Here is a 144179-nt window from a genome sequence, read left to right as displayed (position 1 = left end):
TGTTTAAAAGATTGTCTGATAGTTTCAGGCCGGAATATAACTGGCATCTTGTATTTTATGAGACATTTTTCAAGGTAATTCCTACTCTCAACATTGTCAATAATATTTTAAAGGCCAATATCTCAATTTCCAATTTTATAATACCATAACATACGAACTCAATATTGAACTTGTCCGATTTCATTGGAGAAAACGTGTTGTGAAGCAAAATATCTCTATATTTAAGATATGTTAAAACCTCAAAATTGATAACCTGCCCAAAAGTATCTCCTTTCGACATGGCACATATATCGTGAACACGTATTAACGAACAGCTGACAACTATAAACTGTCCCGCGTACGCACCCATTTAATATATTCACCACAGAGGGCGACATTGTCGATTTCTTAGGGCGAACACTGTCCTTTTGCATCAGTCGCTACTTGAGTTCGGCAAATACTCCACTGAATATAAAAGGACGGTTTATGTAGTAATCCGATATACGGCGAATATCACGAAGAATAGCCACAGAGCCTTTCATGACTCCTAGCGAGGGATAAATAACCAGATACATAGCTTTTTATAGCTCCAATTGAGGGCGGAATAGCCATCTTTACAGCCTTGCATGGCTCATTGCGAGGGACGAATAATTATATGCATAGCCTTTTATAGCTCACATTGAGGGCGGAATAGCCATCTTTACAACATTGCATGGTTCATAGCGAGGGACGAATAGCCCTTTTAGAGCGTATATGGCTCATAACGCATAGCCCTCTTAAGGTCCTTGTATGGCTCCTAGTGAGGAGCAAACAACCTTCTCTATAGCCTTACATGGTCCTAGGGAGGGACGAACAGCCATCTTTAGAACCTGGTATAGCTACTAGGATATGACAAAAAGCAATCTTTAGAGCGTTGTATGGCTCCTAGTGGGGACGAATAGCCCCCTTTAGATCCTTGTATGGCTCGTGGCGAGGGACGAATAGCCACATTTAGAGCCTTGTATGGCTGCTCGAGAGGGACGAATAGCCCTCTTTAGATCCTTGTATGGCTCGTGGCGAGGGACGAATAGACATCTTTAGAGCCTTGTATGGCTGCTAGAGGGACGAATAGACATCTTTAGATCCTTGTATGGCTCGTGGCGAGGGACGAATAGCCACATTTAGAGCCTTGTACGGCTGCTATATAGGGAGGGACGAATAGCCCTCTTTAGATCCTTGTATGGCTCGTGGCGAGGGACGAATAGCCACATTTAGAGCCTTGTATGGCTGCTAGCGAGGGACGAATAGACATCTTTAGAGCCTTGTATGGCTGCTAGCGAGGGACGAATAGACATCTTTAGAGCCTTGTATGGATCCTAGGAAAGGACGAATAGCCATTTTAGACCCTTGTATGGCTACTAGCGAGGAACCATAGCGTGGGTTATAAAGGATAATGCCACTCAAGTGGTTCTGAAGTACATACCGTATTCAAACATCTAACAATCACAGCATTTTATATTCTCTATTTCTCGTGGCGAGGGACGAATAGCCACATTTAGAGCCTTGTATGGCTGCTAGCGAGGGACGAATAGACATCTTTAGAGCCTTGTATGGCTGCTAGCGAGGGACGAATAGACATCTTTAGAGCCTTGTATGGATCCTAGGAAAGGACGAATAGCCATTTTAGACCCTTGTATGGCTACTAGCGAGGAACCATAGCGTGGGTAATAAAGGATAATGCCACTCAAGTGGTTCTGAAGTACATATACCGTATTCAAACATCTAACAATCACAGCATTTTTATATTCTCTATAACCGTGTTTATTTTTTTAATATTGAATACAATTTGAATTTGGTAAGCTCTTGGTTACATCAAATATCAACGTTTCCAAATGACACCTTCTTTTGCTCTACGTCCCAGCTCTGCCATGTATTCCCAGCAAACACAAAACGTTTTAAAAACGTTTTAAATAAGTTATATTTTGGCTTTTGGTTTAGGTAAAACGTTTTAATAACATTAAAATGTCGGGTTATATAAAGGTCATGATAACGTTTTAAAACGTTTTGGATGAAAACACACTACAACAATATTTTTAAATGTTTTCAAAAAATGTTATTGTAAACTATTTTTGCAAACATTTTTGCCAAATATTGTGTCAATACTTAGATAACATTATGTTAAAATATTTGAACCCAGCAAACACAGAAATGTTCTTAAAATGTTTTTCAAAACCTTTTAATAACATTTAAATGTCAGGTTATATAAAGATCATGAAAACGTTTTTAAAACGTTATTGAAAATATTTTGGGCAAACATTTTTCGCAAAATATTTTTTCAACCCCAAAATAACATTTTGTTTAGAATGTTTTGTATCAAGTTTTCAAGAATGTTTTTGGAATGTTATTAAAACGTTTTTATACCCTTTATATAACCCGACATTTAAACGTTTTCTGTAAAACATTTTTGTTTGCTGAGCAGTAGATTATCAAAAATGTTTTTAAGGTTATGAAAACGTTTTATACTCTTAATATACCCTTTATATAACCCGACATTTAAACGTTTTCTGACAACCTTTTATAACCTTTTGCGAATGATGTCGAAAACGTTTTGTGTTTGCTGGGTTATTATATAGCCTATATTTTACATCCCAGTATTTCAAATCGTAATCCATATGTCAGGCCTACCCCTTTTAGACAAGTTATGCGTACAATAAGGGCGTAAACCGGCTCAGGGAAAGTAGCTGTCACCTGGGTATTGATGTCATTGTTGCCTGGAAAAATCTGTAGAAAGGAAAATTCGTTGTAATTATCGTCGCATAAATTGTTGAAATCGGTTTTGTTTGTTTGTTTGTTTTATTTCTTCTTTTGCCCGGGTTACTCATTCAGTGGATGTTTTAAGGTATCCTCTGTTCTTCCATGAGGCCCAGGGGTATAATGTCTGATAATTAACATGGTGATGGTGCTTCGTTTTAATAATCATGAATCGTCGCATTATTTAAGATGTTGGTTATCGTTCGTTTGAAACGAAAAATAGATCAACATTACTCGAAGTTGGATAAAATATCTAAACATCCACAACTTGTTTTGCCATTTGTCCCAATATGAATTATGTACTATGTACTATAAATATATGTACTATACTTACTATCTCAGTTCCATTTTGATTCATAACGGTGTCATTAGTACTCAAGAATGTTGACACTTTAAATGACGTTACCCAATTGTAACTAATCCCAACACCGCCATCACCTTGAGTTATCACACCCGACACATAAGTCTGGTTACCTGTAATACCAAATTAATGACTTTGAAAGGGCCATACAAACTCCGAGCATTCGACGTAGAATATTCGATGTAACATGCCTTTGTTATTTCTATTTCCAGTAATGTTTGACTTCTAACTAATGTTTGATGACGTTAACTCAATTATGTTATGTCTGGTGAATATATATGATAAATCTTACGTCATTGAATATTCTACGCGTTATGTGCCGGTCAATATTCTGCCACCCAATGACCACCTTTAAAAAAAAAAGCGTACACCCAATGTCATTATAATGATGGACGGCCACGCCCAAGGACGCTTTCATTTTGCAATACGACATGGAAAGTGATTACGTCTATATAAAGTCTGCACAAAAAGTAACTCAGCTGTTATAAAAACGCCTATAGCTTCAGAACTAATAATTTTTTCCACAATATTTCTACATATAAAGAAGGACGATTTATTTACTCGCATTTTGATACCCCATTTGTCAAATATCGTTCAATATTAACAACACAGTAGTGCTTTTAAAGAAAAGTACCCGAATTTAAAAGTTGCAGTTTACAGCGATCAATGGTTATTACGCAAGCATTGTGGCACCTAAAACCCTCCATTCATCTTCGCGCTGACTTCAAATCAATACAAATAGCTGCAACTTTCAATTTGGGTTATGTTCTTTAAAAACACTGCTGTGTTATTAATATTGAACAAAATTGGACAAATGGGGTATCAAAATGCGCGTAAATAAATTGTCCTTCTTTCTATGTAGAAATATTGTGGAAACAATTATTAGTTCTGAAGCTATAGGCGTATTTATAACAGCTGAGTTACTTTTTGTGCAGACTTTGGAATCAACACAAGAATCTCCTAGTTGTTCCTTGATTTAAAGGAAAATTGTATTACGTTTATCTAACCTTACCTGGTCTAGGGCTGTTATGCTTATTGGAATTAGTTCCTTTTCTACTGTTTGCCATCCAAATAAAATGAACGAAACTTGTTTATAACTTCATGGATTTGAAAGGCGCAGATTCTTATCGATCGGATGATCAGGACGCAGTAATAGAGGCGCGCAAAGATGGTCCCAGACCAAGTAATAATGTTGGAAACTCTACAGGTACCATACTACGATGGCTAAAGATAAGATTTACCTATGTTAGCTTGAATCCATGTAGGAATATACAGAGAAGATAAGAGAAAGTTAAAACTATCTGCTGACCAAGTACCATCACCATTCAGCCTTGCGTTCGTAGCTGGTCGTATTGACGTCATTGCTGTAATATCTTCATCTCGTATCTCACCACTTTCCATGCCCAGATATTCAGAGCAATCTAGAAAGAGAAACAAAAACACTCAAAAAGCCCAAAACACATGTGGATCAAGTGAGAATGCCTTGCCTCAGTAAATGTATTATAACTTGAACCCTGAAATGGTTTCAATACAGAACTAATCTGAGTATCATAGGCACAAATACATTGTTGCTAAAAATGAATATAAGTGATAATGACTTGTATACTTTTTGTAAGATAAATCCAGAAACAATCAAGCATCTCTTTGTGGATTGCCCTATTTCTAGACATTTTTGGGAAAATCTCAAAGACTGGATAAAAGACAAGATCAGTATAGATCTATGACCCCTCAATTAATTCTTTTTGGATCGAAATGTCGTTATTCTAACACTGATTTTGAATATTGCAAAACTTTATTTGTATAGACTAAAGATGACAGAGAAACGACCAAACTTAGATGATTTTTTAATGGAACTTAAATGTTATTATAATGTTTTGAAATACCAAGCAGTATGTAGCTTACAGCTACAAAAGTTTAATAGTAAGTGGCAATCCTGGCAACTGTTAATGGTATGATATAATTTTTATTCCTGTATATTTTATCCATAGTCAACTCGCGTTACTCTTAATTGTTTTTTACTCAATTTGAGTACAAAATAATCAGCATTGGGTTCTATTCGCTCATTCTGTTGCTTTTTTCCCTTTTTGTTGGTTGTTTTCAATCCTCTTATAACTCTTTTCAATCCTCTTATATCTCTCTTGAAAATATTAATAAATAAAATGCACGTTAATGTATTTTAAGGTCACTGATTAAGTGACAGTACTATGCATTAAGAAACTTTTAATAAAGACAGCTGTCTACAAAAAAGAGGAAAAATAACTTGAACCCTTGCCCCCACCCATGATGTTTTTCATCCGGCATACGAAAACGGTTGTGATTACACCCGAATGACTTAAAGGAACACCCGGCGGTATGAAATCGCGTCTGTACTAAAAAAAAACCAGTGTGAGCTAAAATGCAACAACAGATATACAGGCCTATTTAAATAATTTCCTATGAATATACAAAAGTGATCATAATAAATTAAAACTAGAGTTTTGCATTCACGTGCGCCATCAATTTTGTACCTGTGATTAACATTTCTAGGCAAAAATTTGCAGTAAACATGGCAGACTCCTCCCATTTTTGGCAATTTTTGTTCATACATTGGCCGACCCCTAAATGTACCAACAGATTTATTTTTGCCGACGTGCACTCAAGAAGTTAATGGGGATTTAAAAAAAATTCAATGCACTTTATGTAGCAACGCCAACCCTTACGAAAATGCAATCACCAAAAAAAGCTTGCGCAACCTTGCAGCAAGCATGTACACGCTTGCTGCAAGCTTGCGCAAGTAACAGCGAAGCATGCACATACATACAGATTGGGGCTTCTACAGATATCCGCCAGCAAAGAAAACCATATTTGCGTGTATTCAGTAGATGCTGCATGTCAAAATTGTTCAGTACTTTGTTTCTTAACCATGCGCAATTAGTCCTCACAAAATGTCAAATATTGACCCCGATTTCTTTTTCACCAAGGCCCGTCGTGTACCGACGGCCTAAGATGTACCGACGATCCATGTTGAGCCGGGGCACTGTCCTAGCACCCCCACCCCACACACACACACACCCACCGACAAATACACCACTGGGTATGAGGTTAAAATTGTGGATATCTTAATATCAAAAGAGGATCGAAAGTCATAGTGATCGGACCTGTTTTCATCATAATAAAATCCTAGTTGTATACTTACTTAGACAGAATACGGAGGAATGTATGTCACAATACTCGAAACGTACTTCTTCATTAGTAGTGTAACACCACGCTCCTCCTGGTCCATCATCGGGGTATGGGTTTCTGCAATAATTATGATCTCCCAAGCTTTCCGGATAATTTTCAAGTGTGTAGTACGTGTGCACGTGTGGTACCTGTTCTGTCCACTTCTGGCATACATTTCCTGATCTAGTGATAGCTACTCTACCACGATAGTCTCCGCCATTGGCGTCAGAGTAGCATTCATTATCTCCATCTGAAGTGAAACGGATACATATTAGAGAGGTCACGATTTCCAAACGTACGTATCATACGTCCGTACGTCTATTGAAAATCTCGTTACAGGAGAGTGATTTTGAAATCGCAACCTCTCTAGTATTATGGTACTCATCCATTATTCTTACCGTTTTGTTAATTTTGTTCTGATTTCGTCATTATTAATGGTTCTAAACATAAATAAATCTTGGTGTTTAACACAGCTGTTGCAAATTTCGTTGGGTTGGTTGGTAATGTTGGGTGGTAATACGCGCAAGTGATCGCAATGCGCGCAACAAAAGACGTGAAGTTGTAAACAAAACAAGATTCGTTCATATTAGAATAAGGTGAATTAAGGGTAACTTATATTTTGCTATTATGCTAAGTAATGTTTTAATAGCTCACTAAGAATTGCACCAGCATCCACTACTCAAAATGTTGAACCTGTTTGTCGCCAATACATGGTAGAGGATAGTAAACACAACAATTCCTGTTGGTTTATTCTCTGATTAGTTTTCATTCATTATTTTTACCATTTAGCTGGTTTATTTTTCGATTTCGTATTATTTGAATATTATTAAACGTTCTAAACATAAATAAATTATGTCTATGGAGATGAAGATGAGAGTAGCCTGGATAGGGCGCTATAACCTATTTTAGGCCATTTTAGGCACTTGAAAGCTGGTACAAAAAACCTCATACAATGTAACACAATTTGCATCGGATGTTACTTTAGAAAGTACGATTTCTGAAAAGGGAGCTATAGCCAAAACAGGTTGACTATCGAAGAATCATCTGGCACCAATGCGTGACAGTGAGTCCCAATCCTCCTAGCTATACTTACTACCACAGAATCGTGTAGAACCTATGTCACAATATTCCCAACGCAATTCCTCATCAATAGTGTAACACCAAGTGCCTTTTGGTTCGTTATCAGGATTTCTGCAGTAATTATGATCTTCTAGCCCAATTCCTGGGTAATTATCTGGCGTTACTTCGTGCTGATGTGGTACTTGTTCAGTCCAGTTTTGACATGTTTTGCTTGTTTTAGTGACAGCTACTGTACCACGGTAATCTGCGCCTAAGGCGTCTGAATAGCATTCAATATCTGAAAGTCATATTAGTTCATATCGATGTTTTAACCGTTTTGGTATCAGTCGGGTTTTTTAATCTGTCTTTTGTTACTTATCGGTATTGATTTTCAATTCATGTGAAAAAGACATAAATAAATAAAATAAAATTTGCAACAAAATTCGTCACTCGCATCACATATCGTATGTCACGAAATAAAGTTTATAAAGTTCCAGAGAAAATAGATGTTGAAATTCTTTCGGAATATATTTGTGACATGTATGTTGCTTTGTATGTGTATATCGTTGTCACCATAACGTTAAGAAAAGACTTCAAATCATGAAATGATTTTCAAATCAAACTATATCACATTTTTCATCTTAAATATAGCATCAAAGTCAACGATGTACATGTGAAACACGTTGTTTCCATATTTGATCCCGATTTTTCGTGAGAGTACGGCGATCGCGTTAGAGACACAACATTATGTGAAATTCGCATTAGAGATACGACAGTATGTGAACAACCTGGTCTCCCAAATAAACTGCCGTATATAGTCAGTTTACAAATTATCTTAAACTAATCATATACGGCATTTTCAGATATTTTAAAAGTGAAAACGCCCTCTGTTGTTATGAATGAAATTTAGTGCGTTTATCCTACGTTTTTGAAGATATTTTGACACCATATAACAACTAGTAATTTGATAAGTAAAATGGCTTTTTTAGGTATAGGTATGGTTAGGGCGGTGTCGGCGGTAAAAAAACCAATAGCGCTCAAAGACAATATGGTTCAAGATTGCACCGCAGTGCTACAAAGAAACAATTAGTGCTCAAAAACAATAGCCAACAAACTTAAACTTTAAATTAGCCCCCGAAAGAGCGCAGGGTCTGAAAATTAAAGGGAATTTGGCGTGTTGTTGATAACTTAAGGTTACGCATTGGTTTCTTGCCGTGCAGTCTAATAAACCATATACAGTGAGCCAAAGAATTAAGGTACCAGTTATGGTCACACCTGTATATCCTAAATAAAGACAAATATGTCAAAATTAAAACAAGCAGTCAATACCTGTATTATTGAGCTCGGATTTAAGACCTTATTTGTTGAAATTGGTTGAGAATTAAAGAAACGGTGATCTAAAACCTAATGAAGAAACGAAATCAAAAGTTGCACTTTGGTGTTCTAATCAATGAAAGCACGACGCTAGTTTTAACGTGTTAATCAATGGAAGCGCAGCGCTAGTTTTCTTGTTCACGAACACTTTGTGTACAAATTAATAGGGCATTTAATACAGCAAACTGCAACTTTTAAATTGGTATCTTCCTTGGGTTTTGGGATAGCCGTGACTTTATTTCTTGAACAATTTCAACGAATGAGGTCTTAAATTCGACCTAAAAGATACGGCCATTGGCTGCTGGTTCCAATTATGACATATCTGTCTTTGTTTAGGCTATACAAGGGGTGAACATAACTGGTACCTTAATTTTTTGGCTTACTGTATATATTCTGATCATATTACGATCATTTGTAAACTGACTATATATGGCAGTTTAGTTGGGAGACCAGCTTGGATGTGGGTGATTTTGTCCTAGTTTTGTGAATATGACGCAGATACGACAGTATGTGAAACGCAATATTGTAAATATCCACCATATTACATATTGATATTAATATCTTATATCTGACTAATTAGACCATATTTATTTTTGTAATTTGGTGTATTTGTAGTACATTACACTACAAATACATGCCAAATATAACCAGAAATCAAAACAAAAATGAGAGATACGACAGTATGTGATACGAGCAAGATGAATATAGTTGAACTTGTAAGATAGTTCAGTTCATATAGTTCAGTTAAGTGATGCTTATTGGGAAAGTTCTATATATGTAAATTAAGCGCTCAATAATATACCGGGTATTGTCACCATTTTTCAGCAGAGAGAAATATGTGACACGATCTGGTCCATGGGGGCCAAAGGCGGCAAATTTGAAAGTGAGATAAAGGTAAAAATATGGAGTAAAAACAATAAAATACATTTAAAAAAATACACATCAAAAAACTTCATAACTTGAGAACCAAGTATGCTAGACCTTTGGTGTTTTCAGTAAATGATACACCTTTGTTTCCAATGGACATTTTATTGTGAAATGTCATTGTACAAGGAATACATTAAAAAATTCCACATAGCCCCTGAATGAAAAGTATTTAATTATCTTTGTAATCACTCAAAAAGCATTTGGTGTGAATTTTACATCCGAACTAGAGGCTATTAATTTTTTACGAGCCTTTTTATTTTACATGTAAAGCATATGGGGGTGACGATTAGAAATGGACGGCAATATTAAAAACCCTCATTTTGGGCCATTTTCGACACTAAAATGCCCATAAAAAAGAATAGCCTCTAGTTCGGATGTAAAATTCACACACAATGCTACCTGAGTGAGTACAAACATAATTAAATACATTTCATTCGGGGGCTATATCAAAAACAAAAAATGTCCTATACCCTAATGGTTATGGAACAAAGGTGGATAGCCTATTGCATGTACAATGTAATAATTACAGTAACTTAATTTTCAAAAATGCCTCCTTTGGCCCCATGGACCAGATCATGTCACATATTATTTTCAAAAAATATACCGCTGCAGTTAAATCCATCCCCGATGAATCCTGTATTACATGTACAATCGTAACTACCAGGGTTGTTGCTACAAGTTGCGTTAGAGTCACAGGGACCACTCAGGCATTCATCAACGTCTAAAGAAAGGAATTAGAAACAGTATTATCAATTTTTTTGGTTCATCAGGTGTGTCTAGGGCTACAGTGGTCATCGAAAATCTAGTTAGAACTTTCATATTTTTATCAAAATTTATGGAATGCCTTCAAAAGATTTTCAACATGGGTCTGACAAAACCAAACTTTGTTAATGGGTCTGACAAAGCCAAACTTTGTTAATGACCTGTTGATTAGGAATCAATAAAAACAATTATATTAAACAGATATTAACTATTACAAAATGTCTTACTTCTAATGCTATTATAAAATGTAGGATTCTTTTTGAAAGCTTGTCCTATTTATTTATTTATTTATTTATTTATTTATTTATTTATTTATTTATTTATTTATTTATTTATTTATTTATTTATTTATTTATTTATTTATTTATTTATTTATTTATTTATTTATTTATTTATTTATTTATTTACATAACTGGCTAAAATACATCAAAAATACACATACGACAGAGCATGTCATAAAATAAAAATTATAAAAGATTGTCCCGGTAGGCTAGCCAGGAGGAGCCAGGAGCGTGAACACTATCACCCGAGGGGTGTGACCCCTCCAACCCACCGAGACAAGTGAACTCAAAACATAAGTATTAAATATTGCACATTTAGAATAATTAACATAGGCCTATTACACATTACACATATTTCATCAACAATAACATAAAATTTAGGAGTCCAGCTCCAACTCTTGCATAGTCATTTCAATAAAATGTGTTTTAAGGTGGCTTTTGAATGGCCTCATATTTGTATGCAAAATACCTTTACTTTGCTCCGGATGCACTATCTAATACTTGTAAGTGGATATCCCCACGCTTGTTCATAATAAAAGTTACCAAGCCGGAAACACTTGCCGTAAATTAATCACATTAATATCATATCGGAAACAAGTAAGTAATACTGATAAAAATGGGTTAACGAAAAAGTAATCCAAAGTTCTTAAGGCCCAGTTTCTTAATCGTGTTTTTTTCCCTATATTTTAAACTTAAATACAGGTTTGACATAAAGTATGGAATATTTCTTCTCGAAGTGCCAAGACTAGTCTGGAAGGGGTCTGCATAAACCGTACGGGCTAAATATTAATCGGGAGATGGTGGAAAGCAATTGTTTGATAGAAAATGTACTTTCCAGCAGTTTACATTAGGATGCTCATAATGCGGAGCATTTGCCTAAAAATTGTTCTGTTATTTTCAAATTAATTAGGGTTTGAGGTGACATTTCCTTAATTTCGTCAGCAAATGGCATTCGTCAGAGCTGAAATGCACTTGCAATGTATCAATTTTTGCAATTGGGAGGAGTTTAAATATGGCTCTTAAAAGTGGTACGTACTCAGAGAGTTTAAATGCTTCCACTGGGGTCAAATGTTAAAAAAACAACTGTGTGGATTATTGGTTGTCCAATGAACTCATACTCTTTATTTATGTACAATAGGTTTATAACACTTGGCCCCCAGGGGCCATTCAAACTTTCTGAGTACGTACCACTTTTAAGAGCCATTCTTCAAAAGCTCCTCCCATATACAAAATTGGTACATTACAAGTGCATTTCAGTTCTGATCAACACTTATTGGTATTTAGGTTCAGTACATATCACCTCAAACTTCAATAAATATGATAAGGGACCGTTCACAAACACTTGTTAGGGGGGCCTGATGCAAAAAGGGGGGCCCCGAAAAATTTTGAGCCTCCTAAGGGGGGCCTGAAAAAAATGACCACAAATGTTCCTGGAAAAAGTTTATATGCTTTTCTATGGGGTTGACCCATAATTTTCATGTCAAAAAGGGGGGGCTGAAATTTTTGAGGTCTGTAAAGGGAGGGGGCCCGAAAAATGTTCGCGATGAAATTATTTTGCATCAGCCCCCCCCCCCCCTACAAGTGTTTGTGAATGGTCCCTAATATCAGAACAATGTTCAGAAATTCAGAAATTTTACCTACCACAAAACTCAACTCCGCCATTTTAGGCTAATTCACAACCTTATGAGCACCATAATGTAAACTCACGGAACGCATATTGTCTATCAAAAATTATTTGACACCATCTCCCGACACACGTACGCCAATAAATATTTAAAAGTGTGGGTTGTCCAGACCCCTTTCTGATTCGTCTTGGCATTTCGTGAATACACATTTCATACTTAATGTCAAGTCTGCACTCTATTAATAAAGTTTACCGGTACACGTAAATCCATCTCTCCTGAATCCTGCATTGCAGTTACAGTCATGGCCACCAACCACTGGTATATCGACGTCCACTGGTTCAAATGGTCGGCTAGGTGTGTCTTTATTCAATCCTGATACAATTCTGACACGTGTACATTTACAGGGATCTTTAGGAGTTATGACCCATCGCCAAGCGTGGTTTTGATATTTGCCTCGACCAACTTCACAAGTTTGACGTGCTTGAATTTGAATCATGTATTCTAAAATGGATTTTGAAAAGTATATATTTTTAATTTCAATATGAGCGGCGTCGAAAATAGAATCATTGTGAAATGGAAAGCAAATAAGCATAAGAAGAATGATAAGTACAATAATACAGTCATGAGTGACGAAAATTAAATCGAATTTATACACCTCGAATTATCGATATCATTACACTTTTTAAAAAAACCTGTAGCAAAAACTTGACGTGAAGCGAATTATTTATAAATACTTTTTGCTTGAGCATAACTATATACAGATATACATGTACTTCATTTTGCACAATGTGACTTACTTCCTACAAGACTATGCGTTTTCAAAAGGTATGTTTTCCATTTGGAAAAAGGAACCGCGAACAATGGGCTATTCTAGTTGAAATCCATAAACCAAACATTAAAGACATGACCTTAAAATTTCACACAGGAAGTGCGAGCGTGGGGTTACCTGAATGGGTGACTCCATTTTACAATCTCTGTGTGGCAGATTAAAGTCATGTCTTCATTAGGGGTGTATGGGTTTCAACTGGAACAGCTCAATGAAAATACCGCTGCAATTAGAGTTCGTTTCCAAAGCAACGAGAAATCGCTGTTTGTTTTCCATGTGAGCTAATCAGACAGTTTCATTAGGCAGAGGCACCGTATTTAGCGTTAGCTTTGGATATTTAATTATCGGGTGGAAACTAAAGAAAATATTTAAATGTTCAAAGCTAACGTTAAATACGGCGCCTCCGCCTGATGATTGAATTAAAACGCAAGTTCTGATTGTTATTACAATTACACAACGGGTCCTCAACGAAAGCCATATGCGCACCACTTAGAAATGGCGATGGATATAAACAAGCTTAATCTGTTCACGTTGTGTCGGGGATATTTTTGACCTCCTTTCCAAAGAAAATAACAGCAAAGTTAGATCGCTGCTTCCGAGACTCTACAAGCTTGTTTTAAAAATAGGATTTGTGACCCTAAATATTCTTTTAATTTCCTAAATAAGGCTCGGTATTCTTTTTTACAGTAAAACCTTCTTTTTTCAAGATTAGGACCGGTCGGTTGAGGACAATCAAACAACTTTTAATAGCCTAATTGTAGGTCGTTATATGCACATGCTCTTGTGTTTTATTCGGGACTTTTAATTTCAGTATTGTCGCATTTGGCTGAGTAGACCAGATCGTGTCATTTTAATCACCACTATCTCTTTCTTTGTTTATATATCTCAATTTTCTCTCCTTTCCTTTCTTACAAGCCGACGACGGATGTCGGCTTGTTCTGTCTTCTTCCAATTCTTCTTCTTCTTCTTCTTAGTCTAGCCGAGCGGCGGCTAGACTCTTGAATCCCAGTAGTTTCTTTCTTCTTCTTCTTCTTGCACAGCCGCCATCGGCGCTGTGCATTCTTTTTACCGCGTTCTTCTTTGCACATCCGCCATCGGCGATGTGCATTCTTTTACCGCGTTCTTGCACATCCGCCATCGGCGATGTGCATTCTTTTTTACAGCGTTCTTGCACAGCCGCCATCGGCGATGTGCATTCTTTTTACCGCGTTCTTGCACATCCGCCACCGGCGATGTGCAGTCTTTTTTCCGCCTTCTTCTTGCACATCCGCCATCGGCGATGTGCATTCTTTTTACCGCGTTCTTCTTCTTGCACATCCGCCATCGGCGATGTGCATTCTTTTTACCGCGTTCTTCTTCTTTCTTCTGTCAACACTTGCAGACCCCCCTCTTGAAATTTACAAATTGCTCTAGCTCCGACATACTTTCATGGATTTCAACCAAACTTAGACACACTCATCACTGGCACTTGCTACAAATGTCACATGATCAATTTCCGGTCAATGGTCATCCACTTCCGGTCAATGGTCAAAAAGGTGATTTTCACTAAAAATGCTTCTTCTTCCAAATATTACATAGCATCGTGACATCACTTGCACACATGCATCATATATAGCCAGTGTCTAAAAGTTATACCACAAAATTGGAATCAAAGGTCATTAAGGGGTCACTTCCGGTAAAAGTCTGAAAAATTTGTAAAAAATATTCAAAAAATCACTGTCTTGTAATCAGTTAGATTTCAAGACCTAGCCGTAGTAACGGCTAGAAAGAAACGTATAGCCTGGTAACTCTAAAAAGTTTTGGGCCAAAACCACTAATTGCTCACTTATTGATGCCTCTGGCCAGCATAATTTTTACAAGCCGACGTCAAACGTCGGCTTGTGCTGTCTTCTTCCAATTCTTCTTACAAGCCGACGACGGATGTCGGCTTGTTCTGTCTTCTTCCAATTGCACAGCCGCCATCGGCGCTGTGCATTCTTTTTACCGCGTTCTTCTTCTGAATCTTCTGTCAACATTATGATCAGCCATCGTAGCCACATGCTTTCAGGCATGTTGACCATACTTGGTCAGTAGAACCGTTTGGTGGTGCCACAGATGTCACATGATCAACTTCCGGTCAAATGTCATCCACTTCCGGTCAATGGCCAACATTTGGATTTTCACTAAAAATGCTTCTCCTCCCACATATTACATAGCATCGTGACGTCACTTACACACATGCATCATCTATATCCAGTGTCTAAAAGTTGTTCACAGAATTGGGATCAAAGGTCATTAAGGGGTCACTTCCGGTAAAAGTCTGAAAAATTTGTAAAAAATATTCAAAAAATCACTGTCTTTACCAATTACATAGCAGAGAGTCGCCATTAGCACACATGCATCGCACTTCCGGTCAATGGCCAAAACTTGGATTTTCACTAAAAATGCTTCTCCTCCCACATATTACATAGCATCGTGACGTCACTTACACACATGCATCATCTATATCCAGTGTCTAAAAGTTGTTCACAGAATTGGGATCAAAGGTCATTAAGGGTCACTTCCGGTAAAAGTCTGAAAAATTTGTAAAAAATATTCAAAAAATCACTGTCTTTACAAATTACATAGCAGAGAGTCGCCATTAGCACACATGCATCGCTACTAGCTAGGGTCTTCAGGATGCCTACAGTTTTGGGGTCAAAGGTCATTAAGGGGCTACTTCCGGTCAACAACCAACATTATCAAAAAAGTTTAAAATTTTTTATCTCAAAATGTAAACAGACCAGAGTAATATAATCATCATACATGAATTAGTGTTACTTGATGTATGCATGGTATTTTTATTTTGGGGGTCAAAGGTCATTAAGGGGTCACTTCCTGTTTTTAGCTAAATAACTTTAAGAATTTTTATCTCGACAACTAAACAAAATAGAAATTTTTAATTAAAATTGGAACAATGCATTTTGTCGTTGTACATGTGGGTTTTTTTTCATTGAGGTCAAAGGTCATTAAGGGGGTCAAAAGGTCAATCATAAATTTAAAAAAATTCTTGCACAGCCGCCATCGGCGCTGTGCATTCTTTTTACCGCGTTCTTCTTGCACATCCGCCATCGGCGATGTGCATTCTTTTTACCGCGTTCTTCTTCTTTCTTTCTTTGCACATCCGCCATCGGCGATGTGCATTCTTTTTACCGCGTTCTTGCACATCCGCCATCGGCGATGTGCATTCTTTTTACCGCGTTCTTCTTTAAGTTAGGCGTGCAGCCTAACTTATTTTTTTCTTGCTGTTTGTTTGTTTCTTTCTTTCTTTCTTTCTTTCTCACAATTGACTACTAGTGCTACATCCGTGATCGGATGTGGACCAAACGCATAGCCAAGCCGTATTGGGTAAGTGGCTACAAAAGTCTTAAAATGTTTTAATATCGGAGGTCATCCAGGGGTCACGGGGGTCAAAATGGTCATTTTTGCCTCATATGTGCCGCACCCCCATTATAATTAGGGGCAAAACATGGAGACATCTAGTCTAGTGTTTTGATAAACAAGCAATGGTTCTGCTGTCTGTGCTTCAAAACGTGTAAGACTTCGTCTGGATTCGTCTATTGCCAGGTGGTGAGTGCCGTGCATTCTCTAAATTCAGTATATTTCCATCGTCAACCGTGTGGAAAATGTCATACGGCCGGGCGGTTTCACAAGTTGCCGGCTCTATCATACCAGTCGCTGCCTGGCTATTGCAGGTGCAATCCATACATCAAAACGTGTACATTTTGGCTATTCCAACTGCAATACACCCTTCATGCAAGACATGACTGGAATCGTCCACACAGGGAGTGAATATTACAAGCGGAGTCACCCATTGAGGTAGGCCCATTCGAAATTCACACGCCCTGTGTGGGAGATTAAGATAATGTCTTCCGTAGAGGTTGTATGAATTTCAACTGGAACAGCCCAGTTGGGGTGTATGAAACCCCAAGTGGGCGATTCACACGAAACAAACTGAGGTATGTTCAGATGCCAATTTTGTTACATATCTTGAGTGTAACTTGTGATGTGATGCCTGTATGCTAGATATAAACAGCTACATCATTTCCACTGATGGCTATAGGGTGTGTGTGTGTGGGGGGGGGGTGTGTGTGTGGGGGGGTGATATCTTGGCTAAAACTGCATCACGCCTTCCCATGATGCATTTATGAAAATCAATAATCCCACTATATAGTTTCTACAGATGACGCAATAATGGTGAATAAGGGGGTGAGGGGTAAGTAAATGTTGAAATATGACCGCATTAAACCACAAAGGTCATGTGAGGTCAAAGGTCAGGTCAAATTACAAGTTGCTCCGATTGGGCTGTAACTCGGGGAAAATGATCCCTGACACTTAGGGAGTATAAAACCGCAAAGGTCAAGTGAGGTCAAAGGTCAGGTCAAATTTGAAGTTGCTCCAATTAGGCTGTAAGTCAGGGTAATGATCCCTGACACTTTGGGAGTATAAAACCACAAAGGTCATGTGAGGTCAAAGGTCAGGTCAAATTTAAAGTTGCTCCAATTGGGCTGTAAGTCGGGGGAAATGATCCCTGACACCTGGGGAGTATAAAACCACAAAGGTCAAGTGAGGTCAAAGGTCAGGTCAAATTTGAAGTTGCTCCAATTAGGCTGTAAGTCGGGGAAAATGATCCCTGACACTTTGGGAGTATAAAACCGCAAAGGTCAAGTGAGGTCAAAGGTCAGGTCAAATTTGAAGTTGCTCCAATTAGGCTGTAAGTCGGGGAAAATGATCCCTGACACTTTGGGAGTATAAAACCACAAAGGTCAAGTGAGGTCAAAGGTCAGGTCAATTTTGAAGTTGCTCCAATTAGGCTGTAAGTCGGGGAAAATGATCCCTGACACTTTGGGAGTATATAACCGCAAAGGTCAAGTGAGGTCAAAGGTCAGGTCAAATTTGAAGTTGCTCCAATTAGGCTGTAAGTCGGGGAAAATGATCCCTGACACTTTGGGAGTATAAAACCGCAAAGGTCAAGTGAGGTCAAAGGTCAGGTCAAATTTGAAGTTGCTCCAATTAGGCTGTAAGTCGGGGAAAATGATCCCTGACACTTTGGGAGTATAAAACCACAAAGGTCATGTGAGGTCAAAGGTTAGGTCAAATTTGACGTTGCTCCAATGAGGCTGTAAGTCGGGGAAAATGATCCCTGACACTTTGGGAGTATAAAACCACAAAGGTCAAGTGAGGTCAAAGGTCAGGTCGATTTTGAAGTTGCTCCAATTAGGCTGTAAGTCGGGGAAAATGATCCCTGACACTTTGGGAGTATAAAACCACAAAGGTCAAGTGAGGTCAAAGGTCAGGTCAAATTTGAAGTTGCTCCAATTAGGCTGTAAGTCGGGGAAAATGATCCCTGACACTTGGGGAGTATAAAACCACAAAGGTCAAGTGAGGTCAAAGGTCAGGTCAAATTTGAAGTTGCTCCAATTAGGCTGTAAGTCGGGGAAAATGATCCCTGACACTTTGGGAGTATAAAACCACAAAGGTCAAGTGAGGTCAAAGGTCAGGTCAATTTTGAAGTTGCTCCAATTAGGCTGTAAGTCGGGGAAAATGATCCCTGACACTTTGGGAGTATAAAACCGCAAAGGTCAAGTGAGGTCAAAGGTCAGGTCAAATTTGAAGTTGCTCCAATTAGGCTGTAAGTCGGGGAACATGATCCCTGACACTTTGGGAGTATAAAACCACAAAGGTCATGTGAGGTCAAAGGTCAGGTCAAATTTGACGTTGCTCCAATGAGGCTGTAAGTCGGGGAAAATGATCCCTGACACTTTGGGAGTATAAAACCACAAAGGTCAAGTGAGGTCAAAGGTCAGGTCAATTTTGAAGTTGCTCCAATTAGGCTGTAAGTCGGGGAAAATGATCCCTGACACTTTGGGAGTATAAAACCGCAAAGGTCAAGTGAGGTCAAAGGTCAGGTCAAATTTGAAGTTGCTCCAATTAGGCTGTAAGTCGGGGAACATGATCCCTGACACTTTGGGAGTATAAAACCACAAAGGTCATGTGTGAGGTCAAAGGTCAGGTCAAATTTGACGTTGCTCCAATGAGGCTGTAAGTCGGGGAAAATGATCCCTGACACTTTGGGAGTATAAAACCACAAAGGTCAAGTGAGGTCAAAGGTCAGGTCAATTTTGAAGTTGCTCCAATTAGGCTGTAAGTCGGGGAAAATGATCCCTGACACTTTGGGAGTATAAAACCACAAAGGTCAAGTGAGGTCAAAGGTCAGGTCAAATTTGAAGTTGCTCCAATTAGGCTGTAAGTCGGGGAAAATGATCCCTGACACTTTGGGAGTATAAAACCACAAAGGTCATGTGAGGTCAAATGTCAGGTCAAATTACAAGTTGCTCCGATTGGGCTGTAACTCGGGGAAAATGATCCCTGACACTTGGGGAGTATAAAACCACAAAGTCAAGTGAGGTCAAAGGTCAAGTCAAATTTGAAGTTGCTCCAATTAGGCTGTAAGTCGGGGGAAATGATCCCTGACGCTTGGGGAGTATAAAACCACAACGGTCATGTGAGGTCAAAGGTCAGGGCAAATTTGAAGTTGCTCCAATTGGGCTGTAGGTCGGGGGAAATGATCCCTGGGAAGTATTAAACCGCAAAGGTCATTCGAGGTCAAAGGTCAGGTCAAATTTAAAGTTGCTCTGATTGGGCTGCAATTCGGGGAAAATGATCCCTGACACTTGAGTATGAAACCGCAAAGGTCAGGTGAGGTCAAAGGTCAGGTCAAATTTAAAGTTGCTCCGATCAGGCTGCAACTTGCGGCAAATGATCCCTAACACTTGGGGAGTGTAAAACCGAAAAGGTCATCCGAGGTCAAATTTAACGTTGCTCAGAATATGAAACCGAAAAGGTCAACCGAAGACAAAGGTCGGGTCAAATTTAATGTTGCACAGTATTGCTGCGTGATGATGTCATCACAGTCATACGCCTAACTTACCTCGTGCCCTTGCAGAGGGCACAGTTGCTCTAGTTCTTTCTTTCTTTCTTCTGTCAACACTATGATCAGCCATCGTAGCCACATGCTTTCAGGCATGTTGACCATACTTGGTCAGTATAACCGTTTGGTGGTGCCACAGATGTCACATGATCAACTTCCGGTCAAATGTCATCCACTTCCGGTCAATGGCCAAAACTTGGATTTTCACTAAAAATGCTACTCCTCCCACATATTACATAGCACCGTGACGTCACTTACACACATGCATCATCTATAGCCAGTGTCTAAAAGTTATACCACAAAATTGGAATCAAAGGTCATTAAGGGGTCACTTCCGGTAAAAGTCTGAAAAATTTGTAAAAAAATTCAAAAAATCACTGTCTTTACAAATTACATAGCAGAAAGTCGCCATTAGCACACATGCATCGCTATTATCTAGGGTCTTTAGGATGCCTACAGTTTTGGGGTCAAAGGTCATTAAGGGGTTACTTCCGGTCAAAAACCAAAATTATCAAAAAGTTTAAATTTTTTTTATCTCAAAATGTAAACAAACCAGAGTAATATACCCATCATACATGAATTAGTGTTACATGGTGTATGCATGGTATTTTTTATTTTGGGGGTCAAAGGTCATTAAGGGTAACTTTCTGTTTTAGCTAAATAACTTCAAGAATTTTTATCTCAACAACTAAACATAGTAGAATTTTTTAATTAAAAGTGGAACAATACATTTTGTCGTTGTATATAAGGTTTTATTTTCATTGAGGTCAAAGGTCATTAAAGGGGTCAAAAGGTCAATCATAAATTTAAAAAATCATAATCCATGTATAAGTTCCGATAAAGCTGAAAATTCACCAGGAATATTCCTTATGACATCCTAAGCACTATGTAATATTTTTGCGGGGTCAAAGGTAATTAAGGGATCACTTCCGGTTCTCACAGATTCGGAGCCATAACTCATTTGTCACTGCTGGCTGTGCATCCTCGCGGTCGCAGGCGAACGCAATCAGATCTCGTTTACATTATTGATTTTATTTAGGGTCAAAGGTTATGAGGCGTCACTTCCGGTGTTAAACAAAATACCTTCTAAAATACCTGGCGGTTGTGCATGCTCGCGGTCGCAGGCGACCGCAACCATATCTAGTTCTTTCTTTCTTTCTTCTGTCAACACTATGATCAGCCATCGTAGCCACATGCTTTCAGGCATGTTGACCATACTTGGTCAGTATAACCGTTTGGTGGTGCCACAGATGTCACATGATCAACTTCCGGTCAAATGTCATCCACTTCCGGTCAATGGCCAAAACTTGGATTTTCACTAAAAATGCTACTCCTCCCACATATTACATAGCACCGTGACGTCACTTACACACATGCATCATCTATAGCCAGTGTCTAAAAGTTATACCACAAAACTGGAATCAAAGGTCATTAAGGGGTCACTTCCGGTAAAAGTCTGAAAAATTTGTAAAAAATATTCAAAAAATCACTGTCTTTACAAATTACATAGCAGAGAGTCGCCATTAGCACACATGCATCGCTATTATCTAGGGTCTTTAGGATGCCTACAGTTTTGGGGTCAAAGGTCATTAAGGGGTTACTTCCGGTCAAAAACCAAAATTATCAAAAAGTTTACATTTTTTTTATCTCAAAATGTAAACAAACCAGAGTAATATACCCATCATACATGAATTAGTGTTACATGGTGTATGCATGGTATTTTTTATTTTGGGGGTCAAAGGTCATTAAGGGGTAACTTCCTGTTTTAGCTAAATAACTTCAAGAATTTTTATCTCAACAACTAAACATAGTAGAATTTTTTAATTAAAAGTGGAACAATACATTTTGTCGTTGTATATAAGGTTTTATTTTCATTGAGGTCAAAGGTCATTAAAGGGGTCAAAAGGTCAATCATAAATTTAAAAAAATCATAATCCATGTATAAGTTCCGATAAAGCTGAAAATTCACCAGGAATATTCCTTATGACATCCTAAGCACTATGTAATATTTTTGCGGGGTCAAAGGTAATTAAGGGATCACTTCCGGTTCTCACAGATTCGGAGTCATAACTCATTTGTCACTGCTGGCTGTGCCTCGCGGTCGCAGGCGAACGCAATCAGATCTCGTTTACATTATTGATTTTTATTTAGGGTCAAAGGTTATGAGGGGTCACTTCCGGTGTTAAACAAAATACCTTCTAAAATACCTGGCGGTTGTGCATGCTCGCGGTCGCAGGCGACCGCAGCCAGATCTTGTTCTTACCTAGCCGGGACACCGGCTAGGTCTTGTGATGCTATCGGATCTTTCTTCTTCTGGCAACACGTGCGTGACTTGCCACGTTTCGCCCTAGTTCTGTTATGCTTTGACCGATTTTGACCATACTTAGTCACAAACACCACTGACCATGTCCCCACATGTGATATGACATTGAACTCCATTTGACCTTTGACCTGCTCACAATGGCAAAAATGTGATTTTTACTCTAAAATGCTTCTTCTTCCACAAATAACATGTGATGGTGACATGCTTAGGTCATGTGACTTGACTTTGGTCGGTGTCTATAGGGTGTTCACAGATAAGGGGTCAAAGGTCATTAAGGGGGTCATTTCCGGTCTGAAAGCTAAAAATCTTCAAAAAATCACTGTTTTTACAAATTACATAGCAGAGTGTTGTCATTAGCACACATGCATTGCTACTAACCAGGGTCTTTGGGTGTCTACAGTTTTGGGATCTAAGGTCATTAAGGGGTCGCTTCCGGTCAAAAACCAAAAATCATCAAATATGTTCATTTTTTTTTTAATCTCAAAACATAACCAGACCAGAGTGACATAAACTTCACATATGCATTAGTGTTACCCGATGTATGCACGGTATTTTTATTTTTTGGTCAAAGGTCATTTAGACGTCATTTCCGGTTTTAAGCTAAATAACTTCAAGAATTTTTATCTCCATAACTAAGCATAGTAGATTTTTTAAATTTAAACTGTAACAATGCATTTTCTCGGTGTATATGAGGTTTTTTTTATATTGGGGTCAAAGGTCATTAAGGAGGTCAAAACGTCAAATTTGCAAAAAAATGTTTAAAATTACGGAAAAGTAGCTGTATCTCAGCCTATGGAAGACGGATAAACAGTGATGCACCATTAACAGTGTGAGATGTCCATAATAACCAATCAAAGGTCAAACTTTAAGTTAAGACTGGCATTTCCGGCCCGGCTAGGTCCAGATCTGTAACCAGATCTAGTTCGTTCTTTCTTTCTTCTGTCAACACTATGATCAGCCATCGTAGCCACATGCTTTCAGGCATGTTGACCATACTTGGTCAGTATAACCGTTTGGTGGTGCCACAGATGTCACATGATCAACTTCCGGTCAAATGTCATCCACTTCCGGTCAATGGCCAAAACTTGGATTTTCACTAAAATGCTACTCCTCCCACATATTACATAGCACCGTGACGTCACTTACACACATGCATCATCTATAGCCCGTGTCTAAAAGTTATACCACAAAATTGGAATCAAAGGTCATTAAGGGGTCACTTCCGGTAAAAGTCTGAAAAATTTGTAAAAATATTCAAAAAATCACTGTCTTTACAAATTACATAGCAGAGAGTCGCCATTAGCACACATGCATCGCTATTATCTAGGGTCTTTAGGATGCCTACAGTTTTGGGGTCAAAGGTCATTAAGGGGTTACTTCCGGTCAAAAACCAAAATTATCAAAAAAGTTTAAATTTTTTTTATCTCAAAATGTAAACAAACCAGAGTAATATACCCATCATACATGAATTAGTGTTACATGGTGTATGCATGGTATTTTTTTATTTTGGGGGTCAAAGGTCATTAAGGGGTAACTTCCTGTTTTAGCTAAATAACTTCAAGAATTTTTATCTCAACAACTAAACATAGTAGAATTTTTTAATTAAAAGTGGAACAATGCATTTTGTCGTTGTATATAAGGTTTTATTTTCATTGAGGTCAAAGGTCATTAAAAGGGTCAAAAGGTCAATCATAAATTTAAAAAAATCATAATCCATGTATAAGTTCCGATAAAGCTGAAAATTCACCAGGAATATTCCTTATGACATCCTAAGCACTATGTAATATTTTTGCGGGGTCAAAGGTAATTAAGGGATCACTTCCGGTTCTCACAGATTCGGAGCCATAACTCATTTGTCACTGCTGGCTGTGCATCCTCGCGGTCGCAGGCGAACGCAATCAGATCTCGTTTACATTATTGATTTTTATTTAGGGTCAAAGGTTATGAGGCGTCACTTCCGGTGTTAAACAAAATACCTTCTAAAATACCTGGCGGTTGTGCATGCTCGCGGTCGCAGGCGGCCGCAACCATATCTAGTTCTTCTTTCTTTCTTTCTTCTGTCAACACTATGATCAGCCATCGTAGCCACATGCTTTCAGGCATGTTGACCATACTTGGTCAGTATAACCGTTTGGTGGTGCCACAGATGTCACATGATCAACTTCTGATCAAATGTCATCCACTTCCGGTCAGTGGCCAAAACCGTGATTTTCACTAAAAATGCTACTCCTTCCACATATTACATAGCACCATGACGGCACTTGCACACATGCATCACCTATAGCCAGTGTCTAAAAGTTATACCACAAAATTGGAATCAAAGGTCATTAAGGGGTCACTTCCGGTAAAAGTCTGAAAAATTTGTTTAAAATATTCAAAAAATCACTGTCTTTACAAATTACATAGCAGAGAGTCGCCATTAGCACACATGCATCGCTACTAGGTAGGGTCTTTAGGATGCCTACAGTTTTGGGGTCAAAGGTCATTAAGGGGTTACTTCCGGTCAAAAATCAAAATTATCAAAAAAGTTTTAAAAAATTTTTATCTCAAAATGTAAACAAACCAGAGTAATATACCCATCATACATGAATTAGTGTTACATGATGTATGCATGGTATTTTTTATTTTGGGGGTCAAAGGTCATTAAGGGGTAACTTCCTGTTTTAGCTAAATAACTTCAAGAATTTTTATCTCAACAACTAAACATAGTAGAATTTTTAAATTAAAAGTGGAACAATGCATTTTGTCGTTGTATATAAGGTTTTATTTTCATTGAGGTCAAAGGTCATTAAAGGGGTCAAAAGGTCAATCATAAAATTAAAAAAATCATAATCCATGTATAAGTTCCGATAAAGCTGAAAATTCACCAGGAATATTCCTTATGACATCCTAAGCACTATGTAATATTTTTGCGGGGTCAAAGGTAATTAAGGGATCACTTCCGGTTCTCACAGATTCGGAGTCATAACTCATTTGTCACTGCTGGCTGTGCATCCTCGCGGTCGCAGGCGAACGCAATCAGATCTCGTTTACATTATTGATTTTTATTTAGGGTCAAAGGTTATGAGGGGTCACTTCCGGTGTTAAACAAAATACCTTCTAAAATACCTGGCGGTTGTGCATGCTCGCGGTCGCAGGCGACCGCAACCAGATCTAGTTCTTCTTGCACAGCCGCCATCGGCGCTGTGCATTGTTTTTACCGCGTTCTTCTTCTTCTGTCAACATTTTGCAGACCCCCCCTCTTGAAATTTACAAATTGCTCTAGCTCCGACATACTTTCATGGATTTCAACCGAACTTAGACACACTTATCACTGGCACTTGCTACAAATGTCACATGATCAATTTCCGGTCAAAGATCATCCACTTCCGGTCAATGACCAAAAACGTGATTTTCACTAAAAATGCTTCTTCTTCCACATATTACATAGCACGTTGACGTCACTTACACACATGCATCATCTATATCCAGTGTCTAAAAGTTATACCACAGAATTGGGATCAAAGGTCATTAAGGGTCACTTCCGGTAAAAGTCTGACAGATTTGTAAAAATATTCAAAAATCACTGTCTTTACAAATTACATAGCAGAGAGTCGCCATTAGCACACATGCATTGCTACTAGCTAGGGTCTTTAGGATGCCTACAGTTTTGGGGTCAAAGGTCATTAAGGGGTTACTTTCGGTCAAAAACCAAAATTATCAAAAATGTTTAAAAAATTTTTATCTCAAAATGTAAACAGACCAGAGTAATATAATCATCATACATGAATCAGTGTTACTTGATGTATGCATGGTATTTTTATTTTGGGGGTCAAAGGTCATTAAGGGGTCACTTCCTGTTTTTAGCTAAATAACTTTAAGAATTTTTATCTCGACAACTAAACATAGTAGAATTTTTTAATTAAAATTGGAACAATGCATTTTGTCGGTGTACATAAGGTTTTTTTTTCATTGAAGTCAAAAGTCATTAAGGGGGTCAAAAGGTCAATCATAAATTTTTTTTAAATCAAAATCCACGTATAAGTTCCGATTAAGCTGAAATTCACCAGGAATATTCCTTATGACATCCTAAGCACTATGTTATATTTTTGCGGGGTCAAAGGTAATTAAAGGATCACTTCCGGTTCTCACAGATTAAGGGGTCATTTTTATTTTGCATCAGCCCCCCTAAAATACCAGGCGGTTGTGCATGCTCGCGGTCGCAGGCGACCGCAACCATATCTAGTTCTTCTTTCTTTCTTTCTTCTGTCAACATCATAATCAGCCATCGTAGCCACATGCTTTCAGGCATGTTGACCATACTTGGTCAGTATAACCGTTTGGTGGTGCCACAGATGTCACATGATCAACTTCCGGTCAAATGTCATCCACTTCCGGTCAATGGCCAAAACTTGGATTTTCACTAAAAATGCTACTCCTCCCACATATTACATAGCACCGTGACGTCACTTACACACATGCATCATCTATAGCCAGTGTCTAAAAGTTATACCACAAAATTGGGATCAAAAGGTCATTAAGGGGTCACTTCCGGTAAAGTCTGAAAAATTTGTAAAAATATTCAAAAAATCACTGTCTTTACAAATTACATAGCAGAGAGTCGCCATTAGCACACATGCATCGTTACTAGCCAGGGTCTTTAGGATGTCTACAGTTTTGGGGTCAAAGGTCATTAAGGGGTTACTTCCGGTCAAAAACCAAAATTATCAAAAATGTTTTAAAAATTTTTATCTCAAAATGTAAACAGACCAGAGTAATATAATCATCATACATGAATCAGTGTTACTTGATGTATGCATGGTATTTTTATTTTGGGGGTCAAAGGTCATTAAGGGGTCACTTCCTGTTTTTAGCTAAATAACTTTAAGAATTTTTATCTCGACAACTAAACATAGTAGAATTTTTTAATTAAAATTGGAACAATGCATTTTGTCGGTGTACATAAGGTTTTTTTTTCATTGAAGTCAAAAGTCATTAAGGGGGTCCAAAGGTCAATCATAAATTTTTTTTAAATCAAAATCCACGTATAAGTTCCGATTAAGCTGAAATTCACCAGGAATATTCCTTATGACATTCTAAGCACTATGTTATATTTTTGCGGGGTCAAAGGTAATTAAAGGATCACTTCCGGTTCTCACAGATTAAGGGGTCATTTTTATTTTGCATCAGCCCCCCTAAAATACCTGGCGGTTGTGCATGCTCGCGGTCGCAGGCGGCCGCAACCATATCTAGTTCTTAAGTTAGGCGTGCAGCCTAACTTATTTCTTTCTTGTGCTTTCTTTCTTTCTTTCTTTCTTTCTTTCTTCTTTCTCACAATTTGCTTCTTCTGCCACATCCTTGATCGGATTTCGACCAAACTCGGTCATAAGCAGTATTGGGTAGCTGGCTACAAAAGTTATGTGTTGTTTAACGTCAGAGGTCATCCAAGGGGTCACAGGGGTCAAAAAGGTCATTTTAACCGAAAATGCTCCGATTGAGCTGAAATTTAAATGCAATGATCCTTATGACATTCTAAACATGTTTCAAATATTTTAAAATTTATTTAATATCATTAAGGGGCCCATAAAGGGGTCAAAGGTCAAGTTTATCAAAATGCTCCAATTTAGCTGAAATTTAAATGCAATGATCCTTATGACATTTGAAACATTTAAAAAATATTTTAAAATGTAAAGTAATAAAGGTCTCATAAAGGGGTCAAAGTTAAAGTTTTAAAAATGCTCCAATTGAGCTGAAATTTCAATGCAATGGTCCTTATGACATTCTTAACATTTTAAAAACATTTTAAAATTCATTTAAGGTCATTAAGGGGTCAAAGGTCAAAGGTGTTTCCAAAATGCTCCAATTGAGCTGAAATTTGAATGCAATGATCCTTATGACATTCTTAACATGTTGAAAATATTTTAAAATTCATTTAAGGTCATTAAGGGGCAATAAAGGGGTCAAAGGTCAAGTTTTCAAAATGCTTCAATTGAGCTGAAATTTAAATGCAATAGGGGTCAAAGGTCAAGTTTTCAAAATGCTTCAATTGAGCTGAAATTTAAATGCAAGGTAGGCCTTATAACGGCAATTAATGAAACAGTCTTATTAAAATTAATACTATCCAGTACAGTGGTGCTGCTTGATCAGATCGTCGCAATCATCCGCCTAACTTACCTCGTGCCCTTGCAAAGGGCACAGTTGCTCTAGTTCTTTCTTTCTTTCTTCTGTCAACACTATGATCAGCCATCGTAGCCACATGCTTTCAGGCATGTTGACCATACTTAGTCAGTATAACCGTTTGGTGGTGCCACAGATGTCACATGATCAACTTCCGGTCAAATGTCATCCACTTCCGGTCAATGGCCAAAACTTGGATTTTCACTAAAAATGCTACTCCTCCCACATATTACATAGCACCGTGACGTCACTTACACACATGCATCATCTATAGCCACTGTCTAAAAGTTATACCACAAAATTGGAATCAAAGGTCATTAAGGGGTCACTTCCGGTAAAAGTCTGAAAAATTTGTAAAAATATTCAAAAATCACTGTCTTTACAAATTACATAGCAGAGAGTCGCCATTAGCACACATGCATCGCTACTAGCCAGGGTCTTTAGGATGTCTACAGTTTTGGGGTCAAAGGTCATTAAGGGGTTACTTCCGGTCAAAAACAAAAATTATCAAAAATGTTTTAAAAAATTTTATCTCAAAATGTAAACAGACCAGAGTAATATAATCATCATACATGAATCAGTGTTACTTGATGTATGCATGGTATTTTTATTTTGGGGTCAAAGGTCATTAAGGGGTCACTTCCTGTTTTTAGCTAAATAACTTTAAGAATTTTTATCTCGACAACTAAACATAGTAGAATTTTTTAAATAAAATTGGAACAATGCATTTTGTCGGTGTACATAAGGTTTTTTTTTTCATTGAAGTCAAAAGTCATTAAGGGGGTCAAAAGGTCAATCATAAATTTTTTTTAAATCAAAATCCACGTATAAGTTCCGATTAAGCTGAAATTCACCAGGAATATTCCTTATGACATCCTAAGCACTATGTTATATTTTTGCGGGGTCAAAGGTAATTAAAGGATCACTTCCGGTTCTCACAGATTAAGGGGTCATTTTTATTTTGCATCAGCCCCCCTAAAATACCTGGCGGTTGTGCATGCTCGCGGTCGCAGGCGACCGCAACCATATCTAGTTGCACATCCGCCATCGGCGATGTGCATTGTTTTTACCGCGTTCTTCTTCTTGCACATCCGCCATCGGCGATGTGCATTCTTTTTACCGCGTTCTTCTTCTTCTTAAGTTAGGCGGGCAGCCTAACTTATTTCTTTCTTGCCATTTCTTTCTTTCCTCTTTCTTCTTTCTTCTTTCTTCTTTCTTCTTTCTCACAATTTGCTACTACTGCCACATGCTTGATCGTTTCGACCAAACTCAGTCACAAGCAGTATTGGGTAGCTGGCTACAAAAGTTATGGGTTGTTTAACGTCAGAGGTCATCCAAGAGGTCACAGGGGTTAAAAAGGTCATTTTAACCGAAAATGCTCTGATTGAGCTGAAATTTAAATGCAATGATCCTTATGACATTCTAAACATGTTTAAAACATTTTAGAATTCATTGAAGGTCATTAAGGGGTCATAAAGCGGGTCAAAGGTCAAGTTTTTCAAAATGCTCCGATTGAGCTGAAATTTAAATGCAATGATCCTTATGACATTCTAAACATGTTGAAAACATTTTAAAATGCATTTAAGGTCATTTAAGGGGCAATATAGGGGTCAAAGGTCAAGTTTTCAAAATGCTTCAATTGAGCTGAAATTTAAATGCAATGATCCTTGTGACATTCTTAACATGTTTTAAATATTTTAAAATTCATTTAAGGTCATTAAGGGGTCATACAGCGGTCAAAGGTCAAGTTTTCAAAATGCAAGCTTTCCACGATCAAGATATATTAAAACCGCAATTAATGAAACAGTTTATTAAAATTAATACTATCCAGCACAAAGTATTGCTGCTTGATCAGATCGTTCAGAGATATTCTCATCTTCTCTGGATCGTCACGGTCATCCGCCTAACTTACCTCGTGCCCTTGCAAAGGGCACAGTTGCTCTAGTTACCTAGCCGGGACACCGGCTAGGTCTTGTGATGCTATCGGATCTTTCTTTCTGCTTCTTTCTTCTGGCAACAAATTTCAAAATGCTTCTTCTCCTACATGTTACATCCTACAATGACATCACTTGCACATATGCATCGGCTATATCCAGTGTCTATAGGATATTCACAAATTTGGGGTCAAAGGTCATTAAGGGGTTATTTCCGGTATAAAACCAAATATCTTCAAAATGCTTCTTCTCCTACATGTTACATCCTACAATGACGTCACTTGCACATATGCATTGGCTATATCCAGTGCCTATAATTTATTCACAGAATTTGGGTCAAAGGTCATTAAGGGGTCATTTCCGGTCTGAAAGCTAAAAATATTCAAAAATCACTGTTTTTACAAATTACATAGCAGAGTGTTGTCATTAGCACACATGCATTGCTACTAGCCAGGGTCTTTGGGGTGTCTACAGTTTTGGGGTCAAAAGGTCATTAAGGGGTCGCTTCCGGTCAAAAACCAAAAATCATCAAATATGTTCATTTTTTTTTATCTCAAAACGTAACCGGACCAGAGTGACATAAACTTCATATATGCATTAGTGTTACCCGATGCATGCACGGTATTTTTATTTTTTTGGTCAAAGGTCATTTAGACGTCATTTCCGGTTTTAAGCTAAGTAACTTCAAGAATTTTTATCTCCATAACTAAGCATAGTAGATTTTTTTAATTTAAACTGTAACAATGCATTTTCTCGGTGTATATAAGGTTTTTTTTTATATTGGGGTCAAACGTCATTAAGGAGGTTAAAACGTCAAATTTGCAAAAAATGTTTAAAATTACGGAAAAGTAGCTGTATCTCAGCCTATGGAAGACGGATAAAGCCCCTACATGCTACAGTGATGCACCATTAATGGTGTGAGATGTCCATAATAGCCGGTCAAAGGTCAAACTTTAAGTTAAGACTGGCATTTCCGGCCCCAGCTAGGTCCAGATCTGTAACCAGATCTAGTTCTTCTTTCTTTCTTCTGTCAACACTATGATCAGCCATCGTAGCCACATGCTTTCAGGCATGTTGACCATACTTGGTCAGTATAACCGTTTGGTGGTGCCACAGATGTCACATGATCAACTTCCGGTCAAATGTCATCCACTTCCGGTCAATGGCCAAAACTTGGATTTTCACTAAAAATGCTACTCCTCCCACATATTACATAGCACCGTGACGTCACTTACAGACATGCATCATCTATAGCCACTGTCTAAAAGTTATACCACAAAATTGGAATCAAAGGTCATTAAGGGGTCACTTCCGGTAAAAGTCTGAAAAATTTGTAAAAAATATTCAAAAAATCACTGTCTTTACAAATTACATAGCAGAGAGTCGCCATTAGCACACATGCATCGCTACTAGCCAGGGTCTTTAGGATGTCTACAGTTTTGGGGTCAAAAGGTCATTAAGGGGTTACTTCCGGTCAAAAACCAAAATTATCAAAAATGTTTAAAAAATTTTATCTCAAAATGTAAACAGACCAGAGTAATATAATCATCATACATGAATCAGTGTTACTTGATGTATGCATGGTATTTTTATTTTGGGGGTCAAAGGTCATTAAGGGGTCACTTCCTGTTTTTAGCTAAATAACTTTAAGAATTTTTATCTCGACAACTAAACATAGTAGAATTTTTTAATTAAAATTGGAATAATGCATTTTGTCGGTGTACATAAGGTTTTTTTTTTTTTTTTTCATTGAAGTCAAAAGTCATTAAGGGGGTCAAAAGGTCAATCATAAATTTTTTTTAAATCAAAATCCACGTATAAGTTCCGATTAAGCTGAAATTCACCAGGAATATTCCTTATGACATCCTAAGCACTATGTTATATTTTTGCGGGGTCAAAGGTAATTAAAGGATCACTTCCGGTTCTCACAGATTAAGGGGTCATTTTTATTTTGCATCAGCCCCCCCTAAAATACCTGGCGGTTGTGCATGCTCGCGGTCGCAGGCGACCGCAACCATATCTAGTTCTTTCTTTCTTTCTTCTGTCAACACTATGATCAGCCATCGTAGCCACATGCTTTCAGGCATGTTGACCATACTTGGTCAGTAGAACCGTTTGGTGGTGCCACAGATGTCACATGATCAACTTCCGGTCAAATGTCATCCACTTCCGGTCAATGGCCAAAACTTGGATTTTCACTAAAATGCTACTCCTCCACATATTACATAGCACCGTGACGTCACTTACACACATGCATCATCTATAGCCAGTGTCTAAAAGTTATACCACAAAATTGGAATCAAAGGTCATTAAGGGGTCACTTCCGGTAAAAGTCTGAAAAATTTGTAAAAAATATTCAAAAAATCACTGTCTTTACAAATTACATAGCAGAGAGTCGCCATTAGCACACATGCATCGCTATTATCTAGGGTCTTTAGGATGTCTACAGTTTTGGGGTCAAATGTCATTAAGGGGTTACTTCCGGTCAAAAACCAAAATTATCAAAAAAGTTTAAATTTTTTTTATCTCAAAATGTAAACAAACCAGAGTAATATACCCATCATACATGAATTAGTGTTACATGGTGTATGCATGGTATTTTTTATTTTGGGGGTCAAAGGTCATTAAGGGGTAACTTCCTGTTTTAGCTAAATAACTTCAAGAAGTTTTTATCTCAACAACTAAACATAGTAGAATTTTTTAATTAAAAGAGGAACAATGCATTTTGTCGTTGTATATAAGGTTTTATTTTCATTGAGGTCAAAGGTCATTAAAGGGGTCAAAAGGTCAATCATAAATTTAAAAAAATCATAATCCATGTATAAGTTCCGATAAAGCTGAAAATTCACCAGGAATATTCCTTATGACATCCTAAGCACTATGTAATATTTTTGCGGGGTCAAAGGTAATTAAGGGATCACTTCCGGTTCTCACAGATTCGGAGTCATAACTCATTTGTCACTGCTGGCTGTGCATCCTCGCGGTCGCAGGCGAACGCAATCAGATCTCGTTTACATTATTGATTTTTATTTAGGGTCAAAGGTTATGAGGGGTCACTTCCGGTGTTAAACAAAATACCTTCTAAAATACCTGGCGGTTGTGCATGCTCGCGGTCGCAGGCGACCGCAACCATATCTAGTTCTTACCTAGCCGGGACACCGGCTAGGTCTTGAAATGCTACCGGATCTTTCTTTCTTCTGGCAACAAATTTCAAAATGCTTCTTCCCTTACATGTTACATCCTACAATGATGTCACTTGCACATATGCATCGTCTATATCCAGTGTCTATAGGGTGTTCACAGATTTGGGGTCCAAGGTCAGTAAGGGGTCATTTCCGGTATAAAACCAAATATCTTCAAAATGCTTCTTCTTCCACAAATTACATGTGATGGTGACATGCTTAGATCATGTGACTTGACTTTGGTCGGTGTCTATAGGGTGTTCACAGATAAGGGGTCAAAGGTCATTAAGGGGTCATTTCCGGTTTTAAGCTAAATAACTTCAAGAATTTTTATCTCCATAATTAAGCATAGTAGATTTTTTTAATTTAAACTGTAACAATGCATTTTCTCGGTGTATATCTAGTTGCACATCCGCCATCGGCGATGTGCATTCTTTTTACCGCGTTCTTCTTTCTTTCTTCTTCTTCTGTCAACACTTGCAGACCCCCCCTCTTGAAATTTACAAATTGCTCTAGCTCCGACATACTTTCATGGATTTCAACCAAACTTAGACACACTCATCACTGGCACTTGCTACAAATGTCAGATGATCAATTTCCGGTCAATGGTCATCCACTTCCGGTCAATGGTCAAAAACGTGATTTTCACTAAAAATGCTTCTTCTTCCAAATATTACATAGCATCGTGACATCACTTGCACACATGCATCATATATAGCCAGTGTCTAAAAGTTATACCACAAAATTGGAATCAAAAGGTCATTAAGGGGTCACTTCCGGTAAAAGTCTGAAAAATTTGTAAAAATATTCAAAAAATCACTGTCTTTACAAATTACATAGCAGAGAGTCGCCATTAGCACACATGCATCGCTACTAGCTAGGGTCTTTAGGATGCCTACAGTTTTGGGGTCAAAGGTCATTAAGGGGTTACTTCCGGTCAAAAACCAAAATTATCAAAAATGTTTAAAAAAATTTTATCTCAAAGTGTAAACAGACCAGAGTAATATAATCATCATACATGAATCAGTGTTACCTGATGTATGCATGGTATTTTTATTTTGGGGGTCAAAGGTCATTAAGGGGTCACTTCCTGTTTTTAGCTAAATAACTTCAAGAATTTTTATCTCAACAACTAAACATAGTAGAATTTTTAATTAAAATTGGAACAATGCATTTTGTCGGTGTACATAAGGTTTTTTTTTCATTGAAGTCAAAGGTCATTAAGGGGGTCAAAAGGTCAATCATAAATTTAAAAAAAATCAAAATCCATGTATAAGTTCCGATTACCCGCATATTTTACATTATTGATTTTTATTTAGGGTCAAAGGTTATGAGGCGTCACTTCCGGTGTTAAACAAAATACCTTCTAAAATACCTGGCGGTTGTGCATGCTCGCGGTCGCAGGCGACCGCAACCATATCTAGTTCTTCTTCTTTCTTTCTTTCTTTCTTCTGTCAACACTATGATCAGCCATCGTAGCCACATGCTTTCAGGCATGTTGACCATACTTGGTCAGTATAACCGTTTGGTGGTGCCACAGATGTCACATGATCAACTTCCGGTCAAATGTCATCCACTTCCGGTCAATGGCCAAAACTTGGATTTTCACTAAAAATGCTACTCCTCCCACATATTACATAGCACCGTGACGTCACTTACACACATGCATCATCTATAGCCAGTGTCTAAAAGTTATACCACAAAATTGGAATCAAAGGTAATTAAGGGGTTACTTCCGGTAAAAGTCTGAAAAATTTGTAAAAAATATTCAAAAAATCACTGTCTTTACAAATTACATAGCAGAGAGTCGCCATTAGCACACATGCATCGCTATTATCTAGGGTCTTTAGGATGCCTACAGTTTTGGGGTCAAAGGTCATTAAGGGGTTACTTCCGGTCAAAAACCAAAATTATCAAAAAGTTTACATTTTTTTATCTCAAAATGTAAACAAACCAGAGTAATATACCCATCATACATGAATTAGTGTTACATGGTGTATGCATGGTATTTTTTATTTTGGGGGTCAAAGGTCATTAAGGGGTAACTTCCTGTTTTAGCTAAATAACTTCAAGAATTTTTATCTCAACAACTAAACATAGTAGAATTTTTTTAATTAAAAGTGGAACAATGCATTTTGTCGTTGTATATAAGGTTTTATTTTCATTGAGGTCAAAGGTCATTAAAGGGGTCAAAAGGTCAATCATAAATTTAAAAAATCATAATCCATGTATAAGTTCCGATAAAGCTGAAAATTCACCAGGAATATTCCTTATGACATCCTAAGCACTATGTAATATTTTGCGGGGTCAAAGGTAATTAAGGGATCACTTCCGGTTCTCACAGATTCGAGTCATAACTCATTTGTCACTGCTGGCTGTGCATCCTCGCGGTCGCAGGCGAACGCAATCAGATCTCGTTTACATTATTGATTTTTATTTAGGGTCAAAGGTTATGAGGGTCACTTCCGGTGTTAAACAAAATACCTTCTAAAATACCTGGCGGTTGTGCATGCTCGCGGTCGCAGGCGACCGCAGCCAGATCTTGTTCTTCTTTCTTTCTTTCTTCTTCTTCTTCTGTCAACACTATGATCAGCCATCGTAGCCACATGCTTTCAGGCATGTTGACCATACTTGGTCAGTATAACCGTTTGGTGGTGCCACAGATGTCACATGATCAACTTCCGGTCAAATGTCATCCACTTCCGGTCAATGGCCAAAACTTGGATTTTCACTAAAATGCTACTCCTCCCACATATTACATAGCACCGTGACGTCACTTACACACATGCATCATCTATAGCCAGTGTCTAAAAGTTATACCACAAAATTGGAATCAAAGGTCATTAAGGGGTCACTTCCGGTAAAAGTCTGAAAAATGTGTAAAAAATATTCAAAAAATCACTGTCTTTACAAATTACATAGCAGAGAGTCGCCATTAGCACACATGCATCGCTATTATCTAGGGTCTTTAGGATGCCTACAGTTTTGGGGTCAAAGGTCATTAAGGGGTTACTTCCGGTCAAAAACCAAAATTATCAAAAAAGTTTAAATTTTTTTTATCTCAAAATGTAAACAAACCAGAGTAATATACCCATCATACATGAATTAGTGTTACATGGTATATGCATGGTATTTTTTATTTTGGGGGTCAAAGGTCATTAAGGGGTAACTTCCTGTTTTAGCTAAATAACTTCAAGAATTTTTATCTCAACAACTAAACATAGTAGAATTTTTTAATTAAAAGTGGACCAATGCATTTTGTCGTTGTATATAAGGTTTTATTTTCATTGAGGTCAAAGGTCATTAAAGGGGTCAAAAGGTCAATCATAAATTTAAAAAATCATAATCCATGTATAAGTTCCGATAAAGCTGAAAATTCACCAGGAATATTCCTTATGACATCCTAAGCACTATGTAATATTTTTGCGGGGTCAAAGGTAATTAAGGGATCACTTCCGGTTCTCACAGATTCGGAGTCATAACTCATTTGTCACTGCTGGCTGTGCATCCTCGCGGTCGCAGGCGAACGCAATCAGATCTCGTTTACATTATTGATTTTTATTTAGGGTCAAAGGTTATGAGGGGTCACTTCCGGTGTTAAACAAAATACCTTCTAAAATACCTGGCGGTTGTGCATGCTCGCGGTCGCAGGCGACCGCAACGCAATCAGATCTCGTTCTTCTTCTGTCAACACTATGATCAGCCATCGTAGCCACATGCTTTCAGGCATGTTGACCATACTTGGTCAGTATAACCGTTTGGTGGTGCCACAGATGTCACATGATCAACTTCCGGTCAAATGTCATCCACTTCCGGTCAATGGCCAAAACTTGGATTTTCACTAAAAATGCTACTCCTCCCACATATTACATAGCACCGTGACGTCACTTACACACATGCATCATCTATAGCCAGTGTCTAAAAGTTATACCACAAAATTGGAATCAAAGGTCATTAAGGGGTCACTTCCGGTAAAGTCTGAAAAATTTGTAAAAATATTCAAAAATCACTGTCTTTACAAATTACATAGCAGAGAGTCGCCATTAGCACACATGCATCGCTATTATCTAGGGTCTTTAGGATGCCTACAGTTTTGGGGTCAAAGGTCATTAAGAAGTTACTTCCGGTCAAAAACCAAAATTATCAAAAAAGTTTAAATTTTTTTTATCTCAAAATGTAAACAAACCAGAGTAATATACCCATCATACATGAATTAGTGTTACATGGTGTATGCATGGTATTTTTTATTTTGGGGGTCAAAGGTCATTAAGGGGTAACTTCCTGTTTTAGCTAAATAACTTCAAGAATTTTTATCTGAACAACTAAACATAGTAGAATTTTTTAATTAAAAGTGGAACAATGCATTTTGTCGTTGTATATAAGGTTTTATTTTCATTGAGGTCAAAGGTCATTAAAGGGGTCAAAAGGTCAATCATAAATTTAAAAAATCATAATCCATGTATAAGTTCCGATAAAGCTGAAAATTCACCAGGAATATTCCTTATGACATCCTAAGCACTATGTAATATTTTTGCGGGGTCAAAGGTAATTAAGGGATCACTTCCGGTTCTCACAGATTCGGTCATAACTCATTTGTCACTGCTGGCTGTGCATCCTCGCGGTCGCAGGCGAACGCAATCAGATCTCGTTTACATTATTGATTTTTATTTAGGGTCAAAGGTTATGAGGGGTCACTTCCGGTGTTAAACAAAATACCTTCTAAAATACCTGGCGGTTGTGCATGCTCGCGGTCGCAGGCGACCGCAGTTATATCTAGTTCTTCTTTCTTCTTCTGTCAACATCATGTTAATCAGCCATCGTAGCCACATGCGTTCAGCCATGTTGATCAAAGTTGGTCACTAGGACCATTGAGTGGTGCCACAAATGTCACATGATCATTTCCGGTCAAAGGTTATTCACTTCCGGTCAGTGGCCAAAAACGTGATTTTCACTAAAATGCTTCTTCCACATTTTACATAGCACCATGACGTCACTTGCACACATGCATTGCCTATCACCAGTGTCTAAAAGTCCTTCACAGAATTGGGATCAAAGGTCATTAAGGGGTCACTTCCGGTAAAAGTATGAAAGATTTGTAAAAATATTCAAAAAATCACTGTCTTTACAAATTACATAGCAGAGAGTCGCCATTAGCACATATGCATCGCTACTAGCCAGGGTCTTTAGGATGCCTACAGTTTTGGGGTCAAAAGTCATTAAGGGGTAACTACCAATAAAAAACCAAAATTATCAAAAATTAAAAAAAAAAAATTTATCTCAAAATGTAAACAGACCAGAGCAATATAACCATCATACATGAATTGGTATTACCTGATGTATGCACGGTATTTTTATTTTGGGGGTCAAAGGTCATTAAGGGTTCACTTCCTGTTTTTAGCTAAATAACTTTAAGAATTTTTATCTCGACAACTAAACAAAGTAGAATTTTTAATTAAAATTGGAACAATGCATTTTGTCGGTGTACATAAGGTTTTTTTTTTTTTTTTTCAAACATCATTAAGGGGGTCAAAAGGTCAATCATAAATTTTAAAAAAAATCAAAATCCATTTATAAATTCCGATTAAGCTGGAATTCACCAGGAATATTCCTTATGACATCCTGAGCAGTATGTAATATTTTGCGGGGTCAAAGGTTATTAAGGGATCACTTCCGGTTATCAACAAAACCGCCTGGTGGCTGTGCTCGCGGTCGCAGGTGACCGCAACCAATCAGATCTCGTTCTTCTTTCTGTCAACATTTAACATAATTTGCTCTAGCTCCTTTATTATTTGACCGATTATGACCAAACTTGGGCACAAGCTCCACTACCCCAGCCTTTACATTTGACATGACCCATTTGGGGTCAAACGTCATGCATGAGTAATTTTGGCTAAAAATGTGATTTTTACCAAAAATGCTTCTTCTCCTACAGATTACATGGTACAGTAATGAGATTTATACATTGACCTTGGCTATAGCCGGGGCCTATGGGGTCCTCACAGATTTGGGGTCAAAGGTCATTAAGGGGGTATTTCCGGCACATAACCAAATACCTTCAAAATGCTTCTTTTCCTACAGATTCTATGGTACAGAGATGCGACTGACACATATGCATTGACATTAGTTGGTGTCTATGGGGTCCTCACAGATTTTGAGTTCAAGGTCAAACAGGGGACAAAAATGGTTGATTACTGAAAATCACTTTAAAATTCAATATTTTCTGCATATTACGTGCTGTGATCATCAGAATAATGCCAAAAGGGCTCTAGCATTATGTTCATATACGATTGTAATCAGATTTGGCTTAAACATGGAGGAGGGTCTGTTTTGGGGTCAAAAGGGTAAAATTCTAAAGTTTGTCCAATTTAAATGAAAACTAGATATATTGCATCCTTAGTAAGGCTGCGAAGTCTAGCCGTGACCTTGAAATGACATCTGATGACCTTGAAATGACCTTCACCACATTTTGCATCATATCCACATAACATATACTAATTTTCATTCAAATTGAATAAACTTTGTAATTTGACCCCTTTTGACCTTTAGTTGACCTCTGGTGACCTTGAAATGACCTCCAATATATTTTGAATCATATCAAGATCACATATACTAATTTTCATCTAAATTGGACAAATATTATAATTTGACCCCTTTTGACCTTTCGTTGACCTCTGGTGACCTTGAAATGACCTCCAATATATTTTGAATCATATCAAGATCACATATACTAATTTTCATTTAAATTGGACAAACTTTAGAATTTTACCCCTTTTGACCCCAAAACAGACCCCTCCTCCATGTTTAATCCAAATCTGATTACAATCGTACATGAACATAATGCTAGAGCCCTTTTGGCATTATTCTGATGATCACAGCACGTAATATGCAGAAAATATTGAATTTTAAAGTGATTTTCAGTAATCAACCATTTTTGTCCCTGTTTGACCTTGAACTCAAAATCTGTGAGGACCCCATAGACACCAACTAATGTCAATGCATATGTGTCAGTCGCATCTCTGTACCATAGAATCTGTAGGAAAAGAAGCATTTTGAAGGTATTTGGTTATGTGCCGGAAATACCCCTTAATGACCTTTGACCCCAAATCTGTGAGGACCCCATAGGCCCCGGCTATAGCCAAGGTAAATGTCCAAATTTCGATACTCTACCATGTAATCTGTAGGAGAAGAAGCATTTTTGGTAAAAATCACATTTTTAGCCAAAATTACTCATGCGTGACGTTTGACCCCAAATGGGTCATGTCATATGTAAAGGCTGGGGTAGTTGAGCTTGTGCGCAAGTTTGGTCATAATCGGTCAAATAATGAAGGAGCTAGAGCAAATTATATCAAATGTTGACAGAAAGAAGAAGAAGAAGAAGAAGAAGAAGAAGAAGAAGAAATAAACTACTGGGATTCAAGAGTCTAGCCGCCGCTCGGCTAGACTAATTAGTATATGTGATCTTGATATGATTCAAAATATATTGGAGGTCATTTCAAGGTCACCAGAGGTCAACGAAAGGTCAAAAGGGGTCAAATTCTAATATTTGTCCAATTTAGATGAAAATTAGTATATGTGATCTTGATATGATTCAAAATATATTGGAGGTCATTTCAAGGTCACCAGAAGTCAACTAAAGGTCAAAGGGGTCAAATTACAAAGTTTATTCAATTTGAATGAAAATTAGTATATGTTATGTGGATATGATGCAAAATGTGGTGAAGGTCATTTCAAGGTCATCAGATGTCATTTCAAGGTCACGGCTAGACTTCGCAGCCTTACTAAGGATGCAATATATCTAGTTACAAGCCGACGACGAATGTCGGCTTGTTCTGTCTTCTTCTAATTCTTTCTTCTTTCTTCTGGCAACCAATCAAAATGCTCTAGCTCCGCCAGGCATTGACAGATTTCAACCATATTTGACCCAAATGTCCACTGGGTTAGGCAAAACCTTCCGTTTGACTTTGACCTGACTGTGACCTTTGACCTTGACCTTATGACCAAAAATGTTAATTTCACAAAAAAATGCTACTCCTTCCACAAATTACATGCAATGATCATGTGACTCATGCATATGAATCAACATGTAGCAGTGCTTAAAACCTATCAAAAAGAATTGAGGTCAAAGGTCATTAAGGGGTCATTTCCGGTAAAAGTCTGAAAAATTTGTAAAAATATTCAAAAATCACTGTCTTTGCAAATTATATAGCAGAGAGTCGCCATTAACACACATGCATCGCTACTAGCCAGGGTCTTTAGGATACCTACAGTTTTGGGGTCAAAGGTCATTAAGGGGTTACTTCCGGTCAAAAACTAAAATTATCAAAAATGTTCAAAAAAAATTATCTCTTAATGTAAACAGACCAGAGTAATATAACCATCATACATGAATCAGTGCTACCTGATGTATGCATGGTATTTTTATTTTGGGGGTCAAAGGTCATTAAGGGGTCACTTCCTGTTTTTAGCTAAATAACTTTAAGAATTTTTATCTCAAGAACTAAACATGTTAGAATTTTTTAATTAAAATTGGAACAATGCATTTTTACAGTGTACGTAAGGTTTTTTTTTCATTGAAGTCAAAGGTCATTAAGGGGGTCAAAAGGTCAATCAAAATTTTTTTTTTAAATCAAAATCCATGTATAAGTTCCGATTAAGCTGAAATTCACCAGGAATCTTTCTTATGACATCCTAAGCACAATGCAAGAGCAGTTGACCCCATCCGTGACCCAAGGGTCAAGTTATAGGGGGCAAAGGTCATATTTCGAAATTGGTCCAATCGAGCTCAAATTCAACAGGAATTATTCTTACGACATTCTAAACATGTTAAAAATATAATAATATTTATGACCCCAAAGGTCAACCTTTAGGGGTCAAAGGTCAACAGCGGCGGCTTGTACTCAGAGTCTGTTGACTCTAGTTCTTTCTTTCTTTCTGGCAACTCGTGACATTTTGCGTGACTTGCCACGTTTCGCCCTAGCTTTCTTATGCTTTGACAGATTTCAACCATAGTTGAGCCAAATGACCACTGGACTAGGCCAAACCTTACATTTGACTTTGACCTGACTGTGACCTTTGACCTTGACCTTATGGCCAAAAATGTTGATTTCACAAAAATGCTACTCCTTCCACAAATTACATGCAATGATCATGTGACTCATGCATATGAATCAACATGTGGCAGTGCTTAAAACTTCCTAAAAAGAATTGAGGTCAAAGGTCATTAAGGGGTCATTTCCGGTCAAAATCGGAAAAATTGTAAAAAATATTCAAAAAATCACTGTCTGTACAAATTACATAGCAGAGAGTCGCCATTAACACACATGCATTGCTATTAGCCAGGGTCTTTAGGATGCCTACAGTTTCGGGGTCAAAGGTCATTAAGGGGTTACTTCCGGTCAAAAACCAAAATTATCAAAAATTTTCAAAACATTTTTATCTCAAAATGTAAACAGACCAGAATAATATAACCAACATACATGAATGAGTGTTCCCTGATGTATGCATGGTATTTTTATTTTGGGGGTCAAAAGGTCATTAAGGGGTCACTTCCTGTTTTTAGCTGAATAACTTAAAGAATTTTTATCTCAAGAACTGAACATGTTAGAATTTTTTAATTAAAATTGGAACAATGCATTTTGTCGGTGTACATAAGTTGTTTTTTTTCATTGAGGTCAAAGGTCATTAAGGGGGTCAAAAGGTCAATCAAAAATTTAAAAAAATCAAAATCCATGTTTAAGTTCCGATTAAGCTGAAATTCACCAGGAATATTTCTTATGACATCCTAAGCACAATGCAAGAGCAGTTGACCCCATCCGTAACCCAGGGGTCAAGTTATAGGGTCAAATTGCGGCTTGTATTCAGCGTCTGTTGACTCTAGTTTCTTTCTTTCTTTCTTTCTGTCATACAATTTAGTTTCGTATTTCCGTATTATTGGCTTTCTTTACTCAATTAAACTATGAATAGAGCAGAGATTTACCAATGGTGCGATCGTGTACATCGCAATCGCGTTGATACACGCACAAACAAGTGTGTCAACAGCCGTTGCCGCTGCACTTGCAAAACCACACACAATGTTTAACGTTCAGGGCTGCGGCATGGCGCACCATCCAATGACAAGACTTAATTGTATCCATTTGTGTGCAATGCGCATGCGTCACACGCCGCTCAGCGGCAAGTCGCATGTTAGTATGACTATGAACCAACGTTTGTTACGAACGAACTGAAGGACAGAGCTATTCCATGAGCTGGTTTCGCCGTTAAAAATAGCATTATGAATAGCCTTGTTCAAGACCTTCTAAGATTTCCTCCCTGCTTGAACTATTTTCGGGCTCAGGGGGGGCCGGCCAAGATTGGCTCAATTTTGACGTTGTCATTGGTTTTACACGTAAACACAAAAATGTCTCAAATTATTCCAAAACTGTACGTATGTTATTAAGCACTATTTTATCAGTCTAAATCCGTTGAGGTTCGCCAGTGAACCTCATTGTAAGTAATGTTTTTTGATTTTGTATGAATAACGCACGATATGTTACGATATATACTGAAAATTTCCCTACGTGTATCAATGAGTCTACGTGGTGTAGTGGTTACGGATCTCGCCGCCCCCGCCAAGGGTCCCGAGATCGATTCCCATCCCCGGCGATGATTAAAAAAATTTTCTTCTTCTTTTTCTTTGAATTTAAAATTATTTATTTTCATGTGAAAATGTATATTTTGCACTGGGAAATATATTTTGTGCATTTTTTTTCTGTAATGGGGCCACCCGGCCAATAGAGCTAAGAACGGATCTTGGCTCCGGGAAAAAATAATTGCGTCCATCGTGCAGGCAGTGTTGCCGTCATATTGTCTGTTTTGTTTACGCTTTTGGCTGTTGCCACATTGAATAATGTAGTCCACCATCGTCTGTTCGGGCTTGCGAAGTCAGTGAGCAGGTGAGGGCCACAGATTACGGCTATTAATGACCGTGCGTATGCTGAAAAATCGAACTTGGGCTTGGTCTGAAATGAGATGCCGGGTTCTTAAATTACGAAGCAAATTATGATTGTTATTACACAAAGGGGCCCTCGATGACGAATCACATCTTTTCCCGTTCGATATAAGCACAAAGAAGCAACAAAAATCTACCTGGATCAGATCGTGTCCCAAAGTGGTATTATTTATCCAACTTGAAAGTATGCTTAGAATAAAGCCAATGGCCTTATTTATACTAAAACGGAAGGTCATAATGCAGGGATGCAAATTGTGTGGGAGCGGGGAGCACCGCTCCTAGGAAATGAGAGTCAAAATTGAGGAAATATTGCCATGGGAAGAAAAAAGAAAGAGAAGAAAAAGAAGGGAGAGAGAAGAAAAGAAAAAAGAAGAGGAAGAGGGAAAAGAGGAAAGAAAAAGAAGAGTGAGGTGCAAGATAATAGGGGAGGGCTGTGAGGAAGTGAAGCTACTGAATGGAAGAGAGAAAATCTTTAAAGACACTGGTTGTGCAAAATTTAGAGGAATTCACATTATTGTTCAAGAAATAAGAGCAAAAAAGAGGAAGGTGTTGGTGTTAGAATATGGAAATAGGATATGAGGAAATTATTTTACAACACATCACCATAAGAGGTATTCAATGTAATTTTTTTTAGGAAAAAAAAAGTTGGACGAAGACAGGTGGAAACAGGGCTCATATCTGAGGAAATTTAGAGAGAGGCAGCAATGAGGATTTTATGGGAACAAACGTCATGAAGGAATTCAGTGTATTAATACTAATGCCACTGAGAAGAGGAAAAACTGGAAAATATTGAGGAAATTTAAAAAGAAAAACCATAAAGCACTAAATAAGTTGTGCTCCTCTGACAAAAAATGAAAGAGGAAAGGGGGTAAAGGAAAAAAGGGGAAAAGAGCCTCTGTCAGACCAAAAGTGATCCCAAACTAGTGTAAAATACCAAATTTTTGCGCGCTACGCGCGCACATTGTCACGATAAAGCCTTTTTTAGAAGCTTGAAGACCTAACATATACAGTCGCTCTAAAAATACATGCTATGTTAACATTCTCATCTTTTAAAGTGCGTAATAAAGATATTTTATGCATGGAATGATTGAGGAAATCTTGAGCCTAAAAACCTTGCTCCTGAGGAAGAAATCACAATTTGCACCCCTGTCATAATGAACCAAATATGAATAATAATAAAGACACAGTACGATTAATATGATGCTTCATTTATTAAAATTCTACTCAGCACTAATTAAACTACTAATATTGTATTCATATTATTTATTAATTGTAGCTCGTTATTACCAAGGTTATAGGTTTTATTATTAAAACTTACAAAAACCTAATAACATAAAATCATGCTTTTTTTAAAGCTGAATGTATTCTACTATAGTTTTTGCTTTGTTTTATATATATATATATATCACTAGGATCCAAATTTTGAGGTCGCTAGATAGTGCGAATTATTATTATTATTGTAATTATTATCTTTATCATCATCATTATTATTATTTAGAATTGATTAATTGGTTTCATACGTAGTGGTAATAAAATGAAAATTATTAAATTAAACTTAAAAAGGGTCCTGGAAGCTATCCAGATCAAGAAGCAAAGACATTCATTGAACGGAGACACAGGATTGGACTCCGGTGACGTCATCACGTGTGATGTCAGCTGATCAAATACCAAAAAATTGGGTCCCAAGTCGCTTCGAAAGAGATGGGCACTCCGGTGATAATACGTATTTGAAGTTTATTATTTCATTTAATTTCAAATGGTTTTGACCATGCATTTTAACACGTTGAATTTGTTACATAACGATTATGCAATGCATGATAACAGCGCAAAGTCTGTAGACAGTTAAATTTTGAAAGTAAGAATTTTGAAAGCGTATCTTTAATTTGTAACGGCATCATGGAATCCGGTACCTTAATATGTATCTTACCTGGAAGAACACAGAGTAGTTTTATCAGCAGTACAACTGATAACCACATGATCAGAAAGCTGAAAATACAAAAATAAAATAAAAAATACTTATAAATTATTTCTTTAGAAATTGTCAAGTAATATACAGACAAAAATACCCTGGTAAAAGTGCTTAGCACACGACACTCATTCTAAGTGTTTGCTTCTATGCAAAGGCTTGGCAAAAGATGTCTCATATAGGGTTATTCATACAAAAAACACTACGTTTAAGCAATTTGTTGGCAACTGTTTCGTGACAACGACTGCAACTTGATTGTTATGCCTCGTACAGCGTGTCCCAAAAAAGAGGCCCCTCATTGCGCCCTCTTTTTCGCCTATTTCTGAACAGTTGAACAAATATTATATAAGAAACCTTTAATTGTTAGCTTTAATAAACCAAAACCAACATTTCAATCGGCTCACAACTTTTGAAGATATGCCTTTTTAAAGACAAGTACCCGTTTTTCACTCTGTCCACGGATAGCAAACAGAGTGGTTGGGATGGGTCATGCTGTGGAGTGGCCTGCAAGATCACCAGACCTCACACCACTTGATTTCTTCATTTCTGGCAAAATCCAAGATCTTTGCAAACGTATTACTGCTATATTCGCAAGTATCCGGCGCACATGGTGGGTACGCAACGCAATTGATGCAATGAGGACTAGGGCTGAAACTTGTACTCGTCAAGGAGGGCAGAGCAGCACAGTAAATTCACTTCAAAAGAACCAAAGACAAACAAAACAGCTCTTTCCAGGGCTACCTTTTATTTCAAAAAGAGAAATGACTTATGTGGTCAATAAAAAGAAAGCAAGAAACAATAAAGTAAAATAGCACAAAATAAACGAGCAAAACATAAGTAATTGCAAGTATAGCAAAAGAAGTCCCATCCCACATCAATTTCGCCCATTCCCTAAAATAAAGTTGTTATTTTATAAAGTTATCATCGAGAAATGTTTTATATAATATTCATGCATGGTATATGCACTTTTCAATCTTTGAAGTAGCCAAACCTCCTCCGTGGACAGAGTGAAAAAAGGATACATTTCTTTAAAAGGACATATCTTCAAAAGTTATAAGCCGATTGAAATAATTGTTTCGGTTTATTAAAGCTAACGGGTAAAGGCTTCTTTACATACATATCATAAATTTTTTGAAAAAGAAATACAAATCTGTTTTTATGGAAATATTGCAATTGAAGTCATATAGTGCCTTGTTTTGATTCGCTGACATTTTTAAATTTTGGCTTGGATATTGAAACAACTAAAACATTTTGACCGAAAAAAATCCCGCTCTCAGTGTAACATAAATTTTTAAATACATAATGTAATATAGACGACAATGATTAATTTACTTACCATATAATTCATACTTCATGACAACACTTAAGTATCTTCCTGCATTAAAGCAGATCTTGGTTCTAAATTAAAAGCTATATACTACGTAGAGCTACACTTAATTACAACGCCTACGGATGCGTGAATCATGTTTATGACCAAAATTGTTAATCAGGGAAAATGTCATAGCATCAGCCATCACTTAGTAATGATAGTGAAATTACATTGTAAACACAGCCAAATTAAAAAAATCGCCACTAGTTCCATCCCCATGTAATCAGAGTGTGATGAGTTTATGGCAAAATAATTTATATAATAGTTTTCTATACACTTTCCTTCGAAGGTTGATACGCCAAAATTATAATATAAATTATTTTGCCATAAACTCATCAGACTCTGATTAAATGGGGATGGAACTAGTGGCGACTTTTTAATTTGGCTGTGTTTAGTTGCTTTATGTGCATCGCATTGTTACTTAAAGCACTAGAGCACCAATGATGCACAACTTATTAAGTCCCAGCGTTTATTTATATTATGATAAGGAACATATTATCACTATTAAACCTCAGTGGCGTAGCGACGGGGGGCAGGGGCACGTCCCATGGGCGCCACCTGGGGGCGCCGAAATGACCAATTCAGCATCGATTCTGCGCTCCATCCAAGTGATCAAAGTCTAAATTAAAGACCGAAATACACTGAACTCTAATATAACCAAAATTACTCAGTGGTAATTGTGCAAATTTACGCACGCTCCGCGCGTGGTTGTTTTTAAGAATGGAAGAGGGACACCATTATGTATCCTTGGCCCCGGGCGGTAAAACCACTAGCAACGCCACTGGGTAAATCTTCGAACAAGACACGGCTCCTAGTGGACGTTCTTTTGGCATAGTGCAGTTACGTCCACAGCAAATTCACCGTGACCTTTCCAGCCATAAACCCGCTTATTGAAGATTAAACCGATATATGCAGTACTAAACCATTATATAGTAATCTATTGTCCAATGCAAATGTATTACCACCTGATAATATTAATCCAATGAGCGACCGAATTGTCCGCTACGGACGACTAATCCAATCGATAATGATGCTATTGACATGTACGAGCGGAGCTCCACTGACCGAGTTTTGGGGTATTTTTCACTGGTTTGCAGCTGTTTGCTGTCATTTACTCATCAAGGCGGACCACCGTTATTATAAGGACTATGCCAATTATTTAAAGATTGACATGTAGAGAATAAGCCATACTTGATTGACAGAAAGTACTAAATTTGTACCTATGACGGTTTTATGACACCAATCTTCAAAATACGATCAAGCTATGGCTGCCCGGTGAAGCAAAATGTGCATTGGAATAACACGGCGAGTTTGGATAGATGGTAGGATTTCTTTTTAATAAAAATGTATGTTCCCCCGTTATTAAAGCTTGTACCGGGTTGAAGATTCAGATATTTGGAAAAGAATAAGTAATTGAAACATAGAGCAAGTACTAAAATCATAGCTTTTATACTTTTTGATATATGATGCTAACTAGTTCATCCCCTATAGCTACAACACTGCGCTACCAGTGGGGTTCAATTGCCTATTGTGAGTGCCCCTGTGTTGTGTATGCACATCATGCAGTTATTGTTAACTACATGTATGCACATGTAGTTAACAATAACTGCATGATGGCATACCACACTCCAACAGACTTTCTGACTGCGGATGGATACACTTGGTCAAATTGTGGCAAACTCTGCCACTTGTGTACAAATTAAATGGGTATAGAGATTGTTCTCAAATATTAATGAAGTTAGACAAACATACGGGATATAATGAACTTTTGACATGACGCCATGATTACATGATTTTATTAGTCGTTTTATATACCACCTATACCGTATGTCATAATACTAATATTTGTAATTATATACATGTATATATAACTAATCTTTTGCACATTCAGGAAGCACTGCCACACTCTGTTGGTATGTGTCATACCACACTCCAACAGACTTTCTGACTGCGGATGGACACACTTGGTCAGATTGCGGCAAACTCTGGACATTATAAATATAATTCCCCAGAGGTGACATAAAACACAATGAGGGGTTGCGATGTTCCCCACGTATTGCGCTTTACAGCCGTTAGTTCGTGCCCGGTTTCGTACAGCATTCGTACGCATGTACATACAGCATAAAGATGTACGAGGAGTGGTCAATAATATCCCGCAACTATTATTTATATCTGCTCATGCATGACTTAGATGACTGTTACTTACGATCAATAAAGTGTGTACCTTTGTCTTTCAAAACACAAAACAATTAGTATTGAGTACCTTAATTACGTAATCTCATTTGCATAAAGTCATTGCTATATGTACACTGAAAATTATCAACATTTATACTAAGTCTTATGATAAAATTAGACAAACATTTGGAAATTCAAATTTCTTATTCAATCCAGAGCCTCTCTATGGTGTGCTACTTTGATTACAAAAACATGACCTTTTGAACACAAAAGTATCATTAAGAAAGAAATGTTTGTGATTTCTCCACTGGGACCTCCCTTTTTAATAATCAGTAGATACCCAATCGAACCAGGTACTATTTGTTAAATCTTTTATTATGTAAAGAACAATGGGTATTAAAACGTACTCAAAATTGGTGATATTCAACATGATCTTTAATAAAAAATGGTACATAAAAAGACTCCATACTTTTATTCTCGAGATATTTGGAATTATGTAACAATACCTAAATTTGGCGCGATATTTTCTTGACCACTTTTCACCATAAATCAGGCAGTGTCCATACGCTATTGTGTTTATGCTAATGCCATTATATAATCAAGTATTCAACATCGCTAATACATATTTGTTTTGAAAGTAACAGTCATCGAAGTCATGCATGAGCGGAGATATACCATAGTCGCGGGAACTTATTATTGACCAGCCCTCGTATATTCAATCAACGCTTGTGCGGAAGCGTTCAAGGAACTTTGCAATACGAGTATGTGGTCATTGGAGGGCGATGCCTACTTTGATTAAAACTGCATTTGATGTTAACTAAACATTGCTAATATGCCGTTTACATATCAATTGTATTTCAGTGATTCCTGAATATTATGTTTGCAAGAACACGATAACATAATATTTCGGTTAATTAAGGAAAACCGTGACTACGTACATATACAACTATAAAACGTGGTTCCTAAAGGCCCGGTCACACTATGACGGACGATAACCAAAGAAAGGTGACGAACGTGAAAATCACAAAATGTTGACGGCAAAGCGACGACAAAAGAGGAAAAACAAGATTCGCTGACGAGTGGGAACGACCTTCAGCGACAACACGACGGCAAGGGACGAAAGGCTGCTGCATGAAACGGAGACTAGCGACCAAAACCGGACGTTGTCTGGGCGGCGAGTGACGATGTCTCGACGGAGCCTGACAACAAGCAACGAGGTCAGACGGCTGGCAGCGGATTTGCTTGCGGCAAGGAACGGCAGCTGACGGTGGATTGCGGCGATGATGATGCGGGCACGGTGGCGAAGCGGTACATGCTCTGCCTCGCATTCGGAGTGTTGCGAGTACGAGCCCCGGCGGTGCCATCGTGTTGTGCACTTGGGCAAGGCGCTTTACCTCACTTGCCTCTCTCTACCCAGGGGTGAATTGAGGGAGCTGTTAGGAATATTGTCCATTAAAGGTATGAGCATGCCTTAGGCATTGTATGGCAGCTGACATGTTCTAATGACAGCGGAATAAATGTAAAGCGCTTTGATACATGTGAAAGGTGCTGTATAAATATCAACATTTATTTATTTTATTTTATGACGTGACTCAGCGGCCGACATCAAAGCATGCGGGTTGTATAGTCCACTTTGGTGTTCCCACAACGTTCTGGTCATCCACTCAAAAATATCAATATCAATAATAATCAAAAATATCAACATCAATATCAATAATAATCAAAAATATTACACATATCAATAATAATTTTAAAAAATTAACATAAATATCAGTAATAGGTCCTGTGTCATATACTGGGGTACCCAAAAAGGTGGTTTTGTTACATTTTGATGTGCAGCTTGGATTTCAAACACTGTCTCTTGAGCATTCCTTCACTTAGAAGATTCTATCAGGTCTTAAATTGAGGCTAATTTATTCTATATTACTCATGTTTTTAACCTGTTTTAAAATAATTTTTAATATTTTCTTATGACGTTTGGCATGAAATGTGCCAAGGGTGGTTGAGGATTAGGAGGAGGAGGATTAGGAGGAGGAGGATTAGGAGGAGGGATTCGTATCGTAAATTTGATCTAAAAATTTGAATCTAGTAAAAAATGTCTAAATGAACTCCCAGACATCTATACCAAGTAAATAAATACAGAAGGTCATTTAGAAGACTAATACTTGCTCAGAATGATTGTAAATGTGGAAAAAAAGAGGTGGGGTTAAATCCCACGTACTTTGTGTTTTTGCCCGCACTCTCTCATTTTTTAACCGATTTCCATAAAAACGGTGTCAAAATGCTCAGGAGGATGAACCACTTCAAATGAGACATGTAGGTAAAATGTTTGAAACATTTCGGTTTTTTTACTATGTAACACAAAGGTACCCCCAAGTTCTGACACAGGACCAATAATCAAAAATAGTTAAATCAATATCAATAATAATCAAAACTATTCTTATCAATAACAATCAAAAATATTAACATAAATATCAATTATTATAATCAAAGATATTAATATCAAAAAATATTACACATATCAATAATAATAAAAAAATTTATATAAATATCAATAATAATCAAAATCAATATCAATAACAATCCAAACTATTATATCAATATCAATAATAATCAAATATATTAACATCAATATATCAATAATGATCAAAAATATTATCATCAATATCAATAATAATCAAAATATTAATATCAGTATCAATAATAATCAAAAATATTAACATCAATAATAATAACATATCAATATCAATAATAATCAAAATATTATATTTTGATTATTATTGATATTCTTCTATATGAACTTCAAAATTGCATCGTGCCGGACAGTCTTTTGAAATCGAACTGACGACAAAAGTTTAAAATCGTGGACCATCGTTTAAAAATCGTAACCCATCGCAGACCACCGTTTCCATGGCGCAGGTACTCGCAAACGACCCGCTATCAACAGTCAACATCCGTCACCCTCCGCACAAAATTCGCAAGTCACTGTCGCACCAAGATCGTTACAATTTCGTCATTTGCCGCAATGTGTCGTCAGGGTTCGAGATGTGACGTCACTTGCCGTTGTTTTTTCGTCAATGGTCGTTGACAACGACTACCAATGAAATTGTGACGACCTCAAAACGACTAAAGACGGCTTCACACGGTATGGAAACGTCAAAGAAATTAGGGTTGCGGTCTCCAACGAAATCTGAACTGAATCACAACTACTTCTTTTGCCGTCATAAAATTTTCAACATGTTGAAAATTTGCCGACGAACGCGACGAATAATTTCGGCCGTCTGCGGTCGCTAACGGATTCGTCAGCGACAACTAACGGCAACACACGATGAGTTACGGTAAATTCAAAATTGCAATTCGCAGCTTAACGTCGCTTGCCGTTCACCCCTATTCGTCATAGTGTGACCGGGCCTTAAAGGTCCGGTCACACTATGACGGCAGATAACTTTCAACGAAAGGTGACGAACGTGAAAATCACAAAATGTTGACGACAAAGCGACGGCAAAAGAGGAAAAACAAGATTCGCTGACGAGTGGGAACGACCTTCAGCGACAACACGACAACAAGGGACGAAAGGCTGCGGCAGGAAACGGAAACTAGCGACCAAAACCGCACGTTTTCTGGGCGGCGAGTGACGATGTCTCGACGGAACCCGACAACAACCAACAAGGTCAGACGGCTGGCAGCGGATTTGCTTGCGGCAAGGAACGGCAGCTGACGGTGGATTGCGGCGATGATGACGTGATTCTGTGGCCGACATCAAAACCTGTGTGTGCGGGTCGTATAGTTCACTTTGGCGTTCCCACTCTTCACAATGTTCTGGTCATCCACTCAAAAATATCAATATCAATAATAATCAAAAATATTAACATCAATATCAATAATAATCAAATATATTAACATCAATATATCAATAATGATCAAAAATATTATCATCAATATCAATAATAATCAAAATATTAATATCAGTATCAATAATAATCAAAAATATTAACATCAATAATAATAACATATCAATATCAATAATAATCAAAAATATTATATTTTTGATTATTATTGATATTTCTTTCTATATGAACTTCAAAATTGCATCGTGCCGGACAGTCTTTTGAAATCGAACTGACGACAAAAAGTTTAAAATCGTGGACCATCGTTTAAAAATCGTAACCCATCGCAGACCACCGTTTCCATGGCGCAGGTACTCGCAAACGACCCGCTATCAACAGTCAACATCCGTCACCCTCCGCACAAAATTCGCAAGTCACTGTCGCACCAAGATCGTTACAATTTCGTCATTTGCCGCAATGTGTCGTCAGGGTTCGAGATGTGACGTCACTTGCCGTTGTTTTTTTCGTCAATGGTCGTTGACAACGACTACCAACGAAATTGTGACGACCTCAAAACGACTAAAGACGGCTTCACACGGTATGGAAACGTCAAAGAAGTTAGGGTTGCGGTCTCCAACGAAATCTGAACTGAATCACAACTACTTCTTTTGCCGTCATAAAATTTTCAACATGTTGAAAATTTGCCGACGAACGCGACGAATAATTTCGGCCGTCTGCGGTCGCTAACGGATTCGTCAGCGACAACTAACGGCAACACACGATGAGTTACGGTAAATTCAAAATTGCAATTCGCAGCTTAACGTCGCTTGCCGTTCACCCCTATTCGTCATAGTGTGACCGGGCCTTAAAGGTCCGGTCACACTATGACGGCAGATAACCAACGAAAGGTGACGAACGTGAAAATCACAAAATGTTGACGACAAAGCGACGGCAAAAAGAGGAAAAACAAGATTCGCTGACGAGTGGGAACGACCTTCAGCGACAACACGACGGCAAGGGACGAAAGGCTGCGGCAGGAAACGGAAACTAGCGACCAAAACCGCACGTTTTCTGGGCGGCGAGTGACGATGTCTCGACGGAACCCGACAACAACCAACAAGGTCAGACGGCTGGCAGCGGATTTGCTTGCGGCAAGGAACGGCAGCTGACGGTGGATTGCGGCGATGATGACGTGATTCTGTGGCCGACATCAAAACCTGTGTGTGCGGGTCGTATAGTTCACTTTGGCGTTCCCACTCTTCACAATGTTCTGGTCATCCACTCAAAAATATCAATATCAATAATAATCAAAAATATTAACATCAATATCAATAATAATCAAAAATATTAATATCAGTATCAATAATAATCAAAAATATTAACATCAATATCAATATCAATATCAACATCAATAATAGTCAAAAATATTAATATTTTTGATTATTATTGATATTCCTTTAAATTCATAACGGCCCGCTCACACTATGACGAATAGGGGTTGCGTCCGTCGGCAAATTTTCAACATGTTGAAAATGTTGTGACTGCAAAAGAAGTAGTTGTGATTCCGTTCAGATTTCGTTGGAGACCGCAACCCTCATTTCTTTGAAGTTTTCATACCGTGCGAGGCCGTCTTTAGTCGTTTTGAGGTCGTCACAATTTCGTTGGTAGTCGTTGTCAACGACCATTGATGAAAAAACAACGGCAATTGACGTCACATCTCGAACCCTGACGACACATTGTGGCGGGCATTATGGCAAGTAATGAAATTGTAACGATCTTGGTGCGACAATGACTTGCGAATTTTGTCCGGCGGGTGACGGATATTGACTGTTGATGGCGGGTCGTTTGCGAGTACCTGGGGCATTGAAACAGTGGTCTGCGATGGGTTACGATTTTTAAACGATGGTCCACGATTTTAAACTTTTTGTGCGATTTTTGACATTTTTTGACGTCAGTTCGATTTCATTAGACTGTCCGGCACGATGCAATTTTGAAGTTCATATAAAAAGAAATATCAATAATAATTTTGATTACTATTGATATTGATATTGATTTTAATATTTTTGATTATTATTGATATTGATATTTAATTATTATTGATATTAATGATAATATTTTTTAACATTGATTATATTGATGTCAATATTTTTTATTATTGTTGATATAATAGTTTGGATTATTATTGATATTGATTTTAATATTTTGATTATTATTGATATGTGTAATATTTTGAATTATTATTGATATTGATATTTATCTTTGATTATAATAATTGATATTGATGTTAATATTTTTGATTATTATTGATATAGATATTAATAGTTTGGATTATTATTGATATGAATATTTATAGTTTTGATTATTATTGATATTTATATTAATTTTGGATTATTATTGATATGTGTAATATTGTGGATTATTATTGATATTGATATTTATCTTTGATTATAATAATTGATATTGATGTTAATATTTTTTATTATTATTGATATGTGTAATATTTGTGATTATTATTAACATTGATGTAATATTTTTGATTATTATTGATATAGATATTAATAGTTTGGATTATTATTGATATTGATTTTAATATTTTTGATTAATATTGATATTGATGTTAATATTTTTGATTATTGTTGATATTAAAATTTTTGAGTGGAAGACCAGAACGTTGTGAAGAGTGGGAACGCCAAAGTGGACTACACGACCCGCACACACACACACAGGGTTTGATGTCGGCCGCAGAGTCACGTCATCGTCGCCGCAATCCACCGTCAGCTGCCGTTCCTTACCGCCAGTAAATCCGCTGCCAGCCGTCTGACCTCGTTGCTTGTTGTCGGGCTCCGTCGAGACATCGTCATTCGCCGCTCAGACAACGTCCGATTTTGGTCGCTAGTCTCTGTTTCCTGACGCAGCCTTTCGTCCCTTGCCGTCGTGTTGTCGCTGAAGGTCATTGCCACTCGTCATAGAATCTTGCTTTTCCTGTTTTGCCGTCGCTTTGCCGCCAACATTTTGTGATTTTCACGTTCGTCACCTTTCGCTGGTTATCTGCCGTCATAGTGTGAGCGGGCCATAATCCCCATCCGTTAATATTGGTTATTTTATGCACCATGTCCAAATTCATGTTCCATTAATGGTATCTAACAACTAAAGAACTATAATTATGTTCTACTTTATTATATTCGGCAACATAACCTTTGTCCCATTTGTGTACGATCCATGTATTTTGATGGATGTCATACTCCATCATATACTGGACGGACTAGAGTTGGGGTTGGAAACAAATGCTTGAAGTACAGTGAATCCATTAACTTTTGGCAACAAAATAAGTAATGAAGTCATTGGCACTGCGCAACATAGATAAATAAAAAATTGCCATATTGAAGGTAAACTGGTGAAATATGGTGCAAAAGTGAAATAAATTCGGCACTTTGCCAAAAATTGGCACATTTAAGGCTAAATTGGCCAAATATGAGGTTAGATTGGTCATAAACCCACATGCAGGCGTCAACATTGGGGGAGGGGAGGCATGATTTTATGGACCATCCCTCTATCAAAATATTGGGGGTTCCCTCTCCCCTTCCGATCTACGCCTATGCTTATTGCCAACTTTTATGGCAAAAGGTAGTCATGGTAGTATGGCTTAAAGCTACCGCGCGCAATCGCTTTGCTGTTTTAACAAAAAAAAGATGGAAAATTTTATTGCTATTATTACTTTCTTTTACCTTTACTTAAACATTACTAAAAGAGGTTTTAAGAGAATTTAAAAGCTAAACATATGGTTGCCATAATGCCATTTAACAAAAAGTATGTAAACTGGCCTCAAAAAGAAACTTATAATTTTTCACAAGGTCATATCCTAAATTCCTGTCCATAAAAATGAACAAAAATTGCACACAGGATTACTTCAATACTCTACTCTAAACACTGGTCAGTAATCAAACAGTTGTTCAACTGACACAACAGCAAAATGCACTGACATGGAACAGCTTCCTAGACCACATTCACAACCCAATAATTGGGACCTAACACAAGAAATCCGTGAGTAAATGGAATAGTGTGGAACAAGACCGGTTTCTTAAAGAAAGTGTGTGAAAAGCAAAAGCAGCCCTGTTCCACACTATTCCACTATCTCTTTTGAAATAATCACCTGTGTAAGGAACTTGTATACGCATTCTCACAAATTTCCTTTGCTGGGTTCCAATTATTCGCCTGTGAATGTGGTCCCGGAAGCTGTTCCGTGTCAGTGTAGTCTACTGTTGTGTCAGTTGGACAACTGCTTGGTTACTAACATGTGTTTAGAGAGAGTATTGAAGTAATCCTGTGTGTAATTTTTGTTAATTTTTATGGACAGGATTTTAAGATATGACCTTGTGAAAAATTATCAGTTCCTTTTTGAGGCCAGTTTATTTATATGCATGTACAATACTACAACAAAGCAAGCAAAACCCTCCTATATCCTTAGTGCTGAGTTGTTTGTTTGTGTGTTGGGTTCGTGGGCGTGATTGTATGCACTTTGAATGACGGGTGACAATGCGCATATAAATGAGACTTCCCAGTGGGCAGTGTCAGATTTGATGGAGAAGGAGAGCACCTTTAAAAAAATCGTGATTTATGAATTGGAATTTATATCAAAAGCTCACGACTGTGTCAAAAATAGATAGAGTAATCGAGCAAAAACAATTGTTTGGGACATTATTATGAGTCGGAAAGATTTAAGGCCAAAACACCTTTTCCCAGTTGTCACACGAATGCACAACAACTGCGCACTGTTGGTATAACTTAGCAACATTTTAATCCTTATTGAAAAGTGGAGTATGATTGGACAATATTCTTGCACATTATAAAAATGAATGCAATACACTCAATTACAATCAATACAATTCAGTGTTGATTTTAAAGTTCTTTGTTCCGGACATCTCTCTGAAATAATGTCCAGTTCTAACTTTTATAATCCTTTGGCAATACATTCATAAAAACAATACTAAAACACAAAACAGATGCAAACACATTGCTGCCTTAAATTCATAGATCACAGCTCACTTCATGATTATCAAACATCTGAGCAGAAAACATGTTTACATTGTGTTAATAGCTCATTCATTCACCTTCCACATCTATAGAGATTTTCCATAACATGATACAATACAATGATCACATTGAACCATATAGTGAGGCACAGTACCTAAAAAGATAATAATAACACAAAACTGGGCATGTAGATTCTTTGAGTCACTATGATTAATTTCAGAATAGGTGACAAAATATGGAGTTTTGATACCCATGTAAAACAGGGGTCGATGGTCGATCGGAGAGTATAGTTTGACCAATCTGCGATGATTTGTTTTTTGAACTGTAAGGAAAAAAAGTATAAAAGTCAAGTTTTCTCCAGAGATGTTAAATTTGCTCTAAAATAAAGTCTCAAATGTTTCCTTTTATCATAACAATTCAAATACAAATAGGTTTCACATTATATACCGGAATTCTGTTTGGCAAGATATTCAGGTCAAAGACATCGATGCCTACTCACCATTATGGTCAGATCTTATAAAGGTTCTTTATTATATATATATAACGTTGGGTATTTACATCGATATAGAAATTTATACTTGTGTTTATATTTGTCAAGAACAAGAGATTGATCTTGATTATTGGTTTTGGCAATGTCTTGAACCACGAATCTAGAATCATACACATCTAAGGACACAGATGAAATATACACGTTACACAAATTTATACTTAAATCAGTCTTATTCATCTATAATCTCAAAATAAACAATACACACAAAAATAAAGATCACTGTTATGTAACATTCTTTTGCTTTTGTTACTATAAATATTAAACCGGTTTCTTGAAATGATTATGAATGTTTCAATCTTAATCATCTGTGCACAGAGAGAATTTGGAATACTAGAAAGTATTTTATGACAAAACATGTACATGTACTAGTTTAGATTTTCACAATCTCACAGTTTGTGGATACAGTGTTTTCCTTGTCACACGTTGTCGTCGGATGTAGAATTCAGATGTTGGCTTAATTCAGATGCCACAAGTTCATATGCGTGTCTTGATGTAGACCAGTTAGATCGTCACAGACATCATACTCTCACTGAGAAGAACCATTCAAAGTGCCACACTTTTACGGCTGTATAATAAAAGTACAAATATGAACATTCAAAAATACCAATTTATCTAGTATTATTTTAATTGAAAGCTCAATTAATTAGGAATTGCAAGATGCTTCATTAAACAACAAAGTAGTATTTGCTTCATCAAATCCACAGTTCATATCCACAATTAAGAAGAAGTCTATTTAGATAACCAAGATTACTGATCATGCTGAGTAACCAGAAGAATATTGATCGAGTGATTGAGATCATGAGATCATCTCAAATCCATATTAACAATGGGCAATGTTAATTTTCATTACCATATTTCTATTTTAGCAGAAGATTTTTATAATGCCAAAACATATTTAAAATATCACAATTATCGAAATACAACTGTATTCATCTTATGATTAGCATGGATGAGCACAATGTTTGCTTGAATACCTAATCATACATTACTATCAATTTCTAAACAAATTGGAGGAATTAATTTACTAATTTCTGTCTTGCTTTAACTTGCATAAAACCTTTACATAGACAGATGTTAAACCTTTACTACACTTTAATCCTCCACATAATAAATGTGGGTATTTTACACTATTATTTCCTTTACAAATTATTATGAAATAAAATTAACACTTACACGAAATATTTCAATTTGACATCCAAAACAACTACCCAGTAGTTAGGAGGAAAGCTCTGCTTTCATGACACAAACGTCAGCTTATAAAGATGATAACAACTCCAGCACCACTATCCTGGCAAAGTATTTGGCTACAACAAGTTACACTGGCGAGGCAGCGCAGCAGTTGAGAAAGTTCTGTTTTAACTTTCATAAAGAAATGCAAACATGCAGCCCTGTCTATACTATTCCTGCACATGGATTTAGCGCATTAACATGGAGTACAACAAGTTAGGTGTCAACCCTCCTCTGTCTTGTATTTGAATGACCAGACCAGATATCTCCCACTCCTGAACAAGGGACCAACTCATTTGCATAACAATCTGAACCCTATGTGTAGAAGCTAAGAAAATCTGCCTATCAATAAGAAGAATCATGATGCATGACTACTTGTCATAAACAACCAGCTCACTTTAAGGTGAGAAAAACATAAATCCTATTGGCCTAAAGTTATCCAAGAGGGAAAATCCATATACCATCATGACAATATTTAGTTAATAAAAACTATTAGACGCCAGCAATTTATTTATTTATTTATTTATTTATTTATTTATTTATTTATTTATTTATTTATTTATTTATTTATTTATTTATTTATTTATTTATTTATTTATTTATTTATTTATTTATTTATTTATTTATTTATTTATTTATTTATTTATTTATTTATTTATTTATTTATTTACAACATGTTTACCCAGGGTAGCCTGATTCAGCCGAAGCTGGTCTAACACGGGGTACTCAAAAATGCATTAAAAAGTTATAAAACATTGCAGAGAATATATATACAATTAACAATAATTATAATAATTATTATAACTCATAGCCATTATTAAAAGAGCATCCATTCATATAAAAAAATATTTTAATAAAACACAACACGTATATCATAAGTCAGTATAAATCTCAAGATAATATATTTGTACAATTTACAATAATTATTAAAACCATAAGCCATTATTAAATGAACATTGATATAATTCCTCGACCAACAACTTGTTTTATACCGGTAGAAATTAGTTGGCAACATGCTTTCAAAACGTATACCTGACTAACAATTTTTCTAGCAGCCAGTTCGCCCGGTCACTTTTACTTCACATAACGTTAGAATTCGATTTTGACCTCCACTCTCATGCTGGATAGTGATGTATCTACCAGTAATGGGCGACGAGCAGGGATACGATTTCCCTCCTGGATAAGTGGCATCTGACGCCGACACACCATTACAAAAACTGCCAACATCTCGTGTGTTGTGATTAGGCAGCGTTGCACTGATGTAAATCTCTGCACCAGCCAGTCGATCACCTGAAAGAAATAGGAAAGCCATAGATTCAGTTTGTTCAGTGAAGACCTCAGGACTAGAATACTTTGATAACATGATTAAACAAGATCGGTGGAGTAAACGCAGTGAACAATGTTCTTTATATCTGATCCAGAAAATGTACTTACTTGTGTACGTTTCAGCAAACACTGTTGAATTTGTCTACGAGGAGTGACTGCATCTACTGACCACCGACGCTAGAGGGATTTCGAGCGTGATTTTTTTGGGTTGCCAGTTGGTTTTCCTTCTGGGGATTTTCTTGATTCCTGTTGCAGAAACTCATCGAAAATGCGAGATAGCTGATACTGTCCTTCGTCTCTGTTCATAGTTGTAGGCCCCCTCTTTCTTATTTCTATAGGTTCTTTGATCCAGCGTTTGTATCTAAACGGTTCCAAAAAGTAAGTCCATACATAATGCGGTACTTTATGGTCAAACATTTGTCCTTCACCAGAAAATACAGCAATCTATGAAACTAGAGGCCAAAAAAGTTGCATTTTTTTACATAGGAATTTCAAGTAGGCCTATTCAAATCTATGTATGACTGGTAATTGAGGCATTGGTCTGTGTGCGTTGGTTTGCGGTAGACCATAAGTTTGACAGTACCGTCTTCCTTCCTTACAATCAATGTATCAAGAAAAGGTAGAGAACCTTGCGCTCCTTGCTCCAAAGTAAACTTGATGGAGCCAGACTTATCGACCAGATTGATGTGGTCAGTCAACTGCTGAAAGATGTCTTTGTCTTTTGATCTAGGAAGCTGTAGATATAAGAAAGAGGGCGTACAACTATGAACAGAGACGGTATCAGCTATCTCACATTTTTGATGAGTTTCTGCAACATGGATCAAGAAAATCCCCAGAAGGAATTTAAACCAACTGGCAACCCAAAACATCACACTGGAAACCCTCTGGCGTTGGTTGTCAGTAGATCCAGTCACTCCTCATCAAGTGTTGACAAAGGCAAAAGTGTTTGCTGATATGCATTTTCTGGATCAGATACAACGAACACTGACTTTGATCATACAGTCATACCATACATAAAACTATAAACACTGTAACACAGTAACATTTTATGAGCATCATGGTATGCTCCAGAAGCATTCTAGGATCAAAGTTGCAGCAGGCATTATAGGACTTAGCAGTATATGATTTTCATTCAAAGTGATTGGACATGTAGAATAAATTGGTTTCACGAAGAGTACTTGTCCTTGGATTGTAAACGTTCCATGGAGAGTCAAGTTTTTTGTAAGCGTAAATTTAAGATTCGTGTCAAAATGGCTCAGCAGGACGAGAGTTAAGTTTGCATACTTTGCTCTAAGACCCAGGAGTGTTCTATCTCAAACAAACTCATTGATTTTGTTTAGTTGCAAGCAAATATGCACTACAAGTTCAAACTATAACAATATTATATTTTTTACTTACTGCAGCAGTCTATACGGTTGAAGATAATCACAGAAGCTATGCATGTGTTTGTAAGTAATGTTAGCTCCCACCATGGATATGGTTCGTAGGCTGAAAATGCAATGAACACGAAGACTCAACGAGTTTATTCTCAACTGTAACTATCATTGGTAATACCCATGGGTAATACCCATTGGGTATGTTTATAACAGAGAGTGTGCGATAGAAGAGAAAAGGACTAAAGAAAGTGGAAAGACAATGCTAGTATAGGAGAGGGGGAGAGTGTTGGGGAGAGAGGATAGAGTAGTATGATAGCCCTTTTCGTGGTATGAATATTGAATATAAATGAGGTCAGAGGTCACTTCCTTTTTGCGTGGCTATATTTCCATATTCATGAGGTGGGCACATGTATATTACTGAGCAAGTTTGAAATATTTTTTTCGTAATGCCGTGAAGTTTAAAATATTTGTTCGTGTTTGAAAGCAGTAGCACATATTGTACACGTAATACAGGGTGAGTCAAAAAAAGTGCAATAGAGCAAAGAATCGATATGTAAGAACCAAGTTTAACTTTCTCATTATTGAAAGTTTTTATAAATGCCACACTCAATAGTCACCTTCTGTGAAAAAATTAAGTGACTCGCTTCTACCGTTTAATTTTTATGAGTCATTTTACTTTGATACCCAATTTCATTATTTGTCCACGAGATAACATGGATTTTAAATGGGAGTACACAATGCACGATAAATGCACCAGCTCTGAAAGTGACTTTAACTTAAATAAGGTTGATTTTTGCGTTATTTTCATTTCTTTTTTTCTGTTCAAACAAACTTTCTAACATTACTTTTAGTCCGTCATACCTCACTCGACTCCAACTCCAGTTGTTTTTAATCCAATATGTCCAACTTACTGGATGTTTTGTAATTCACTCCACTCCAATTTGCGCGCATTTCATTTCGACATTTGGAAAACCCGCCTACAAATTTATATGGTTTTGATAGAGAATAAACATCTTTAAAATAAAGGGAAAATGAAAATAACAACAAATACTGCTTCTTCTCCTTAAACAAGACCAAGGGCAATGACACTTTGGGTGCTCAATGCCAATGAGGTTAACAAACTGGCAGTAGTTCCAAATCTACATTACACAGAGTGGGCTGACATTCAAATTTTAGGTGTCTCTTGGACAAACATTAAAATTGGGTATCGCTATAAAATGTGTCATAAAAACAAAACGGTAAATGCTAATTCCTTGAATTTTTCACACAAGATCACTAATGAATATGTTATTTATAAAATGTTTTAAAACCGAAAAGGTTCAACTCGGTTCTTAAGTAAAAATGAATTATTTTCTCTATTGCACTTTTTTTGATTCACCCCGTATTGGCGCGGTAGATGCCGTGCTGGGATGGACATTCTGTATTACAGCATACGTATGGTCACGGTGTATCCCGTTGTCAAAGTACCACGTACTTTAGTACAAATTTTTGCCTCCCATTTTCAAGACAACTTCACTGTTGATCAGTCTGTTTATGACCCCCAATGATGTGATTGACAAGTGTGCTGACCATCCTGGTATGTTATTACTATCAACCATGAGTACGGACGGTGCAGAGGTGCTTTATATTCTTTCCAAACTTGATATTTCGAAGTCTCCAGGCCCTGACGGCATCAGTTCTAGACTGCTGAAATTATCTGCTCCTGTAATTGGTAACATTCTTGCTGGAATATTCAATCTTTCTGTGAGCTCGGGAAATTTTCCCGAGGACTGGAAAAAGGCGAATGTTGTGCCTATTTACAAAAATGGTTCCAAGGATGATTTTAGAAACTACCGGCTCTATCTCTGTGCTCTACAGTTGGAAAAGTTATGGAGAGGATTGTTGACAATAGACTGCAGTCGCACCTAATACTGCATGGTCTTGTCGCAGAAGGTCAGCACGGTTTCTGTCCAGGAAGATCGTGTGCTACTCAGCTTGTCACCATGTACCATGACTGGGCGTCTATTCTGGACGAACGCTCTCCTCCGAGAATTGATGCTGTGTTCCTTGATTGGTCCAAAGCCTTTGACAAGGTCAGCCATAGTCTTCTTCTGTCTAAGCTTCATGGATATGGTATATGTGGTCAAATGCTTAAATGGTTCACCTCATACCTCTATAATAGAATCCAAAGGGTGCAATACCTTGGTAAATTCTCCGATTGGATTCGTGTTAAGTCTGGGGTCCCACAGGGCTCCATTCTTGGCCCTCTACTTTTCAATGTCCATGTTCTTGATCTTCCCTGTTTTGTTTCATCGTCTCTTCCGCAGTATGCCGACGACACAGTCCTTTATAGACCCATTACATCTCCCCAGGATGAAGATATTCTTCAAGATGACTTAGATGCAATCAGGACGTGGAGTACCATTAATAGACTTCCCCTCAATGCTGCAAAATGTGTGGTAATGCATATTACCAGATCCCGTCGTCCTATTTCAGTTAGATGTCAGATGGGTGATATCCCTCTTGAAACCGTTTCTACGCACAAGCACCTCGGCGTTGTCTTGTCTTCAAACCTTGAATGGGGTCCCCATGTTGACACTATCACTAGTAAGGCCCAACGTTTGCTTGGCTTCATCCAAAGAACGGTTGGATATAATGATCCGGATACCATGAAAAAGCTTTTCTTTGCTCTGGTGAGACCTATCCTGGAGTACTGTGCTCCAGTTTGGGCTCCTAACAGAGAGGGTCACAAAATAATAGACGGGGGAATACCGTATACGGTTTGACCCCCAAAAATTGCAACAAAAGGTTTTTAACTGATTTTGAACTAACATTTATGAACTAACCGTACACAAATAAGCAGCGTGGGTTCATTGGACAACCAGAAATCCTCGTAGATGTTTTTGTACCGTTTTAAATATTTAACCCCAGTGGGTGTTATTCAAACTTTCTGAGTAAGCACCACTTTGAAGAGCCATATTTTAAGCTCCTCTCATTTGCAAAAAAAATGGTTCATTGCAAGTGCATTTCAGCTCTGTCATATGCCAATTGCTGACGAAGTTTAGGAAATATCACATCAAACCCCGATAAAATTGATAAAAACAGAACAATGTTGCATAAAGTCCGAAATTATGTCCTTCCCAAAGATCAAATTTAGCCTTCTTAGGCAAATGCACTACATTATGGCACCAAAATGTAAACTCATGGAAAGCATGTTTTCTATCAAACAATTATTTTACACCATCTCGCGACACACCTCAATTAATATTTAGCCCGTTTGGTTATGCAGACCCCTTCCAGTCTAGTCTTGGCATTTCGTGAAAAAATATTCCATACTTAATGTCAAGTCTGTATTATTATATATAAATGCGAAACAAACTTGTCCAAATTTTGCAAGCAAACCGATAACGTGACCTGGTTTAGATTTATGACTGGTGATTGGAGTGAGGATTTTCTTTTGGTGCTGTGTTTAGTGCAGTGATATTGTAAATCAGTACAATTTCAAGTAACTGTATACTGATAAGCAATTAAAATTTGACTCTCAAGAATTCAACCACAGTTACAAATCATGTCAGTGGACTCACTTGTCTGTGTGCAACTAAAAGCCGAATGCCAATCCGCATCAGTATTGCTATCAATAGCTTTAATAGCATCGCCGTTCTGTGAACTGCTTTGCATAGCAGTGGCCCCAGTTAAATCAATAGGTGTATCTGTTGGATTTAAGGATAGACAAGATATTGTTGGTCAAAGCAGTCAAAATAAGAAAAGTAAAAAGAGAGAAAGAAAGAAAGAAAGAAAGAAAGAAAGAAAGAAAGAAAGAAAGAAAGAAAGAAAGAAAGAAAGAAAGAAAGAAAGAAAGAAAGAAAGAAAGAAAGAAAGAAAAAGAAAGAAAGAAAGAACGAAAGAAAGAAAGACAAAAAAAAAAAAGAAAAAAGAAAACAAAAAAGCAAGGAAAAAAACAAACAAGAAAAGAAAGAAAGAAAGAAAGAAAAAAGAAAGAAAAAAAAAGAAAGAAAGAAAGAAAGAAAGAAAGAAGAAAGAAAGAAAGAAAGAAAGAAAGAAAGAAAGAAAGAAAGAAAGAAAGAAAGAAAGAAAGAAAAAGAAAGAAAGAAAGAAAGAAAGAAAGAAAGAAAGAAAGAAAGAAAGAAAGAAAGAAAGAAAGAAAGAAAGAAAGAAAGAAAGAAAGAAAGAAAGAAAGAAAGAAAGAAAGAAAGAATGTGGAGTTTTCTATTTCATAGACATACAAGTCATCATTCCATCACTGGCTAACTTGTTCTACAACCAGAGGCAATCTACACTATATTGGTAGTTATTAGCTGCTGGATATCAGGGCTGATCTTCCGTAAAGCTTCTAGGACCGGACTTAAATCATTCCTGGTGTAAACTATCCAATTGCGAAAACTACAAGAAAACCTGGAAAACAACCGAAGGCAAATGGGTGGCAGTCTATGGCTGACTCTGTGGTGGACCAGCGGGAATTCGGCACACCACCACGAACTGCTGATTCTTGTCCCTAGTCAGGGAACCTCTATTATTATCGGGAATTGCCTGTCACACATGATCGCACACAAGGTCGTAGGCAATTGGTGGGACCTCATCTGCCCAGAACATATTGACCCAGGTTAGCATACCGCCATATCCTTCCCGACATGCTTAGTAGCCAAGTCCGTAGAAGAGTGGATCCACACACTATGTACACAAATATACATTTGGCCACATTTTATTATACGATTAATACGAATTTATTAAAGATGGTAACAAATATTCTCTAGCAAATCGGTTATACGGTGGAACTGGTAGGCATATTATAAATTCGGGATATTAAATATCTTCCTGACCAGCCAGATCTGCGCATGGTCAAAGACGAGGATAGACGAGTATCAGACCGACGCAAACTGGCTTAGTCTTCACATCAGCCAGTTTGGTTCCGCCCCTCCACAGGGAGCGTGACCTGTGTAGGAGACTCGGTCGGACCTTGTGGGACCTCATCTCTCCCCATCGATTGAAAAAAAATAGAACACCTGTAGAAAAGTTCTACCCAATTTCCACCATTATCATGATTATTATGTTTTGTTGAATCCAAGTGTGTAAAAATATTGATCCAAAACATAATAATGATAAAATTGATGCTTTAGGCTAATATTTATTGGTCTCGCTATGAGTTGTAAAATATTGGACTCGACTACGTCTCGTCCAATATTTTAAAACTCATAGCTCGACCAATAAATATGGGCTCAATCGATGCAATTTTATATCAAGGTTAGACTAGTTCACGCAACTTGCGTCAGAGTTTTACAAAATTATATGGTTGTGAGTCATGGGTTATCTCTAAGGATAAGGAAAATAAAGAGCTCGGAATCAACTCATTTGGCACATCCTGCTACCGTATTCTGCTGAACATCAATAGAGTAGACAGATTACCAAATACTACCATCTAGAATCTGACATAGATCATACTGCAGTTACTGTTCATTTTCCTATACACAATACACAGTGCTCTCACAATTGACGTGTGACCTCTACACTGTTCAAACAGTGTATGTTAGAGGTATAGGGCATTGCCTAGTTAACGTCACTGTGTAAAAAAATAACCGGCCAATATATTTTGTACTCTCTAAAATTCTAGAAAATGTAGTTTTGTAACATGTCCTAAATTTTTAGCTAATTTAGATGTTTGGAAATATTCGCACTTTGGTGTTTTAGTAAGGAAGGGCACGGCACGGCATACAAAATTCCCTGTGTAAATCGAATGCAACTTTTAGTGACTATCACTCACTTGTGGACCGCTCTCTTCCGAAGGGCATTAAAGTTAAACCACTTGACGGATATAATAATGTATACATTACATGTAGGCTAAAAACTGAGAAGGTGTGGCATCTGCAAATGTTCGTACCTCCCTGATATTTAAATGACAGATAACAGCAAAAACAACACCCACTTCTGTCCATAACTTTGGTCAGTGGAGCGAGTCAGGTGATTATTGATTGGCAAGTGCCATATTTGGGCATAAGTGCAGTCTATGGAGCATGGGCTAGACTTTATCGATTGATTTTGCTGTATTAATTTCCTGTTAACCAGGTTTAAGTACTGCAAAAGGTCTTGCCTGACGATGAGCCTGTTAAAGAGTATGCATTGTATGTCCCAACTCATGACAAGAGGAAACACGGGCGGCATCGACTTTTGTTTTGGAAATACATTCAGTGTCTTTTGGGGGATATGGACAGCATGCTGAGTAAAGATCAACTATTAGCAATGGCTCAAGACCGATGCAGCTGGAGGAACCTTGAGGTCATCTGTTCCGCAAACGAAGGATGATAATGAGCTAACAAAATTGATTATGATATAATAGTAATCGGTAGACTTCCTCTTTCGAGGCAAAAACTCGTAGTAAACATGGCAAAACCTGCCAAATGCCTGGCCAAAATTGTTTTAAAAAAATCCAACCCTTTAAGGGCTCGGTCACCCACCTTTGCACAGTATTTTTGTGGGACATAGGAGCACATCGCACACATCAAATTGCATTGAGGAATGTCCTCCTGATACAAAATAATATTGATTTCTTTGCAATTCGCGATATAATACAAATTTTATGGCAAATTCTTAAATTGATATTTTTGACATTTAACAGTCCTCGAAGCAAACTTTATAGATTTAAGGATATGTATGTATCTAATGATAACAAGCTGGGAGGAAAAAAACGATCATCATATGAACATTTTAATCTTAATTCCTAATGAAGATATAACAATGTTTCATAAAATTGAAGAAAAGGAGTGCAAAAATAGTCTTTTTCTTTAATACCTTCAGTTTCTCCTGATTGCGCTTCCGTTGTTTGTGAAATAGTTGCGTTTGTTGTTGTGAATAAATCAGTTGGCTGTGTACCTACAAAGGGAAATAAGAAAACAACAGTAGCACTTATAAATAATATGTTGAAGGCGTAAGTGCACGCGTGCACACATGCAGTGAAGGCATTTCCTAATGTCTTGAGGCTGCGTATTTATTTTCGATCCTTGTATACATACAATATTGTGTCTAACATTGTCATAAGGGTACTACCTCTTTTGCGATTTTGAGCCCTAAAATGGGATGGATTAGTATCAAATTTGGCCTAGAAATAATCGTCTTTTCAAACAAAAATATGTTTTACATTAGGGCCTATTCATAAATGTCTTATCTTTGAAAATGCTAAATATTGGTAAAATAACTTGTCCACGGCCAATACACTCATATATAGCACCATTGGCCTGTTTGACAAATATTACTGAGAACTGCCAAGGGGGTGATACTAAATTCACGGTTGTTCTATGAAGCACGCAAACCGAATGACAATTCCCGCTGGTTTGCTAGCTAGAAAATGAGGCCAGTTATCGATCCGTGATGAATAATTCATATTCGACCCCTTGATCATGTTAATTAAGGTTGGTAAATGACAACGCCGTTAGTTTTGCGAACTTTTCCTGTTCAATGAGAGTATAGAGCGCCCTCAATACATCAGGGCGCAAATTGGGCGCAAACGATCCGGTTTATGAAAATGGCGGACGGGTATTTCCCATCAGGCACCACTGATATGTTTTTCAAAAAAAGTCTACTAATTTGATATGGGAATGAATTTTTGCAACAAATATGTTGAAATTAGGACTTGTTGTCAATAATACGAAGGAAATGCTTGACAGATACAAGGTATGAAATCATCAAGTATATTTGAAGTCACAAAACCCTTTGACACCTCACCTGACCTTCCATCATGGCGCCGTATTCGTCTGATAGTCACATGTTCACATATCACGTGATACGGGAAATCACATGGCAACATTTTAAGATTTAAGGCTTGTTAACATAGTTAACTTGTCATTAGTATTCTCGATTATTTATCTTTGTTAATTAACACATCTTTTAAATGCTGATAAATCGGGGTTTGCTACACATGATCCGTTATAACTCAATGTTAATATGAATCTAATTCTGACACGCAGAGGTGGTCACACAGCAGAATTGTACACCACCAACTTAGCTAGATTTCGGAGAGCTCTGCACTGCCACGAGAGGATGATAATGTAAATTAGAATGTACACAATACACAGTGCTCTCACCATTGACGTGTGACCTCTACACTGTTCAAACAGTGTATGTTAGAGGTATAGGGCATTGCCTAGTTAACGTCACTGTGTAAAAAAATAACCGGCCAATATATTTTGTACTCTCTAAAATTCTAGAAAATGTAGTTTTATAACATGTCCTAAATTTTTAGCTAATTTAGATGTTTGGAAATATTCGCACTTTGGTGTTTTAGTAAGGAAGGGCACGGCACGGCATACAAAATTCCCTATGTAAATCGAATGCAACTTTTAGTGACTATCACTCACTTGTGGACCGCTCTCTTCCGAAGGGCATTAAAGTTAAACCACTTGACGGATATAATAATGTATACATTACATGTAGGCTAAAAACTGAGTAGGTGTGGCATCTGGAAATGTTCGTACCTCCCTGATATTTAAATGACAGATAACAGCAAAAACAACACCCACTTCTGTCCATAACTTTGGTCAGTGGAGCGAGTCAGGTGATTATTGATTGGCAAGTGCCATATTTGGGCATAAGTGCAGTCCATGGAGCATGGGCTAGACTTTATCGATTGATTTTGCTGTATTAATTTCCTGTTAACCAGGTTTAAGTACTGCAAAAGGTCTAATCATGCTTGCTGTGCAGCATAACTGCACTATGTAACACCACTTTTTGAGAAATAGCCAGGACTCGTCAAGTGTAATTTGTAGGGCAGATACTCCGCTTGCCTGACGATGAGCCTGTTAAAGAGTATGCATTGTATGTCCCAACTCATGACAAGAGGAAACACGGGCGGCATCGACTTTTGTTTTGGAAATACATTCAGTGTCTTTTGGGGGATATGGACAGTATGCTGAGTAAAGATCAACTATTAGCAATGGCTCAAGACCGATGCAGCTGGAGGAACCTTGAGGTCATCTGTTCCGCAAACGAAGGATGATAATGAGCTAACAAAATTGATTATGATATAATATTAATCGGTAGACTTCCTCTTTCGAGGCAAAAACTCGTAGTAAACATGGCAAAACCTGCCAAATGCCTGGCCAATATTGTTGTAAAAAAATCCAACCCTTTAAGGGCTCGGTCACCCACCTTTGCACAGTATTTTTGTGGGACATAGGAGCACATCGCACACATCAAATTGCATTGAGGAATGTCCTCCTGATACAAAATAATATTGATTTCTTTGCAATTCGCGATATAATACAAATTTTATGGCAAATTCTTAAATTGATATTTTTGACATTTAACAGTCCTCGAAGCAAACTTTATAGATTTAAGGATATGTATGTATCTAATGATAACAAGCTGGGAGGAAAAGACGATCATCATACGAACATTTTAATCTTAATTCCTAAAGAAGATATAACAATGTTTCATAAAATAGAAGAAAAGGAGTGCAAAAATAGTATTTTTCTTTAATACCTTCAGTTTCTCCTGATTGCGCTTCCGTTGTTTGTGAAATAGTTGCCTTTGTTGTTGTGAATAAATCAGTTGGCTGTGTACCTACAAAGGGAAATAAGAAAACAACAGTATCACTTATAAATATGGCGTAAGTGCACGCGTGCACACATGCAGTGAAGGCATTTCCTAATGTCTTGAGGCTGCGTATTTATTTTCGATCCTTGTATACATACAATATTGTGTCTAACATTGCACATAACTGCACTATGTAACACCACTTTTTGAGAAGCAAGGACTCGTCAAGTGTAATTTGTAGGGCAGATACTCCGCTTGCCTGACGATGAGCCTGTTAAAGAGTATGCATTGTATGTCCCAACTCATGACAAGAGGAAACACGGGCGGCATCGACTTTTGTTTTGGAAATACATTCAGTGTCTTTTGGGGGATATGGACAGCATGCTGAGTAAAGATCAACTATTAGCAATGGCTCAAGACCGATGCAGCTGGAGGAACCTTGAGGTCATCTGTTCCGCAAACGAAGGATGATAATGAGCTAACAAAATTGATTATGATATAATATTAATCGGTAGACTTCCTCTTTCGAGGCAAAAACTCGTAGTAAACATGGCAAAACCTGCCAAATGCCTGGCCAAAACTGTTTAAAAAAAATCCAACCCTTTAAGGGCTCGGTCACCCACCTTTGCACAGTATTTTTGTGGGACATAGGAGCACATCGCACACATCAAATTGCATTGAGGAATGTCCTCCTGATACAAAATAATATTGATTTCTTTGCAATTCGCGATATAATACAAATTTTATGGCAAATTCTTAAATTGATATTTTTGACATTTAACAGTCCTCGAAGCAAACTTTATAGATTTAAGGATATGTATGTATCTAATGATAACAAGCTGGGAGGAAAAGACGATCATCATACCAACATTTTAATCTTAATTCCTAATGAAGATATAACAATGTTTCATAAAATAGAAGAAAAGGAGTGCAAAAATAGTCCTTTTCTTTAATACCTTCAGTTTCTCCTGATTGCGCTTCCGTTGTTTGTGAAATAGTTGCCTTTGTTGTTGTGAATAAATCAGTTGGCTGTGTACCTACAAAGGGAAATAAGAAAACAACAGTAGCACTTATAAATAATATGTTGAAGGCGTAAGTGCACGCGTGCACACATGCAGTGAAGGCATTTCCTAATGTCTTGAGGCTGCGTATTTATTGTCGATCCTTGTATACATACAATAGTGTGTCTAACATTGCACATAACTGCACTATGTAACACCTCTTTTTGAGAAGCAAGGACTCGTCAAGTGTAATTTGTAGGGCAGATACTCCGCTTGCCTGACGATGAGCCTGTTAAAGAGTTTGCATTGTATGTCCCAACTCATGACAAGAGGAAACACGGGCGGCATCGACTTTTGTTTTGGAAATACATTCAGTGTCTTTTGGGGGATATGGACAGCATGCTGAGTAAAGATCAACTATTAGCAATGGCTCAAGACCGATGCAGCTGGAGGAACCTTGAGGTCATCTGTTCCGCAAACGAAGGATGATAATGAGCTAACAAAATTGATTATGATATAATATTAATCGGTAGACTTCCTCTTTCGAGGCAAAAACTCGTAGTAAACATGGCAAAACCTGCCAAATGCCTGGCCAAAATTGTTTTAAAAAATCCAATCCTTTAAGGGCTCGGTCACCCACCTTTGCACAGTATTTTTGTGGGACATAGGAGCACATCGCACACATCAAATTGCATTGAGGAATGTCCTCCTGTTACAAAATAATATTGATTTCTTTGCAATTCGCGATATAATACAAATTTTATTGCAAATTCTTAAATTGATATTTTTGACATTTAACAGTCCTCGAAGCAAACTTTATAGATTTAAGGATATGTATGTATCTAATGATAACAAGCTGGAAGGAAAAGACGATCATCATACCAACATTTTAATCTTAATTCCTAATGAAGATATAACAATGTTTAATAAAATAGAAGAAAAGGAGGGCAAAAATAGTCCTTTTCTTTAATACCTTCAGTTTCTCCTGATTGCGCTTCCGTTGTTTGTGAAATAGTTGCCTTTGTTGTTGTGAATAAATCAGTTGGCTGTGTACCTACAAAGGGAAATAAGAAAACAACAGTAGCACTTATAAATATGGCGTAAGTGCACGCGTGCACATATGCAGTGAAGGCATTTCCTAATGTCTTGAGGCTGCGTATTTATTTTCGATCCTTGTATACATACAATATTGTGTCTAACATTGTCATAAGGGTACTACCTCTTTTGCGATTTTGAGCCCTAAAATGGGATGGATTAGTATCAAATTTGGCCTAAAAATAATCATCTTTTCAAACAAAAATATGTTTTACATTAGGGCCTATTCATAAATGTCTTATCTTTGAAAATGCTAAATATTGGTAAAATAACTTGTCCACGGCCAATAGCACCATTGGCCTGTTTGCCAAATATTACTGAGAACTGCCAACTGCATACACTGCCACGAGAGGATGGTCATGTAAATTAGAATGTACACAATGACCTGCGCATGCACGGCTATACGCCGTAGAAGTGACGTAGTTAATCGGATTAACAACCATAGCAATAGATGAATACAATTTTGACTATACCGCCCTGCACTACAACATTAATGCGGTACCGATGCATTGAACCATAGATACCAAAGAAAGACTGATCACTTGCACCTGTAAGATTAGTATCTTTAAAAAGGGTATTCAATCTATGTGTGCTGACACAGGTGATTAGTGTAATCTACTTGTAGTGCGGAGCGATCTATTCAAAAATTGTATTCATCTATTGCTATGGTAGTTAATCCGATTATGACGTCACTTCTACGGCGTATACGCCGTAGAAGTGACGTCATAATCTACAGCCTTGCCACACAATAAAGCGGTCGGTTAGTTGTTTGATCTGTAAGGCAGGATTCCAACTCGGAATTTTCATTGAGTGTAAAAGGATCACACAATAAAATTTACTTTGAATTATTTTTTGTCCTTTTGATACGTAAATAAATTAGCTGCCGGTAAGAATAGTGCGTCAAGTCGAACACCTTAATGCGGAACCAACAGAGGTTATCCACTTCACTCAAACTAATTCAATGCACGACCTCGGAGTTACCTGCATGACTTTGGCGGGCTATTTTGAAACAGTCATGGTTGCACATGCAGGTACTTCTTTAGAATGTCCTAAACAAGGTATAGCAGTCGTTGATAGGATATGCAGCTTATAGAACATGGATAACCTCTATCTAAATGTACTTACCGCAGTATTCCTGTCGATCCAGTAGGATATCAAATGCCTCTTGGTTCCAATTCGTACGATTGTTTAGTGGCATAATATCATCCACAAACCACACTTCCATATTTCCTCTACCGTCTACATAGGGGGAACACGCTTGGGTGAACTTCCGAGGAGCTACCACTCGTTGGCAATAAAATCTCTCTTTATTAGGTAGGGACCATCGCAGGGCACCGCCTCGTGATGGATCTGGTCGTTCTTTTAGCACGCATAAGTGACAAGAGACTATTGGTGACAGCACTGATAAATAAATAGAATACATTTTTAAAATTCGAAATCAGAGCATTTTTCAATTTTTGACTCCTTTTTGCTTATATATCGAGAACTGTGAGTCGGAGATAACCCAAAATGTGTCCCATGCATAATAAGTCATTTTGGTTTTATGCAAATAATTCACCTTTCCTTAGAGGTTATTATGAGGACATTAAGTATGCTGTTATGGGAACGTCTTAGAAATTCATTGCTAACACTAAAATAACAATTAGTTCCAAGTGAAATCTTGCCTTGACTATAAAGGCTTCCATCTCCTACATGGTTTAACCCCAGAACTACGAAGGGAGGTTATCCGTCATAAAAAAACCCGCACACGTTTGCGCCCAAACGGCCTAAGCTAATTTGCGCTCATTTTAGTGATAACATTTTAACCCCAGCACCTTACCCGTGGGTAGGACCGGTCGTCCAAGATGACCATAGAGGGGGGGGTGGTGAGGCTCACCATTGGTTTCTACAGTAAAATCAATGATTTTTATTTCGCTTGTATACTTAAGGGATCTCAAATGAGCGTTTATTGCGTTTCGACAGTATTTTTGTGGGACATGAGAGCACCTCAGACCTATCGAATTGCATTCTGAATACGAAGCATGTCTTTCTGATATCAAATAATTTTCATTTTTTGAAAATCACAATATAATACAAATTTTATGACAAATTATAAAAATTTGATATTTTTCAAATTTTGATATATAACAGTCCTCGAAGTAAATTATATAAATCTAATGATATATTCTTAAAGTGTATGTAGCAGGGAGGAAAAGCCGACGGTCAATTGAAAATGTTGACCTTTCATATTGAAGATATGGATTTTTTCCTAAAAGACCTAATTTTTTTGGTGTTTTTGGAAAAAATCCATATCTTCAATACGAAAGGTCAAAATTTTGAATTGATCGTCGGCTTTTCATCCCACCTACATACACTTTAAGTATAAATCATCAGATTTATAAAGTTTACATCAAGTACTGTTAAATAGCAAAAATATCAATTTTTAATGATTTGCCATAAAATGTGCATTAAATCAAAAAATAAATTATTTGATATCAGAATGACATTCTTCGTATTCAGAATGCAATTCGATATGTCTGATGTGCTCTAATGTCCCAAAATAAATACTGTCCAAACGTTCATACCCCAGCCCTTAATGATTAGGTTGAAATATCAATTTCCTTTTATATAAAGGAGAACATTAGGTAAAAATTGCATTTTTGTACAATTTTTTGCCGAAAATCAATTTTGCCTTTACTTTTGTACATAGCCAGAATTTCCCAAATTTGCATGGGCGCCCTCATATTATGACGTCATAGCGATATTATGTGGGGAATGTTGGTACTTTGTTTGGTATCACTGGATAGAGGATACCCATAGCTATACATTGGTACCAGATATAACGGTATGACGTTTATAATTGAAAAGTAGGGGTGCAACACCTCCCCTTCGTAGTCCGTGTTACAAAATATGGCTCAGTAGTTATAAGGTTAACAAAATTCGATTAAAATAAGTCCGTCATGACAGTACTATTTCTCAATGGTCTGGTGATAGTATTAAGTGTTTTATTTTTTCTATTTTTTCCTTAAGACAAAAATCTATTTAAAAACATCGAGCGTATAATAATATATACCTTGTATGCTAAAAAGAAATAATGATACCACTTGTAAGCGATGTATGTATTCCCAACACGACCACATGGTAAACTGAAATGAGATCATTTATCATGGTAACTTCGGTCTTTTTTTATATCGTAACACTTGTTATTGCGTATAGAGACATTTCCTGACAGTTGTTACTGATCTTATTTTAGTATGTTGAGTGAACAAAATTAAAATTTGATGGAAATCGTATCATGGTAACTTCGGTCTTTTTAGATCGTAACAATTGTTATTTCGTACAGAGACATTTCCTGACAGTTGTTACTGATGTTGTTTTAGTATTTTGAGCGAACAAAATTTAAAATTTGATGGAAATCGTATGTTTTATCTTTAAATTAATTAGATCCATCAAGTCAATCGGGGTGTTGGTAAAGTCCAACATAGGTAAAACGTAGTTTGATCAGCTCGTAATAGGCGGGAAATGTTAGGCTTTTACCACTACGCCGAAAAGTAGACCCACGTTAAGAGCGCTATTTGCTGACCTGACTGGTCTTTATTTTGTGCTTTAAAGAAATTAGACAAAGTATAGGACTTGAATTAATAATTCGTGATGCTTCTGGCGAGATGTTACAAGAAAATTCTCAAAAAAAAAAATTTTGATATTAATACGCGATGTTATAAGGCCCGTCGATTACGAGCTGATCAAAGTATAGTAAAATCAATGATTTTGATTTTTGTGAAATTATTCTGAAAGATATGAACTTGGTAGTTAGGAGATTGAAATATTTAGCAGACAATCCGGTAAAAAAAGGCATGTTCGTATACTTTGATTGCCGAAAATCAATTTTGTCTATACTTTTGTACATAGCAAGAATTTTCCATTTTGGCAAGGGCGTGATCACATTATGACGTCATTGGGCAATGTTTACATTTATTATGAACGTGACTCAAGGCAGCGAAAAAACCAGTCCATATTTGGCATATTGGTCCCTGTTTATTTTCTTACACAAAATAAATCGTATACCTAAACCAGCCATAAGGCATGTGAAGTCAGGCTTTTCCGCTGCCCTTAGTTGGTTTCATTTATTATGGTATCGCCGGAAGTAGGAGACCTATAGCTGTACATTAGTGCCAAATATAACATTATGTGGCGTTTAATAGGGAGAAATGTAAGGGGTAACCACCTCCCTATTTATAGTAGTAGTTCATGTTACAGAGTAGCTGCATTACTCTATAATGACAATAGAACGAGGGCTATACCATTAAGCCATTGCTTTCCAGGCTAAAAGTGCAATGGGGCGGGATTATAATAAATAAAAGCAAAACGATGGTCTTCATGCTTATTATTACTTTGAAAATGCATAATTATTAACATTTGCGAGGGCGCAATAACATTATGACGTCATAGCGATATTACGTTCCTATAAGTACAATAATAGTAGTCCAGATAGCTCCTTCAGGTAAGGCGCTATAGACGCTGCATCGCGCTGGTGCGTGAGTGGTTCACGATACGAGTTCGAGCCCACGTAGTGTCTATTTTGTTCTCACGTTGAGCAAGCTTGAAATTCCACTAGAAATTAATGATTGTAATTTGTATCTGTTTATGATAATAATAATAATAATTATTATTATTATTTTGCATATATATATATTATGCTTTATATAATGACAATGTTCTTTTGACAATAATTGCGATAACTTAAATACCACCAAATCCACCATGAACAACGTTCGTGCTGTAAAAATAGTTCATTAAAAGATGAGTTGGAAAACAATTTAAATCGACACAATGACTGATTTTTCACAAAACCTAATCCATTAGAGGATTTCAGTATGTAAATTGAAGAAAGCTTTTACATAACCATGGCAACCAGGTGTCATTAGAAAAAGAAACTAAACACTTTCTTGCCTTTCGTTGTTCATGAAAGACAAAATGAACAACAAACATCAGCATCGTTAAAGCCATAATGTACGATCTTATAATATGAAATCAAACCTGTTTTTTTTTTGCATACTTGTAATGTTTACACATGTCCCAACTTGCACCTAAATAGAATCAGCCAAATTTGTTGATTTTGTAGGTCAACAGAGCAAAGTTCGACATAAAGTCATATATTCATGAAACGGTGACTTTATGTCCTCCCATAGAACTGCATGTTAAATGGCCAAAATAACCAGTGGGGTTTCTTTCATTTTACCTTATTATTTCAGCTTAAAATGGACAGGAACCCTTCCCGGCAGTTATTACTAAAATTATTTCAACATTTTGAATGAAGAATAACAAAATTAAAATTTGCCGGAAAATAATCCCAGCGAAAGTGTAAAAAAATTAAAATTGTTTATAAATTGCTTAAAAGTGAAGGATAAGTCATTCAAATATTGTCATTTGGTATTTTTGAAATGAAAAATTTGGCAAAACACAAAGAAAACAGCAATATTAACGAAGTTGAAACCCCATTCAAATACATGTAGCTAATTTAGATACTGTCAGTATCTAAATTACAGATTCATGTGCTTATGTCTTAAATACACGGCTTTCGGCTGAACCACTAGCAGGTTATGTTTACATATCTATGACAATGACAAAGGTACCAAATTCTGATTTTTTTTTACGATCGTCCGGATGAACAAATCACTGAATGGGCCTTTAAGGCTTTTAAAGCTGCAAAATTAACAGCAAAATTTACGACTATAGTTAATGCAACCACTAAATCTATATATTTGTGTTATAATTCTTAATTCTTAAGATATAATTTTTGCATTAACCCTCTTTTGCATTAACCCTCTAATGACTTCATCTAATTCTAAGGACATAATTACGGTCATTTTAATGGTCAGAATTATGTACCATCTCACCAGCGATACCACTCTTACTCTCCCCGGAGATAAGATACGCTGCCCAAGTCAGATAGGGTGATTGCAACCCAGACAATAATATTTTTAACAGTACTATTGGTATGCAAGCACTGCCGTTTACCCAGGTAGTATATAAGAAACAAAATGGGCGAAAACGTCACTTTGTCCTATGGGTCGGATATTGTTGATTTCACATGTCCGATTAGATTATATATAATGTCATACTCATAGTGACGTAATTTTTAGTACTTACTCTTTATGGTTATACTGTGATACCAAATTGGTATTAATACGTAATAGGATACTTGTACCGAATACAAAAACCGTAATTATGTAGGCAGTTAAATTATTGTCAAATTACGAAGCTCGAAAGCGTATCTTTAATTGGTAATGGCATCATGGAATCCCGTAACTGAAAACAAAACAAAGGCACATATTTAGGAAAATAAAGGGTAATGCATTATCCTTTACACGAAAATAATGTGTCCGAGGCAGTAAAAACGTAAATAATTATAATGGGTGAGGCGCAGCCGAACCCATTATTTAAACGTTTTTACTGCCGAGGACACATTATTTGTGTGTAAAGGATAATGCTGCACCCTTTATTTCTATTCTATTACCACAAAATAGTGCGATTTAAAGAGAAAATATCACATTTTTTGCCCAAATATTTCAAGTTGTTTACCTCAAGGTGGAGCGCCTACGCGTAGCCAAAGCGTAAGTGATAGCGAGTATTGCAGAACGCGTAACCAAGCGTAATGCTTTGCGTAGAATGCGTAACGACGCTAATATACTGCATCACGTTTTGCTCTGCGCTGTGATGCGAGAAGAACATGAAGTTCGTTGCCCTGGCCACTTTATTGCTAATTAATGGTCTTTCACGTGACGCGTTTCAACAAATTTTAAAAACGTTTTCATGACCTTTATATAACCCGACATTTAAATGTTATTTAAAGGTTTTGAAAAAAAAAACATTTTAAGAACATTTCTGTTTGCTGGGTTCAAATATTTTAACATAATGTAATAAGTATTGACACAATATTTGACAAAAATGTTTGCAAAAATAGTTTACAATAACATTTTTGAAAACATTTAAAAATTTTGTTGTAGTGTGTTTTCATACAAAACGTTTTAAAACGACATCATGACCTTTATATAACCCGACATTTTAATGTTATTAAAACGTTTTTACCTAAACCAAAAGCCAAAATATAACTTATTTAAAACGTTTTAAAAACATTTTTGTGTTTGCTGGGTACGTTTAAGCAATTTGTTGGACACTGCTTTTTCTGTCTCTGTAATTTGTTTTTGGATTCTAATGATCTTGCCAAATAAAAAAACAACCAAACAAATACAATTGAAGGCGTGAAGTGCCTTGTTTGGTTTCGCTGACAATTTTAAAATTCTGGCTTGAATAGTTAACCAACTAAAACATTTTGACCACAAATTCCACCTGTCACTGTAACGTGTAGGCCTACACATTTCTAATGTAATGTAGATGACAATAATTAAAGTACTTACCATCTAATTCATTCATATTTCATGACGACACTTAAGTATCCTCCGGGAATATTGATTAAAGCTGATCTTGGTTCTAAACTAATAGATACTAACTACGATAGAGAAACAACTAATTACACACGTCTTCGGATACGTGAAGTATTTTTTATGACCAAAATTGTGTTAATCATAGTGACATGACGTTGTAGTTGCTTTATGTGCATGCGCATTGTTATCTAGGATAGGCATTATATACATGTAGAGCACCAATGATGGGCACTTTTAAGGCTATATTGTCCAAATATGAGGTTAATTTAATCAGAAACTCACATACAGGTGTCTACATGGGGGTTGTTTGTATGGACCATCCCCTATCAAAATATTGGGGGTTTTCCCCCCCCCCCCGTTCTACGCCTATGCTTATTGCCCACTTTTATAGCCAAATGTAGTATGTCTCAAAGCTACCGCGCGCAATCGCTTTGCAGTTTTAACAAACATTAATGATCAGATAGACAATTTTATTGTTATTATTACTTTATTGTACCTTTATTAAAACTGTTTTACAGTTTTAAGAGAATTTAGAAGCTAAACATATGGTTGTCATAATGCAATTTAACAAGAAGTAAGTATTTATATACATGTACAATACTAAAACAAAGCAAGCAAAAACCCTCCTATATCCTTAGTGCTGAGTTGTTTGTTTATAATTGGGTTGGGTCGGTGGGTACTGTGTGCACTTTGTATGACGGGTGACACTGACAATGCGCACATAAATAAGACTTCCCCGTGGGCAGTGTCAGATTTGATGGAGAATGAGAGCACCTTTAAAAAATGGAATGTATATAGCTCACGACTGTGTCAAAAATGGATAGAGTAATCAGTAATCCAACAAAAACAATTGTTTCGGACATTATTATGAGTCGGAAAGATTTAAGGCCAAAACACCTTTTTTCAGTTGTCACACGAATGCGCAACAACTTCACACTGTTTGTATAACTTAGCAATTTTTAACACGTAATGAAAAGTGGACTATGATTGGACAATATTCTTGCATATAAACATGAATGCAATACACTCAATTACAATCAATAAAATACGGTGTTGATTACAAAGTTCTTTGTTCCGGAGGACCCTCTAAAATAATGCCCAGTTTCAACTTTGTAATTCCACGGCAATATAAATCCTTTAGCAATCCATTCATAAAAATATTATTCCTCGACCAACAACTTGTTTTATACCGGTAGATTCTTTATTTTCCAAATTAGTTGTCAACATGCTTTCTAAACATATACCTGACTAAAAACATTTTCTAGCAGTCAGTTCCCCCGGTCAATTTTACTTCACACAAGGTCAAAATTCGGTTTTGACCTCCACTCTCATGTTGGATAGTGATGTATCTACCAGTAATGGGCGACGAGCAGGGATACGATTTCCCTCCTGGATAAGTAGCATCCGACGCCGACACACCATTACAAAAACTGCCAACATCTCGTGTGTTGTGATTAGGCAGCGTTGCACTGATGTAAATCTTAGCATCAACCAGTCGATCACCTGAAAGAAATAGGAAAGCCATAGATTCAGTTTGTTCAGTGAAGACCTCAGGGCTAGAATACTTCGATAACATGATTAAACAAATTCATCAGGATCGGTGGAGTAAACAATGTTCTTTATAATAGTATCTGATCCAGAAAATGCACTTACTGTAAATTCCATCAAACACTGTTGAATTTGTCAACACTTGATGAGGAGTGACTGTATTTACTGACCACCGACGCTAGAGGGATTTCAGGTGTGATTTTATGGGTTACCAGTTGGTTTTTCTTCTGGGGATTTTCTTGATTTCTGTTGCAGAACTCATCGAAAATGTGAGATAGCTGATACTGTCCTTCGTCTCTGTTCATAGTTGTAAGCCCCGGCCCTCTTTCTTATTTCTACCGGTTCCCTGATCTCAGCTTCGACCCCCCACGACGTGATTCTTGTCAACATCATGATCGGTTATGACCGACTGGAGCGTGATAGTTAATAACTCTTTTCTCCGAGCTCTAGTGACCACTGTGTCTACTTCGCTTTTGTATTCTTCCATCCACGTACCGAGATTCCTGCCTGTTTCTCTAATATAAGATAAGTTACAGTTCATGCAGGGGATTTTATACACTGCCTGCTGTGTGAGTCGCGTTCTTCGTATATTCTTTCCGTCGTGACGCCCTTAACATATGGTAGAACAACCCTACCTTTACTCTTGTTGTTTACCTCAGTCTTTTAGTCACTTTCTTTGGTTTAACACTATGTATATATTTCATCTTTCACTTTTTCAAATGTCCAATTGGGATACCCACAGGTTTGGAGTACTTCCTGGACTTTCTTTTTTCTTCCACTTTATCCGCCTCTTCTGTCACTATGGTGTCCTTTCTGTAGTACAATAAAAGTATGACCCAAAGTGCATAGAGTGATGGGACTGGTAAATAAGGTATGGGTCTGTGTACGTTGGTTTGCGGTAGACCATAAGCTTGACAGTACCGTCTTCCTTCCTTACAATCAATGTATCCAAAAAAGGTAGAGAACCTTGCGTTTCTTGCTGTAAAGTAAACTTGATGGAGCCAGACTTATCGACCCGATTGATGTGGTCATTTCGCTGAGTTTCTACAACATGGATCATGAAAATCCGGAGAAGGAAATAAAACCAACTGGCAACATACAACATCACGCTCAAAATCAAGTGTTGGCAAAGGCAAAAGTGTTTGCTGATATGTATACAAGTAAGTGCAATTTCTGGATCAGATACAACGAGCATTGTTTACTGACTTTAATCGCAGTCATACCGGAAATGGGGATTGGTGAATTGTGCCGTTGGAACTATTGTAACACTGTAACATAATCTTAAACTTACGCTTACAAAAAGCTTGACTCTCCATGGGACGTTTACAATTCAAGATCCTCCTCGGTCAGACAAGTAAACTTCATGAAACCATTTTCTTATCACTTTCAATGAAACCATTTCCAGTTTTATGCTCCTATACTAAGTGATATAGTGTCTATATGATGTAACTTTGATCCTAGAGTGCTTCTGGAGCATACCATGATGCTGGTGCTCCAGTAAACGTTCCATGGAGAGTCAAGCTTTTGTAAGCGTAAATCTAAGATTCGTGTTAAAATGGCTCCGCAGGACGAGAATTTAGAATACATACTTTGCTCAAGGACCTAGGAATGTTTTATCTCAAACAAACTCATTGATTTTGTTTAGTTGCAAGCAAATATGCACTACAAGTTCAGACTATAACAATATTATATTTTTTACTTACTGCAGCAGTCTATACGGTTGAAGATAATCACAGAAGATATGCATGCGTTTGTAAGTAATGTTAGCTCCCACCATGGATATGGTTCGTTGGCTGAAAATGCAATGAAAACGAGCCACAAAAAGTTTATCCTCAACTATAGATATCATTGGTGTGTTTGTAACAGAGAGTGGGTGATAGAAGAGAAAAGGAGTAAAGAGAGCGGAAAGACAATGCTGGTGTAGGAGAGGGGGAGAGAGTTTGGGCGCGAGAGAGAGGAGGGAGAGTAGCATGATATCCTTTTTTCGTGTTATGGATTTTGAATATTAATGAGGTCAGAGATCACTTCCGGTTTGCATATACGTAAGTTGTCTCGGTCCCAGCCAGTTTGTGCTCCTCCGTCATTAAACAAACCGTCTGGCCCCAACCCCAAAATGACGATCCCTGATTGGTTAATGAATTTCCAAATAAAACTGTTTTAAATTGGCTATAGGACGTGACTTGTGTAAGTGACACTAAACATCGTAGGCTCCCACTATTTGTTGATACCGCAAACGCAAAATATACGCTAGCTTATATAGCAGTCACTGAGGCGCCAATCGTCTGATATCGCCTTTCATGTCAGCGACTCGCATTGTATGATGACGACGATTGGCCAATCAAAAAAGACGTACTATGAAGTTGTCGCCAGACGGTTTGTTTAGTGACGAAGGGGCACAGATCGGCTGGGACCGAGACTAATACGTAATATAGACGTGGCTATATTTGCATATTCATGAGGTGGGCGTGGTGTATTAATATGAATATTACTGAACAAGTTTGAAATATTTTTGCGTGTTGCCGTGAAGTTAAAAATATTTCAGTTCGGGGGCAGTTCGTAATTCACGGACGTCTCTGATTTCAAAGACGGGTCAGTGATTTCAAATACGGGGGTTTGTGATATCACATACGTCGAGCTTTGTTGACAGCTGGGCACTCGATGCAGCACATCGGAACGAAGCTGAGTGTATTAGAATAAGCTTTCCTATGTTTAGCAAATATCTACCTGTGCAAAAATTATATCTATCTGTGCAAATTCTGACAAATGGTTCATGAACACACTTAGATTGCAATGGTAATTGCAAAGTAAAAAAATCCCAAGAGTACCCGAGCCTGCGCTCTAATTCATGAATTGGATAGTAAAATTAGCAGGCACTCAACTTGGGCTAGCTACAACCCTGATAAGGCCTACTCACAAAATTATTCCCACTGCGCTGGCACGTTCACCAAAGTTACTAATATCGTTTGCGACTGGGTTTTGAAACTAGGGAGTATTGTGATTTATGAGACGTCTCTGAAATATGATACTGTTATCTGACATGACGCTTCAAGAGTACTTGATATCAGAGACGTTCGTGAATTATGAGTTCCTCCGAACTGATTTGTTCGTATTTAGACTATTTGGAAGCAGTGGCGGATTTTTAAAAGCTGTCAGCAAGGCAGCAGCTGCTGACAAGGCCCACCTTGCTAAATTTTTGGTGGGTATGGTCCCCCGAAATTTTGAGGTGGTAGGTGTTTGGCAGCTGACGGCGTACGGGTAATGCGAATAGTCAATATCAAGGGTCTGACTTGGCTTTCTGGAGCAATTTAGAGGTCTTTTAGAGCTGAAATTAACCAAATCAATGGTCTTTTGGAGCTCTGTTTTGGTCAAATGTAGGTGGTCGTTCAGAGCTGCAAAATTCAAAAAGGGGGTGTTTCCGGGAGAACATACCCATATGGTCATTTGTGTTAAGTGCCTCCCCAGGCTTTTACTTTAAATAGCATCATAAACGAAAAAGAACCGGAAAGTTTTCGCGCGCTGCATCCACAGATGTCTCGGTAAAATTGGGCCTAATCTAATGCTCACTGGTCTTCTTTTTTTTTTCTTAGCAACAATAATATCCCTCACGAAAAAATTCGAACTCCTTATTACTATACCTCGGGGTATTTTGTTGACAGGGCCCTTTTCCATAAATCCGCCACTGTTTGGACGAAGTTGAAACATTGTTGTGTGCGTGTGTTTGGAAATATTAGGAAGGAAGTAATTACAGGAAGTACATGTAATTAAATGGGTATCAAAAAAACCTTATTTAAAAATACTGTGAGAAACTTTTATCGTTTGTTTTTCTGTGCTCCGACAGTGTAAATTTTACAATCACCGAGTCTGTTTGAATGCCATACTTTTACGTGGGTATAAAGGAGCAGACATGTACTAGCGGGTATCAAAAAATTTTGAAATCACCCAGAAAAGAAGGAGCTATATTGTCAATGTATAATTTATTATGGTGGAAATTGGTATCATAAGTATAACTTTCTATATAAGTGGCGCTAGATTTTCTGTCAGTAACCCCGCTAACCGCATATTCTGCAAGACGGAGAAGGGTTACAGTGCCCAGAAAATCTATGATGAAAAGAAGGCTGTCTACGGTGACGATATGGCACTGTTGCCTTTTGGAAAAGAATTTTCCAAACTGGCCACATGTTCCTCACAGATGAGCCAAGAAGTGGATGTCCATCGCTTACGGGCGATGCAGCCACAGTGAAGAAAGTGGTGGATCTTATCGTGAAAGACCGATCAGCATGTTCATGCATGAAACTGATCTCAGATGAACAAACTGCATATGAAGAGCTTTGTTGCAAAACCCCTTACATCCACTTTTGACTTTTTTTGAAAAACAGCTCTTTTTAATTGTGCAAGTATTACTTGTTCGATTTGATTCAATTCGGGTTTGGATAAAGAGTTGATGAATAGAAACTAAAAGAATAGGTTTGGTACAATTTTCAAGCCTTCCTATTTATTTTATTATTTATTTTATATCGCACCTTTTGTGGATATAAGGGGTTTTGCAACAAATTAAATTTAACCCTTTTCTAGAAACCACCTTTGCAATCAAATTTTGAGCCCATTTGTTTGCACTACTTTATGTAACTTGACTAATGCTTTCAAAATCAAAAAGAAAAATTGAAATATCTCATTATATTTTTAATTATGAATTTTTAATTAAATTCGGGAAAATGGCATTTTTTGGGTATATCCGAAGCTACACCTTTTGTTAATTAAAATGATTTTTTCAAACATAGTGACCCAAAACAGTTCCTTTTGGTTTTAATAGGTAAAGAACATTCCAGGCTCCTATTATACATCAAAAAAATTAAAACAAAACAATTCTATATTCATTTTACGTTCAGATTTCCGGAAATTCCCTAAGATTTTCCAAACGGGAAATATACGATACCTCCGGAAAGGAAGGTAATATGAAGGTCAAACAACCACCAAAATGTGTATTTTTACCCACACTATAATATCATGCCAATAACTCAATTTCAGCCAAAAGTGGATGTAAGGGGTTTTGAAACAAATCTCTTCATATGTCTAAGCTGTCAGCATAGTGGGTTCCGCGCTTGCTGACTCCTGACTCCTTACATATATCAGCCCAATTCTCTTGATCTTGCTGCAATTGATTTGTTATTGTTCCCATAGATGAAAACTCCACTGCGTGGTAGGCGATTGATGACACTGAGGAAGTCATGCAAGAGGTGGAATAGTAGTTTCCAACGCAATCTGAGGACTTCTACAACAGCGGCATGGGCAGTTTCAAGAAACGGTGGAAAAAATGGTTGACTCTTGATGGAGACTATGTAGAGAAGTCACTCAAATTGGGACATTTTAAAGATTGTTTTGTATTGTATCTTTAAAAGTAATGATGTAAAGTACATAAAAGTATACATTCTCAGAAGAAAAAAGGATGCAAGAAATCGAACTAGCACGGCAAATATATGCCAAAAATAGCAGTTTTTGAGAAAGGCGCCACAAGTTCTAAAGACACAAAACTAGAAAGTTTTTTCTCAAATTTTTGATTTTTTTTTTATTCGTTTTAAAAATATATCTTAAATATCCAAAATGTTGGTCAAAAAGGGCAAGATTTGATCTTTTTTTACTCATATTTTTAAAACGAAGAAAAAATCAAAAATTTGAGAAAACTCTTCCTAGTTCCTTTAGAACACGAAAAAATATGCAATTTTCGTCAATTTCTATATCAATTGTTCAATTATTCAATTGTTCATTTGAAACACATGATTAACCCAAATTTTCTTGAAAGCAGAAGGGATAGATCGATGGATATTATCTTATAATCGTTTCTAGTAGTGACATGGTCATGCTCTGCAATTTATCTCTCTGTGTTCCTCTTTATTTGAACGTTTTGTAAATGCTCCAATTTTCATTTATTTTTATAAATCATTGTTAATCTAGGGCTTTTGGTATCAAATGTGGTATCCCATTGCGGCCCTGATTTGGTAAAATGATCTAACTTGAAATTAAAATCGCTCTTTCGAGAAAAAGAGCTTTAAAGTTTGAACACTTGACGTTTTTCTTTTTGAATAAAATAAATTATTAAACAGATCTAATGTCTTAGAAAATATAAAAATCTCATTATTTGGTGGCATGGTGGTGATTTTAGGATGTCACCAATGGAAAGAGCGCCCTCACATTACCCATGATATGGATTTATCTCAAAATGTCCCAATTTCAAGTTAGATCGTTTTACCAAATCAAGGCCCATGGAGCTAACAAGTTTATGCACACGCCCATATCAATCAAGTTGTCATAGCGTGACCAGGTTTAGATTTATGTCTGGTGATTGGAGTGAGGACTCTCCCTTGGTGCTGTGTTTAGTTAACATCTTTAACATCTACAGTGCAATTGTAAATCAGTACAATTTAAAATAACTGTATAGTGAGCAGCAAATTAAAATTTTGCTCTCAAGAATTCAACCACAGTTACAAATCATTTCAGTTGACTCACTTGTTTGTGTGCAACTAAAAGCCGGACCCCAATCCGCATCAGTATTGCCATCAATAGCTTTAATAGCATCGCCGTTATTTGAACTGCTTTGCATAGCAGTTGCTCCAGTTAAATCAATTGGCGTATCTGTTGGATTTAAGGTAGACAAGGTATTGTTGAGCGAAGCAGCCAGAAATCGATTTTCATATATTATTGAAAAAAAAACCACTTTGTTGTTGTGCAAAAGTTCATTCTACAAATCATTTACTATGAAAACTTGCTTGATTTATTGTTGTTAATGAGTTATGTACGTTTTACAAAAGTGTTGTTGTTTCAACCCTCTTTACAACATAACTCAAGAACCACAGGACCTACAAAAGTATATCTGTAATATTTGAAATCTTCTACACACTCGCTATGAAATGATCAATGCAGTTTTTGCCAAAGCTCACTACCATTCGCAGGATGCTATGAACTAACAAATCGCAACAGTTTAAAATAGTTGCTAACCTTAAATATATATATATACATAACATAATATTATTAAAAAAGAAAGAACAGCTGTTTACCAACCCAAAGTGTTAAAATTAAACAAGACAACAAATAAACACAAATGCATCAACCCGCAAGAAAAACGCATTTTTCTAAAGCTTGCTCTGATTGGTTCTCGCCTTCTAAAAGTGTATGAATTTAGGTTGGTAAACAGTTCTTTATTTCTTTTTTGTCTACTTTCATATGAGCTAACTGTGTATATTAGTATTTAAGTGTTTTTGTTTAAGTAGATTAAGCTGGGTTACAACCACCGGCCAATTGACACACCATTTTCATCTCATAGACATACAAGAGCGGATGAAAAGATGTATCTTCAAACGGTCAATAGGATGGTGCTGAACAGGTCATCATTGATCAATCTTCCACCACAGCACATCACTGGCTAACTTGTTCCACAACCAGAGGCAAGCTACACTATATTGGTAGTTATTAGCTATATATCCGTAAACAAGCTGAATCAGTGCTGATCACCCGTGACGCTGCTAGGACTGGACTAAAATAATTCCTGGTGTAAACTATCCAATTGCGAAAACTACAAGAAAACCTCGAAAACAACCGAAGGCAAATGACTCTGTGATGGACCAGAGGGAACTCGACACACCACCACGAACTGCTGGCCCTGATTCTTGTCGCTAGTCTGCCTTCCAACCTCTTGCAATATCTATATACAATGTAGGCCTATACCTTCTTTTTCAACAAGAGAAGAGCCATCAACGGGATGTGCTGATGCTGGTGTCAACATCATTGGGATACAATAACATCAGCTTATTACCCCAATCCAATAGTAGAATTTTGGTCAGATGATAGAAACCGAGTAATGGTGTATTGATATGCTACTCAACAGGGGCAAGGTGATGTTGGTATACTCGTGTCCAAATTCAACTTCAAATACCGCAGAGGATAGAAGTCATCACTGACCCCAATTTCTTCTTCGCCAAGGCCCGTAGGGTCGCAACGGCCCAGACGGCCCAGTACCGTTCATGCTGAGCGGGGGCACCGGAACAGCCCCCCCCCGACACACGCTGGCTATGCCACTGGATATGAACATAGGTAAAACATTTTGGTTATATTAATATCAAAAGAGGATCTAAAGTCACTGCGATCGCGCCTGTTTTCATCATGATAAATCCTAGTCATTATACTTACTTAGACAGAATACGGAGGAATGTATGTCACAATACTCAAACCGTATTGCTTCATTAGTAGTGTAACACCACGCTCCTCCTTGACCATCATCGGGGTCTGGGTTTCTGCAGTAATTATGATCTCCTAAGCCAGATTCCGGAAAATTTTCAAGTGTGTAGTACGTGTGCACGTGTGGTACCTGTTCTGTCCACTTCTGACATACATTTCCTGTTCTAGTAATAGCTACTCTACCTCGAAAGTCTGCGCCATTGGCGTCAGAGTAGCATTCATTATCTCCACCTGAATTGAAAAGGATAGATATGAGAGAGATAAGAATATCCAAACGTACGTATCATACGTCCGTACATCTATTCAATATCCCGTCACTAGAGAGTGGTTCTAAATAAATATCGTCGACCGTATCACATACTGACGTATTCGACATTTGTAAAATTTTTGAGAAAATTGGTATGTTAGCATTGTTCAGTCCTGTACAATGATTTTATATAGTCGATAATATATTATCGAGTAGTGCACATGGAGGCAGCCATTAGCAGACCACCCATTGTCAGATGGCTGGATGATTTTCAACTGCACACACAAATGAATAGGAGAATTTTGAAAATGAATCATGACTTTTTGATAAACCACTTACGACAGCATTCAAGCTTTGACTTACTTTTTGTGGCCAGAATGGTGAAAACATAAAGTGAAAGATATCCTACTTAAAGGAACATTTTCTAGGGTAAAATTTTGTGTAGAAACTGAATCTGACATTAAAAAAATGCATAATTATCAACTTGAACATTTTTCTCATAGCACTGTACAGGCATATTTCTGCCCGAAATCCTCAAATAGGAGTGAAAATTTGCTTCAAAATGGGGATTCTTAGGGCTAAATAAACATAAACTTGCTCTAGAGGGAGGTATTGGCAAGAGCAAGTTTGTGTTTGTTTAGCCTTAAACCTCCCAGTTTTGAAGGACTTATTTTTTTTAGAGAATCCATTAATTTTTTCACGCCCTCAAAATTCTTAGGGGTGGGGGTAGCATATTGCAAGTTATTTTCTTTTCTGTAAATAAAGCTTACTTATTTATTATATTACCATTGAGCCTATTTCTACTTTTTCTTTCCCAAAAGAAAAAAAAATCGTAATAAACCTATCATCGCGGCTTTAGTTGTAGATGTGGATTTTATTTCTTCAAAATATGCAATCTAGCCGTGCCGTGCAATAGAATGTACGGAATATAACAAAAATGCACGGTGCATATAACGAAAATGCACTGCGCATATAACCAAATTCCACAGTAGCGACGTAGGCCGTAAAAAAGTTTATTTATTGAATGACATGTGACCATCAATCAACCAATCAAATGATAAGGATCTACTTAGGTGTTATATAATAGAGGAGAGTAATAACACAAATTCCTATCGTTTATTCTCTAATTAGTTTTCATTCATTATTATTACCAGTTTGCTGATTTTTTTTTTCTGATTTCGTTTATTATTAGGCCATTATTAAAGGTTCTAAACATAAATAAATGTTATTACGGTGGAATTCATATTCAGTGGATGTGGTCTAGTTTAATGAACCTTTCATTTTAAATGTGAATTCTATGGACATGGAGATGAAAATTACAGAATGCTGGAAAGCGCCTTATTAACCCTTTGCACGGATCCGCCATCTTGCTCCAAAAAAGAGGTTCTCCCTGCGAACGCATGCGCAAAAAGTGCATTTCTGTATCTCTCGCATTTCTAGCAACGCGCCAGAAGTCTTTTACAATGCGTACGTGGCAATTAAAGCACGCGTTTGACAGACGAACGCACACGAAACACGCACTTTGCAGGTAGACACTCGTTTTGAAATGACCGTGCGATGGGCGAAAGCCTCTTTGTGCGTCAGTTAAGTCAATTCGTCGGCTGTATTCCATAGCGGCGTATAGTGTGGCCACGCGACAACTTTTCGAGAAAATCGGGTTTAAAGAAATGCCAATTTAAAATCGAGTTGTGTAAATCAAACACGCCACATATTTTGTAAATGGTGTGAAATATCTGTAGTAAACTAAATAGATTTTATTTTTATGTATTTTTCAAAAGAAATAAATACATAATATAGCTGGCAAACTGAAAACAATAAGTACAAAACTATACGTCACTATGAAAAACACGCAAACGCAATACCCTAACCTAACGTTAACCTTACGCCACCTTGATCGCCGTGTAATCCCTATGGCGTTGCTTTTCGTCGGCTTCATTCCATAGTGGCGTATAGGTCCGATACGTCACTATGACATGTAGCGAGGTGTACGCCACTATGACATTCAATGTTTTTTCATTTTTGCCGATATATCTTAATTATGAAATGTGTATAAAAGGTGGCGTATAGTCGGTACGCCACTATGGAAAACACAAAATTTCACTTTGTGACTTTACGCCACACTTAATTAATTAATTACTAATTAATTAGCTAATTTTGACAGATGAGACTTAGATAAAGGAAAGAGAACATCATTAAAAATTTATGTGCCCATTTTCAAAAAAATGACCAAAAATCACTATACGCCACTATGGAATACAGCCGACGAATTGTGTTACACAATTTGCATCGGTACGGATGCTACTTGAGCAAGTACACATATGGTTAAATACTTTTTAAAAGGCTATAGCCAGAACAAGGTGCCTACCGCAGAATCAAGTAGAACCTATGCGTGAGAGTGAGTCCCAATCCTCCTAGCTATACTTACTACCACAGAATCGTGTAGAACCTATGTCACAATATTCCCAACGCAATTCCTCATCAATAGTGTAACACCAAGTGCCTTTTGGTTCGTTATCAGGATTTCTGCAGTAATTATGATCTCCTAGCCCAATTCCTGGATAGTTATCTGGCGTTACTTCGTGCTGATGTGGTACTTGTTCAGTCCACTTTTGACATGTTTTGCCTGTTACAGTAACGGCTACTGTACCACGGTAATCTCCGCCTATGGCGTCTGAATAGCATTCAATATCTGAAAGTCATATTAGTTTTTTAATGTCTTTTTATTTATCGGTATCATGTGAAAAAGACATAAATAAGTCAAATAAAAAATGTAACAAAATTCGTCACTCGCATCACATATCGTATGTCACGAAATAAAGTTTATGTTTGTGACATGTATGTTGTTTTGTATGTGTATACGTATATCGTTGTCACCATAACGTTAAGAAAAGAATTAAAATCATGAAATAATTTACAAATCAAATTATATCACATTTTTCATCTTAAATATAGCATCATAATCATAGATGTTTTTTTAAACACGTTGTTTCCTGATTTCGTGAGAGTACTTCGATCGCGTTAGAGACACAACATTATGTGACATTCGCATTAGAGATACGACAGTATGTGACCAACCTGGTCTCCCAAATAAACTGCCGTATATAGTCAGTTTACAATTAATGATCTTAAACTAACCATATACGGCAGTTTGAGATATTTGATAACGCCTTCTGTTGTTATGAATTAAATTTAGTGCGTTTATCCTCCGTTCTGAAGATATTTTGATACTAGTTTTTGAAAAACAATGGCTCTTCAAAGTGATACGTACTCAGAAAATTTGAATGCCCCTCTGAGGCCAAGTGTTGTAAACTTACTGTACATAAATAAACAGCGTGAGTTTATTGGACAACCAGGAATCCCTGCAGTTGCCTTTTTACCGTAAGTTTATAACATTTGACCGCAGTGGGGGACATTCAAACTTTCTGTGTTCGTATCACTTTGAAGAGCTATATTTTAAGCTCCTCCCATTTTCAATAATGGTACATACAAGTGCATTCAGCACTGACAAATGCCAATTGCTGACAAAGTTTAGGAAATATCACCTCAAACCCCAATAAATAGTTACACAACAATGTTGCATAAAGTTAGGCAAATGCACCACATTATGAGCACCATAATGTAAACTCATGGAAAGCACATTTTCTATCAAAACTTATTTGACCTCATCACCCGACACACCCCAATAAATATTTAACCCGTGCGGTTTATGAAGTGAAGAAATATTCCATATTAAATGTCAAGTCTGTATTAGATATCCGATATAAAGGGTGAGAAACCTTTACCAGGAAAAATGGGCGTGTTGTTCTGGACTGGTGAGATGTTAGTTGGTTTGAGGTTGAGAACCTAAGAGTCAATACCTCAACTAATATCTCATTATTTCTGGTAATGGTCTGTTTTGAACCGTTCATCTTACAAATACAATAAATTAAATTGTTTGCACAAACATATGTATATATAGTTCAAAAAGAAATTTGATGCCACACGTGCGACATTTAAGTTGTTCAGAGTTTTGGAAGTATAACTTTTCAATCCTGTTTTGAGGTCATATTATTATGATCAACCTTTAATTTATATATAGAGTGAGAAATATTATTTTCAAAAAAATTACCGCTACAGTTTAATCCATCCCCACTGAATCCTGCATTACAGGTACAATCGTAACTACCAGGGTTGTTACTACAAGTTGCGTTGGAGTGACAGGGACTATTCATGCACTCATCATCGTCTAAAAGGAGGATAAAACTAATATTAGCTACTTTGCATGAAGTAGAGAACTCTCTGTTATATTTTCAAGTTACATAAGTAGTATTTTCCTAACATTTATCGGTACAACTTAATCAATCCTCGCTGAAAATTACATGCAGGTATAATCGTAACTGTCATTCTCAAGCTGCATTGGAGTGACCAATTTGTATATAGTAAAGAACCCTTGGTTATATTTTCAAATTACACTGACCATCCAGTTCAATGATTTCCAAACCTCTTTCTTAAAGCTTCTTGGATCAGAAGATGATAGAGGGCGGGTATTGAACTGAAGGCCTATAGATAATAACATCAGTGCTCTTCTCCATCTGACTCATTAGCTCAGTTGGTAGAGCATCGGTTCGGCGCTCCGAAGGTCCCAGGTTCAAATCCTGGATGGTCAGTGAAATTTTTTCACTGGCTGTCATTTATGTATGTGTTGACTTGTGTTAAAAACCTTTCTCATATTTAATTTACCACATAGTTTGACTTTATTTCTCCGTACATAAGTAGTGTTTTTCGAACATTTATCGGTACAGCTTAATCCATTCATACTGAATCCTGCACTAGTACAATCGTAAGTGTCATCCGCTATTTTCAACCCAATATAAATATAATTTTCATAAACTTTACCGCTACAGCTGAATCCATCCCCACTGAATCCTACATTACAGGTGCAATCGTAACTACCATGGTTGTTGTTGCAATTTGCGTTAGAGTCACAGGGAATAGTCAGACACTCATCAACGTCTAGAGAAAGTAATTAGAAACAGTATTAGCAATAAGCCAAATCGGCATTGGAAGTTTGCAATGCATTGTAGGACAGTTTTGGGACACTTTGTCCATTGACCTCTCAGAAAATTCAGAAATATTGGGTTTTTGTACTGTGATGTGCCCTCAGTAATTTAGATTGATGATTTATCTTTGTTTTACAAAGTTACATGAGTGATGACATTTTGGGGGAATTCCCCTCTCAAATTGAGCAAACCAAGTTGAATCATATCTAATTTGGAATATTTGGAAACCCCCTGAAAATGATGTAATGGGATTTCCCCTAAGGAAGTGATGTAATGAGAAAGGTTAATGTTATAATTAAGACTTGGGAATTTCCCAGATTGAGCATAGTGTGAAGGCAGTAAATAGCCCAGAATAGAATGGGGTTTTTCCCAGGCTTGGTATATAATAAGAAAATGTAAACAATGATTCACAGTTGATAGTGTTGATCTGGGCTAGCTAGCTGATATGCTTACAGTCCAATTCCTTCAAAGAAAGGAAATTGCAAACCAGAAATATTTTATGTAGTCAAAGTACTACTATTTGCCAGTGTTGTCGGAGAAGATCTAGAATACGTCCAAGAACGTACTTCTTCCAAAAAAGGAATATATATTCTTCTGCCGATTTGCTGAAGTCTGGTTAAAGGAGCAACACAACTGTCAAAATAAGTGGGGACAACTGCATCGCAGTCCTGCTTCCTGAAGATATTGTGTGAAAGGTGGAAATAGCACCAAGTTTGGAGAAAGCAGCGCAAGGAGTTGAGTTTGGAGCGAACAGCGCAAGGAGTTAAGTTTGGAGGAGAAAGCAACGCAAGGAGAAAGCAACGCCATTTTTGTGTGAGGATTTCATACGCAAGGATATTCATAAACTCAAGTGTTCACTGGGCTTCGCTGATTCGCAGGACAAGTGAATAAGGATATATTACATCAGTCGTCCAGAACATTGCAAGAACTTTATGATCGTCAAGAAGAAGAATGCTGGCTAAGTACAAAATAGATAAAGAGTGATATATTTGATGAGTGTATATGTGCATTTGTTGTCATTATATTGTACCAAACAAAACTTGCTTTCAATTAAAGACTTAGATTTTGTTAGCTTAAACAAACAGTGTATTTGTGTTGTGCATTCGTGTGAGTTCGGGTAAAAGGTGATTTTGGCCTTGAGTCAAGTACGACTCGTAACACTACGTACAAAATATGATCTATAATGTTTTACAATAATTAAAACAAATATAAAAAATAAAAGTATTTTATAAATAAATTATTTAGTATTTTTAATGATCAACATTATGACAATAATAAGAAAATTAATAATAATTATGTAAATTTTCCCGATATGTCAGAGGTCAAAGTGTCCCAAAACTGCTCTCAAAAACCGGAAGTTAGAATGGCGATTGGGCTTATTTGGTCAATGGTTGAGAGCCTTGTGTGGCTCATGATACCTAAATGAGTCTTAACGGGGTGTACCATTTAATGTTTTAAATGGGTATAAAGTCTGTGCACGTAGAAAAAAAACGCTCTCTGGAAGTTAATTTAAACATTCTTAACGATATTCTTCAGGACCAAACATAATATTTCACCAGGGTTGCCGACGCATATAATGAAGGAGAGCAGAAAAAGTTATCCCGCCCAGGAATCGAACCCAGGACCTCGGGTTTACGGGAGCTTCGTGATTAGGCTGGTTGAAATTCGAATCTATAAGCGGTCACTTAAATTTATCTCGTCCCCGCAATAGCCCATAGTAGCTAGGGCCGTAAATGTGAGAAATAAATTGTCATCCTCAATGTAGACTAAAATAACATGGAAAAACAGGCATTTGCGGCCCTAGCTAATATGAGCTATTTGCGGGAAGGAGATAAATTCGGACCCTATAGGTTCGCATTTTACACCCCACACACACACTTTAAGTGAGTATCACGCTTATTCATGACATTGCCAAGTACCAGTCGCACATTGCAGTGTATTACCCACAAAAGAAAAGTAGCGAGTGACGCGTAGTCCAACGTTCTTGAGACACACCTTCTAACTCGTGCTTTTCCTGCTAGATATTTTCAACCTACACAAATACGGTATTATATTTATGAAATTTACCGGTACAAATGAATCCATCTCCGTAGAATCCTGCATTACACGTACAGTCAAAACTGCCAGGGGTATTGATACAAGCTGCATTAGGATTACATGAACTGGACAGGCACTCGTCATCGTCTAAAAGAGGATAAGAATTAATATTAACAAATATATATGATTTCAAAGTTTAGGGGCCTGAGCTTTCGATCCTAGCAGGATCTTTATCAAAGGCAAAGTGACAAGACAACACACAAACATGCATATATATAGTGACATGGACATAAAGGAAAAGGAAATTAGCAAGACAATAGAAGACATAAGTGGTTCCTGGGAACTATCAATTGGGGCAGGAAGTGGGATGTCATGAATGGAGATGAGAGGGATAAGGAAATGAATGAAGACAATGGGCTGAATAGAAAAATGAAAATGTGTGGTAAAAATAAAAACTACAAAAACATAATACATGATGATGGAAGTAAAAGGAAAATAAAAACTAAAATAATAAAGTGGATGGAAAATATAAATAACAAAATAGGAAGAAAAACAAAATTGGGAGGGGGTGGAATATTATGAATATGAAAACCAAGTTAATCGTTTCCCTCTTGGATGTTGAGACCATGTGGCTGGATGGTACGTAGGCGCTTCATCCAGAATTTCTCCCTGCTGGCACGGACGGTGTCAGGACGGTTACCTAAAGACTCAAGCCCCTGAAGGATCATGTCGGAGATAGAGTGGTTGGGGAGGTTAAAGTGATCACCAACAGGGGTGTCAAGCTTCTTGGTGTTGACTGTGGACCGGTGTCCATAAAACCGCTTCTTAAGTGCATTCTTGGTTTCTCCCACATACTGTATACCACAAACTCTGCAAGAAATGAGATACACTACATTAGATGTGGTGCAGGTGATGTTGCCCCTGATCCTGTGGGAGGAATTGTTGGAATTACTGGTGACAGAATCCCCTTCTTGGATATGGTCCTTGCAAACAACACACCTGGAATCACATGTGACAGTACCCTGTTGTGTGGAAGGAATAGTATCAGAAAGAGGGGGGACTTCAGCTCTCACAAGAAGATCTCTAAGATTGCGGGGACGTCTGTAGGCCAGGATGGGGTTATCGGGAACCGCTCGTTGTAGCCGATCTGAAGTTTGAAGTATATGGTGATTGTCATTAGTGATGCTGCGGAGAGGAGGAGGTTAGGATGAAAAGTAACCACAAGAGGGACTCTGGTATTGGTGTCTTGGCTTCTGGGCTTCTGCTTCAGTACATCTGACCTGGGAAGAGATTTGACCTTGTTGATGGCCTGCTGCACTTTGTGTGCACTGTGTCCCCTAGTTGTAAGGTTCTTCTTGAGGTCCCTAGCATGCTGTGAAAAGTCAGAATCATTAGTACAAATGCGGCGGAGGCGGAGAGCTTGGCTGTATGCTATACCACTTTTACAATGTTGGGGATGGCAACTGGAAGAGTGTAGATACTGGTGACTGTCTGTGGGCTTGGTGTAGAGATCTGTGACAAGGAGTCATTTTCCTTTCTGATGGTGACATCCAAGAAGTTGACCTGGTGGTGAGAAAGTTCAGATGTGAATTTAATAGTTCTGTGGAAGGAATTGACATGGTCCAGGAAAGTGTGAAGGCTGTCTTCTTCTCTGGTCCAGATGAAAAACACATCGTCAATGTACCTCCACCAAATCCATGGACGACAAGGGGCAGCATCCAACATCTGCTCTTCAAGCCTAGACATGAAGAGGCAGGCGAACGACGGTGCCATGCGGGTCCCCATCGATGTCCCAAATACCTGTAAATAGTGTTCTCCCATGAAGGTGAAATTGTTCTTAGTTAGTACATGATTCATGAGAGTCTTCAGATCATCAATGGGGGAACTGGTGTGGTCACTTCTAGACAGCGCTTCACAGGTAGCTGCAATTCCTTCACTGAATGGGATATTAGTATACAGGGATGACACATCACAAGTGCCAATGATGGCAGTGCTGGGGATCTGGTCCGTGATGGCTTCAAGCTTCCTGAGAAAGTCCGGGGTGTCGTGTATGTATGACGGAGTCTGTGAAACAAGGGGTTTAATGAAGTGGTCAACGTAGAGAGATATGTTCTCAGTGGGGGAACCATTACCGGATACAATGGGTCGACCAGGATTCCCAGCTTTGTGGATCTTGGGGAGGAGATAAAATCGAGCAGCTTTAGAATCTGTGGGACAAAGAAATGCATGGGCTTTGTCGGTTAATTCATCACGAGCATGCATGTCATCCAGGGTGGTCTGTATCTGTTGAGAGAAAGAGTCAGTAGGATCAGAATCAACAAGAGCATAGTTAGTGCGATTGTTGAGGTGCTTCATGGTCTCGTCGATGTACTTTTGGCGATCCATGACAACCACAGCAGATCCTTTATCAGCAGGCTTGATGATGATGTCAGTCCTGGTTCTGAGAGACTTGAGTGCCTGGCGTTCCTCACGGGGTAAGTTGTCATGTGTCCTGTGGGAAGAATTGGCAGAATTGTTAACTTGGGAACTAACAACCTGCACGTATGTCTCCATGGCTGGAACCCTGTTCTTGGGAGGGACCCAACTGCTTTTCTTGCGAAAAGGCTCAGGTTCAGATGCTGGCTCATCAAGGAAAAACTCCCGTAGACGTATGCGACGATAGTATTGAGTGAGATCCTGACTGAGTTCTACCTGGTTAACCTCTGGAGGGGTGGGGCAGAACTTGAGGCCCTTGGAGAGAAGATCCAATTCAGCGGAGGAAAGAGAGGAGGATGATAAATTAACGACTGTGGAGGGAAGGTTTTCGTTATCATGGTTAGTAGCTGCAGGACGCCTAAACCGTCTTCTGTTGTGATGTTGGCGTTTCTCCAAGATGCCACGGATCTTCCTGTTTCTGCGATCAAGAATTTCGGCTTTCTGTGTGGACAAACATAAATCTATCTCATTATTAAACTGTTCCCATTGGGCCTCTGTACAACATGATCGCAGGTCATCTTCGAGTTCAGTGATTTCATCAGAGAAACTGTCAAGAGAAGCAGCACAATGTTCAGTTAGGATATTGATGAGACGGATAGATGTACCATATAACAGTTGATTCCACTTCTGCTGTAGAGGACCAGAGAGAGTGCCCAGCGCTGGTGTACATTTTATCTGTAGGCCTGTAGGAATAATGCGAGAGTGGGAATAAAATCTGTAGTTATCTTGATGAAAAGAATAACGCATGGCTTTCTGTTTGGTCTTCCTGAGTTGCTGAAATAAAGATGTTGGGTTAGACATGGTAAATATAACTATAGTACACGTGGATGCTGAAAAAAGGGGGTGTAAATGATAATTAATATATGGCAGCAAAGCTGTAAAAATAAAACATGAAAAATGGTTAACACAGACAACAGTAACAAATATACGATATACAATATGGATAAGGAGGATCACCACAAGGGGATACTGCAACAGAGAATTATTATAACGTTAAAAGGTGAGCTGTTGTAGCTCACCTTTTAAAATATATATGAAGTAGAGAACTCACCTTTTAAAATATATATGAAGTAGAGAACAGTTTGTGACTACATCTTTACAAAAGGTCCTAATTGTACGTGGATCCGCCACCCCATCCGGCACCATTGTTTCATAAACTTTTGATAACCATATTTGCTTTTATTTGTACCTGCTCAAACATGTCAAAGAGCATTTTATGTGAATTTTGTTACTCCAATTGTATGGAGTTATTTTATGAGACTTTAAGTGCCTAAGATGGCCTAAAATGAGGCTACATCGCTCTTTTCAGCCGTCTCTAATTTTTATCCCCATATACTTTATATCCCCATATACTTTATATCCCCATATACTTTATATCCCCATATACTTTATATCCCCATATACTTTATATCCCCATATACTTTATATCCCCATATACTTTATATCCCCATATACTTTATATCCCCATATACTTTATATCCCCATATACTTTATATCCCCATATACTTTATATCCCCATATACTTTATATCCCCATATACTTTATATCCCCATATACTTTATATCCCCATATACTTTATATCCCCATATACTTTATATCCCCATATACTTTATATCCCCATATACTTTATATCCCCATATACTTTATATCCCCATATACTTTATATCCCCATATACTTTATATCCCCATATACTTTATATCCCCATATACTTTATATCCCCATATACTTTATATCCCCATATACTTTATATCCCCATATACTTTATATCCCCATATACTTTATATCCCCATATACTTTATATCCCCATATACTTTATATCCCCATATACTTTATATCCCCATATACTTTATATCCCCATATACTTTATATCCCCATATACTTTATATCCCCATATACTTTATATCCCCATATACTTTATATCCCCATATACTTTATATCCCCATATACTTTATATCCCCATATACTTTATATCCCCATATACTTTATATCCCCATATACTTTATATCCCCATATACTTTATATCCCCATATACTTTATATCCCCATATACTTTATATCCCCATATACTTTATATCCCCATATACTTTATACTAATATGTCAAATGGAAAGTGTCATTAAAAAGAACCCCTTTAAAATTTAGAATAAAATTTGAACAAAATGCTAATTGAGCACATGCATAAATTTGTAATAAAATATGCACAAAATGCTAATTGAGCAAGTGCATATGCAATGCTCTAGTTTGCTAGAGGGGCTATACAAAATATTGTTATGTACTGTATGTCACAGGTATGTATCGTCGTTAATTTAATATCAAGCTTGTGCATGAAGGAAAGTGTGCTAGGTTTACACATGCCTTCAAATATGAACCAGGAGTTGCAGTTGGCTCTGCGTTAATGCCGGCCCGGCGTAAAGTAAAGCAAGCGTAACATACACAAAAAGGACACACGTCTACACTATATGACGACAAAGCAGCGACATCGATAAGTCATCGACAGCTCTTGAAATGCAATTTCACACTCGTGTATCACGGTTATATTTCCAACTACACTTATATTATTCATAAAAGTTTATACCGCTGCAGCTAAATCCATCTCCACTGAATCCTGCATTACAGGTGCAATCGAAACTGCCAGGGTTGTTGGTACAGGTTGCGTTAGGGTCACAGAGATTGCTGAGGCACTCGTTATCGTCTAAAAATGACAAGAACCGATATCATACAATGTTTAGAGAATAAAGGTATTGGTGTTAGCCACTGGAGTGCATCTATCGTCTCATATAACACGGGCGGCATCATTATTTTAAGTAAAGCAACGAGGCGTAGCCGAGTAGTTTTACGCCAACAATAATGATGTCGCCTGTGTTATATGAGACGATAGATGCACGACAGCGGCTAAAAACAATACCTTTATTCTCATTCTTAAACACTTCAATTCAAATAGAAATATCATAAGTAATCAAATTAAATCCTACATTTTATAACTACCTAGGGGTTCAAATCGATCAGTCCCGTTGTTGCTATGTTCAAATTGTTGGTTCAAATAGCGAGCACGCGTATCGCGTTGATGCACACTCGCCGACCCGTGTGATATCGTGTCATATCACACGGGTAAAAACCAATGAGCTTGCAGGAACGTTCTCAAGTGTTTAAGAATTTATGATATAGAGACAACTTTTAAGGCAATGTCTTTAAAATATTTCATTAAACAACTAATCTTTTTGCAAATTCGACCTTTACGTGGCTCCAGGTAGCAAAAGAAATGTAACATACTTGTAGTTGAGGTCGAGTCATATAGGACTCGAATCTCAAGTCGAGTCGAGTCATCTGGAGCTGGGGACTCTAGTCCAGTCTGAAAGTCGAATCGAGTCAAGCCATCTCATAACCAATGTCCAAGCAAGTCATTGCATATCGAGTCATTAAATAAACATATAAAAAAGAAGTCCCTAATACTTGAAGGAATTCAAATTAGCGCAGTCGATAGATCATTAAACTTCAGTGCGAAGAAAGGTTCCGAGTTCGTGCCCGATGAGGTTGAAAAATAAATGTCCTTGTTAAAAGTATTACATTAACTTGAAATTCAATTCAATTGTTTCGGTTTACAGGTATGTGTTAACAGACGGTGATATTGAGTTGCGCACCCTCCTGATTAGTGTAAAATGGTATAAAAGGTTGTCTAACCTAACCTAACCTAAAATGGTCAGCGAAAATCTAGTGGGAACTTTTTTATTTTGATGCATGCAGTGCCTTTGGAAGATATTCAACATGGTGGCAGACAAAACCAAATTTTGTTAATGACCTGTTCTAAGGGACCTTTTTTCTAAGGCTATTCCAATCCAAAAATGAGGACTCATTTTGCAATCTTGTCCTTTAATTTGCTCCGGATACGCAATCTAATACTTGTAAGTGGGTATCCTCCAGCGTGTTCATAATGTTGCAAAGTGCCGGTCGCACTTGCCGTGCATTAATTAACCACAATAAAATCGGAAACATTGTAAGTAACACTGATAAAAATTGGTTTACGAAAAAGCAAACCATAGTTTTTGAGGCCCAGACCTAGATTTTGAGCTTCTTAGATATCATAATCATAAAGTTTACCGGTACATGTTAATCCATCTCTCCTAAATCCCGCATTGCAGGTACAGTCATGGCCACCAATCAGTGGTATATCGACGTCCACTGGCTCAAATGGTAGGCTAGGTGTGTCTTTATTCAATCCCGATGCAATTCTGACATTTGTACATTTACAAGGATCTTCAGGAGTTAGGACCCATCGCCAAACGTGGTTTTGATCTTTTCCTTGACCAACTGCACAGGTTTGACGTGCTTGAATTTGAATCATGCATTCTATAACGGATTTTAAAAAGGACATTTTTTTTTTAATTCAAGATGATCGGTATTGACAACATAAGCATTGTAAAATGGAAAGAAAATAAGAATAAGAAGTATGATAAATACAATAATAATACAGTTATGAGTGATGAAAGTTAAATGGAATTTAAACACCTCGAACTAACGATATATTACACTTGTTGCGTGTACTGTGCAAGCAACAACTTGGTGTGAATTGAACTATGGATAAATGATTTTGCTTGGCCATTATTAATTGTACAGCCACGTCAATTTGAACAATGCGACTTACTTCCTCCAAGATTATTTGAAAGGTAAAGGGTAGGCTTTTTCAAAATAACACAATTTTAGGTGTGTTTCCTCCCTGGATTCTTGAATTACGATGAAGATTTCGATTGTTATTACACAAAATAGCCCTCGAATCATATATTTTCCGCGTTCAATATAGGCACAAATAAGCAGCAAAAAGCATTTAGTCTATAGGCTTACGTGATATTTTTCAAATCTGTCATTTTTTGGGGTAGATTCTTGGCAACCATGTTTAAACATAATAGAAACATCACTAATTAAGAAAAAATGGGTGCCAGTTTTTCCATTAACATTTAGAGCCTCCATTTTGAATCAGGGAGACTTGATCTTTTGCTTGTATTCATGACTAGCGCGGAATGGTTGCCAAGTAGTGGTGTTCTACGTAGAACCAAAGTAGCACATCTGTGTCTTGTGAATTATGTGGAAAGGTAGAGTTAACGAATCCTTTGTGCCTATGCTGGCGAGAAACACTAGCTTTTGATATTTAAAGTGTCCAAAGCTAACATTAAATATGGCGCCTCCTTGCACCTAATGCATATTGTTGTCTTTGATACCTGTTGAGTTTTGAACGATCCGCAGTTATCTGGTCCGTTCCTTCAGTGATGCTTTCTTTGTGTAGTTGTCAAATATAACTCGCACTTGACAATATCCTCAAACCTTAGAGTCAATGAGTGTGACAAAGGATGTTGCAATCCAACGGCCATGCCATGGAAACTGTGTTTACCAACTGGAGGGTCAACATTACTATTAGCCAGATTAGCCGGTCATTTCGAGAGAGTGTAGAAGTTGAGAGCAACAGGATGAATGTCCACATATATTCACAAGACACAGGTGTGCTACTTTTGCCTCTACGAAGAACACCACTACTTGCCAGCCAAGAAGGGATGCTTTGCAACTTTCCTGAAGGTAAGCCCCGCAATTTCGTGATAGCACTGGCTGGTCTTGGCGAAGGAGATGAACCATCCGATGAAGTTCTATGTGGATGTGAATAGTTTGTTTGATCTCTTTTTTGTCCAAGTGGAGACCTCATGATGCTCGGATGGTGTTTGTTCAAACAACTCAAAGATGAACAAGGAGTTGACAAACTGCCACCAACTCAGGGACCATGGATTGAACATGGATTGAACATATACGCCGTGCCCATGTCCAGGCTAATATCTGGTGCCGGGATATTGAACCCAACTTATCTTGACCCTTTGACAAGCTACTGGTGGTTATTTCTCAGGTTGCTCCAGCTCCGGTCTCATTGCTGCAGCTCTTCAAGTGTAAGTGTGACACATCAAAGTGTTCGGGAAGGTGCTCATGCAGAGGAAACAATGTGGTCTGTACCGACAGTTGTTTGAACATTACACCGCCAATGATTGGTGTAGTTAATAATTGCAATGGCAATTAGGAACAATTAATCAGTAACGTTGACACTCCCTGCTTCATACTGTACATTACATTACATAGCATTTAAAAACTGCGCTTTTTATATTTCCCAGGAGGCGCAATGCGTCTACAAAAACATGATAAATAAAATTCAAAGAACAAGATAATAATGGAAAGCAAACAGTCAAGCAACGAGATAAGTTTCAACATACTTTTAACATTGGAAGTGAGGTGGGCGTTCTAACGGAGCAGCAAAAGGTGTTCCAATCATAAATATGTTGTTATTATTGGAATCCGCATGTGCCAAAACATATGGTTAGTCATCAAAAGCATCTTCCTATGTCCATTGGTTCAAAAGTTATGGCATTTTACGTAAAAAGCCTGAAATATATGGCGGCCATCTTGGATTTTTGCTACTTTGGAGTATTTCTAGTGTTCTTATTTTGTTTCCAATGAATCGTTGACCCTTTTATACGAGTTTAGATAAAATATGATAAATATTGTATGACATTTGAATGAATAGTAATGGTTAATTGGCAATTTATTTTTAAAAATTGGCGGCCATTTTGAAATTCAAAATGGAGGCTCTAAATGTTAATGGAAAAACTGGCACTCACTTTTTTCTTAATCATTGATGTTTCTAGATGTGTTTAAACATGGGTGCCAAGAATCTACCCAAAAATTAGCTTTCTTAACATAAGCCAACAGACTAATTTTAATTTTAAAATATAATGCTACATTTATTAATATGTTACTAAGCACTAATTAAGCTAGTAATGTTGTATTCATATTATTTATTAATTGTATAGGTCGTTATTACCAGGGTTGATAGATTTTATTATTAAAAAACCAAAAACTTGATTATCATAAAATCATGCTTTATTGAGCTGAATATGTTCTACTATCTTTTAATATATTTTTATTTTATAAATAACAAGATTGTGAATTTTGGAGTCACTAGATAGTTTAAATTATTATTATTATTATTATTATTATTAATATTATAATAATAATAATTATTATTATTATAAATATTATTTTTATTCATTATTATTAATTTTATATTATTATCATTATTGTTATTATTATTGTTATTACTTTGAATTGGGTCTTAAGCCTCCAGCATACTTTTCTGGGCGTTTCAACCAATGACAAGCCTTTATTGCGTCCGTTTGTCTGCAATGCGCGTGCGCCACGCCGCTCAGCGGCAAGCGGCAGGGTAGTATGAAACCAGCATTAATGATACAATATCCCATAATTATGTAGGCAGTTAAATTATCAAATTACGATGCTCGAAAGCGTATCTTTGATTGGTAATGCTATCATGGAATCCCGTAATAGAAAACAAAACAATATTGTTTTACCTGGAAGAACACAGAGTAGTTTTATCAACAGTACAACTGATAACCACATGATTAGAAAGCTGAAATATAAAAATAAAATAAAAAATACTTTGAGTTTTAAATTCTTAATTGTTTCTTCAGAAATTGTCAATTGTCAGACATAATGCCCCGGTAAAAGTGCTTAGCGTACGAGCCTCAAGTGCTTGCTTCTATGCAAAGGCTAGGCATAAATGTCTCACGATATATGGTTATTCATACAAAAAGCACTACGTTTAGGCAACTTGTTGGAAACTGTTTCATGACAACGATTGCAACTTCATTGTTAAGCCTCGTACGTTTTAGTAGCGAAATAATCAAATTTTTTGGTTGTTATAACCGTCAGTACAATTTTCTAGAAATCTAGATTTTTACACCAATGTAATGTACTTGGATGAAGTAAGATACCCTACAAAAATCTATATTTCTTACAAAATCTTAGATTTCAAGATGTATTTTGTGCGTCTAGCATCCTTTCCGGAATTTCGGTATATTCCGTGTTATGTATGATTGTGTTATTATCTGTTTAGTTTAAAATTAAAAATAGATATATCTGACAGTGAAAACTAAAATTATGTGGAAAAGAAATACAAATCTATTTTTATAGAAATGTTGCAATTGAAGTCATAAAGTGCCTTGTTTTGATCCGTTGACATTTTTAAAATTCTGGCTTGAATAATAAAACTATTTTTTTAAACATTTTAACTACAAATTCCACCTGCCAATGTAACATACAAACATTTCTAACCACATAATGTAATATAAATTTAGATGACAATGATTAAATTATTACTTACCATTTAATTCATACATTGTTTCATGACGACACTTAAAAGTATCCTCCCACAATATTGATTAAAGCAGATCTTGTCTATGTTCTAAACTAAGTATGAACTACTACAGTAGAGAACCAACATAATTACAATGCCTGCGGATGCGCGAAGCATTTTTATGACCAAAATTTTGTTAATCACAGTGACATGACGTTTAGTTGTAGTTGTTTTATGTGCATGCGCATTTTTATTTAGGATAAAGCTAGAACACCAATGATGCACAACTTTTGAAGTCCCAGCGTTTTGTATATATTTGATGCGGGAAAAAGTGAAGGGAAAATGTCATAGCATCACCCTTCACTAAGTAATGATAGTGATATTACCTTGTAGTTACTTTATTGTTTTATGCGCATGCGCATTGTTACCTAAAGCGCTAGAGCACCAATGATGCACAACTCATTATAGCCCTCGCGTTTTTATATAATTGAATATATGAATACAAAAGCCACCTAAGTCCATACTTTGGCCAAATTGAGTTAAGCATGGGAAATTGTTGCTATACATAGGCCTGTCATATGCATGAAAGAACAACTCAAATTCATTCTCTGTGTCTATTGGGCATGTGAAAAATGTATGAAAGAATCACCCAATTCCATGATTTGAGTCTTGTAACACATTGATTGAAATCCAGTATGTATAAAAGTCCACTTGTAACACATTCATTGCTAGAGAATGACTTTTGAACAAAAATGGGTTTAATAAAGGAAAGTGTGTGGTTTATATTACATGGCAGAATGCTTATCAGCATTATACATACCTGTGTGCTTTATTTTGTATTATCTTACTAGTGGTAATCTCATTCTAACATTGTTGTCTTTGTATATGATTCAAAAAACCGAAAAGTCCAAAATTTAAAATGAACCCCACGAAGTCCCTGAAATGCTAATCGTCATACCTAATACAGGTTAATCCACTCATTTGCACGTAAAACTTACCATATTGACCAGGTAAATCTAACTGAAGGAATTAAAATGATACACGGGTTTTTCTCTCATAATAACTTCGCATGGACTTAGGTGGCTTTTGTATTCATGTATTCAATTGATGGGGGCACAAATGAAAGGAAAATGTCATAGCATCACTAAGTAAACCTTCGAACAAGACACGGCTTCTAGTGGGCGTTCCTTTGGCATACCACACTCCAACAGACTTTCCGACTGTAGATGGACACACTTGGTCAAATTCTGGACATTCTAAATATAATTCCTTAAGATGTGACATAACGCACATCGTCCCAACCAGGTAAATAATATTGTAGCGGAAATGGATTCAGAAGAGAGATGGCGCCCTTCAGTTATTTTGGGTCACGTGATATATCAGAGTATATAAACCGGTACGCAGATTATTCTTGGCTCTTCCGTACCCTGCGACCGTCAAGGCAGGTTGGTCAAGACATACCTCTCTCTCTCTCTCTGCATCAATAACCACTACTACCGCTCCCAGCCGATCACTTGGATCAGCCAAGAACCCTAATAAATGATGAGAACAATGACATATATCCGACTCCTTCGTCTGATTCATTAGTGTGACTAGTATTCATAAGACTGTGCGGATTGGCCGCACGCCCACGTCATATCACCAAGTTGCCTTAGACGCTCGCTACCAGATAGTTTCTGCCACATTTTTGCCAGCTGTGGGATTCATTTGTCATGATGAACTCGGAAGCTCGATATTCCGGCGCACAGTGGCCGGTTCCGCCACATTGGTAGACATGTCCATATTGCTTATTATAGAGGGCGACATTCAATCCAAAAAGTTTGGACCACAGTAGCTCACAGTCAATGGCTTAACTGTGTAATCCCCATAGGGAAATACAAAAATTTGAAATTTCGACACCAGAAACTTGACGACGCAGTCTAAAAAGTGCTGGTACTTTATCCTTGATACAGAAGTCAGCATGCAGTGAAAGTTAGATTTCATAAAATAAAATCGCCTTTGTTTAAAATGGATCATCGTGGTAAAAATGATGCATTACATGCTTTTTTTGTACAGTAAGTCATTGGAAGGCATTGTCAATGATGGTCGCAGAAAAGTGCAGTTTTTTAAAAACAGACATTTGCCCATAACTTCGCTAGTTTTTGACCTACAGACATGGTTGACCCCTCATTTTTAAGTTAAATAATCACCTTTTAAACAAAATAATTTCCATGTGAAATATCCTACTTGAAAATTTTGTGAACATGCCTAACATTGGTGCAAGTGGTGAGATACTAATCCACCACAATATTTTGTACAGGCACTTGACGAACTGCTCCATAAATCTGAAATCTTACGATGCTATTTCTATTCCATGATTTGGTAAATTTGAAGAACCACTGTCCCGCCTACCCCAAGTGGAGTAGGGTAAGCGGGACACCATACTAAATAGGCACAAATGGCCTCATATACAGTCAGTCCGAAAAAAGATAGTTAGCTTGTCCTCCACAACTTTTTCAGAATTGGGGCGATCGGTCGGGATTTTTTTTAAATATATTTTTTAAGGTTATAGCTAAAACATGACTGTATGCCTTTAATAGTTGTGCATTAGGATATTTCTCTACTATATAACACTTCATTTATGTAAACATCTCAAAAAAAGTAACTAATCCCCCTTAAATAATGGCCATTATTCAAAAAGGGGCTATTGCATTACAAATCGGTAAAATGAGTTGGAAGCAGAATTTATTTCTGCGCATTTTGACACCTCATTTGATACGATAGCCCAGAGAACAATAAAACTCCGGTCAATTTAATGTAGTGAGGTCCAGATTTGAAAGTTGCACTTACATACGAATTTTTACAATACAAAAACACTCAGATATCATTACACAGATTCCCGTCCATTACACTGAATGCAAAATCAATAGAATTTACTGCAACTTTCAAATCTTGGGCTACATTGATTTAAATGTACGCTGTGACGTCAATATTTCGTCAATTGCTACAAATGAGGTGTCAAAATGTGCAGAAATAAATTATGCTCCCAACGCATTTTACAGATTTGTAATACAATAGTCCCTTTTTGAATATTGGTCATTATTTAAGGGGGGATAGTTACTTTCTTTGAGATGTCTATTTAAAACAGTTTAGACGTGTGTACGACTCCAAAAAAAAAATTATCTCTTAATTTGTCCATAATTCTCAGCAAAGATTGGCTAATATTTGGTAATCATGTCCTTAAATAAGTATAATTCCTCAAAGTTAGCCGCCACAGTTCGGCAAATATACTCAACTGTTCTTGTGTAAGTATAAACTATGTTTGTTATTTAGGCCTCCAAGAACAGCCTCGTAATTGCTGTATAATTTTGCTATTTAATTTTCATCAAGCTTTTCTATTTCATCTGTACTATATATTTATTGCCAAGATAAAACACACTTTTACCACTCATAACAATTTCTATTTCTTTTATTTTACTTTCTTGAGACATTGGTGCAGAAGATTGCTCATTTAGTTGTTGAGTTTGTGCCATCAGTTGATCAATGTCCATGTATATATAATGAAAATATTGCACTTGCAATAATACAAATCGCAGCAATGGTGCCTGTTATTTGATATATTTCGGTAATTAAAAAACCCACTTTAGCCCTATTTAAAAACAAAATTTTGTTTGAGTTTTTTTGGTTAGTGCTAGTTTTAAGAGCAGTATTCAGCGAAGTAAAAAACTAAGGGTGTTTTATGCCTGTTTTACTAAGTTTTGTGGGTTTTTTTTGTCGGTACTAGTTTTTATGGTCGTATTCTGGAAATTGGACAAAAACCAGGGTGTTTTAGACCTGTTTTACAGTAAGGGGCGGTGCAATTGCGGTACTCTATAACTACTCAAACTCTAAAGTAATAAAGCATTTATTAATATTTATTTATTTATAATATTAATATTACATTTAAAAGGGCATTTCATGATCCACAGCTCCACTTTTCTCAACAAAAAAAACTGGAAACCTCTAGCTACATAATGTTTATGTACAAAAAATGTCTTGCAGATTTATTCGTTTAGCAAAAATATCGTCAAATTTTAATTACGTTCTAGTACATCAGAACGAAATTACAACACTGGTCTATGGCGCAGTGTAATACACATAATCATGCATAACTCACAAACGTAAAATCGGAATCAACTGATATCTAGGGAATAAGCTTCTTTCGTTGATATCTACCGAAAAATGTCACGGGATGCTAGGATCACGAAATACTCGTTTAATATAATTTACAACCTTATGACCAAAGTTGAATTTTTCTAAAGCCTAAAGAGTAAAGTTTCAAAAGTAAAGTTCATGCCAAGGACCTTACAAAATATTAGCCCCAGAGGAGTAATTTTTGGCATGAAAAGTATATAATATCATTTAAGTCTAACATGTATATCCTTTCAATAATGGACGGCAAAACGTCCTTAGTATAATCAGTCCAAGAGAACGCCAAATATGGATCAGGAGTATTACATAATAATACCCTGCTATGACAATAGCTGCACTAGGTTAATCGTATAATCTCCTTATGTGGTTAGCATGGCTGGGCCAGGAAATCCACAAGGTCAGCCAATGTATGTACATGTATTCGGTACATGTGCCATATCTTTTACAATGGGTGATAAATTTCTGGTCTGTTTTATTTCAAAACGCAACAGTCGATATTCTAAAGCTTGGTCCAAATCCAAGAGAAGAACCAACTCTAGTAATTTATGTGGTTTCAAATTATATCGGTCGTTGCCTTTTTGTTAGAAATGGTGTTTGTTGATGTGCACAGTTTCCCATTAGATCATAACATGCTGTTGTACATCCAAGGTCAAAGGTCTTTTAATCCATATTTGGCGTTGTTCTGGGACTGATAATGTATAATTTGGATCGTATCGCTTATCTTGTATTTATAATCACTGTGTGGTACACTTATAATCACCTATCTCTCTTCTTTTTTAAATTAAAGCCTTATCCCTCATGTTATGCGAGGTTTACATTTCCTCTTTTGATAAAAAAAAAACATATAATAAGATCATATAGAAATAATAGAATCAGAAACCATATTTTCACACCTTTTCCTCAAACCTTGGCATAAAATCCAACAGGTAATTCAGCAGGGGCAATGATTATTTAAACTAAAGTCTAGCATTGTGGGAACATGGTGCCTTAGCGATTAAAAGCCCATTCAGTGATTTGCTCATCCGGACGATCGTAACAAATCATTAAAATTCAGATTTTGGTACCTTTGTCATTGTCACAGAAGTGCTAACATAGCCTGCTAGTGGTTCAGCCGAAAGCCGTATATTTCAGACAAAAATAAGACATCTAAATGAATCTGTAATTTATATACTGACAGCATATAAATTAGCTACTATGTATTTGAATGGGGCTTCAAGTTTGTCAATACTGCTGTCAATACTACTTTGTTTGTTTGTTTGTTTGTTTGTTTGAATGTTTTTTTATGTGTTTTTTTGGCAAAAGTTTTCATTTTAAAAATACCAAATGACAATTTGATGACTTATCCTTCACTTTCAAGCAATTTTTAAACAATTTTAATTTTTTAGCACTTTCGATGGGATCACTAAATTGACCTTTAAATGATTCTTACAACATTAAAGGGTTCAACCTTCAATTTAGGAGGTTTTTACACCGGCTCTTAACTTTCAGTAACGGGTAATGTTATAGTGGGGAAGTATGTTTGATTTTGTATCCAAATAGTTAGAATAGTACTGCTTAAAAACCGACGATCCCGTCCAGGCAAGTGATGCGTAGGTGCGTAGAATACGAGCATAACAGTCCCGGGCATAGGAAACGTTGCAGTCATCTTGGTATTGAAGTCAACGTTGCCCGGACAAATCTGCAGAAAGGCAACAAAATCCGTTATAATTATCGACATCGTCCGATATAAAAATTATGTTGACAAAGGTTCGTCCCGGGGAGGCGGTTAGTCATGACCATGCAAATAATTGAGTCACATTACACAACGTTGGGTGAAATATCAAAATCTAGTTTATTCAACAAAACAATTGTACCACAAATCACAATTTTTTTGTTCTGCCATTTATGTAGACTATGCCATAGTCTATTTTTGATAAATAAAAGCATGTTATTAATGTTAATCATGATGAAAGCATTCAGTTGAACTCGAAATTATACTGATATTTATTACATCAAAATATATACTAGTATAAAATTGTTATGAAAAAGTTTATATAATTATATTAGTGACAGTAAAAGTAAAGTGTACGTAGGCTTATATTATTGAATGCAACATAAATTATCATAATGTCATAATTGTATTGGCACTTCACTGAACAATTCTGATTTTAAAATCTGCAAGTTTATTAATTGCGAAATTCCAGGTTAAAAATAGACTATGGACTTCCAATTTTAAAACGGGATTTTGAGTGGGCAAAGTCCCTGACACTCACACTGTCAATCACACTTGTTTATCAATCAAATTTAACCGCAAGCAAATACAATACGCGCTCATGCACTTAGTGACGCGTTCATGTAATTACACAACACAATGGCGGCAGACTTGTGTACCATGTAGTTATTAATGGTAATGATAGGTACTCGGAGGATTTAAACCATAACGAGATCTGGGCGACCAATCACAAGCCAGATCCATTTAAAGATGCATTACATCATGGCCAATTTTAGTAGGCCAGATTTCCGACAATCTCATCCATAGAAGCTCATAGACAGCCGTGTTAAGCATCTCTGACCGCAATCCAATGTCAGTAGTCCACTTGGGGAGCTAACAAACAGAGGGTGTAGGGTGACTAAAAAGATCAGATGTGAAAATCTATCAATTATGCACACATTAATTAAATCAGAGTTTTAAGCTCAAATACAATACCCAGAGTATATGCAGAATGGGCAAGTGGACTACGGGGTAGTCTACCATTTATGTCACCGTTAGGTAAAGCTGAATTTGCACTATACTCACTTTCGCGATTTCATTCTCTTGATTCATAACAAAAACTTCGTTGTCATCAGTATTTCAGAAGTTTGACACATTAAAAGGCGACTCGCTCGGTTAACGATCACAGACCATTTCATATCAAAATCGGAAAAGTTCGGAAAACTGTGCTATTTATTCAGCAAGCTAGGGGGGTTCAAATTGGCGGACAACAGTTGTCACATTGTTGTGATGAATCACGGTACCACTTTGCGTGACAATACAACTTACTTGGCCAAAATCAACATGGGTCATCGCGAGAAATATTTTCAGCAGGTATTTAATTAACACTTGCGCTATTTGATACTTCATAATATGACCGTAATGGAATAAAAAGTGACAATGTTCGTCATTTTTGGCACTTAAAATTTCGCATTAGCAACATAAACAAAAGTACCTCCCTCATCCATAATTGACCGATAGTTCGTCGTGGTTATGATGCCTGTTATACATTTGAACTTCGCACTGTACATGTTGCTAAAGAGAGGTACTTTTTTATGCGCCCGCGATCGGGGAAAATATTTCATGTTTCGGCTTTAACCGGAATGAATCGGTTTGAAAAGGTCTATGGCTTAAATGATTTTGTGCAGTTTAATACAAAGCAGTGTTTTCAAGTCCTATGGACTTCGTAGGTATGAGAAAATCACAACGAATTTTGCATGTATTTGATAGCGCTGTTGTTTGTCAAAACAATTGATAAGGCCTGCAAGCTCGAAAATTAGTAATGCCCTTGGGTTGCAAATGTGATAGAGAGTTGCTGCGACGTGGGCAATGGTGCATAATTCGTCGGCTGTATTCCATAGTGGCGTATAGTGATTTTGGTCATTTTTTGAAAATTGGCACATATGTTTTTAATGATGTTCTCTTTCATTTTTCTAAGTCTCATCAGTCATAATTAGCTAATTAATTAGTAATTAATTAATTAAATGTGGCGTATAGTTACAAAGTGACATTTTTCGTATTCCATAGTGGCGTATCGACCATACGCCACTTTTTATACACATTTTATAATTATGAAATATCGGCAAAAATGAAAAACATCGTATGTCATAGTGGCGTATAGGTCCGATACGCGTACGCCACTATGACATACGAACGACGAAAAGTAACGCCATAGGGATTACACGGCGACCGAGGTGGCGTACGGTTAACGTAAGGTTAGGGTATTGCGTTTTGTTCGTTTTCCATAGTGACGTATAGTTTTATTGTCAGTTTGCCAGCAATAGTATGTATTTATTTCTTTTGAAAAATATATAACAATAAAATCTATTTAGTTTACTACAGAAATTTCACATCATTTACAAAATATAATGAATGTCTGATTTACACAACTCGATTTTAAATTGGCATTTCTTCAAACCCGATTTTCTCGAAAAGTTGTTTATTCGCGGCGCCACACTATACGCCACTATGGAATACGGACGACGAATTGTGTCTGTTCGAAGCTCAAAATAATCGAGCGATGTACAGATGATACCAAATTTGAGTCCACGGGAAAGTACCGAGATACTAGCAATTGTTCCAGAATTTTTTTTAAAGCACATTTAAAACATTTATTTAGCAACATTCGTCCTTCAATGTGGTAACATTTATTACATTTTGGATAATTTTGAACGTTTCCATGGCAATGGCCATTTATACTCATTTTATAGGAAAAATTTGAGTAAAACTGAGCAAATTTAGTAAAACAAAATGGGTGTAACTGACCGTTGCGATGGAAACTGCCTTGTATTTGAATTCGGCCATTTATACTCATTTTTATAACCACTTTTTCGGTAAAATTGAGAACATTCACCAGTAAAACTGACAAAAATGAGTGTAAATGGCCGTTGCTATGGAAACTGCCTTCTCTTTGAACTCTCCTTATAGCTCAAAATTGAAGAAGTCTTGCATAGATAATAATATAAAGTGTAATACAAACTTTGGCAATGCAAGAAATTACTAAAAATGATGTCATAGAAATATGTTGTGATTGACCTTTTTAATCCAAACAGTCATCTTAATAATGTACTTTCCATTTCGGATAAATGGTTTTTTCAAAATCACAGGGACAAATAGTCATGCATTCATGTAAAAATTGTATTTTTGGTAAAAGCTGGAAAAATATCACTAGCTGTATGGCCTCTATATTGATAAGTCATAGCTATACTTACCACCGCGTGCAGGTTCGCGGAGAACCTATGTTGCAATACTCCCAACGTGTTTCACTGTCAGTAGTGAAACACCAGGTACCGCTTGGGTCAAGATCAGGATTTCTGCAGTAATTGTGATCTCCTAGCCCGGTTCCGGGAAAGTTTTCTGGCGTTTTGGTCTGATTGTGCGGCTCCTGTGCTGTCCACTTCTGACATGTTTTGCCCGTTCTAGTAGTGGCTATTGTACCACGATAGTCTGTAGCCTTGGGATCTGAATAGCATTCATCTGAAGTGAAAGGCATGGTTAAATATGTTAAAACGGGACCTTTGGACTATGTTTGAGGAACATGTGCTTGGTTCAGAATGGTATTTAGCTAGTACCTACGAGTAACTGCAGACGTGTGACGATGTTATCCTATCGTGCATGCTTCACACACTCGTTTTATTTCTTCATGCAAGAAGCATACATACTGCAGTTACTGTCCGTTTTCCTATACACAATACACAGTGCTCTTTCCCATTGACGCGTGACCTCTACAAATAGCCCTACGTTAAAAGTATGGGGATATGCCTAGTTAACGTCGCTGTGTGAAAAATAACCGGCCAATATTAAAAGTACTCTTCTAAAGTTCTAGAAAATATAGTTTTGTAACATGTCCTAAATTTTTAGCTAATTTAGATGTTTGGAAATATGCGTACTTTGGTGTTTTAGTTAATGTTATAGGTAATAGTACATTACCTTGTTAACGTCGCTGTGTGAAAAATAACCGGCCAATATTAAAAGTACTCTTCTGAAATTCTAGACAATATAGTTTTGTAACATGTCCTAAATTTGTAGCTAATTTAGGTGTTTGGAGAGGGTCGCACTTTTGTGTTTTAGGAAGGATATGTAAACGACAGATAACACCAAAAATATGAAGAAATTATTTCCAAACCGTGTTAAGTCAACAATCATTATGTTGCTCATTTTCAAGAATGCTGGTTTACAAAAAAGCAGGCCATTGTCTCATTTCGTGAACAAAGGTACACATACCATTGTTTCCTTTCGTTTCCTTTATAATCGGTTACCCAACTGAAGCTATAATACCAGCTTTATTGCGATATCGCACATGTAAAACAGACACTTGTGCACAACCAGAGAAGATCCGATTTAATCAGTTGAGCTGTTTTAATGAGTGTTATCTTGGTTTAATAGGTTTTAATTGGGTTTAAGTCCTGCAAAGGTCGAGATGAATTCTACTGTAGACATGACTGCATCATGAATCGAAATGCTACCATCGGGCGACGTCGATAAATGCCGGTAGATGCAAGTATGAATAGAACAAGTCCCTTATAATCTTTAGGTCCGAGAAGCATTAAAGTTTGTGAATTATGTGCAATATACGACAGTGGAGAATTACGGTATCCGCGATAGGCATATATGGTACAAAGCCATTTTAATATTTGGATAAGAATCTTTTGATAGGCGGTGAGGGCCAAAAAATGGATATTCAGAATTTGCCAATATTTGCCATTTTGGTTATGAAATACCGGGTGAAATTGATAATGAATTATTTTTTTGCAAAGATAATAATTAAATGTTGCATTGGTGTTATGGACTTTTATGATAAATGAGTCTCAAAATATGCAAACTGGGGAATTCATTGTATCATTCTGCATGGTTTTAGTAATATTTTGTATGTAGTGAAAAATATCAGATCTTAAGTTTATTAATGTTTCTTGCAATGTGACATATTTTAGTCTTCTTTAACAGTAATGTATTTATTTTTAAACTTACTGGTCATCGCTACCGCATGACTATAAAGCCATATTATAATATTTCCATAAAAAGTAGAATTGGGTTTTTTTCCACAAAATTTTAGTTTCACCGTCAGTTTTGGTCACAAATACAAACCTAAAACCTTGATTTTTGCAGGGTGCGTTTTGAAACACATTGAGAGAGGGGTCCTCCTTAACAAATATTACTATATATTCACACTACATAAAATTATTTTCATAAATTTACCTATACAGCTAAATCCATCCCCACTGAATCCTTCATTACAAATACACTCGAAACTGCCCTGGTTGTTGCTACAAGCTGCATTAGAACCACAGGGACTAATAGGCATGCACTCATCAACGTCTAGAAAGAGGACAAAAACAATATTAACTACTTTGTATGAAGCAGAGAATAATGATTTTAGGTTTTCTCGAAGTTCTATTTGTTAGTCGTGGTTACGGTAATAATTAATAATACATAAATATTATTTTCATAGCATTACCGTTACAGCTATATCCATCGCCACTGAATCCTGCATTACAGGTACAATCAAAACTGCCATTGTTGTTGCTACAAACTGCATTAGAACCACATGGACTATTCTGGCACTCATCAACGTCTGCAAAGAGGATAGAAACCAATATTAACAAAACCATTTGTGTGAAGTAGACCGAGGAAGGAGCTAGAGAACAGCCCTGTTGTACGGGTTTTTAAGGATATTTGCAAGTCCAACCTTTACGTGGCACCAAGAAGGGAATTTTTTCAAAGAGGGTATCAACCTTGTGCGTGAAGGTGAAGTACAATCTCAGGGATTTACATATGCCTTCAAGTATGAACGATGATATGCAGCTGGCAATGAACGCCTATATTAAATAATATCAGAAAAATATCATGTAAAAAAACAACAGATGAGGCTAGTCTTTCACTTAACAAAGTGTTGATGACAAAGTTACGACAAGTCATCCAAAGTTTTCAGGTCTTTGTCGTGTTTACAGCTATAACTAATTCAATAAATATTATTTCATAACATTTACCGCTACAGCTATATCCATCGCCACTAAATCCTACATTACAGGTACAATCAAAACTACCATTGTTGTTGCTACAAACTGCACTAGAATCACAGGGACTATTCAGGCACTCATCAACGTCTGGAAAGAGGATAAAATGAAACCAAAGGACTAATAGTCATGCACTCATCAACGTATAAAAAGAGGACAATGGCCAATATTGTTGAAGTATAAAACACTCTGGGAATAGGCGGGTGCGGACATCCGGGTGCTTAGCAACAAATTGAGCTAAAATCCCTAGCAACAAATGAGTCAAAATACAAACATTCCATGCACGCACTCAACGTAGGCGTCACGTACGCGATGCGCAGTAGGCGCAATGCGCAGTGGCCTTTATAATTGATTTGCTTTTCATGGGATTTGATTATTTTCACCGGCATGACGTAGCTCCGCCCTTGGCTATATCAATATTTTTATAAACCATGCTTGACAAAGAATCTTTTGCACGACTTTTGGTGTCCCCGGATAAGGGAAGAGTCTGTATCAAGTTTAAGTCGGTATCAACTTTATTAAACATCATTCAATCAGAACGCCCATTAATATCGAGAATGAAAAAACAACAACCAGGAAATGGACAAATAAAACTAGTCGTAAGTCCGTTTCGCATATACATGTGTTGAAAACAAAGCTGCGGCTAGTCATCCAAAGACCTTAAAGTGCAATTTCCAAGTCATAATTACAGTTATATTTTCAACATACATAAAAATTGTTTATTTTTATAAAGTTTACCGGTACAGTTTAATCCATCGCCAATGAATCCTGCATTACAGGTACAATCGAAACTGCCATTGGTGTTGCTACAAGCTGCGTTAGGGTCACATGGACTAGTCGGGCACTCGTCAACATCTAGAAAGAGGATAAAGACCAATGTTAATCAATCTGTATGAAGTGGAGAACACTGACGTAATTTGTTTTACGATTTCTTCAATATATTTGCAAGTCCCACACGTGGCTTCGGGTAGGGGTATTAATGATAAACACGAGTCACACTGATATCATACATGCATTTTCATAAAATCTACCGCTACAGTTTTATCGCCAATTACCTACATTACAGGTACAATCGAAAATGTCAGGATTGTTGCTATAAGCTGCGTGATAGTGACAAAGACTAGGGCAAAAACATATATTTTTGTAATATTTACCGATACAGCTATATCCATCCCAAACGAATCCTACATGACAGGTACATTCAAAACTGCCATTGTTGTTGCTACAAACTGCATTAGAATCACATGGACTATTCAGGCACTCATCAACGTCTGAAAAGAGGATAAAAACCAATATTAACACCATCATTTCGATGGATGAGAACCAGAAAACAGTTAAGGGTTCTTGCTCTCAACCCTTGAATTAGTGAACAGGCTTGATGTACTGATGTACGGATATTTTAGGTTTTTCATTCAAGCAAAGACTTTTTCTTGCAAGCTCAACCTTTATTAGGGGATGTATATTATTTTTTTAAAGAGGGTATCAAGCTTGTGCGTGAAAATGGCGTAAAATACTCTCTGGGATTTACAAATGCCTTCAAGTATGAACGAAGATTTGCAGCTGTCAATGAACGCTTATATTAATGAATATCGGAAAAACATCGTGTACATACTGCAGTTACTGTCCGTTTACCTATACACAATACACAGTGCTCTCACCATTGACGCGTGACCCCTACAAATGATGTATGTTGGGAGAATGGACACTTGCCTAGTTAACATCACTGTGTGAAAAATAACCAGCCAATATTTTATTTATTCTCCAAAACTTCTAGCAAATATATTTCTCTAACATGACCTAAAATTACAGCTAGGTTAGATGTTCAGAAATGGTCGTACTTTTGTAAAATATGAGTGAGGGCAAGGCATAGCTAGCCAACTCCCCGTGTTATTTGAATGGAGATTTGACCGAAAATATTGGTATCGGACCGCTCACTTCTGAAGGATGCCACAAAAAACCGGTAAAAGCTACATTTAAATTATTCTAAATAGGTTCTAGAAAATAAAGTTTTGTAACATGTCCTAAATTTTTAGCTAATTTAGGTGTTTGGAGAGGGTCGTACTTTTGTGTTTTAGGAAGGACATGTAAACGACAGATAACACCAAAAATATGAAGAAATTATTTCTAAACCGTGTTAAGTCAAAAATCATTATGTTGCTCATTTTCAAGAATGCTGGTTTACAAAAAGCACGACATTGTCTGATTTCGTGAACAAAGCCACACATAACATTGTTTCCTTTCGTTTCCTTTATAATCGGTTACCCAACTGAAGCTATGAATACCAGCTTTATTGCGATATCGCACATGAAAACAGTCACTTGTGCACAACCAGAGAAGATCCGATTTAATCAGTTGAGCTGTTTCAATGAGTGTTATCTTGGTTTAATAGCTTTTAATGGGGTTAAGTCCTGCAAAGGTCGAGATGAATTCTACTGTAGACATGACTGCATCATGAAAGAACAAACGAAACTAGTCTTTCACTAAGTGTTATTTATCAGTCGTATTTACAGTCAAATAAATATTATTTTCGTAACATTTACCGCTACAGCTATATCCATCGCCACTGAACCCTTCATTGCAGGTACATTCAAAACTGCCATTGTTGTTGCTGCATACTGCATTAGAATCACAGGGATTATTCAGGCACTCATCAACGTCTGCAAAGAGGATCAAAGAGAATCACATGGACTAATAAAGTCATGCACTCATCAACGTATAAAAAGAGGACAAAGGCCAATAATTATTAACCAACATGTTAAAGTAGAAAATACACTGGGAATATTAATGTTTTTCTTAACAATACTTGACGAAGAATCTTTTGCAAGACTTCGTGTGTCTCCTGGTATAGGGAAGAGTCTGTTTAAGTCGGTATCAAGTTTATTAAACATCATTCAAGGAGACTATAGTCACAACTGACACTGAACGCCCATTAATATCGAGAATAAAAAAAGGACAAGCTATTTATTAGTCGTATTAACGGTTATATGTTCAACCTAAATATATGAATATTATTATTTAAATCCATCGCCACTGAATCCTGCATTGAATCTTGCATCGAAACTGCCAGGACTATAACTTGCGTGATAGTCACAAAGACTAGTAGGGCCAGGGTCGGATTTACCTTTTTGGGGGCCCTGGGCCAGGCCAAAATTTGGAGGCCCCAAACTCACCGTGAGGAAGGCATGTGGCACGCAAGTGGCCAAGTTTTGGCTTAGGTAGGCCTATAAGATTGAAAGTGGTGGCGGGAGCATTATATGCGTGGGATGCGCAAACAAATTTCAATTCAGAATATTTTAAACCACAATGAAGGTGAGTGTTGTTATATAGTGGGGTAGTGCGCGCGAAGTGCTCAAAATTTTGCATTTATTACCCTATTTTGGCCCAATGGTAAATCCGGCTCTGAGTAGGGCAAAACATTAATTTTTGTAATATTTACCGCTACAGCTATATCCATCTCCACTGAATCCTGCATTACAATTACATTCAAAACTGCCATTGTTGTTGCTACAAACGGCATCAGAATCACAGGGACTATTCAGGCACTCATCAACGTCTGGAAAGAGGATAAAAACCAATATTAACAAAATCATTTGTGATTAGTAGAGAGCAGGCTTGATGTACTGATATGTACGGGTATTTAAAAAAAAATTTATTCATCATTCAAGCAAAGACTGTTTTTGCAAATCGAACCTTTACGTAGATCCGAGCAGGGAATCAAGCTACTAATTAATATCGGATAAAAATCAAGGCCCAATAAAATAAAAAAGAACAAACAAAACTAGTCTTTCGCTTACACAAAGGAAGGTAGGAAGGTTTTATTTCAAACTCTAATGGTGACCCGCAGGTCAAATTATTAGAATAATTTTTGTACATTAAACACAACTAAACAGACACAATGCAATTTGCAGGCAGCAGCTTAATCAGCGCCAATATTGCAACATTGAAACAAACAACTATACAAACATCCAATTCAACCCAACCCCAATCCCTCAGTAGGCAATGAGAATAAAGTGCCTTGCCCAAGGACACAACACGTTGGCACGAGCTGCAACATGTCATCAAAATTCCGGACGTCCTATTTATTAGTCGTATTTACGGTTAAATTTCCAATTATATAAATAGTATTTTCATAACATCTACCGCTACAGCTAAATCCATCGCCACTGTATCCTACATTACAGGTACAATCGAAACTGCTAGGGGTGTTGCTACAAGATGCGTAAGGGTCACATGGATTAGTCAGGCACTCGTCAACATCTACAAAGAGGATAAGAACAAATATAAAGCGTATTAACCCTAACGCCCCGTGGGCTTTTTGGCGACGGGAAGGGAAAGGAGGAATGAATAAAGAGAGAAAACACAGAAAGAAGTTGTTTGCTCTGGATGGGATTCGAACCCGAGACCCCTCGCATGCCAAGCACGGGTCTTGGGCTTCGCTGGCCAGCGAAACCGTGTCCGATATCACTTAGGGCGATTGCGTCATCACACTACGTGGGATACACGCATCAAGTTGTATTTTGTAGTACCTGGGCGTGTTAGGGTTAAAATATATTGTCATTTGGGGTGATTGGTGGATAACACATCTCATACCATAAAATGCTTCGCATATTTCCCCGATATTTCACAGCAGGGTAATTGTTCTGTTAAAATAAAGGGTCGCAAAAACGAAATTACTGGTATATTTGTGATCTGTTCCCACGTAACCCCGGACAAAGTAGCAACATTTAATTTGTGAGATTTTATCATATTTAACATACTGAAATTACAAACTTTAAAATGATGTATCACATGCTAGATATACTCAATCTGCTGTCCTTCAAAATCAATTTTTCTCCCGTAAATTGTTCTGTTTTGCTTGTTTTAAATGATCTTCCCGTAGGAACTCGACAAGGACCCATAATAGGCATGATAGGAGAGGATTATGACTCAGGCTCACACTACCCCATCCCCAATCTACGCCAAGCTGGCACAACTGGCCAATTTCTACAAACGTTTACGTCTTTCAGGAAATTCTTTCTTGGCAATCCTTTTTGAACGGTACAATATTTGCTCTAACCCTCTGGGTAACGAGAAAGGACTAACCGATGCCAGTATATTTGTCATGTTTATTTGACTGTGATAGTGCTCTGACGATTTTTCGGGTTTTTGCCAAAACTTTTTAACGGCACGCTGATGTGAACATCGTTTAGTGATCATCGTTTCTGCGCATTTGAAAGCCGTGAAGTGCGCATTAACGACATGCGCATTTGGCGTGACATTATTAGAGATCTAACAGCAAAAGAATCACAGGGACTAAAATAAAAAGTGAAACCCAATGCACTGTACAATTTTTTAAAGTTGAATACCAAACAACAATCAGTATCGAAAATAAACAAAAGACCTTACTATTACAATTCACATGGTAGTGGTCTCTGATCTTGTCAATGTCGTCACCGATCAATGGCTCAAACAGTTGACCAGGTGTGTATGCATTGAAGCCTCCAATCCTGACGCTTGTGCATTGACAAGGATCTTTAGAAGACACAGCCCATCGCGAAACACGGCTTTGATCTTTGACTTGACCAACTTCACAAGTCTGACGTGCTTGAATTTGAGCCATACATTCTGAAAATGGACAAGAAAATTCATACACGTAATTAAGTTTCAATAGAAGTCATGACAACCCGGGACAGCAAAACCCCTCGGACTTCCCTATACCTCCGTCCAGGGAGCTATTCAGGTCATGGAGTAGGAATAGATCAATAATTTATATTAGGGCATCTGGTATTTATTGTTGCATATCCCCATCCTCTGATTGAATACGCCCATTTTCGCTCCCTTAACCACAACACAGTGACATCACAATTATTTTGCCTTCTAAACTGGGTGGATCAAAACTTGTCAGCATTTTTTTTAAATATTTTAAACATCATTTTTATCTGAATATATAGCGAATATCTTGACACCATGCAATGGCGCCCACACAACATGCATTTTATACTGCAATATTGTTTTTCCGTTCCGTTGAGTTTCTGTTCTTCTCCATTTTTTTTGCCATCGCCATTTCGCCCCTGAGGGGAAACGGTTTTATAATGTTAATATACAGGGTTCAAAAGAAATAACTCCCCCCTAAAATTACCAAACATTACTTTGCATAACTAGACCTACATTTTGTTGATTTGAAAAATTCAAAAAGCTGTGAATAGAGAAATCGTTCTGAAACCCTCCCAAAGTTGTTTCATTTGCAAAAACAATATTTTTGGTCAACAATAATCACATTTTCCAAAAATGATGCTTTCAGAAAAAGTTGCACTTTACGACATTATGTGCAAAACGTTCTCGATATTAATGTTAAGGTTGATCTAATTCTTATTTTTTTTCCTTCACCTTTCTGTCTCTGAACCTTCAGGCACCCATGCAACCATAATTCAGTGCAAAACAAAGATTTGTTGAACTTAATTTTGACGTAAAATGAGATTTTCTTTGAAGTTTTTAATCAGTAGTTGTTTCAAAAATGGTAAAATCACTAGGAAAGAGAAATGAGCTCTCCACGCATACATTTGACCAAAATCGTGAACATTTACCTGTATTGGGTCGGTTGAAGCATCTTGCATTTTGATTTAAAATGATGGCTTTCTTGGATAAATGTGTAACAGTCATGATATGGCCCCAAGATATTGGCTGCATGCAATTAATTGGCTGGATGCTGACTTTCAACCTCCAATCTCTGTTGGTCATTTCTTCTTTTCATGTACGCCTTTATTCAAGAGAGCCGTTGCTATAGATCTTTGCAATTGTTTCAGTCTACCATTTGCATATAAAATGTTCATCTCTTCTAGCCAACGAAAGAAATAAGCATCACACTACAAACCTTATCCTACAGTCCTATAGTGATTTTACCAATTTGAAACACCGACTGAAAATCCCATTCATGTCCAAATTCATGTCAATGAATCATTGTTTTATACTGAAAGATGATGCATGGGTGACTGAGTAATTGGATACATAAAATTTAAGAAAATAAACTAACAATTAAATCATTCAAAACATTGATCACGTTGATATCGAGAACGTTTTGTACACTACATGTATAGGATGTTGAAAAGTGCAACTTTTTCTGAAAGCATCATTTTTGGAAAATGTGATAATTTTTGACCAACAAAAATAATTTTCGGAAAAAAGAAAATTGAGAGGGTAGCAAACAAATTCCTCTATTCACAGGTTTTTAAATTTTTCAAATCAACCAAATGTATGTCAAGTTATGCAAAGAAATGTTTTGTAATTTTAGGGGGGGTATTTCTTTTGAACCCTTTATATCTGAATACACCTTTTGCAATCAATGGTATTTTCCTGGCAAAAAGTGCAGTTGCCCACTGATTAATATTATATCTGTTATAGACAATATAATTTTACTCTTAAAGAAAACTTTGTTATGTTGCTAGGATATCTTTCACTACAACTATTATTAGTATGATGAGGGGAGAGGTAATTATAGGAAAATAGCATACGTGACTGGAAAAGGCATTTTAAGTGCTCTTGAAGTGCTTTCTTGTCTTTCTGCTTGAAAACATAATTGGATAATTAAACCCAAGCTCTGACTTTATTAAAATGGTAGACCTTGCATGAATAATGACAAAGACCAGAGACGTAGCCATGTTTTATTTTGGGGCTGATTTTGAAAAAGTTAACATATTTTTTCAAAAATGAATCTTTTCTAAAACATTTAGACTTTTTTAACCAAGAAAGCATTTAAAGAACCTATTTTTATCGCTCGCCACGCTGACAAAGTGGACTGTATGGTCGTTGTTGTTTTTTACTTGCCCCTCACCCAGGGGCTATTTTAGAAGAAAAAAGTCACTGCACGTTAGTAAACGTAAAATCTGAAAGATCAGCTAGCGGAGACAAGCTTGAGGGGAAGGGGTTGCTGGCAGAGGGGTTGTCTCCCTCGAGTTCTGTAAACTTTACAAATCACGCGTTAAAATCACGCATTTTACTGACTCATTTTTGACGTTAAGGGCTGAGAGCTGAGAGCACATCACTCAGATATACCAAATTGCATTCTGAATACGAGGAATAGCCTTAACTTATATCAAATAATTTGAATTTTTGAAATTTGCGATATAATACAAATTTTATGACAAATTATTAAACTGATATTTTTGACATTTAGCAGTCCTCGAAGTAAAGTTTATCAATCTAATGGTATGCACTTAAAGTTGAAAATTGATACATGCCTGGTTCACTAATGCATTTCACTAATTCATTTAATTGACTTGTCATTATTTTTAATTACCTACAGCTCCATGAAAGTACACACTCTAGGATCATTAATGTCATTAAGTTTCTGGTATTGATGGTATTGATATGCAAAAATGAATACAAACTCTGCAAAAATGCATAAAATGCACACAGGTGCCTACAATTGCACGAAATTAATATCTGTTGATTTACTGCGAAGGGTAGGTTTCAGTTAAAATGACATTCCATTTAATTGAATTATCATTTTTGATAACTCCATAACAGTACACAGAACCTCTTTATTAAATGTTGAATGAAACACACACGTGTCCCTACCATCTGTTAACCTGTCGCACAGTAGCGTAAAGCTCTCAAAATGTGATAAGATTTCTGCAATTTAAGTGATGCAAAGGTGCATAAGTTGTCGGCAAATTGCATAACAAAGTTGCATATAAATTTCATTACAAAAGATTAAACACACTCTTCATGAACTAAATGTCTATAGTGCTCAACTTAAAACACTAAGATGTTCAGTCCATAAACAAGGTGTTTATTTTTTACAAGCAATATACAGGAGAGTAAAAAAGTGCAATAGTGCAAAGAATCTATCTTCATTTTATAACCATTTTCTTAACCTCATTGGCACTGAAGTAGAATGGAGCACCCCAAGTTTTATTGTCCCTGGTCTTGTATAAGGTTAAATACCACTAATAGGCCTGGGCGATACATTGAAATACGACGAGTAACTATTTGTTTTCATGGCATCTGAAAAGACTGCATTAAAATCGCTGAAATTGATCAAGTTATATAGTCAAAAAAGTCCTTTTTAGGGTTTGATGCTTCAAAATGGTACATTTTCTCTCATTATATGACATTGTTTTAATAGTACCGGGTGTCCCAAAAGTCCCTTAACATTGTGAATTTGCCATAACTTGCGTTGGGTTAATAGTGTTGTTACAAAAATTGCACAGTATGTATATAATCCTTTTAGAAATGTTATGATACCAAACATGCCTATGTGGTCATGACCCTTTGGCATGAAATTAATGGATATCTACCGTACCGTAAAACCCACTTTTATAAACGCAAAATAAGTCTCGTCATTTGAGACGTGAACACGATATAACGTGTTATCATTTTAAAATCTGTTTTGTTTAATTTGGCTATGTTTGTTTGATTGTTTGTTTGTTTGTTTGTTTTTAATGCGTAATCTTCATTTTCTGTTTTATCTGGGTTTTATATGGAAACTACTTAAGATCTTTTCTGAGGATTCGATGAACAGTTGTACGCGGTACGTTGTTCTCCATTGAAAGTCGACGTACTGATCACCTTGGGCTTTTCGCCACCGCTCTTCGTATGACATCAATGTTTGTAGCCGATCTTCCTGTTCTTCTACGTCCTGCCCGAATTTCAGCACTAGTTGCTGGATTGTATTTCGGCTGGGTAGTGCATAATTTACATTAAACTGTTCCCTTAACATTGCTTCAGTGAGTTTGTCCGACTTTGTCTCGGCAAAGAACCATACAACCTGAATCCGTTGATCTATAGGAAATTCATCTTCACTTCAACTGTTTTAAAGTAAAGTTTAATATTGTCAATATATCCTAATTATAATCTAAAACAGCAGTCACGCTTACGCTAAGCCATATAATCCATGAATGTTCATACCTAAATGTAGCGTGCGCAGTGAGTGAACCAACTCTATTGTTCAGGGAAGCACATCATTCATGTTCTTGAACAAAGAACACATGAGCTTGCTTTTGTGGGTTTGATACACACATATGTACAGTCGCACAGTAAGGTCAAAGGGTCATCAATAATGCTGTTTTGGTATCAGAATAATTCTAAAAGATCAATCTATATGAATATGTTCTCCATTTTGGTATGAAGTAGGAAATATTTGAGATATGGCCAATTCACAATGTTAAGTTACTTTTGGGACACGCTGTACCAAAATTCATAGGCACGGCTTCGGTTTATAGTAAATATTCGCCCTACCATATTGTAACTTTCAGCTTCGAGGGCGCACTGTCATTTAAGGTGTTTACGGTTCAGTGCGTTAAAACAAGAAATGTCTCAGGTCAACCTATGTTGAATTTTGATCATTTGGCATCTAAATCATATAGTTTCACCTGATATTAGTGGCATTTAACGGTGAATATGAGAAAATTCCACCCGAAATTAGCCATTTTCCCATTGAAACCCGTGTAATACATAATTAGTGGTATTTAACCATAAGTAGAGGAAATATTACTTTTATTTGAAGAGCTTTGTTGCAAAAGCCCCATCCACTTTTTGACTTTTTGAGGAAAACAGCTTTTTTTAATTGTGCAAGTATTACTTGTTCGATTTGATTCAATTTGGGTTTGGATAAAGTGGTGATGAATAGAAACTAAAAGAATAGGTTTGGTACAATTTTCAAGCCTTCCTATTTATTTTATTATTTCCTTTATATCGCGCCTTTTGTGGATGTAAGGCCTTTTGCAACAAAATAAATCTACCCCTTTTCTAGAAACCACCTTTGCAATCAGATTTGAGCCCATTTGTTTGCACTACTTTATGTAACTTAACTAATGCTCTCAAAATCAAAAAGAAAAATCGAAATATCTCATTTACTTTTTTAATTATGAATTTTTAATTAAATCCGGCAAAATGACATTTTTGATCATTTCCGAAGCCCGGTGTTGTCTCTTAACATTGACTATGTGTATGCATGATCGTTCCCAATTTGGGGGGAACATGGGTTATTTTTAAACGATGTTTAAAAAATAGGGTTATTTTTGACGACGGTGTACTCGAAATTAACAAATAGGGTATAATTTTCTGAATTATGAGAATGTTGAAATACTCATCATGGAAAATCATGAATGATGCATGGCTTGTTGCTTGAAGTATACACTGTAGATAACTGTATCGTATCAACGACATGATGCATCAAATTGGGTGTATTTGTACATACTTTTCTGTTATTTGTTTCCTCAAAAGGAAAGGACAACAGAGGTCTCCTCGGAAAAGAAAATGAATCAGAACAGGCCTTTTTGTGTGTATTCTTAAAATGTTAAAAAGGGGTGCTTTTGTGAAAGTGTACTTGAAATGCCAAAAATAGGGGTATTTTTTAAGGCTAACTTGTACCCGTTTTTGTCTAAAATATGGGTAACAAATGCTAAAAATGTTCTTGAAACCACGCAAAATAGGGAGGGGGGTATTTTAGACTTTGGGAACGATCATGCGTTACGCCTTTGAATAGGAAGTGACAACACCGGGTTCCGAAGCTACAGCTTTCATTAATTACAATGATTTTTTTTCAAACATAGTGACCCCAAGACAGTTCATTTTGGTTTTAATAGTTAAAGAACATTCTAGGCTACTATTATACATCAACAACAAAAAATTTTATATCATAAGTTCAGATTTTTGGAAATTCCCTAAGATTTCCCAAAAGTGAAATAAACCGTCGCTCGGACGACATACCGGTCTATCAGCCATTTTTGACAAAATGAGATAAGATCAGTTTCATAATTAATTAATTAAGTATTATCACTAATTAGGTTTTGCGTATCTCACTCAATGGAATTATTGTGTACAACATTCCCCGTGTTTTGGACGACATAGTGGCGTATCAGTGACATACGTCACTATGTCGTAAATATGTGACATACACCACTATGGTATATCGCGGCTGTGTGGCCAATATGGATATGAATTCAACTATTATTTGACATACTGGCGTATCACGTGTCCTATGTCAATTTTGAATGGAGAATAATTTTTCAAAAAATTTGACATACTGGCGTATAAGTTTAATGACTAATTGCAATTAATTTTGGATGACATAGTGGCGTATCAGTGACATACGCCACTATGTCGTAAATATGTGACATACGCCACTATTTTGGTATATCGCGGCTGTGTGGCCAATATGGATATGAATTCAACTATTATTCGACATATTGGCGTATTTTTTTATTTATTTATAAACAACCACCAAATTGTGTATTTTTCCCCACACTATAATGTCATGCCAATAACTCAATTTCAGCCAAAAGTGGATGTAAGGGTTTTTGCAACAGAGCTCTTCATTTGGTGTTATTTTCATATTTACCCTTACTTTAAAATTGTTCATTCTCTATCAAAGAAACATACAAATTTATGGGCGGGTTTTTCAAATGTCGAAAGGAATGCGTGCAAATTGAAGTGGTTTGAATTACAAAATATCCAGTATAAGTTGGACACATTGGAAAGTTAGTTTGGAAAGTTAGTTTGAACCGAAAAAAGGAATTGAAAGAAGACAAAAATCAACCTTGAAAAAAATGGGAAAGTTCAACTTGGTTCTTACGTGAATATTGATTCGTTGACCTATTGCACTTTTTTTACTCACCCTGTATATACGTTTAATACCCAAATGATTTGATGTGCTCATCATTAAGTGTTTAGTTTAGCGTTGAAAGTGTTCAATTTAGTATTTACCTCTATACGACTGCTTTTATATATCGCAAATAAATAAATTATATAGTCTTTAAAGGTTTTCTTGAACATGTTGAGGAAAGCCGCGCTTTTAGCCTTTTTCATACTAATTTGGCCATAAGTATTGTAAATTTTGATTATAAAAAGTCCCGATATTGAGCCAGAGGGATTATCAAGCTGCCCCCGTTACCAGGTCTGCATGCCATACAGGCTGCGCAGTTGCTTTTTTATTGGTGTCCCCGATGGCATATCAGCGGTGAGCGGCGATGAAAATGTTCCTGATGGTCATAATTTTTGGCCTGTTTTACTGGGACAATTGTGCACGAAGCGCGCAAAAGCTTTCCATTTTACACTATTTTAGCACAAACAAAGGTGATATGTTGTTGTAATTACACTATTTTTGCCCCCAAATTAAGGTGTTTAACGGTCTAAAAAAGACGATGCACAGGGTAATTCTGGACAATTTCTGTCCGGTAGATGGAGCTGCCCCCACGCCTGTTGCGGATTTTCTCGTCCAGAGGCTTTCCCTTACGAGTGACCGAAAAATTGGGAGGAAAGGGCGTTACCAGAGGCGTTGTGAGGCAATATTTGCTTGATTTCCCCTGCCGGTTAAACTATACAATATAGGATATAGGATTTCCCGACTAGATCAGTCTTACTTTGTGGGGGAACTTCTTTAATGTATTAGTCATTTTTCGGGCTGAAACTAGTATAGAAATATTTTCAGCACGGATTTTTGATTCTCACTGCACGGATTTCTATTCTCACTGCACGAACGTGCCAGGAGGCACGTTAAAATAGCCCCTGCCCTCACCCGGCTCCCGCCCTGGCTACGCCCTTAATAAAGAAACAGTTAGTGCTTTACTACATGTGCTACATAGCCCTTACAATTCTTAATTGTACAATGTTGCTCAATGGTCTGATAGGTTTTATTATTTAAAATGAAACCTGAACAATTTCTTTACTCAACGATACCGTGGTCAAAAACACATTACAGATATGACTCGGGATATGACTAAGTCGCAAACATACAGAAACACTGACATCTTTCACGTGAAAATTGTCAAATACACAGAACTACACTGATCAAGTGTCCGAATATTTTGACACTTCTTCCGTCAAAATCGTAGTATTATTACGTTGTTGACTTCTGTGATGGTAAAATGTTGGCCTTTGATCTTTTTGGCAATAACTCGAGAACGGTACATCATAGATGGACAAACTATGCTTCTTCTGAATAGAAGAATACGTTGGTATACTATTTAACACGATCAAAGCAAGTTTGTAGTTTGACCCCTATACAAAGTTCATCGACCTCTAGCAGAGAAATTGCGGGGTTGCGCAAAGGTCAAGTAAAACTTCCTTAAGCTCAGTGTGTATAGTGGGTATAGAACGCACGGTATTTGTATTAATAGGGGTGCACACATAATTGGGGTCAAAGGTCATATTTTTCCTCATGTCAAGGTAACTCAATGTGTATCATAATAGCTTACCTGGTAGAACGAGCAGCAGTTGTATCATCAGTGCAACTGATAACCACATGATCAAAACAGTAGTACAGACTTGATTAAAGTCCCATTCAGTGATCCCAGCGCAACTGTAAAAAAATTGTAAACTGCGATAAAGTGGAGAATAGAGTGATTACATTTTCTTCGGGGGGGGGGTCATGAATATGTCTGACCCCCTTATCGCGCGGTATTTTTACAACCACCCCCACCCCCATCCCATCTTGGGTCGAAAATCTGTATAAACACCCCCCCCCCCTTCCGCCTACACAGACTCAACACATATTATTCTTTGCCGGAACTAAGCGCGAAGTGCACCAAAACATGTAAATATACAGCTTTCGGCTTAACCACTTGCAGGTTATGTTAGCACATCTATGACAATGACAAATGTACCAAAATCAGAATTTGATGATTTTCACGATCGTCCGGATAAGCAAATCACTGAATGATTTTTTTCGCAAAGTTCCGCGACTTATCCGCGGATTCCTGGTTGTCCAATGAACTCACGTTGTTTCTTTGTGAACAGTAAGTTTATTACATTTGGCCCCAGGGAGCCATTCACACGTCATGAGTGCGTTCCACTTTAATAGCCATATTTTGAAAAGCTCCTCCCACTTTCAAAACTTGTATTTTACAGGTGCATTTCAATTCTGACAAACTCTTATTGGTATTTCAATATAATTTGGTTCAAAGAAATGTTAACCAAGAATAGTTTGGCATATCTCGGGTTTTTGTTACCTGGGCAACATCATCATTCATTCGGCTGCGAAGCAGGCGACTACAAAGTTTCTCCATGTACTACGATCTGAAGCCAAAGTGGCAATGGCATCTGGCAGTAGAGAGTTGTCGAAATCCCCAACAGTTTTTGCACATAAGACAAGTAGGATGTTCTTTGCCTTCCAGGTCTTCTTTTACCATGTAATGGGGCGTAGAGAGCATATCTTCTCGTAGTTGTCGTGATCTGACAGAGTTGATAAGAGGCACAGTGTTGGTGATGGTATAGACCCTTTCATTACTAACATGGTCAGTGCGCTTGATGTGCAGCATTATCCTGTAACATGATGTACCAAAAGCATTGGATCTTATTTTCCATGTCAGTAGATATCACCCATGGACTCGCAGCCGTAGAGCAATACTGTAACACAAGTGGTGTAAAACAGCTTGACTTTTGTTGCAACAGTGATTGTTGGACTTCTCCACAGATGCTCCAGATTCCAAAATGCATACCAAGCAAGCGCCTTTCGTCGGGAGAGGTCACTGGTGCTAGAGCCCATCATGGAATTAAGATATTTAAAATCGGTGACATACTTGATTGGTTCTCCGTATACTTGGAGTGGTGGCTGAGGATTGCAGTTGATGGTCATGTACATTGATGCGGAGACCCGGGCTTTCTGCTGCAGCCGCTGTTCTGGTCAGCTGTGCCTGTGCCCGCGGGATGGAAGATTCAAGTTAGGTAATATCATCAGCGAAATCCAAGTCGTTCAAAACCTTGGCAGGATAACGCCTGGAGCGACGCGGGTGTGTTTCAACACCACTGGCAGTCCCCTCGGTAGCCATCTTCATCAAATAGTCGATGAGAACAATGAATAGGAATGGGGCTAGAACATCCCCTGCAATACTCCAGTAGTCAATAGCAAGGGATACAAAAAGTTGCCATCTACACTTTGCGAATTAGTATACAGTACACGTCCGTATTGCCTTTTCGATGCTCTCTGGGATATCATAGTGCATCTTCCTGCTGATTGAATCAAAGGCTTTCTTGAAGTAAATGAATGTTATAGTTAGTGGAAGTTGGTAACTATGGAAAGCCTCCGTGATTACTTCCCTGGGCAACAGGGACATTCAAAGCCCATTGAATCATGTTAATCTTGACGTATTTTGCGATGTTACCCAGGTAATAAATACCTGAGACACAGCAAACTATTCTTTGTTTAAAATGTTGTTCCAAACGGAACAATTTGAGACCACTTTGAGCAAATCGGAGCAATTTTGATATTTTTTACCCCTGTACACAGTGATGGAGACCAAAATTTGACATTTGACCTTTATGCCTATAACTCAAGAACTATATATCAAAGATAGGTCAAACTATGCTTTTTCTGAGTCCTAATTATGAGAGGAATTAGATGATTTTTGAAATTTGAGGCATGCATTAGAGGCCATTTTGGAAATATGCAAATTAACATTTTTCCCCCTGTGTCCTTTTTTGCCCATTTTGGAAATGTTGTCCAGGGGGTGTTTAGAGTCACTAGCAAGCAACAAATTTGGAGTTCCATTTTTGTCTAGCTCATACGTAAATTAACTCGTTTACAAGTGATTTTGGCCTGTGTCATTAGTGACCATAACAGTTTCTGTATAATTATTCATACATTTATTGCAGTAAAACGTTTTTGTAATTTGCAGTAATTCTTTTCGTGACAACCGCGCGGCGCGGCTACAACTTGACTCGTACATATCGTATTTAATAAATGTTCTCTTGTAGCGGAACGTTTTCAAACTTAAGGGATATATAGCATTGATATTGATATTGGGAATTAGTCCAGGCAATGTTCGTTTCTTGCATATTTTTGCAGTGTGTGAACACCCTCAATATTTCCTTTATGAATTTACCAATTCTGAGTACATAAACACTACTGGTATTTTTTCATTTGTTTATACCGCGTTCTCTGTCGTTGCTTTATGGGTAGACAAAGGACTAAAATGATATTCATGGTACGATATTGCTACGTTTTCATAAATTTATACTTCATGTATTGAAGATAAAAGTTTGTTTTCTTTAAACGACCTTAAAATGACCATAAAATATTTAGATGCTTTTTGGAAACAAATGTATATCTTTAATACGAAACGTAAACATTTTCAATTGATGGTCGGCTTTCCTCCCAGCTACATACACTGAAGTACGTAAAATAACGTTTACTTTGAGGACTGTTGAATATCAAAAATTTCACATCTAAATCATTTGCCATAAAATTTGTATTATTCTAAATATTATTTGATATCAGAAGGACTGTAGCCTACATTCCTCGTATTTAGAATACAATTCGATATGTCTGATGGGCTCACAGGACCCACAAAAAATACTGTGCTTTTTTCTTTTTTGAACATTTCGGATGAAATGACGCGTTCTTGAATTACGAAGCAAATTTTGATTGTTATTATACAACGGCCCTCAATGACGAATCACATATTTCCCCAATATAAGCAGCAAAAAACAATAATAATAGCATAAATAGTCGAATCTTTGTACGCCAGGACTTTAGTAATGGTATATTGTATACTGATGTACCTCAATTTTTGTCCCTTTTTGGTCAACTTGGATCGGATTGTGTATTATTGACCAAACTTCAAAGTATGTCTAGAATTAAGCCAAGGTCGTTATTTATACTAAAATGGAAAGCCATAAAGAACCAAATAAATTTATGAATAATATTAATAAAAAAAAGCAGTACGATTAATATAATGCTTCATTTATTAAAATACTACTAAGCACTAATTAAGCTAGTAATTTTGCATTCATATTATTTATTAATTGTAGCTCGTTATTACCAGAGTTTATGGGATTTATTATTAAAAAAGCAAAAACTCATTATCATAAAATCATTGACAATTTTTAACATTCTGGATTTATTAAAACTTAAAATTTTTACCAAAAAGTCCATCTGTAATTATAACTTTCGAATAACATTTCTAAACAATGCATAACGATGATAACGTATAACGATGATAATGTATAACGATGATAATGTATAACAATGGTAATGTATAGCGATAATAATGTATAACGATGATAATGTATATCGATGATAATGTATAACAATGATAATGTATAACGATGATAACGTATAACGATGATAATGTATAACGATAATAACGTATAACGATGATAATATATAACGATGATAATGTATAACGATGATAATGTATAACGATGATAATATAACGATAATAATGTATAACGATGATAATGTATAACGATGATAATGTATAACGATGATAATGCATAACGATGATAATGTATAACGATGATGATGTATAACGATGATAATGTATAAAGATGATAATGTATAACGATGATAATAAATAACGATGATAAGGATTAACATATACTTACCCTTCAATCACAATATGTCGTAAGCATGATAAGTAAATCAGTCCTCCTCTTTCTAAACTGCTTACACCAGAACCTGCTTGTAAATTGATACTATAGCAACAAAAGAGATGCTACTATTGGTACTATAGCAACACGCTGGTCGGTCACACCTAACGCCTCATGCGTAAACCATTTTTAAATTAGAATTTTGTTCTATGCATTAGTAATTAATATAGCTGCGTATTTTATATCAAGATAAAATTAATTAATTAATTGATTATAATTAATTAATTAATTGAGACCAGAAAAGTCCAGAAAATGAGGAAGGTATATCATATTTTATCTACCACCCTCAAGAAATGGAAATTCTTAATTGTACACACGGACCAAAGTCAATCATCTGCTAATAACAAAACATATAATGAAACACAGAGTTAAAAAGACTAAATCGCGTCTACAATCCTGACAACTAGAATCCGCAGCCAGTTTGGTTACGCTCCTCCACACCAACAGTCTGCCAATCATAACGAACTGGTCCTTTTTGATCGGCTAACGGTTTTCTGACGACGTCATCCAGCTTGACTTCAAACAAGGCTTTCAATTGGTCGATCGTCTAGACGGCTACTTCATATTCATGAGCAATTTTGCACCGGGCGAGTTATATTGTCGCTCGCCAACTGATTGAGGTCAATCAAGTTCCCGTATGTACAGCTCTATGTGGAGGGAGCGGAACCAAACTGGCTGCTTTGGAGACTAACAACCAGACAGAAAATGCCGTACTGCGCAGGTCGGCAACCAATCACTGCGCACCTTTGCCATGACGTCAGACGCGAAATAGTCTTTTTATCTCTGCTCTGTCTTTCATTATAGAAACATGCAATTTTCACCAAATCTAGCTATCTAAATACCAAGTCTGAAATTAATAGCCCTTAGATTATGTTCATTAGAGCAACATATATTATGCTGAGGTTGCATCCCAGCCTCTCAGGCCGAGTGTCGCCATTTCTGGTAGGTCAATATTTTTATCGCTAAAATGGCGCCAAAAGGGTAGTGCCACAATTAGTAGAGCGTTGACAGCATGGTTGTTTGATGTGACCATTTATTAATTTTTTTAACAAAACATTAATTTATATAATGTTCAATTCTAGACATGAATAATACCAACAGCTATTACACTATTAACACTGCTTTTTTGTGATAATTCTAATTCTATAAACTGTACATTTGTGTGTAAATTGAGGGCGCTATTTACATATATTTCATATTAAAATTAGCCAAATAATATGAGCATTTCATTGAAAAGGTTTTTTGAAAATTCTGTTGTCATTTTGTAGTCTTTTTGCTGATGTTCTAATACAATTATTCTACCCAATTCTACCCCTTGTAAAGATGCAAAAAGATTTAAGATAAATAGCGCCATCATTGTTCAACATTTGACTCCGTTTTACATGCCATCAAACAAGAAAGGGCAAAGTTCAAACAACCAAAGTTGTGGGATAAGAAAATTGTAACCTAAGGTGGGGTGAAAAAACACACAATCTGTTAATTTTTACATGTTTACTATAGTTCACTATCAACAACAGCAAAATATTTTAGTATTTATACACATTATAAATATAATTTAAAAAGCTAAAACAGTGGAAATATTTTAAACGGGTTATATTTTGGGTTTTAGTATTGGTAAAAACAAGTTTTTATAATAACATGCAAAAGTTTTGGAACGTTTTGAATGAAAACACACTACAACAATTTACAGTTGTCGTTAAAATACTTTGCAGTAAGTTTGTACAAAATGCTTTTGAATTTTATAAAAACGTTTTACACCCTTTATATACTCTTTTCATAACGCGACATTTAAATGTTTTAGCAACATTTTCTTACCTCTAACGTGGTCTAAAACGTTTTGTGTTTGCTGGATTAACGCTACACCCGCGGAGAGCTGTTATATCCACACAAAAAAATGCATGTGAATGGTCATTTTGTTAGCATGGAATCGTTGATATCGTTAAGAATTCGCAATCGGCTTTTGGTCAATTTATGTTACCCATACATTATCTTTGAATTAGCGAACAAGGGATCAGTAATTTACCTATAGAGACCTAATAGATGGCAGCATATCAATTTCTTAACGGTTATCATCGTCGACCGTACAGTGATGCACCGTTAGCTAACCTTGTATGCCGCCCTCTTTTGCTTACTTATTACGCTGTTATCATCTGATCACCATTAAAAAATTGATATGCTGCCCTCTATAGGTAAAGCACTGATCCCTTGTTGGCGAATTAAAAAACAATACATGCGTAACATGAATTTACCAAAAGCCGAATCAGGATTCAACTGTTTGCCGAATTCATGTGGATATATACCAGTTCTGTTCTTGTACTTTCTCACCTATTCCTTCATATAACATATAAAGTAATAAAATTCTTGTTTCCAAAGCAATGCAATAAAATATAACAATTTTATCACAAAAATATACTATGATACATAAAGCGTTAAAAAACCTGTTCTACAAGCGGATGGGCCTTTCCAGTCGGTCGGGCGGTGGGTTTTTTTTTGGCATGCATACAGCAATTTCCGTCACACTCAATCCATTTTGGTTCAAACACGGCTTATTTTCCATGCATACAGTAAATTTTAAAAATATCTCAATATAGAAAAGCTGGGTCGGTCGGGCCCGTAGAACAGAGCTTTTTTTTGTCGTCGATATTTTTTTCCGAAGTGATGAAATGTAACTTCACAAATTTTATCAAAAACTATAAAATACATAAGAATTAATTTCTTTCTAAAATGAAATATCACAAATTTTATTACAAAATAGAAGAATACGTGAGAATTGATCACAGGCGTACTGTGGATTGGGTCAGCATTTTCTTGAAGAACTGAACATTGAAACATTATGAATAAAAATGGGAACCGCGATCCAAAGTTTGGGTCTTTAGAAAGAAAACGAACTATCACCTATGTCGCGACGATTAACTAGAACACTAAGACGGGTCTTGTCTTGGGAGGATCTTAACCCCGTACGTTTACAATTATAATGCGATAAAATATCACGCCGTTGTACACATGGACCGGCAACCGATGAAGCTCGCGTAAAAGTGGTGAAGAGCTAGTGCGCATACCAACACAGAACATTATAACGAGAAATGCCACCCAACAAAGAATTGCCGTAATCAAGCCGAGAAAGGACTAAAGATCTCACTGCATGTGCACATGTGTCCTGGTTAATAAAACGTCGGATGCGGGATATTGCGCAGATGGCAATTGATAGTGCGACATAAAGCATTAATAACCTGCAAATGCATATTGGGATGGTGATCAAAGGTTATACCGGAATTCCTAATAGACGGAGAGGGATCAATCACCGATTCACCGATCCCAAATTTGTCTTGGCGAAGAGATGATCCGTTTTCGTGTCATTGAGCTTCAATTTGTTTTTCAACATTAGCGTTTGACTTCAGCAATGCAATTTGCTAGATTAAGCTGTGCTGCTTCAAAAACACCCGGTGCTTTTGGATCATAACTAACGTACAACTGGATGTCATCGGCATAGATGTGATACGCAACAGTAAAGCGTTTCAGAATATCCGTGATAGATTTTGAATACAAAGTGAGGATCGGTGGATCAACGA

General features: G+C 37.0%; 5 protein-coding genes and 1 non-coding gene across 6 annotated transcripts; 1 reads left to right on the top strand and 5 right to left on the bottom strand.

The window, feature by feature from the left end:
* Positions 1-3130: 3130 nt before the first annotated feature.
* Positions 3131-48133, bottom strand: LOC140169196 (prothrombin-like; the record flags this gene model as incomplete). The annotated part of the gene is made up of 8 exons (XM_072192454.1): positions 48019-48133; positions 46644-46702; positions 12612-12860; positions 10296-10412; positions 7425-7688; positions 6306-6581; positions 4372-4551; positions 3131-3243 (listed from the first exon to the last, which is right to left on the bottom strand). Coding segments are annotated over exons 2-8 (1248 nt in total), but the record flags the coding sequence as incomplete, so codon positions are not given.
* Positions 48134-61950: 13817 nt separating this feature from the next.
* On the bottom strand, positions 61951-78275 carry LOC140169195 (uncharacterized). Its single transcript, XM_072192453.1, has 10 exons — positions 78231-78275; positions 76304-76564; positions 75057-75137; positions 74039-74119; positions 73029-73109; positions 70344-70424; positions 67127-67252; positions 63586-63675; positions 62787-62995; positions 61951-62151 (listed from the first exon to the last, which is right to left on the bottom strand). The coding sequence occupies exons 2-10, from the start codon at positions 76401-76403 to the stop codon at positions 61951-61953; spliced, it is 1050 nt and encodes a 349-aa protein (XP_072048554.1). The 5' UTR covers positions 76404-76564; positions 78231-78275.
* A 4827-nt stretch (positions 78276-83102) lies between these two features.
* LOC140169714 (uncharacterized) lies at positions 83103-110484 on the bottom strand. The gene is made up of 12 exons (XM_072193011.1): positions 110377-110484; positions 109565-109623; positions 106269-106517; positions 104749-104865; positions 99730-99846; positions 97499-97615; positions 96732-96848; positions 95049-95312; positions 92329-92607; positions 90652-90777; positions 85854-85943; positions 83103-84105 (listed from the first exon to the last, which is right to left on the bottom strand). The coding sequence occupies exons 2-12, from the start codon at positions 109611-109613 to the stop codon at positions 83864-83866; spliced, it is 1767 nt and encodes a 588-aa protein (XP_072049112.1). The 5' UTR covers positions 109614-109623; positions 110377-110484; the 3' UTR covers positions 83103-83863.
* On the top strand, positions 97196-97269 carry Trnaa-ggc (transfer RNA alanine (anticodon GGC)). Its single transcript has one exon. It is a non-coding gene; the product is annotated as a tRNA-Ala (tRNA).
* On the bottom strand, positions 100769-102378 carry LOC140170467 (uncharacterized). The gene is given in 3 exon segments (XM_072193829.1): positions 100769-100846; positions 100919-101223; positions 101226-102378. Coding segments are annotated over 3 exon segments (1410 nt in total). The 5' UTR covers positions 102253-102378.
* A 5402-nt stretch (positions 110485-115886) lies between the features above and the next one.
* LOC140169715 (uncharacterized) lies at positions 115887-140945 on the bottom strand. The gene is made up of 14 exons (XM_072193012.1): positions 140928-140945; positions 140566-140714; positions 136437-136540; positions 127648-127866; positions 126403-126519; positions 125699-125815; positions 124803-124919; positions 123417-123533; positions 123001-123117; positions 122236-122352; positions 121704-121820; positions 121445-121564; positions 119461-119725; positions 115887-116197 (listed from the first exon to the last, which is right to left on the bottom strand). Coding segments are annotated over exons 3-14 (1473 nt in total). The 5' UTR covers positions 136486-136540; positions 140566-140714; positions 140928-140945; the 3' UTR covers positions 115887-116196.
* Between the last annotated feature and the right edge of the window lie 3234 nt (positions 140946-144179).

Source organism: Amphiura filiformis, chromosome 14 (assembly GCF_039555335.1).
Source record: "Amphiura filiformis chromosome 14, Afil_fr2py, whole genome shotgun sequence".
NCBI classification, from domain to species: domain Eukaryota; kingdom Metazoa; phylum Echinodermata; class Ophiuroidea; order Amphilepidida; family Amphiuridae; genus Amphiura; species Amphiura filiformis.
Note: the sequence above shows the minus strand (reverse complement) of the source record. Positions and strands in the feature narration are given on the sequence as shown.

What these genes read in the sequence shown, in the direction of transcription:
- LOC140169714 (XM_072193011.1), bottom strand. Translation starts at nt 109,613, where the DNA reads ATGTGGTTATCAGTTGTACTGTTGATAAAACTACTCTGTGTTCTTCCA. An exon ending in TTCTACACGATTCTGTGGTA is followed by an intron (nt 92,608 to 95,048) that starts GTAAGTATAGCT and finishes TTTTCAATTCAG; the next exon opens with GTGGAGATAATGAATGCTAC. An exon ending in TTTTAGTTGCACACAAACAA is followed by an intron (nt 85,944 to 90,651) that starts GTGAGTCAACTG and finishes TTGCATTTTCAG; the next exon opens with CCAACGAACCATATCCATGG.
- LOC140169715 (XM_072193012.1), bottom strand. Translation starts at nt 136,485, where the DNA reads ATGTGGTTATCAGTTGCACTGATGATACAACTGCTGCTCGTTCTACCA. An exon ending in CTACCATGTGAATTGTAATA is followed by an intron (nt 126,520 to 127,647) that starts GTAAGGTCTTTT and finishes TCCTCTTTGTAG; the next exon opens with ATGTTGACGAGTGCCTGACT. An exon ending in CGATGGATTTAGCTGTAGCG is followed by an intron (nt 125,816 to 126,402) that starts GTAGATGTTATG and finishes TCCTCTTTCCAG; the next exon opens with ACGTTGATGAGTGCCTGAAT.
- LOC140169195 (XM_072192453.1), bottom strand. Translation starts at nt 76,403, where the DNA reads ATGGAAGTGTGGTTTGTGGATGATATTATGCCACTAAACAATCGTACG. An exon ending in GCAATCAGGAGAAACTGAAG is followed by an intron (nt 73,110 to 74,038) that starts GTATTAAAGAAA and finishes TTCCCTTTGTAG; the next exon opens with GTACACAGCCAACTGATTTA. An exon ending in TTTTAGTTGCACACAGACAA is followed by an intron (nt 63,676 to 67,126) that starts GTGAGTCCACTG and finishes TTGCATTTTCAG; the next exon opens with CCTACGAACCATATCCATGG.